Raw genomic sequence first — 142,869 nt, forward strand, 5'->3', positions numbered from 1 at the left:
GCCTATGGAAGTGAGGAAGGAAGGGTGGAAGACACTACCTGTGTAGGGGCACAGCGGCTGGAAAGAGCATCGAGTGTGTAGGAAATTAATTTGTTCAACAAATACTTCTTTCTCTAGATCTAGTATGTTCATGGCTGTTCACTTCTGGAGTTCTGAGGGGGGAGGACAGAAGCAAGAGGATGAAGCCGGAAGAGGGCAGGTGCAGATCACATAGGACCTTGTAGGCCACATCAAAAGGCTTTGTTCTGAGCGCAATGGGGAACCATTGAAGGGATTCAAGTCAGGAAGTGATGAGCTCAGATTTGTGTGAACACTGGCTTTGGGATGGTGGCTAGATTGGCAGAGACCAAAAAGGAGGCAGGAAGAGCAGGACAGGGCTGAGGCTCCCATCCAAGCGGATGTTAGTGGAATGACATATTAGTGACATGGGGAGGAGTATGAGGTAGAGCAGGCTGTCCTGGCATTGAGGGCATGGCAGAAGCTGGCAGTAAGGCCTCCTCCACAGCCAGATGTAATGGTGTCAGTGAGGTCCCCTGTATGCACTAGGAAAAGGGGAGCTTTGTTAAACTGTGGCATTAATACAGCTGGATAAGAACCGAATTTAGAAAAGTCACCTAAAGAGAGAAAAGGTCTCCTTGAGCCACAAGACTGGACTGTAACCAGGAGGAATGAATTTCTGTGTCTAAGTGTAAAAATGTGGGGATTTGAGACCCAAGACAAAAAGGCTTAAGGCTGACAGCACCTTCCAGTGTCTGGGCACAGGAGCCTTGGGGTCCAGATTTGGAGAGTTTCCCAGGAACTGCTATATCTGGCTCTCTTAGTTCTGGTTCATTGATTCCAGGGAAAAATCACTTGGGGGACCTGCAGGGGAGAAAGGCAACCTCCATAGGGCATCCCCTTTTGTATTACTATGAATTAGGGGGGAGGACTTCATTCCATGTTTCTGGCTGGTATCAGGGCAGATGGTGATTCCATTCCTAGGTATGTGAAGAGGGCAGATATTGTGTTGATGTTTGAAAATGCTGGGTCTGAGGGCCTAGGGGGTGTCATGCAGAGATTTCCAGGGGATGGCTGGTCATGTTTCTGGAGATTAGGAGAAAGATAAGCTGGGATGAGCTGTCAATTTTGTAGTCTCAAATAGATGGGAAAGGAGTCATGGGAGTAGGTGAGAGCCTCCAGGGAGAAGGTGTAGCATGGGAAGAGGCCCAGGACTGGATCTAGGGGGAGCCTCACTCTTTGATTGATAAATAATGGATGAGGAGCTACCAAGAGGGTGCATCGGGAGAGGTGGGAAGACATCCAGGACAGAGTTCAAGAAAGAGGAGGGAATCGACTGTGTCACAGCAGCTGGAAATCCACTGGGCTCACCCACAAGAAGGGTGTTGGTCACATTAGCAACAGCAGTGTTGGAGAGATGAGGGCTGAAGAGGGAGGAAGTGGAAACATCCAGAAAACTCTTTTGAGAAGTTATGAAAGGAGAAGGAAAATGGGGGTGTTAGCTAGAGGAGGAAGCAGAATCCATGGAGGTTTTGTTTTGTTTTGTAAGTGAGAGAGACTAGAGCATGTTTTAAATGCAGGTGGGAGGAGCCAATAGAGGATGGGGTCTGTGATGTGGGAGAGTGAGGGGGTGATTGATGGGTGAGGTGCCCAAAGGGAGGGTTGGAGGCCCTGGGCACCTCCTCTACTGGAACAGGAGGGAAGCTGGTGCAGAGCAGATAGTTCTTCAGATCTTGTGGTTTTAGGGCCCTCTTATCTGATGGCTTCTGTTTCCTTTATGAAGTAGAGCAAAGCTAATTTTCTGGGAGCAAGGAGCAGAGGGATGAAGGGGACAACTGAGGAAAGCAGCTTTTGAGAAGTAGATAGTGGCCCAATGCTATGGGGCTTTCTAGAAGGTGCTTCTGCTGATCTCTGCTCAAATGTCCCCTAAGAGAGGACTTCCCTGACCATCCTAAGCCGCTGTCTACAGTAGGAGCCTTGCTCCTTAGCTTGCTTTATTTTTCTTCCTGGAGTTACTGCTATCTGAAATTATATTGCTAATGCATTTGATTCCTGTTTATTTCCTTTCTCCCCACTTGGCATGTGAGTTTGGAGAAGTCAGAGCTTTGCCTTGCTCACTACTGTTCCCCCAGGAACTAGCCCTGTTGTCTAGCATTGAGAGTGGGTACTCGGGGTGCCTGGGTGGCTTAGTCAGTTAAGTGCCAGACTTCAACTCAGGTCATGATCTCATAGTTCATGGGTTTGAGCCCCGTGTCAGACTCTGTGCTGATAGCTCAGAGCCTGGAGCCTGCTTCAGATTCTGTGTCTCCCTATCTCTCTGCCCCTCCCCCACTCGCACTCTGTCTCTTGAAAATAAATAAACATTAAACATTTTTTTAAAAAAGAGAGAGAGTGGGTACTCCATGCCCACTTGTTGAATGTGTGAATGAATCCCTGGGGGACCCAATTTGGGGCAGCAAAACTGCTCGTATAGGGTGGGGGCCAATGTCTGCATCCCCATGACTTGGGCACTTCTTGGGCCCCTGTCCTCCTGTCTTCTTAGGTGTTTGGATGCTTCCCTGTGTTCCCCTTCCAACCTGGTCATTCCTGGGGCTGGAGCTCATCCTCGGTGCTGAAGACAGGGAGGTATTGGAGGCATAGCACAGGCTTTGGAACTGAAAGACCTGGACTTGAGGATTGTGTGACTTTGGGCAAGGCTCACCATCACTTCTTAGCCAATATGTGGTGGCTGGGAGAGTCATGGTGACCCATGTGAATCTCACCCAAAGTCCCTCTGCTCCTTCTGTTGAGCCAAGGGTCTCTTCTGAGTTGTGTGTTCACAGCCACTCACACGTGTTCACATGCACATTTGTGGTAGTACACTTGTCTCTAAAAAGGAGGATAGAGAATGAAGTCACCTATTTGTCACTAGGGTGGGGGGGGAAATTGTCTCTCTACCCCGTGGACCATTACATACCCCTCCAATCTCCTGATGACTCTGTGCTTAGCCCCATGGAGTTTGTGTAAATCTAATCCATTTTCTTAAACTGATTTTTTATGGTTATTTCATAGATGCTGCCTCATCTCAATTGTTGTTAGTTCTTCTTGGTAGATATTTCTAATCTTTTAGCTTTGAATATACAGTTTTGGTGTCCTTGATACTGGTTAGGGTTTATGCACATGCTTAGTGCTGCCCAGTCTTGTGGGGAGAGGTAGTGACCAAGAGGTGGGGTGGGGGAGGACTGAGACTAGGGCACCCATGGACCCCTAAGGATGTCCACCCTAGAGAGGAGCCGGTCTGGGGAATCTGGCCCCCACTTTCCAATCCCAGGATGTTCCTGGGCAGTGGGAGCCTGTGGCCCCAGATACTAGAGTGGACACTAACAGAGAACGCCACAGGCAGTTACCAGGTTTCCAAGGGAATGGAGATGGAGGGTGTAACTCAAGCTCAACTTCCCATGTGACTCAGGACAAGGATTAATCCTTTATCCATGGGTGGAAGTATTGTAGGGCATGTTCAGAATGAATTCTTTAGTGTAGTTTGGGGGCATTTGGGAGTAGGATATGGCAGGAGATGCAGGGAGGAGGAAGATGTTGGGGAAAGATAGGCTTGAAGGGGAGGTAACTACAAGTCAAGGGCTTACCTTATGCAGGATCCAGTGCCGGGTCCTTCCATATAATATATCAGTTAAGGGCTTTAAATGCCACATGACCTCAACAAATAACACATGCCCTGCATGATTTAATTAATACCAAAAAAATCCTATAAGGTAAGTTATCATTCCCATTTTACAGATGAGAAGAGTAAGATTCAGAAAGCCTAAAGATGTTGCCCACGTTCACACATCTAAAAATAGGGGAAATCAATATCAAGCCCAGATCTTCCAAGCTCCAAAGATTGCAGGCTGTGAAGTCAGCTTTCCTTAGTTCACATTCCAGCTCCCCAATTAGCTATAACTATACCTCCTCACAAACTCTGGAACTCAAACTTTATTCTGAGACCCATGGGCAGGCCACTGAAGGGTTTTAAGTATATCTCTGAAAGACTGCCTCTGAATAGGGGAAAATGGATAAGTACATAATGGTACATCACTATAGCGGAATACCATATAATTGAAATAGCTAAAAATATTGAGGGACAGTTAAATGCATGAGTTTGAAAAGAAGGACAAAATATGTTAAATGAAAAAGGCAGGTTTCAGAAAAGTACATTTATATAAAGCACGTCTGGTTGAGTAGATGTAGCTAGAAAATCCCCCAAAGAGCACACACCACCCTCTAGATAATCTCTCCAACCTCATCTCAGGCCACTGTCCCACCGAGGGGCAGCTCCTGGAAGACACCACATTCCCCCTGCCCCATAGCATTTGTGCTTGCTGTTTGCTCTACTGGGAGTATTCCTTCCTTACTCTTTGCACTGCTGGCTCCTTGTTATCCTTTGGTTTTCACCTTGAGTGTCCTCTCCAACAAGAGGCCATCCTGGATCTACCTGTCTAAGCAGATTAGTCTGTTCTCATAGCACTGTTAGTCTTTCTCATAAGACTGTGTTTGTTCCCTTGTTACACTTACTACTGTCTGTATTCATTCTACTTGTTGTTTATTTGAATATTATCAGTGTTCCCCATAGAATGAAAGGGTAGAACCATGTCTGTCCCATCCCCTGGGACGTCTAGACAGTGCCCTGCCTATAGTAGGACCTCAGTACAAATGTGTTGAATGACATAGCAGGGGCAGAATCGAGCAGACTTCTGCATTGCACAGCAAACTGGTATTATCTTTCTAAACTATCTTTCTAAACTATGAAAAAGTTTAATGCTCAAAAGCATTTGCTTTTTGTGAGCAGTATAGACAGAGTGTTGGTGACAGGTACCAGATGGAAGCAGGTTGGCTAGTTTGGGATTGTTAACCACGTATAGTAAGAGTGTGCTTAGACTTACAGCAGTGGCTCTGGGACTGGAGAGGGGACTGAGCCCAGAGATATATAGGACTGTGACTGGCTGGCAGAGGAATGCAGGAGGAGGGGAGGATGCTCCAAGGATCTCTCTGGGCAGCCTCCTCTCTTCCTGCCCAGGGACTTAAGGCCTGGCTGGTGATAGTGTTCCCTGAATGTTTTGCTCTTCTTCAACTATTTCAGATCCAGAAGACAGGGAGCCTGGACAAGGTGGTGTCCTGGGCCCACCAGTTCCCTTATGCCCACCCACTCTGGCTTGGACAGTTCCTTGGCTTCCTGAACATCTATGAGCCTGATTATGTCAAGGCTGTGTATAGCCGAGGAGGTGAGGCCTCCCAGGAGAGGGTGGGGTTTCCTGAGAGCAAAAGGCTCAGAGCTCCAAGTGGGGAGGAATCCTGGGGTCTGCACCTTACGTCTGGGCAGCTGAGGTCCACATCCTATTGATTAATAAGCCTCTTTCGGGTATCTCCTAGTTTTTGCATGACCCGATCTTCTCTTTCTCCTTCAGATCCCAAGGCTGCGGATGTGTATGATTTCTTCCTCCAGTGGATTGGTGAGTGGGCACTTGCTTTCTCTGACCTTAGTGCTGGGTTACCAGGATCCTTCCCTGTCCCATCCCTCTCTGTCCTGTGCCCACTCAGTCTTATCTCATCCATGGGAACACCTGGCTCCCAAGTGCCCCTCCCAAGCTCAGCTGCTCAGTGGGGACACGGGAAGAGGCAGGATAGCTCCTAGCTGGCTGGGGAAGTGGGGTTCGGGCATCTTCTCCTGCTGGGTATGTCCTCTTCCATGGACAGGCATAGCAAGGGATTTGGAAAATACATGAGTCTGAGAAACAGCTTCCTGGAATAGGTGGCCCTGGAGTGGGATCCTAGGAGATTTTATTGGTGGTGCTGGCCGGGCAAAAGCCTGAGGAGGGAGTGATGGTAGGGCCAAGCTGGTTTCATCAGAGGCTGCAAACACTGGGTGGCTAGAAGGCAGAGCTGTTGGGACAGGAGTCTGGGTAAGGAGGACTGGGGTGGGAGCCCCAAGCTGCCAGGTGTGGGACAGGATCTTGTAGATGACCAGCTTCCCCTCTGCCATCTTTTACCCAGGGAAAGGCCTGCTGGTCCTCCATGGGCCCAAGTGGTATGAGCACCGCAAGCTGCTCACACCTGGCTTCCACTATGATGTGCTGAAACCCTACGTGGCTGTGTTCAACAACTCCACGCACGCCATGCTGGTGAGGTCCCAGTGCCAGGTTCCTGGAGGCTATGGCTGCCTCCTCCCCACCCCCAAGCTTCCCTGGGGCAGGGCCATGAGGAGAATTGCTAAGACCCCAAAGGCCTGTACTGCCTATAATAGCAGTGCCAAGCCCTGCTGTGCCTGATACCTGCTGTGTGCTGGGTTCTGATCAAGTGCTGAGGCTCCAAGTAGTTGGGCAACTCTGGCCCTGTCTCCACTGGGAAATCCAGGCATCCCTCTTCCTAGAACAAAGGGCTTCTGTGAGTCCCCAGTAGGGATCCTCCTGTAGCAGACTGGAGGGATACCTATATCTGAGAATATTAGGAAGGTCTTTCATATCTGGAAAGTGCTTCCTTCTCATTCTCTGCCTACCACAACTATCTAAAATAATGTCATTAGCAACTCATCTCTGAAAGGGATGCCAAAGATCAGGGATCAGGCTCTGACTCTCAGGGATGGGTAATCCCTAGAAGTTACCCGGGCTAGTCTTTCCCCTCGTAGGAAACTCCTCGCTAGCATCACTGCAGGCCTGACTTATACACAGGCTGTGCTGAGGAGCTCCCCACCTCTCAACCCTCCTTTTCCCTTTATGTAGGCTCTCTGGCTCAGTGTCTGTATGTGCTGCCTCCTGGTCCTACCCTAGCCTGAAGCCCCTACCTGCCCTGCACCCCTACATTCCAGCAGGATGGAGGCCAGGCCAGGGACTTGGTTCATGGGAGAGAGGATAGGCTGTGCGTCCTGGAGGACAGGGATGGGGGTGCCCAGCTGACCCCCTGACATTACCTTCCATTTCTGGGCTCCAGGACAAGTGGGAAGAAAAGGCTCGTGAGGATAAGAGCTTTGACATCTTCTGTGATGTGGGCCACATGGCGCTGGACTCACTCATGAAGTGCACCTTTGGCAAAGGAAACAGCGGTCTCAGTCACAGGTCCGGGGGTACTTGGGGCTGGCCACAGTCTCTATCTACCCAGGCCAGCTCAGTGGGGAGTGTTGGCAGGGCTCTAGGGCCCTGGTTTGAGAGGACATAGGGTCCTGCCCTAGGAAGCCCCAGCTTGGGCATAGGTGGAGGCAACTGGGCCTTGCCCAAAGTTAGAAGACAGATTCTTCCTTTGGTGGAGAGGCTTAATGGCAGGGAGAGGAAGGGTGAGAAGCATGTGGTTGGGGCTGGATTCTGGAATGGAATTGCCCCAGGCAACTCTGTGGGTCACAGTCTGAGCACTCCTGCCCACTCTTCTACTGTGTAGGGACAATAGCTACTACCTGGCGGTCAGCGACCTCACTCTGCTGATGCAGCAGCGCATCGAGTCCTTCCAGTACCATAATGACTTCATCTACTGGCTCACCCCACACGGCCGACGCTTCCTACGGGCCTGCCAGGAAGCCCACGACCACACAGGTGGGCATTTCCCACAGGGCCCAACCACAGGAAGCCAAGGGTCCAGTCTAGCTCCTCTAGGCCCATCTGGGACCTCTGCCATTGCAGAATTTCAGCCCCCCTTCAGGCAGAGAATGGGTCCCCAGGCAGTGACACTCTCTGCTCCTGGCCCAGACCAGGTCATCAGGGAACGAAAGGCAGCCCTGCAGGATGAGAAAGAGCAGGAGAAGATCCAGAACCGGAGGCACCTGGACTTCCTAGATATTCTTCTGGGGGCTCGGGTGAGTGAATGTACAGTGGGCCACCCCCACCCGAGAACTTGTACCAGAGGGGTCAAGCCCCTCCCTTGGACAGCAGCAGGGGCTGGTAAGCACTTTCCTTCTCTTTCCCCAGCAAATATGACCTGCTCCTTGTCTTATGACACACATCAGAAAAAACTCATAGATGGGAAGCTGTGGCAGTGGGGAGAGATGTAGTAGCAGGAAGCCTGGGTCATATGTTAGAAGTCCTAAAGACCAATTCTAGCCTTCTAAGACTCTGAAGAGTCTTTCCTTCCTTCCTTTCCTTCCTTTCTTCCTTCCTTTATTCATCCACTCTACAAACTCACTAACCCCTACCCTGGGTTAGTTCTTGTGCAGAAGATGAGAAAGACCTGGCCTTGCATCCAGACACTTATAGTCTAGTGGAGGAGACAGGAGGTGGACAGTGACAAAGATCTCTTCCTCTGCCAGGTGGCATTCTGAGCAGAATTGACTGTCAGGGCTAGGTAAGGTCACTTGGGCAGAGGGATCAGGGAAGGTTTCCTGGAGTAGGAGGCATCCAAACCATGCCTGGGATAAGAATCTGGGGGAAGGTCTCAACTCCCAGTCTGAAAAGGAGTTTTCCTTCTCTCCCTTGGACCTTCATTTGACAGCTGTTATGATGTCTTCTTGATACCTATCTCAAATACGTTGAGCTGTCCCATCATGCCTTCCCTAACCTAGGATGAAAGTGGGATCAAGTTGTCCGATGCAGATCTGCGGGCTGAAGTGGACACATTCATGTTTGAAGGCCATGACACCACCACCAGTGGCATCTCCTGGTTTCTCTATTGCATGGCCCTGTACCCGGAGCACCAGAGTCGTTGCCGGGAGGAGGTCTGCGAGATCCTTGGGGACCGGGACTCCTTCCAGTGGTGAGTGAGGCTGTGGCTGAGCACAGTGTCTTGCTTCCCTGTCCCAGCAATAAGTTGAGCCTATGCTGTCTGGTGTCATCTTCAGATGATGCAGGGGGGCCATCCTGGAAACTAGGTGAAGGTGGTGGCCATTGTCCTGTTCCTTCCAGTGCTGTGGCTTTCAGGGGGGGACCTCTGCAGACACATCCCTCAGCTCCTTCTCCCATAGTGCAGCCTTTTTCAGGTTGAGTTGCCACCAGGAGGCTGATTTTTGGTGTACTGACTGCCTCTGCTGGCAAAACCTGACTACCTTTCTGGGGTGCTGGATGGAACAGTGGGGGCCAGCTGCCGGGAGATAGGAGGGAACTGAGGATGGATACAGCCAGACCCTGGGGAGCTGACCATATCCCTCCCACCTGCCTTTGGATGGTTATGTGCAGCCTCTAGACTCCTCTGGTGAAAGAGAAAAGCCTGTTTCCCAAACTCCACCACTTAAAATCTTTCAATTGTTCTCTGTTTCTTGATTCAAATTTGAACTTGTTGACATGACACTGACAGATGCTGACCTCTTTGCAGGTCATCTCTGGGATTCTCCCACAGGCCCCTCTCTCCCTCCCTCCTCCCCCTCAGGCCTTGGCCTTCTGTCAGCCACCTTAACTTTCTCTCTGGCTCCTGGGCTACCTCCAACATGGGGTTAGGCACACAGCATAGCACAGCAAATGCTCCGTCAGTGGGAGAGACTTTAGATTCACCGGAAGGAGACTGACCTATATTTCAGGATCTGAGATTTGATGTCTCCACTATATACTTTTACCAGCCAGATGTTGGAAACCTCCCAGGGTGTCCAGCCATGTGCCAGGTGCTTCTGGGGGTGCAGCTGGGAAGAGAAGGAAAAGGAGCCAAGTTGTTGCCATTAGGAGGTTTTTAGAAAGTTGAACCAAATAACCAAAAGCTAGAGAGAAAACACAGAATGGAGTAAGATTGAGTGGCCCATGTTGAGAGCAGAGGAATCAGAAGGAGTGGGGCTTGGACTGACTTTCTTTTTTTTTTTAATTATTGAGAGAGGGAGAGAGAGGGAGAGGGAGACAGAGAGAGACAGAGAGAGAGGGAGAGAGAGAGAGAGAACAAGAACAAGTAGGGGAGGGGCAGAGAGAGAAGGAAAGAGAGAATCCAATGCAGGGCTCAAACCCATGAACTGTGAGATCATGACCTGAGCCAAAATCAAGAGTCAGAGGCTTAACTGATTGAGCCACCCAGATGCCACTTGAGTTGGCTTTCTAAGGAGGGGTGACACTCAGGCAAAGGAAGAAAGAAACAGGCATTTAGGTGGTATAACAACATGAACACAGCTTGGAGGCAGGGAGTTAAAATATTTATTTATTTTATTTTCACTTCATTTCAGTTAGAACTTGAAGCAACTTACAGGACACTTATTCAATACAAGTAATAAAACACAAATGAAAAAATTATTACTGGTATATAATACTTTGTTAATGTTAATTGAAAATATCTTATCCTGGTGTGTAACCTGCCATTTCATCTCCTCTAAGGTATCTCTTGATGAATACAAGTTCCTGGTTTTAACAAAGTCAAGTATATCTAAAACAAATGAGGACCTGGCCAAAAAAAAAATCCTTAGGGTTTGGGGCTCTCTAATAAAGTGCTGCATAGTGATCATGGTTGGACCACATTTATGTGTGAGCTTCCTGGTAGAAAAGAGGAAAAGAGAAATACAATTTTTGTTTTTGAACTGAGCTTGTCATAGTTTATGTATTTATTTCTTCATTCAACCAATGTATACCAGCCCTTGTTTTCTTCCACCTCAGCTCCACAGGGGAAACCAAGTGGAACCTAAAGAATTGTCCTTTATGGGGCTTTTGCGGCGCCTTGAGAGACACAGGAGTAACTGTCTTTGATGGCTGGATACACATACAACTCTAGGGTTCTGTGCCTTCCTTTTCTAGAGCAATGAGGGAGGGATGGAGAAAAGTGGAATCAGAAAAAAAAAAAAAAAGAAAAAAAGGAAAAGTGGAGCCAGAACCCCTGGGTCCAAGTGGCTACCCCATTCCAGTCTGGTGTAGACACTTGAAGCATTTATGTCCCTCTCCCTGTTGGATGTGTGATGGTGGTTAAGGTGGAAAGGTGGGGCTGGAGCCTGCCTTCCTGTGGAACCCCATTCCTTCCCATCCCCAGAAAGCTTGGTTGTATTGCTGGTAGGGATGATCTGGGGAAGATGACCTACTTGACCATGTGCATCAAGGAGAGCCTTCGCCTCTACCCACCTGTGCCCCAGGTGTACCGCCAGCTCAGCAAGCCTGTCAACTTTGTGGATGGCCGCTCTCTACCTGCAGGTGAGATGGAATGGATTGAGGATGGAACTGGAGTCCTTGTGGATGCTTCTCTGATACTCTCTGTCACTTTGGTCAAATCTTTGCACCAATGGGGAAGAGCTCAAGCTTTGTGTTTGGCCTTGGTCCAAATCCTGGTTCTATAATGTATGGATAAATCTCTACCTCGAGCCTCTGTTTCCTCTTCTGTAGAGCAGGGGCAAGAAGAGTATTTGCCTTACAAGGTTGTTGTCAAGGTTAAAGAGACAGTATTCATCAGGGATGTCATGTACCACTATGTAGGTTGTGTCCTGAACAACTTCAGGAAGCACCATTCACATAGACAATGATGATGTGCATTCCACAACCTGTGCAGCTGTATGTAGTAGCTTCGTAAGGAGTGTTTAACTCTGTATCTGGCACACAACATGCACCTGATGAATGGTAGGTGTTACTATTGATAGCATAAGGTTATGAATAGTAACTTCCCTCAAGCATCAATTATTTGAAAGTAGAAAGTGTTGTAATAGTCCTTGCCTGTCCTATCTCATGGTAAGGTGGGTTCAGTCCTCCTTTTTCCTCTCTCCATTCCACAATGTCTGTGTCAGGTGCTTGTGTCCAGTGCAGGGACTGGAGGAAGTAGATATGATCATCAAAAGCACTTTTATGTCTTGAACGTGGTGATGAACCCTCCATCACTGGCAGTGCTCAGGCGGGGGCTCGTGCCCAGTTAGAAGAATACTAGGGGATTCTGGCCCTGTGAGGAGGTGGGCATGGCTCTCTGAGGACCACCTAGCTACCAAGCCTCTGCTCTGCCCACAGGCAGCCTGATCTCTCTGCACATCTATGCCCTCCACAGGAACAGCTCAGTGTGGCCTGACTCTGAGGTACCCCATCCCTGGGCCTGGAGGTCAGATGGGGTGGGAGGCTATGGAGGTCACCCTCTCCAGCACCTGGCAGATATTTAAACAAGGCTTGTCCTCTTAGGTCTTTGACCCTCTGCGCTTTACTCCTGAGAATGTGGCCACACGCCACCCCTTTGCTTTCATGCCCTTCTCTGCTGGGCCCAGGTAAGGAGAGGACCAATGTCCCCAGGCCCTCAGGACTGGGGAGGGGAGAATGGAAGATGTTGTGGGTAAAGCATCATTTTGGGGAATTCTGTGATAAGGGAGCTGCCACTGGGTTTTGGGTGATCCTAAAGCAGAGTAAGTTCCAGGGACTTTCTTCTTTCCATTAGCATATTCATGTTCCTGGCAGGTGGTGGGCTGGCTGAGTCATTCCAAGAGAAGCCCCCAAACCAGAACTCCCAATGTGAATCTACTCGGTCTGGGACCCTCACTGTGCTCCCAAGATCTGTTGCCTGTGTCCAAGTCAATCAATTGATCAGCCAGTTATCCATCCACAAATAGTTATTGGCTTTTGTTGGCCACTAAGAGTTTTGGACTTTCTCACTCTTGACACACCATAGTCTGATGCCACCTTGTGCTGCTCATGGTAGGAACTGCATCGGGCAGCAGTTTGCCATGAATGAGATGAAGGTGGTCACGGCCCTCTGCTTGCTCCGCTTTGAGTTTACCCTGGACCCCTTGCAGCCCCCCATCAAGATGCCCCAGCTAATCCTGCGCTCCAAGAATGGAATCCACCTCCGCCTGAAGCCTCTGCACCTGGGCTCTGGGAAGTAGCTCTGCCTAGGGTAGGGCCCCAGACAGCCCAGACTGTGGCCTCTCCTTGGGCTGGATCATAGGATCTCTGAAGCTGGATCATAGAATAGCTATGGCTCCCTGTCTTTGGGAGGCTTACAGTTTAGAAGGGGAGCAGGCACCCACATAAACAGTCACCTGGAGGGCAGTGACATGTAAGCATGTGTGTCAATAAATGTTTATTATGTGTGTATTCTAAACCTCATTCATTCAACAAACATATGATGAGCACATACTTGCTTCTAGGATCTCCCTTTATCTCCTATAATTGACAATCTTTCTAGAATGTAGCAGAAACTTACATGCCAGCCCTGATGATGCAGTGAATGCAATGGAAGCTTTGTCTTGGGATTCATGATTCTGATCCAGCACTCACCTACTCCACATGAAAGAAGGATGGCTTTGAGGACTTTCCCCCCACTGAGATGTATTTCTCTGCTTAACTGTGTGTGTGTGTGTGTGTGTGTGTGTGTGTGTGCGTGTGTGTGCATCTGTGTGTGTGTGTGTGTGTGTGTGTAATATAACAGACATAAGGAAAAATTACCTAAACAAAAAATGTACAAGGCAATGAATTTCTAAAGGAAATTCCCAGGCAACTACCACTGAAATCAAGGAATATGGAACATGGTTTCCCAAGTGTATCTTCTGCCCCTCCTGAGACAGGTTTCTGTAGCACTCCAGCCATTGTCAGCATCTGTGTCACAGTCACCCAGTACTCTGAGTGTTCAGGCTTTTGCTGGAGAAAGCGGTAGAGTGGCATTAAAGAGGGGGGCTTCCTGGAAGAGACAGTGCTTAAATCAAATCTTGAGGCAGGTGAGGTACAAAGGTACAAAGAATGGCTTTAGGGGAGGGCCTCAGACTGGGGGGCCCCATGATGAATTAGAAATTCTTCAGTATTCCCTGCGGCAGCTGCCTGATGGGTGGGGTCACATATATCACCAGGGTTCAAGTTCTAAGGCCACTATTGAGTTCCAATCCAGGAATTAGACAACAGTGGAAGGGAGGACACTGGAGATGGAGGGGATGGATAAGAGAGGGGAATTCTAGCCCTGGGACTTGGGGATGTCTCCATGTTGCCCTGAGGATGTACCATATGGAGACACAACCTTCCTGCTATTGATGCTTCCCCTTCTTAAAAGAAGGCCACAGCCCTGGAAGTTTGGCTATGGGCCACCTGCTCACTCCTGCAAAGCCTTGTCAAGACCCAGACCTCCTTACCCACCTGAGCTGAGACCTCAGCTAGGGTGTCATCCATGCCACCAACTTCCCTCTCTGTCCTGCTTGTGGACAGACCTTTCTCTATGCAAGTAGAGGTAGCCATCACCAGAGAGCAGAACTCAGAGGTCATAATCACCTCTGGCCCATGGGTGGCACCCAAGTCTAAGACTTGTCTGCTTCCCTTATCTGTTTGGTTTGTCAGGAAACCTATGAGGAAGGACTGGAGGCGGCCCTTATCCTACTTCAATGTTAAGAGAAGGAAACTGCCAAGATGCCCATCAGAAAAATTCTTGAGATGAGGCCTTCTGACTTTGGACCCTCGTGACCAAAACTCCATAGGTGTATTGATTCTCTTGTTCTGAGAGTGTATGTCTGTGGGAAACAGAGCTGAGAGCTCCAAGCTTGACAGAAGGGGAAAGCTCCACGTGGCAAGGGAGGACCGAGGCTGCAGAACAGCGGGCACCAAAGATGAACTCCACTTAATCTTTCTAGCCTTCCAAACACCCAGTGGCTTCCTATGACCCCTGGCATTTGTATGCACGTGTATGGGGTAGAGTATAGAGTGTGTGAGGAGTGCACACAGGTGTGGCTATACAGGTATGTGGCATGGGGATTGTGCATATGAGTGTGAACTCAGCCTGGGTTTCTTCTTTTGCCTAGAGGCAGCAGGCTTACTTCTTGGTCACAATTATTAACATCAGTATAATCCTGTGGTCAGAGCATGTGTCCATGGCTGGTCACCCAGAATTCCAAGCTCCCATTATCTTGTACTCTCTGAGCCTCAGCCCCTCCCCTTCTGCACCACCTGATGCCAGGGAACCTTCCAGACTTCCTGTCCAGTGCCTTCCCAGCTTACTTCCCCAACCCCTAGTCAAACACCAAGCATCCACTCTGTCCCTTCTCAAAGCAGGGCTGAACTAGCCCAGTGATCTAGGAAGCCAGGGGACAGAAAGGGAGGTCCTAGCTATAAGCACCAACTGGGGAAGAAGGCCCTTCAGGGAGGCAGAATGTAGCATCATACCACAGGCAGAGGCCTGCAAGGAAGTCTGTCTATGGCATCCAGGGGTCTGGCTAGGAATGGCAGGGGGTGGAATAGGAGGGAGATCTGTGTTTAGAACCAAGGAAAGAATGGGGGCTGGTTTGAGAGAGGTGGAGGAGGGCAAAGGAGGACCTGGGAACAGGGCCCAGGGTCAGGAGGACAAACCCCCAAACAGTCACATAATGGGGCAGGGTTGAAAAAGTCCCTCCCACTCAGGGTGGCAGACCAGAGATGCAAGGGACTGCCAAGGGGGTTGTCCTATGGGAGAGATGCCACCTTCAATTTGCTGCTTGGGTCGGTGTCACATCCTTTGCCACTGGCCAATCCATTGGCCCACATGGGCTCCTATCAGTACTGCCTAGATAGCCAACCACTCCATGGCCTGATGCAATGGGACACATCTGGCCCTCCTGGGGTTCTGGCATCACAGAGCAGATATGACCCCACTTCCTTGTCTCCTCTGTCTTTCTCCCCCTTCTCTCTCTTTTCTTCATCTACTTCCAAGAGAAGACACACACTCCATACAACATTAAGAACTTTATTCCAGGGAGGAAAAAAGAAGAGGGTATATGAATAATGACAAACAAGAATGCAGGTAACACACAGGAAAGAGCTGGGAGCATGGACCAATAGCAATCACACAGAAACTAAGCAGGGTGAATGATGGTTCCCCAAGTCCATGTCCTGGAACCTGAGATAGGTCTGTTTTATCCAAGCAGGGCTATACAATCACAAAAACCTTTATGGAAGAGAAGGTGATATGAATACAGAAGCAGAAAAACATTGAAAGATACTGCTGAATTTGAATATAGAGGAGGCTCCAGAAGCCAAAGATCACAAGGAATGCAACTAGAGGCTGGAACAGGCAGAGGGTGATTCTCTCTTAAAGCCTGGAGGTAGTGTGACTGTACCAACTTCTTGGCTGTTTTCCAGCAAAATCAATTTTAGAATTTCAACTCCAGAACTGTAAGAGAACAAATTGATATTATTATAAGTCACTAAGGCTATGGTAAATTATTTTGGCAGCCAGAAAAAAATAATATAGGGAACCAAACAGGTACAAAAGGAGAAAGACATGCAGAGGAAAGCAAGGTGGGGGACAAGCAGGCATTGGGTTAAGTGGACAGGCAGGGATTCACATAGATAGGAAAAAGGTAAAAGATGAGTAAATAGGAAACCTGGCAAAGGGTGAGACAGAGAAGGTCAGACACTCTGATGGCAAGAGGAGGCTATCAGGGAGGCTGGAGGGGGACAGAAGACAGGAGACAGGGGAGACGGACAGGAAGACAGGATGGCAGGCAGGAGGGCCTCAGGACTCATCCTTGTCTGCACAGGGGTTAGAGCAGCTTCCTGAGATGCAGGTGGATCCCATTCTTGGACTTCAACACAATTCTTGGCCAGGGAACAGGGACCCTGGAAGGATCTGGCGCCAGCTCAAAGCGGAGCAGGGTCAGGGCCACCGCCACCTTCATCTCGTTCATGACAAACTGCTTCCCAATGCAGTTCCTGGGTCAGGGAGGGAAAAGGGAATGCAAAGTGGCCTCAATCCCCTTGCTGGGAACAGCACATGCAGGGACCTCCTGCATGGACCTGGCCCCGATCCCTTTCCTTATAGGATACACACACATCTTGACCCAAGCCTTGCTTCACACTCTACCTCTGACCTTTGACAAAGCCTACAGTCTTCCAGGGCTAGCTCCTTCTCCTACCTCTGCTGTCAACAGGCCTGAAATCCTCTTACAAGGGGGTCAGCCCCCTGAGCCACCCAGGCAAGTCAAGTGATCACTACAACAGTTAATCAAATTATTTGTCCTCTCCATAAGCCATTTCTGATTTCATAAAGGGAAAGCCAGGATAGGGTACCATAGGGGATAGGCTGGGACACACTTCAGGCCTTAACTATCTGGGGAGCAATAGGGACCCAGATCCTCAGAGAAAGGACAAGGTGGAATTGTGTAAGGAAGTCAGAATGGAAACAGGGAAACATCCTGGAGGGGCAAGGCCTTAGCGATGCTCAACCTGCTACACCATCTGCCACCCAGTTTGGGTCTAGACTCCTGTCATCCCCTTGACCCCTACTTCAACCAGCTGCTGTAGATATTAATATAAAGCCTGCCATCCCTCAGGCTCCTCACCCAAGCTTTCCTGTCTCCTGCCTTCCCTTCCTGTCCTGAAGCCTCAGCCCAGTTCAGACCCTCCCAGGCCCTCCATCACAGCTAAGACATGTCCCTGTGCCTCAGCTGGCATGAAAACCCTCTCCTGCTTGTTGCCTCACTCACCTGTCATCTATCCAGCTCCACCTTCAAGCTCAGCTCCTGCTGATGAGATCCCTGAGAATACCCTCCCTCTACCTCTACCTGCCACATGCTCAAGGTTAAGGGCAATGAAAGTTCACCCTCGCCTCTGCTGCTGGCAGCACATCTGTATTCACAGACCATGAAGTCACACTAGTGTTTTTTACTCAGGGACACATCACCTTCCATAATAGGACAGTTCCAGGTACACGGACTGTCCTACTGTGTGTTCAGTTAGTAAATGATGGAGTGAAAGAATAATGAATGAATGAATGATGTCTCTTTGAGTGGAGACATTTATCTATTGACTGTGAACTCTTAGAGGCAAGGGCAGTATCTTTCTCTGTGTTTCCAACTCCTAGAAGAGGACTTGGCATACATAGATAGGCTTAATTAGTAGTCTTATAACTGAATGATGTTTATTGAACTGAAAAAAACCCTGAAGGGAATGAAATGAAATATGAGTAACTATTAGGTGTGAGCTAGGCTGGAGCTGTCTATCCCTCTCCTGTCTCTACTGGCAGCCATATGACTTGCACCAATGTCTAGGCTCAAATCCTACAGCGAGTATCTGGAAGAGTAGTTTGCTTAAAGCCTATTCTGTGAAAGTGGATTCACTATTTGAAGAACTCACAGATTTATGTATTCAGAAAATAACTTCTTTCTAGTAAATATTTACAAAGTTTATGGAGGTTACTGTTTAGAGGACCATTTCAATAGCACTGGAGGATTTCAGAGCAGCCACTCTGGAGAATAGTCATCCAGCTCCACAGCCACTTCAAGTCTGCTTTATGTTTTACACACCAGGAACTTTGCAAATGCCATATACAAAGTGTCATCTACAAATTAGTGGGTTTTCTCTCAAAAGCAGTTGATTGTCCTCAATTTTGTGCTTTTGGTCAATGTTGACTATATAGATTCTGGGACTAAGATATATAAATCCCATTCGCATAAGGAATTTTGCTAGCTGGAAAAGTTGTCATGGTTATGTGAATATTAATGCAAAGTAAACATTTTGTTGGATTAGATTGCAAAAATAGAGAAGACAGGTATTGATGTGAGACATTGTTCAAATGACTACTCAAACCAATCATGTATATGACTTGACCATTTGTAACAGGAATCCATGGGAAATCCAAACCCAGGCAAATAGCATTGATACAGTGAGTGACAGATCAGTGAATTAGGTACAAAAAGCAGTGGGCTGGACTCACAATATAGGATGAGAGAAAATCATCTTTAGAAATTAGTAATAATTGAGAAAATCAAACATCTGAAATATTCTGATTATGAGAAATCATCCTCCTAAAGTGAGGAAAGCACGGGAATACACTAAACTTTGGAACACCATGATACTGAATTATAGTTGGCTATTGGGTAAGAGCATGGGTCAAAGACATCATGGCAGGTTGTGATTGCCACCTTTCCTTTGAACACAGAGACACACACCTTTTCCCAACACACAATCATAAAAGACCAGTAACTGCAGACATCACAGATGAACAGAACAGGTCATAAACATCAAATATATGCCTAGAACACCCCCATCCATGTTCAAGCACCTCACCTTGATCCTCCTGAGAAGGGCAGGAAAGCATGACTGTGTCGAGCAGAACCTGGTGCATACTGTGAAGGGTCAAACACCTGCAGAGGGAACACCAGGGACAGGACAGATATAGTCAAGTCTCTCCTTCCTATCAACCAACCACCACACAGACTACCCAGAGGTGGGATGGGGAAGATGGATGTGTCTGGAGAGATCATCCCATCCCCTCCTACCCAGGCCATCATACCTCTGGGTTTGGCCACACCTTTGGGTTGTGGTGAAGGCAATAAAAAGAGAGCATGAGTAAGAATCCTGTGGGACAGAAGACAAAAGACTGATCATACTCATGCCATGAGGAGCCATGTGCGTGCACAATGAGAGCCACTTCTCATCACTCCAAGTGGATTGATTGTGTGGCAAGGGAGGTGGGGCTTACATGGCAAAGCATATGTGAACATATTACTAGATAACCAGAACAGGTTGAGAAGCAGGAAAGAACTGGATGCTTATGTTCTGGAGGAACTAAAGTGACAGACAACTCACATTTGTCAAGTACAATTATGAGCCTTTGGGGAATATGCATGAACTTATCCATCCTCACAACAACCGTCCAATGAAGGTGCTCATATCTCCATTGTTCACATGAGGCACCTGAGCCTCAAGAAGCTAAGCTACTTGCTTATGACCACACAGTTAGAATGTGGCAGGGCTGGGATTCAGATCAGTGGTGAGCCGAATATTGGCGTCCAACCATGTCTAGGATCTCAGGTATGATCTTCAGCTTCTCTCTGCCACCAGCCTGAGGGCTCTCCAGATCCTGGACCATCTGAGCCATGACAGTGAATTTTTTAATGTCTCTCAGTAACCTAGACCCCCAAAAGGGAAGATAACATCTCCCCCTACTCCACCTGATTGTCTTTCAAGCATTCACATCTCAGGGAATTAGAATATTAGGGCAAAACCCAAAGCCACATTCAGAGGCTGCCATTTGTTTATTGAGTTTCTGCTGGATTTAAACTCTGTGCAAAGCACATCATATACCTCACCCAAACTGCAAAGGAAGCATTGATTCTGAGGTGGAAACTAGTCTCAAAGACTTTCAGGAACTGCCTTGGGGTGTATAGATTTCTGACTTCCCATGTGTTCTTATTTAGTGAGTGTGGTGATGCTCATACCTTTGGGCAAGGACCGTCCATCAGGGAAGCTGATGGGCTTGCTGAGCTCTCTTCCAATGCCTGGAACTGGCGGATAGAGTCGCAGTGCCTCCTTGATGCACATGGTGGTGTAGGGCATCTGGTCTAGGTGGTCCCTGAAACAAAGCTATCCTGAAGGACAGGCAAGATGCTGGCAAGCAGGGAATTCTCTAAATGAGTGAGCAGGGGTCTCCCATCTCATGAGCACTCACCAGTGTGCTCATCTCCCAGAAGGCTCTGGACCTCTTCCCGGCACTGCTGTTGATGCTCAGGGTGTGTGGCCAGGGCATAGAGGATCCAGGAGATGCCACTGGCTGTGGTGTCATGGCCCTCAAACATGAACGTGTCAACTTCAGCACAGAGGTCCTTGTCAGGCATGCTGCTCCCGTCCTCCATCTGGGAAGACATGGAGACACAGCAGGGTTTGCCTCCCTCCTCCAAGCTTGTGTGCAAAGCCTCATGCCTCCCCTGCTCACACTCACTTTGGCAAATCGGAGGATGTCCAGGAAGTCCAAGTGCCTCTTGCTCCTGACCTTCTCCAGCTCTCCCTCCTCCTGCAGCTGAGCCTTCTTCAGCTTGATCACTCCATCTGTCTCAGAACAGTGTTCCCAGGCAGAGCTGAGAGCTCTAAGTTCCCAGACACAGCCACCTCCCTTGGCCCACTTGCTGCTTGTATCCCAGCCTGGGTTCCAGCTGGATCAGGAGGAAAGTGGTAATGGGTGTGCATGTCAGGGTGAGAGCTGTGGCACCATGTGCTTGTGGGTTGGGTCGCCTCTCAACAGCACAGCCTGTAGAGACTCTGCTTGAATGCTGCTGGCAGAGGGTCTCACCCAACCTTCACCCATGTGCTGACATGTGTCAGCTCCTGCACAGCACTGGCATCCTAACACCTGCACCAGGGGGGTACCCAGTGTAGGTCTGTCCCAGCCCCTGGAGTAGCAGAGAGGAGACAGGGGTCTGCCTGAGTGTTTGGGGCCAGTTCCTTTGGGATGTGTCCAGTGAAGGAGTGGAGCTGCCCAGGGGTCAGAGTCCAACCTGAGTGTTGATGGGCAAGCTGGCAGGCCTGGTGGTTCCAGTGGCCTTCAGGGGTCAGCCTGTAAATGATGTCATTCTGGTAGAGAGCATTCCACACTCAGGGAAAAAAAACCAGATTGCTCAGGTCTTGAATGGCCTGAATGTAGGACTGGGAGATCCTGAATGGGGAGGATGCAAAAGGGCCTGTGTGAGGGAGACATCTGCCCTAGAGTGGATTGGGCTGTGGGTGGAGGGTTCCTCAATCAGTGGGACAGGCAACCCGAGGCATTTTCCTTTTCTGTCTTATGCACTCAAAACCATCAGCCCATTTGTGTGATGGTAGCCAGGTTTTTCCCTATGGCAGGGATCAGGGATCTGTGCCTAATTAACTTTGGTGTGGGCCGAATTTGATTGTGGCCTGGTGCTCTCTGCATAATGTGGCTGTTTGTGCTAGAAAACACCTAAGCTGCCCTACCTACCTCTCAGGATAAGTCCATGCCAGTTGGTAGGAAATAGGACCTGGTAGCTGAAGATTACACTGACCTGTCTGCTTGGTGGCTGCCTTGGTAGCTGAAGGCACACTTCATAATGGTGTCCAAGGTCATTAAGGAGACATGCTCAAAGATCTCCACGTATGAGTTCTGTCTGATGAAGTCCTCCCATTTGTCCTGTGGTGGTGGGACATATTAATCCTCTACTCCTCCAGAAGGCCCATGTTGACAAGGCTAGACTCTCTTTCTGTCTCTGCAAATATTCTGATGAGATGTCCTCACTTTCTAAAGTGGATGTGTTTGGGGCTATTTGGAGCCATATGGCAAGTAAGTATTTCTAAAATGATTATTTCTCAGACATATTTGTTACATAATTAATCATGATCTCTTATAGTCTGATGTAGGAGTAAGTTATGGCACTAACCATCTTTTAGCAGACCAGGAAACATTGTTCCCCAGGGCACAAAGGGGGAATCTTTCTGTCCTGTAGTTGATCTAACACGAGAAAAAGGTGAAGTTCCACATTAAGGGGCAAGTGTCAAAGTAGGAGAAAGGCTAAAGGGCCAGTACCAGGGTTCCTAAGGAAGGGATATCAGGGATCTCAATTCCTTTTGTTCAACAAAAGTCAGCCGAGCACAGTGAGAAATAAGGGTCCTGTTCAGAGATGATATTATTCCAGGACCAAGCCCCGGGGGGTAGAGACCTGGTCTCCATTTCCCTCCATGGAGTGGCTAAAATCTATGTAGAAGCCTTTAGCCCAAGCCAAGAGCCCATTTCAGTGACATCCTTGGGATCTTACCCTGCCACTGAAGCTACTACTGCCCAGGTCAGCCCGTGGCAGCTTGTCCTAGCAGCTTTCAGGGGGATAGGCTACTTTTCCTATCCAAGCCAAAGACATGAAGTGGGGAGGAGAAGGACCCTCTATCCACCATGACTCTCTCTTCTGTGGGCAATGAGCACAGAGTGGCGAAAAGCTGGTGCCTGGGTACTTTCCTGTCCCATCGACTCTTGGGGAGCCCTGTCTCATGGTAAGGTACAAGTGCATGATTTTGGGGGGCATGCCTGATGAATATCTGAGGGAAACACCTGCCTAATAGTCTATTCTGTGAACTGTGCTGTGGGTATGAGTGTGCAGATGAGGGTGGGATGGACTTATAAGCATCACACAGACAGAGTCAGCCATGAGACCCATGTAGGGCTTCAGGGATGTCATAGTGGAAGGCTGGGGTCAGCCTTCTCCAGTGCTTCAACCATGACTGTCCATTCAACAGGAGCAAACCATACCCTGGGTCATAATGGGGGTGTGTGGGGAGGGGTATTCCCAGACATGTTCCGAGAATTTGGGAGTAACCAGTGTATGAGAAGGGCATCCTGGGCAAGTCAGGAAGGCCAATGCATATGAGGAGGGTGACTTCACAACAAATGGTCATGACAGCTGAGATCTCTTATAGTCTGTTGTAGGGTGTTTGTCATAGAAGGACTTTGGTGAAAAGTCAGGCAGAACATCATTGGCGAGGACTGCAAAGTGATGTGGAAGAAGCTGAGCTTCAGGAGGGCTCTCCCCACCATTAGGAAGGGGTGAGGGTTTTATCAGGAGAGAAATGGGGCTCCATTCAGACTTGAGGGGTGTGACTATGGTGCCAGTCACCTCTTGTTTAATCTGGGCTGAATGGATAGTTGTTGGCAAACCTAACCAGAAGGTGGACTTTAGTCCTGGTTCAATGTACTTAACTATCCAGGGAGCCAGGAGTCTGTAGAAGCCATGAGACTTTGGGTCTGAAAGGTAAGAGAGCATTGCAGGAAACTGAGGGGAATAAGGAAGGCAGGCTGCCCCCAGGAGGTGCAGTGGTCCAGGCCATGGGTCCCTATCCCTTCCTGAGGATTGTCAGCTGGTCAAGCCACCTCCCACTTGCCTCCCAGCCCTGACTCCCTTTCTTTCCAGATAATCACTGTGGGCTCAGGAGGGTAGACTCAGTGTCCACAGTACTGCCCTACCAGTCCAGGTAGGTGGATTGGGCAGAAACAAAAGTTCCGTTTCATTGCCAAAGAAAAAACAGAATCTGTTTTTTCTGTAAGTTGTAGTGGCTCAGCCATCCCATTACTCACCATATGGAACAGTTAGAGGTGCCAAAGTCAGATCATCTTCTGTAGAAAATTGTCTTTCACTCTAGAATTATCTCAGTTTGATTAAAAAAGGAAAGAAAGAAGGCCAGAAGGTGAGCAGGGAGGAATGGAGGAAGGAAGGAAGGAAGGAAGGAAGGAAGGAAGGAAGGAGTGGAAGAAAGGAGGATTAAGGAGAGGAGAGGAGAGGAGAGGAGGAGAGGGGAGAGGGAAGGGAAGGGAAGGGAAGGGAAGGGAAGGGAAGGGAAGGAAAGGAAAGGAAAGGAAAGGAAAGGAAAGGAAAGGAAAGGAAAGGAAAGGAAAGGAAAGGAAAGGAAAGGAAACAGAGTTCGGTTTCAATAAATATTCAGCCTCATGCTGGTTGTGAGCAGGGAGGATGCTAGAGAGAGGGTCAGGTATTGATTTCTGAGCCTCCAGTCTCTTCTACAATTTCACAGACCTGTGGGCATGTACCCAAGGGGCAAGAGCTGCTTCAACAGTTATGAAGGTGTCCCCTCACCAGATCGTCCCAGGATAACTTTCATGTAGTCAGGGTCATAGACCACAAGCTCCACCTCTGTTCCCCACAGCCAGTGAGGACAAGCACATGGGAATTTCTCTACCCATTTCCGTAGGCATTGCAGATCCTCTTCTTTTTTTGGAACTATCACCACAGGAAAAGTAAATCAGTAAACCCTTTCCTCTGGCTCCAGGGTTAGTGTTGGCGTTAAGGGCAGGATGGGCACAGGGAAAGAGTTCTGGAACTATCAGCAGAACAAAGTGTTCAGAACTGTGTCTTATGACCTGGCCTCTGATCCAGACTCTGGTGGCTGTCCAAGGATTGCCCTAAGGCCAGGTTCTGTCCTATTGTCGAGTAGAGTTAGGAACCCTGACAACGAGCTGCCTACAGAAACATGTCAGGGATTGACTCCATGGTGTACAAAACTTTTGGAAGTCATTGGTATAACATTGGCATAAAAATTTTAAGACAACTTCTATTACTTGGTAAGCAGTTTGCCAACTCATTATATTATTTGGAGCATGAAATGGTTTATATTTTAAAATTAAATTTATGTATTAACTTTAGTTTGCCATATTACTTTCAATAGTAATTGAAAGCATACATGTAAATACATGTAAATGTTTGTTAACATTGCATAGTGTTTGGGAGGTATATAGCTAAGTGAAAACTAAATAAATACAAAATTGTGTGCATGATGTAGTTTTACATATTGAATATGTACACAGTTGTTAAGTCTGGATATATAGAGATAAAAATGATACTGATCTATGGTTTTGATATTTGAGGGTTTTATCTCACTTTCACCTTGTAATAAAAAGAAACTTGTGTGAGCTTCCACCGTCTGCAGTAGTATCCTTCATCTCCTCAGTGGGGATTACAAAAGTCTTTGCTTTCTGACTTCGCTTTCTCTACTTTGCCTCCTGCCACACTGACCATTCCAGCAGCCCTGTTGCTCCTTCCCTGAAGATGCTGTTACTGTTGCTCCTCACACCTGCCCTGCAACACCTGCTTACATTTCCTGTCCTTTGTACACACTTTTTCCTCTACCTGGAGGGCCCTTCTACTTTGCCACAGAGCAACTGCCACTCCTCAGCTCTCAACACTCTGCTTTGCTCTCCACTTCTGGAATTCACATAGGCAATTGTTCCTGGACGTGTTCCCGTAGGCAACTCCCCTTATTTCTACCACATCTATGTAACTCAAGCAACTCTCTGCTACATTGGCATCTAATTTCTGCCTGCTCCCCCCTGACAATCAGGATTTCCTAGTGCTGAGGTGACCTGTGCTACTGTAGGGCAGGTTCCTTCACTCAGCACATGTTATCGGAGCATTTACTATGTGTACGGCACTGGTTTAAACACTGAATTAGGATATAGCCATAGATCTTACCTGTTTGAAGCTTCTGCTGTACTTGAGGAGACAGACAGAGTAAGTGGCCATGACAGTAGATTATTAATGTGATAAAGGGAAACCCAAGTGTCTGGGGAAGCTTTGGGCACTCAGAATTGGACATTAGAAAGCCCTTCCTCATGCATTTGCTCATTCATCAAGTCATTGACCAACACCCTATTGGGTTACAAAGATGAATTAGAGGTGGTCTCTCCTACAAAGAGCTCACAACTCTGACACTGCAGACAAAAATAGTGGAGTCAGGTCAGCCCTGCTTTATTAGAAGGACAGTCCAGGGGAAAAAGAGTTGTCCTCTCCACTCCTGAGATGCCCAGAAAAACATCTTGGAGGCGGCTTGGGGATGGACTTTGGCAGATGGCCATATGAGGGACAAGATTTATCCAGGGAGAAGGGAAAGTATGAGCAGCGCCATTGAAGGGGAATGCACAGGCAGGGGGAGACAGTGAATGACTAGGGTACAGGAGGAGGTTAGGAAGGAGAAGGGAGAGAGCAGTGTTGGGGCACCAATATGGCATAGGAGCTGTTTCCAGTTCTCCACTTTATGGTCAAGCCACTAGAATGAAGGTGACTCCTTCTCTAAGGAAAGGCAGACATCAGAAGGCAAATCCTGATCGACTCCTACCATTGAACAACCCACAAAACCTTGTTGAGACCCTCACCATGTGGGTCGTTCCTTTGCTCTGGGCACCCTTCACCACCAGCTAGTGCTGTCAGTGCTGGGTGGGTATTGCTGCTCTTGCTGGCCCAGCCTGCCCTCCCATCCCTGGTCCAGCCCCTTCCTACCTCCTGGATGTGCCCAAAGAGCCAGTGGGAAGGAGGGGACGGGAAGCGCTGGACCACTTTGAGCAGCCACTGCCTGTGCAGGTAGAGCTGTGCTGCCTTGAGCAACAGCAGAGCCAGGCCTAGCAGAGAGACCACTTGCAGGAGCCCAGAGACACTGCCCAGGGGTCTGGTGAGACTCAGCATAGAGACACTCATGGTGCAGGGACTGCTGGATTGCTGGCTGTTCCTGTCTGTCCCTGACTATGTCTGACTTCCCCTGAGCACCCCAGCCCCATCACTGCAGGGAGGATTGCCCTGCCCACCTGGAGGGAGGGCAAAGGGAGAGGGCAGAGCTTTGACAGAGCTTTCAGAGTTCATTAACTGTGAGGATCCACCTTGGGAAACAGTGGGAGGAAAGCTTTCTCAGCAGACAATGACAGTGGCTGGCAAACTCCCCCTTGCCCTTCTCCCAATTAGTCATCCAGTATTTCAGGAGCACCTCCTAAGTGTCAGGTGTACTAAGTGCCACAACACAGCTGCTTGCAAACAGACATGAGCCCTGATGGCAATAAGAACACAGTCCAGTTACCAAGTGAGAATGTGTGCCTTGGTTGGATTATTATCCCTTTTCAGAGAGCAAGTCTTACAGGAGGCTAATGTGAGATGGCCACAGGAGAACCACTCTCGAGAGCGTCAGCTGAGATTGGAATCAGGGGTTCTCCCGACCACTTGCCTCATCTGCCTCAGCAATGTTCCCCATGCTTGTCACTGTCTACCCACCAGTTTTGCCTGGGGCTGACTGTGCTGGCAGACAGAGCACCGGCCTTAGACTCAGATGCCCAACCCTAGGGCACACTCATGATCTAGGAAGCCAGTGACTTAGACTCCCTGAACTTCAGTTTCTCCTTCTGTAATGTGGCATAATCGTCCCTTTCCCAAGTTGCTCCCAGGAATACACATTCATGCAGTCACTCATGCACTCAGCCAATGTTCTTGAGCTCACAGTCTAAAGGGTAAAAGCAGAGAACTAACATTATAGGAAAACACAATAAAGCCTGTACTGAAAGAGTGAAGTGTAGGCCGGGCCCTACGAGGGAAGGAGAAAACAAAACAGGAGAGTGGGAGCTTTAAGGGTGAATAAGGAGTTCACCAGGTGGAGTGCTAGAGAAGGGGATGGGCGCTAAGGGCTCATGGAGAGCCTATGAAAGCATATATGATGGGGACAACTTAATCTCTTACTTGTTCCTGCTTCTCTTCCCCAAAGTCAACTCTAGGCCCAAAATTCAGAAAAATAAAAACAAAATATCTTCATGAGGATTTCTTTAGAAGGCATCTTCCATGAGTCCCCCTTTCCTTCTGCCCTGTTCCTCACCCATCTCACCTGTAACTCCAAAGTCCTTCTCTTTTGCCCAACCTCGTGACAGGAGATTCATTACACAACCCACAGCACCGGAGTTCTTAGCTCTCTCCCCTAAATCTGGGCTCCTGTCCAAACCCAGGGAGAGGTAACCACTTTACCCATTCCTCTCAACCTTGCCCCAGTTCTCTGTTTACTTCCCATCTCTCTCTGATCCCGGCCCACTGAATTTGGACCCTACTCCTTCCCTTACTTGGCCCTGCACCAGCTTTGCACCTAGCATTCCAGGAGCAGTTGTGGAGGGAGGTTGGAAGTGGGATACTTGGGGTGGAATTCTGGGCATCACTCTGTCTTTCCTCCCCGAATCCTCGATTTCCTCTATATAGTAGGGTGCATATACTTGTAAATAGCTAACATTTAGTGAGTGCTTACCATGTTCTAGGCACTGAGCAAAGAACGTTATATATTTTAACCCACAACTACTCTAACACAGTTTTTTTTAATGTTTATTTTTGAGAGAGAGAGAGAGAGAGAAAGAGAGAGACAGAGACAGAGAGAGACAGAGACAGAGAGAGAGAGAGAGAGAGAGAGAGAGAAAGCCAAGTGGGAGAAAGGCAGAGAGAGTGGGAGACAGGATTGGAAGTGCGATCCGCTCTGACAGTAGAGAGCCCGATGTGGGCTCAAATTCATGAAACATGAGATCATGACCTGAGCCAAAGTTGGATGCTTAACCAGCTGAGCAAGCCAGGTGCCCCAACCCGCAACAGATTTTTTCAAATAAATCTCAAAATCTGAACAAGAAAACCAAGGCACCCAGAGCTTAGTTGCCTTTCCAGAGTCAATATACTGGTAAGAGGGAGAGCCAGTGTTCAAAGCCAGGAAGTCTGGCCCCAGTCCCTTAAGGGACTAAGTTTGTGTCATTTGGGAAACCAGCAAGACAAAACAGTACAGGACAGACCAGCGCACAGGAAGAATAATGACAGGAGAAGCCAGACAGGCTAGAGGACAGGTGCGTAATCGAGAGTTACACGCCCAGTCAGGGCTACAGCCAAGTAGGAGGAGGGTAACAGAAAACTAGTAGGAGTCTTGGAAAAGGGTGAGACAGAGAAGGGCAGACAGTCTGATGGGAAAGAGGGGGAGATCATGGAGGTTGTGAGGGAGGCAGAAGACAGGGGACGGGAGACACAGACAGGAAGACAAGATGGTAGGCAGGAGGTTCTCGGGCTCATCCTTGTCTGCACAGATTTTAGAGGAGCTTCCTGAGATGCAGGTGGATCCCATTCTTGGACCTCAACACAATTCTTGGCCAGGGAACAGGGACCCTGGAAGGATCTGGCGCCAGCTCAAAGCGGAGCAGGGTCAGGGCCACCGCCACCTTCATCTCGCTCATGGCAAACTGCTTCCCGATGCAGTTCCTGGGTCAGGGAGGGAAAAGGAAATGAGAAGTGGCCTCAATCCCCTTGCTGGGAACAGCACATGCAGGGCCTTCCTGCATGGGCCCGGCCCCAATCCCTTTCCTTCCAGGACACCCACACACATCTCGACCCAAGCCTTGCTTCACACTCTGCCCCTGACCTTTGACAAAGCCTACAATCTTCCAGGGCTAGTTCCTTCTACCTCTGCTGTCGGCAGGCCTGAAGTCCTCTTATAAGAGGGTCAGCTCGAGAGGCACGCAGCCAAGTCAATGATCACTACAACAGTTAATCATCAGGGTGTTTGCTGTCTCTATAAGCCATTACTGATTTCAAAAATGAGAAGCCAGTACAGGGTACTATAGGGGCCAGCTGGGCCACTTTAGGCCCTAACCATATGGGGGGACAAAGGGACCCAGATCCTCAGAGAAAGGACAAGGTGGAATTGTGTAAGGAAAACAGAATGGAATCAGAGAGACATCCAAATGGGCAAGGCCCTAACGATGCTCAATCTGCTACACCATCTCCTTCCCAGTTTGGGTCCAGACTCCTGTGCTCCCCTCAACCCCTCTGTCAACCAGTTTCTGTAGATTCCAAGTCTACTGCAGAAATGTCCCTGTTGGCCATCCCTCAATCTCCTCACCCAGGCTTCTCTGTCTCCTGCCTCCCATTCCTCCCCTGAAGCCCCGCCCAGCTCAGACTCTCCCAGGCCCTCCATCACAGCTAGGGGCATGTCCACATGCCTCAGCTGGCATTAAAGCCCTCTTTGGCTTGTTCCCTCACTCACCTATCACCTGTCCAGCTCTGCCTCCCCACTGAGCTCCTGCTGATGTGATCCCTGAGAATACGCTCCCTCCACCTCTGCCTGCCTCGTGCTCAAGGCCAATGACAGCCCACGCTCACCCTCTCTGCTGGCTGTACCTCTTCATGCCCGGATCCTGAAGTCACACTAATATTTTTTACTCAGGGACACATCACTTTCCAGAACAGGACAGTGCCAGGAACGTGGAATGTCCTACAGTGTGTTCAATTAGTAAATGATGGAGTGAATGAATGAATGAATGATGATGTCTCTTTGAGTGGGAGCATTTATGGCTGTGAACTCTTGGCGGCAAGGGCAGTATTTTTCTTCTGCGTTCCACCTCCTAACATAAGACGTAGCACACAGAGACAGGCTTAAAGAGTAGTCTTAGAATTGCATGAAGTTTATTGAACTAAAAAAAAAAACCTGAATGGAATGAAATATGGTAGCCATTAGGTCTGAGCTAGAAATGGATCTCTCTGGCCCTCTCCTGTCCTCACTGGCAGCCACACGACACGCACCAGTGTCTAAGGCTCAAATCCTACAGCCAGTATCTGGAAGAATAATTTGCTTAAAGCCTATTCTGTGAAAGTGGATTTAGTGTTTGAAGAAAAGAACTCGTTTCTAGTAACTACTTACAAGATTTAAGGAATTTACTAATTAGAGGACCATTTCAGCAGCACTGGAGGATTTCACAGCAGCCACTCTGCAGAATAGTCATCCAGCTCCACAGTCACTTCAAGTCTGCTTTATGTTTTATACTCCAGGAAACTTTCAAATAGCATGTGTGTCATGTATAAAACAGTGGCTTTTCTCTCAAAAACAGTTTAATGTCTTTCTTGCATCTATTTGCCCACTTATGCAATTGGACTCTAAGTATAATATTAATGTGTATAGAGCCCAGATCATATGGACTGATTTGACAACTGGGAAAAATGTCAAGTACATGTGACCATTACCATGGACTCAAAAATTCTTTTGGATAGATGCAAACATAATACTGACACAAATTAGTTGAATACTTCATTAATCCCTTAAGAGGCCACAGTAACCATCCTCATGTATGACATAAATATTTGAGATATGCAAGGCAGCTGAGAATGGAAACACATGCAAAGAATTCAGTGGTGCAGTTCGGGGAAAGAATGGCTGGTTTGAGAATGTGTATGAAAGAATCTATCAGATTCCATCCAGATTTTGAAATCGACAATACTTGAAAATTAACATGTGAGAAAATCTCTTGTGCAAAGTCATACTCATACAGTGAATCAAATACTAGAATGCACTGAATTTTGGAGCAGCCACCAACACTGAAGTGTGGCTGGAGATTGGGGAAGAGAAATGGGTCAATGTCTCCAGGTCGTGCCATGCTTCCCAGCTTTCTTTTGTACAGAAAGGCACATACCTCTTTCCCAGCACAGAGACAAGCAAAGGCATATCTACAGACACCCGTATACAATAGGAAGTCACAAGTATTGGATATGTACCCAGCAAGCAGTCACCCACTCCCATCCTGTTACAAATAACTCACCTTGCTCCTCCTGAGAAGGGCAAGAAAGCATGGCTGTGTCGGGCAGAACCCGGTGCAAACCGTGAAGGGTCAAACACCTGCAGAGGGAGCACCAGGGCCAGGACAGGTATAATCAAGCCCCTCCGTCCTATTAACCAACCACCAGACAGACTACCCAGAGGTAGGACAGGAGAATGGGTTGGTCTGGAGAGCTCATCCCATCCCCTCCTCCCAAGCCATCATACCTCTGGGTTTGGCCACACCTTTGGGTTGTGGTGAAGGGCATAAATGGAGAGGAACACTGGGAATCCTGTGGGACAGAGGAGAGAAGACTGATCATACCCATGCCACGAGGGGCCATGTGCACACACAAACAGTTTGCTAACCACAATAAGAGCCATGTCTCATCAACACTGAGAGGAATGATCGTGTTGCAAGAGAGGTGGGGCAGACAAGGCAAAGCATACAGGCAGAAAATACTAGATAACCCTGCTCAGGCTGAGAAGCAGGAAAGAACTGGAGGCTTACTTACTCTTTGGGGCAACTCAAGTGACAACTCAATTCACATTTATCAAGTAGCATCCATAGGCCCTTGGGTAATATGCATGAACTCATTCAATCCTCCCTCACAACAACCCTCCAGTGAAGGCACTCATGTCCCCATTGTCCATATCAGGCACCTAGAGCCTCAGAGAGGCTAAGCTCCTTGCCTATATCCACACAGCTAGGATGTGGCAGGCCTGGAGTTCAGATCAGAGGTGAGCCAACGGTGGCCTCCAACCATGGCTGGATTCTCAGATCTGGTCATCAGGTACTCTCTGCCACCAATCTGAGGGCCCCCCACTGACTGGACTGTCAAAATAATGACAGTGGATTCCCTGATCTGCTTCAATGACTCGACCCCACAGGGAATGAAAAACAGCTCTGTCTGGCCCAGAGGGATTTTCTCTCCAGCCATCAAATCTCTGGATATTAGAAGTTTATGCTAATTTTGAAGCCCCTTGCTGAAGTCAACACCTCCTTTTAGAGAAGATGCAATGTATTGAGTCGTTTTTATTTTAACTGATATGTATATAGCTGTTTGCATTTGTCACAAAGGGGTTATCCAAATGTTATGTCAGATCTTCAGGATATTCAAATAGATACATTGGTCCATGAGTTTAGACTTGGAGTCAGGAACTGGAGTATGCAGTTTTAAATCAGAGAATGTCAGTGCCTTCAGTGGGAATGCTGTAGCGTCACAAAACAATGGGATCTCATGGTAATAGAATGTTTTTGTTGGATAAGTTTGGAAACTTAGGATTCTGTTCTTTTGAGATCTTAGAATTGAGATGCACCTTACAGGTTATTTGGGAGAATGAACCGAAATAGAATATATTCTCCATAGATAGGAAGGGGAAGTAACCTTTATGACACTTTGGCAGTGCTCTGGCTCTGTGTCAGGCATTTTCTATCCTCATCCAAACTAAAGAGTAAGTGTCCATTTATGGATGAAAGATGACCAGAGTGATTGAGAACTGCCACATGACATGTGGACCACTGACGTCCCATGTGTTCCTGCAGAGTGTTGCTGTGTGAGTGTGGTGACCTTCATACCTTTGGGTAAGGAACGTCCATCAGGGAAAATGATGGGCTTGTTGAGCTCTCTGCCAATGCCTGGAATTGGTGGATAGAGTCGCAGTGCCTCTTTAATGCACATGGTGGTGTAAGGCATCTGGTCTAGGTGGTCCCTGAAACGAAGCTACCCTGAAGGACAGGCAAGACTCTGCCAAGCAGGAAATTCTCCAGTTGAGTGGGCTGGGCAATCCCATCTCGTGAGCCCTCACCAGGTGATGTGGGTACCATCCCCCAGGAGACTCTGGACCTCCTCCCGGCACCTCTGCTGATGCTCAGGGTGTGTGGCCAGGGCATAGAGGATCCAGGAGATGCCACTGGCTGTGGTGTCATGGCCCTCAAACATGAACGTGTCCACTTCGGCGTGGAGGTCCTTGTCAGTCAATCTGCTGCCGTCCTCCGTCTGAGAGGAAATGGTGACATGTCAGAGTTTGCCCCTCCCTCCAAGCTTGTGGGCAAAGCCTCATGCTTCCTCTGCTCACACTCACTCTGGCAAAGAGGAGGATGTCCAGGAAGTCCAAGTGCCTCTTGCTCCTGACCTTCTCCAGAGCTCCCTCCTCCTGCAGCTGAGCCTTCCTCAGCTTGATCACTCGGTCTGTCCCAGAACAGTGTTCCCAGGCAGAGCTGAGAGCTCTGGGTGCCCAGATACAGCTACCCCCTTGGCCCACCTACCCCCAGCTGTCCCAGCCTGGGTGCCATTTGGATCAGGAGGAGAGTGGTAATAGGTGTACGTGTCAGGGTGCGAGCTGTAGCACCATGTGCTTGCGGGTTGGGTCGCCACTCAACAGCACATCCCAGAGAGACACTGTTTGAATGCCATTGGCAGGGAGTCTCATTCAACCTTCACCCACGTGATGACAAATATCAGCTCAGGCACAGCACTGGCATCCTAAAACCTGCACCAGGGGGGTACCCAGTGTGGGTGTGTCCCAACCTCTGGAGGGGCCTTGGAGGGACAGAGCTCTGCCTGAGTGTTTGGGGCCAATCCCTTTGGGATGTCTCTGAAGAAGGAGGTGAGCTGCCTAGGGGCCAGAGTCCAACCTGTATGTTGATGGGCAATCTGGCAGGCCCGGTGGTTCCAGTGGCCTTCAGGGGTCAGCCTATAAATGATGTCATCCTGGTGGAAAACATTCCTCACTCGGGAAAAAAACAGGTTGCTCAGGTCTTGAATGGCCTGGATGTAGGACTGGGAGATCCTGAATGGGAAGGATGCAAAAGGGCCTAAATGGTGGCAGGCATCTGCCCTGGAGTGGATTGGGGCTGTGGGTGAGGGTTCCTCAGTCAGTGGGACAGGTACCCGAAGCATTCACCATTTCTTTCTTATGCTCTTGAGACCCTCAGCCCTTTGCAAGGGACATAGACAGCCAAGTTTTTCCCTGTGGCAAGGATCAGGGATCTGTGCCTAATGAAGGTGTGGTGTGGGCTGAATTTGACTGTGGCCTGGAGCTCTCTGCACAATGTTGCTGTTGTTGATGGGAAACACCCAAGCTACCTTACCTACCTCCCAGGATAAGTCCATGCCAGTTGGTAGGAAATAGGTCCTGGTGCCTGAGAATTTCACTGACCTGTCTGCTTGGTGGCTGCCTTGGTAGCTGAAGGCGCACTTCATAATGGTGTCTAAGGTCATCAAGGAGACATGCTCAAAGATCTCCACATATGAGTTCTGTCTGATGAGGTCCTCCCATTTGTCCTGTGGTGTAGGGACACATTAATCCTCTACTCCTCCAGAAGGCCCATGCTGACAAGGCTAGGCTTTCTCTTCTGATGGGATGTCCTCTCTTTCTAAAGTGGCTGTGTTTTTAGCATTTTAGGAAATATAGCAAATAAGTGTTTGTAATGTGATGAGTATTTTCACAGAAACTTTTGCTATGTAATTAATCATGATCTCTCTTAACTTAGGAGCAAGTTATGGCACTAACCACCTTTTAGAAGAACACAAAATGTTTCTGAGGGCCAAAAGGTGGATGTTTTCTGCCGTTTGATCTAGACAAAAGAAACAAGTCAAGTCCCACGTTAGGGAGCAAGCGTCAAGGCAGGAGAAAGGCTAAGGCATCAGTACCAGGATTCCTAAGGAAGGGATATCAGGGACCACATTTCCTTTTGTTCATCAAATGTCAGCTGAGCACAGTTAGTGAGAAATAAGGTTCTGCCCAGAGGTGGTATGATGGTGCAACCCAGGCCTGGGGGTTGAGACCTGGTCTCCATTTCCCTCCATGGAGTGGCTAAAATCCATGCAGAAACCTTCAGCCCCAGCCCAGAGCCCATGTCAGTGACATCCTGAAGCTGCTACTGCCAGGCCAGCCAGGGTCACTTGTCCTGTTGTCCAGGGGGATTGACTGCTCTTCCTATCCAAGCCAAAGACATCAAGTGGGGAAGAGAATGGACCCTGGATCCACCATGACTCTCTCTTTTGTTGGCAATGAGCACAGAGTGGAGGCAAGCTTGTGCCTGGAACTTTCCTGTCCCATCCACCCTGGGGAGCCCTGTCTCCTCGTAAGATATAAGTGCTGTGCCTGATGGATGTCTGTGGGACACACATGCCTGAGAGTGGGCTCTGAGAACTGTGCTATGGGTGTGAGTGTGCAGGTGAGCGCGGGACGGACTTACCAGCATCACGCGGACAGAGTCATCCATGAACCCCACGTAGGGCTTCAGGATGCCATAGTGGAAGGCTGGGGTCAGCATCCGCCGGTGTTGGAACCACATCTGACCATTCAACAGGAGCAAACCATACCCTGGGCCACAATGGGGGTGTGTGGGGAGAGGTACTCCCAAGAGTCGTCTAGGAATTTGGGAGGAACCCAGGGTGTGAGAAGAAGGGCATCCTGGGCAAGTCTGGGAAGGCCAGTGCATGTCAGGAAGGTGACCACGCAAGTATTGGGTCACAGCAAGTGGTCATGACAGCTGAGAGATCAAGGTTGAAACCGAGCAGGTCGCAGGTCATAGAAGGACTTCAGTGAAAAGTCAGGCTGAGATCATTCTCAAGGACTGTGAAGTGATGTGAAAGAAGCTGAGCTGCAGGAGAGCTCTCCCCACCATTAGGAAGGGGTGAAGGTATTTTTTTGAGAGAGAGAAAGAGAAAAGGGAGAGGGAGAGATGGTGAGCCAGGGAGAGGGGCAGAAAGAGGCAGAAAGAGAGAATCTTAATCAGGTTCCAAGCTAGGTGTGGAGCCCATGTGGGGCTCAATTCCATGACCCTGGTATCATGACCTGAACCAATATGAAGAGACATCCTCAACCTACTGAGCCTCCCAGACATCCAGAGGTGAGAGTTTTTTCAGAAGAAGAGAAATGAGGCTCACTTCAGAGTTGAGGGTGTGACTTTGGTGCCGGTCACTACAGTCTTGTTTTATCTGGGCCAAATGGTTAGTTGTTGGCAAACAGGAAGGTGGACTATAGTCCTGGTTAAATGTACTTACCTATCCAGGGAGCCAGGAATCTGTAGAGGCCATGAGACTTTGGGTCTGAAAGTTAAGAGGGCATTACAGGACTGAGGGGAACATGGAAGGCAGGCTGCCCCCAGGAGGTGCTGTGGTCCAGGCCAGTGGCCCTCATTCCTTCCTGAGGATTGTAAGCTGGCAGTTTGTGATAAGCCACTCCCCAGTTGCCTCCAAGCCCTGACTCACTTCCTTTCCTGATGGTAACTTGGGCTTAGGAGGGCAGATTCAGTGGTCCATAGCACAGCCCCAATGAGACTGTTTTCAGCAAAGAAATATAGAAATCAGGCATTCTATGACCCACCACAGACAGGGATTCTGAATACCAGCCATCATGGACAGCAAATTGACTTTGAGATCTGGGATCATATCAGTGTGGTGAAAGAAAGAAGAAAGAAAGAAAGAAAGAAAGAAAGAAAGAAAGAAAGAAAGAAAGAAAGAAAGAAAGAAAGAAAGAAAGAAAGGAGGGATGAAAGAAAGGAAAGAAAGAAAGAAAGAAAGAAAGAAAGAAAGAAAGAAAGAAAGAAAGAAAGAAAGGAAAAGGAAAATGTAATCCCTCACAGCTGTTTAAGCATTCCATCTAAGTATCTATATTTGGCCTTATGCTGGCTTGTGCACTAGAAGGATGGTTGCTGGAGGATACTGAAGGCTGAGCCATGACTCTCTTCCAGAATTTCATAGTCCCAAGGAATATACCCAAGAGAGAAGAGCCATAGCAGAAGACATGCGGGATAGTTCTCACCTGATCGCCCCAGGATCACCTTCATGTAGTCCGGGTCATAGACTATGAGGGTAACTTTGCTCCCCCACAGCCAGCGAGGACTGGCGCACAGGTATTTCTCTGCCCTTTTCTGAAGCCCTTGTAGCTCTTGGCCATCTTGGAACTGTAACCGAGGGAAAGACAAGTCAATAAAACCTTCCTCTTTAGGTGCACTGCTTAGAGTGGTGGTGGAAGGTAGGATGGCCACAGGGTGATAGTTCTAGCTATCCACAGTGCTTAAGAATTTGGGACTGTTTCTGATGAGACAGGTTCTGATCTAGATTCCACATTCAGTGAACTTATGTTCTAGTGTGGGAGTGGAGTCGGGGAAGAGAATCAGGCCTTAGAGTCTGAAGTGTCCTTCAATTACTTAAGGGGCCTGCTCTGTGCTCCCAGGTCATGGCCATCATGGGTTACCCTTGTCCTTAGATCCAGTGCAGTGACCATCCAGTGGGAGCCTCTTACCACAAAGCTATGTTATTTTGTCCTCCAAGATCCCCTCAAACCTGCACAGCAGGGGCCCTGGGTCCTGTTTCTGCCCAGTGACATGCCTCTATTCTGATCACATGCTCTCCTCCTCTAGGGGACCCCAAGGAGCCAAATGGTGCCATGCCTGGCTATTCCCCTCTCTGGGCCATTCTGAGGGCCACTGGTCTCTCAGTATTCTGGAGAAACACTTGGGGCTGCCATCTGTCCCTGAGCAGGTCTGGCAGAGGCCAGGTGAGACTCTCATAGGTGCCCATGGTGGAGATAGGTGCCCATAGGAGGAGACGGTGCCCCTGGTGGCAGTGGCGGGTACCCTGTTGGCAAACACCTCCAGCCTCCACTAGCCTTCAGGCTGCAGCCACCCACTGCAGGCCATGCTCCACTAATGCTACAGCCATGAAAAATGTCCTGCAAGGGAGACACAAGGATAGAAGGTGGATAGAAACAAAAGAGCAGCACAGACAATGGTCAGGTATTGTGGGCTCTACTGGCTAGCAGTCCACCTGAGACAGGAGAGAGGAAAGATAGGGCTGTTGACTCACCTATTACCCACCCTGCAGTTCCCCTTTCATAGTTCCTGGTGGATTTCACCCCTAGGTAGTACAGTGAGTTTGCAGACCAACAGCATGCTTGTCCTTCATAGGCATTACATCATTTTCATTTTTATCAATTAGAGTGTTACTGTCACCTTTGGTCTGTGCCAGGCAACATTTGCAGATTAGAATGACTTGCTTGAGACTCTAATCATCAGCAGCAGCCTCCCCATTTTACAGAGGAGGAAACAGAGGCATAGAGTATGTGGCAGAGCTAGGATAAAATCTACGGAGCTTGGCTCAGAGACCACATGCTTCCCTGTCCCCATTGTGACTTGTCACCTTGCCTGAAGGTTACCTTTAACTCACCTCAGGTGGCATTCTAACTCCTGACTTAGCCAATAACAGAGGAATTGAATAAAGGAAGGTTTCAGATAGAATTATAAAAACAAGAAATATTTGGCTACAATATCTGATAGGTCAGCAGCCGATGAGAGATGATTGGGCACCGGGAGTAATATTCGTTATGTAGCAGAACCTGTCTGCTTACAGAGTCTACATACAGTCAGTTAATGGGAAAGTCACTGGAGGAAGTTTTTTAGTTCCTTATGTCAAATCCCAGCTCGGGAAGGTGACAACTGCATCTAACAAAAGGTCCCAATTTCTCCAACTGGACAAATAATCTGGAAGTCATTAGTGCAACAATGTGCAGGAAGGAACTGGGCTCTGGCTGTCTCCCTGTGGCTGACATGAAGTTTCCATCTCTGGCGCCACTCGGTTGAAATCGCTCTGCCTCTTCCTCTGAGAAGAGACCGGTCTCCGCTCTCTGCAACACCCCACCTCCTAGGCTTGTTCAATCCACACCCCACTAGTGAGCCCCTCTCCAAGTGCCCCCTTCCTGTAACCCTCCCTCGGGGACCAGTGCTGACAGAACTGGCTGGGTAGGTGCTGTCTCCCACCCAGTCACCCCAAGCTGCTCCTTCCTCTGTCACTGCACAACCTGAGTCAAGCATCCCTTGGGGTCAGCTCTGCGCTGGCCACCGGGGTACTGGAAGGAGGTGACATCCTCAGCCCATGGATTACATGGTGCCGGGTTTGGGGAATGAGAGCTGATGTGGAAACAGATTCTGTTAATGGTGGAGCTCAGTGTGAATGCTCTTTACCTGCCCCATCCTGGGAACCTTCTCCTGTGTGCCAGTGACTTTTCAGGGTTGTAGCACTGACACCACCAGTCTGGAACATCCACAGTCTCAGGCACCCAACCTGGTTGTTCCCTACACCTGACGTGATCCCCAGTCCAGCAGTTGACCCTGTTTTCCTGTAATCTGCACCTTCTGAGATTCCTGTCTATGGTCTGAGTCCCAGGCATCTCAGGGCCAAGCTGAGAGGATGGGGTTGAGTGGCTGGGCAGGGAAGCATCAGGAAGCCTGTTGTGAGAGAAGAGGCAGGGTTGCTCAGCCTGAAGGGGAAGACTCAGGAAGGAGCAGCCATTGTCTTCAAAGGGCTAAGCTACAAAACAGCCTGCGGATCTGCCTAAGGAAAGAGGGTCAGACTGTCCTGAGGGCACTAGCACAGGTTTCCTTGGAGGGGCTGAGCTCCAGGGCTGGCTTGGGGCACTGAGGTCTGAGAGGTAAGCTAGACCCACGTGCTGTCACCCAAGAAGCCTGTGTGGGATATATCTGCTGACCAAGCGGATGCTCTGAGAATCCAGGCCTGCTCTGTCCTCCCAACCCCCGTCCAGCCGCTTCCTACCTCCTGGATGTGCCCAAAGAGCCAGTGGGAAGGAGGGGACGGGAAGTGCTGGACTACTTTGAGCAACCACTGCCTGTGCAGGTAGAGCTGTGCTGCCTTGAGCAACAGCAGAGCCAGGCCTAGCAGAGAGGCCACTTGCAGGAGTCCGGAGACACTGCCCAAGGGTCTGGTGAGGCTCAGTACAGAGACACTCATGGTGCAGGGACAGCTGAATCCTCTGACTGTCCCTGACTGTGGCTGACCTCCCCTGAGCACCCCAGCCTTGTCAGTCCAAGTAGGATTGCCCTGCCCACCTGGAGGGAGGGTAAATGGAGGGGGCAGAGGTTAGACTGGGCCTCCAGTGTTCATTAACTGTGAGGATCCCTCTTGGGAACCAGTGGCAGGAAAGCTTTCTCTGCAGACAGCAGTCAGCAAACTCCCACTTGGCCTTCTCCCTATTATTCATTCAATATTTCAGGAGCACCTGCTAAGTGCCAGCTGTACTTAGTGCCACAACATGGCTGGCTGCAAACAGACAAGAGCCCTGCAAACAAACTGATAGAAGACCACCGTTCAGTTATAAAGTTGAGAACATGTGCTTGCTGGGAATATTATCCCTTTTCAGAAAGCAAAAGTCTTACAGGGAGCTAGTGTGATGTGGCCACAGGAGAACTGCCACTGAGAGTGCCAGCTGGGATTAGAATCAGGGGTTCTCCCGACCACCTGCCTCAGCTGCCTCAGCAATGTTCCCCATGCTTGTCACTATCCACTCACTAGTTTTGCCTGGGGCCAAATGGGCCAGCAGACAGAGCACCTGCCAGAGACTCAGATCTCCAGCCCCAGGGCACACTCATGACTTAGGAAGCCAATGACATTGACTTCCTGAACCTCAGTTTCTCTTTCTGTAAGGTTGGGTAATCATCCCTTTCCCAAGTTCCTCCCAGGAATGCATATTCATGCAGTCACTCATGCACTCAGCCAATGTTCTTGAGCTCACTATCTGCTAGGCAAAGGCAGAGAACTAACCTTACAGGAAAACACAATAAAGCCTGTACTGAAAGAGTGAAGTGTGGGCCAGGCCCTACCAGGGAAAGAGAAAACAAAACAGGAGAGTGGGAGCTTTAAGGGTGAATAGGAGTTCACCAGGTGGAGTGCTAGAGAAGGGGATGGGCACTAAAGGCTCATGGAGAGCCTATGAAAGAAAACATTTCTGATGAGGACAATTTAATCTCTTACTTGTTCCTGATTCTCTTCTCCAAAGTCAATTTTAGGCCCAAAATTCGGAAAAATACAAACAAAATATCTTCATGAGGATTTCTTTAGAAGGCATCTTCCATGAGTCCCCTTTTCCTTCTGCCCTGTTCCTCACCCATCTCACTGTAACTCCAAAGTCCTTCTCTTTTGCCCAACTTCATGATAGGAGATTCATTACACAACCCACAGCACTGGAATTCCTCTCCCCCTAAATCGGGGCTTCTGTCCAAACCCAGGGGTACGTAACCACTTTACTCATTCCTCTCAACCTTGCCCAAGTTCTGTGGTTACTTCCCATTCTCTCTGGTCCCAGCCAAGGGAATTTGGACCCTATTCCTTCCCTTACTTGGCCCAGCACCAGTTTTGCACCTAGCACACCTGGACAACCTGTGGAGGGAGGTTGGAAGTGGGTACTTGGAGTGGAATGCTGTGTGTCAGTCTGTCTTTTCCTCTCTGAATCCTCGATTTCCTCTATATAGTTGGGCGCATATACTTGTAAATAGCTAACATTTACTGACTGCTTACTATGTTCTAGGCACTGAGCAAAAAATATTATATATTTTATCCACAACCATTCTAACACAGATTTTTTTAAATGTTTGTTTATTTTTGAGAGAGAGAGAGAGAGAGAGAGAGAGAGAGACAGAGAGAGAGACAGAGAGAGAGAGAGAAAGCCAATTGGGAGAAAGGCAGAGAGAGTGGGAGACAGAATTGGAAGTGTGATCTGCTCTGACAGTAGAGAGCCCAATGTGGACTTCCAACTCATGAACCATGAGATCATGACCTGAGCCGAAGTCGGATGCTTAACCAACTGAGCAACCCAGGTGCTCCAACCCGAAACAGATTTTTTCAAATAAATCTCAAAATCTGAATGAGAACACCAAGGCACCCAGAGCTTAGTTGCCTTTCCAGGGTCAATATACTGGTAAGAGGGAGAGCCAGTGTTCAAAGCCAGGCAGTCTGGCCAGTCCCTTAAGGGGCTAAGTTTGTGTCATTTGGGAAACCAGCAAGACAAAACAGTACAGGACAGACCAGCGCACAGGAAGAATAACGACAGGAGAGGCCAGACAGGCTAGAGGACAGGTGCGTAATCGAGAGTTACACGCCCAGTCAGGGCTACAGCCAAGTAGGAGGAGGGTAACAGAAAACTAGTAGGAGTCTTGGAAAAGGGTGAGACAGAGAAGGGCAGACAGTCTGATGGGAAAGAGGGGGAGATCATGGAGGTTGTGAGGGAGGCAGAAGACAGGGGACAGGAGACACAGACAGGAAGACAAGATGGTAGGCAGGAGGTTCTCGGGCTCATCCTTGTCTGCACAGATTTTAGAGGAGCTTCCTGAGATGCAGGTGGATCCCATTCTTGGACCTCAACACAATTCTTGGCCAGGGAACAGGGACCCTGGAAGGATCTGGCGCCAGCTCAAAGCGGAGCAGGGTCAGGGCCACCGCCACCTTCATCTCGCTCATGGCAAACTGCTTCCCGATGCAGTTCCTGGGTCAGGGAGGGAAAAGGAAATGAGAAGTGGCCTCAATCCCCTTGCTGGGAACAGCACATGCAGGGCCTTCCTGCATGGGCCCGGCCCCAATCCCTTTCCTTCCCGGACACACACACATCTCGACCCAAGCCTTGCTTCACGCTCTGCCCCTGACCTTTGACAAAGCCGACAGTCTTCCAGGACTAACTCCTACTCCTACCTCTGCTGTCAGCAGGCCTAAGATCCTTTTACAAGAGGGTCACCTCCCTGAGCCGCACAGGCAAGTAATGTGATTTCTGGCAGTGTTGTCTGGCCCTCTTCTGTCTCCACTGGCAGCCACACATCTTCCACCAATATCTAAGAGGAAGGACTCATTCCCAGGGAGAAACCAAATCCTAGAGCCAATACCTGCAAACATAATCGGCTCTAAGCCCGTTCTGTGAAAGTGGATTCACTATTTGAAGAATTGATAGATTTATGTATTCAGAAAAAAACTTGTTTCTAGTAACTCTTGGAAAGTTTCCTGAAGTTACTATTTAGAGGACAACTTCAGCAGCATCGGAGGATTTCACAGCAGCCACTCTGGAGAACAGTCACCCAGCTCCACGGCCCCTTCAAGTCTGCTTTATGTTTTATACTCCAGGAAACTTTCAAATACCATGTGTCATGTATGTATCAGAGGCTTTTCTCTCAAAAGCAGTTTAATGTCTTCATTTGCATACATTTGCCCACTCAGCGTTGGACTGAGTGTAATGTTAATGTGTGTAGAGCCCAGACCATATATACTGATTTGACAACTGGGAAAATTGTCAAGTACATGACCATTACCATGTATTCAAGAATTCTTTTGGATAGATGCAAACATAACAGCCACACAGATTAGTCGAAGACTTCATGAAACCCTTAAGAGGCTACAGTAACCATCCCCACGTATGACTTAAATATTTGAGATATGCAAGGCAGCTGAGAATGGACACACATGCAAAGAAGTCAGTGGTTCAGTGCGGGGACAGGATGGCGAGTTGAGTAGGAAAGGCTGGTTTGAGAATGTGCACAAAAGAAGTCTATTGATTCCATCCAGACTTTGAAATCAACAGCAGTTGAAAATTAACATGTGAGAAAATCTATTGCGCAAAGTCGTACTCATACAGTGAATCAAATACCAGAATGCAGGGAGCTTTGGATCAGCCACTGACCCTGAATTGTAGCTACAGGTTAGGTATGAGCGATGGGTCAAAGTCTCCAGGTCATGTGGTGCTTACCAACTTTCTTTTGTAAATAGACAGGGATACACCTTTTTCCTAGCACAGAGACACGCAACGGCATATCTGTAGGCACCCATATTAACATAGGAAGTCACAAACATCAGGTATATACCCAGAAAACAGCCCCAATCCCATCTTGGTACAAGTAACTCACCTTGCTCCTCCTGAGAAGGGCAAGAAAGCATGGCTGTGTCGGGCAGAACCCGGTGCAAACCGTGAAGGGTCAAACACCTGCAGAGGGAGCACCAGGACTAGGACAGGTGTGGTCAAGCCCCTCCTTCCTATCAACCAGCCACCAGATGGACCACCCAGAGGTGGGACAGGAGGATGCATTGGTCTGGAGAGCTCATCCCAGCCCCTCCTCCCAAGGCCATCATACCTCTGGGTTTGGCCACACATTCGGGTTGTGGTGAAGGGCATAAATGGAGAGGGACACTGGGAATCCTGTGGGAGAGAAGAGAGAAGACGGATCATATCCACGCCACGAGGAGTCATGTGCATGCACAAACAGCCTGGAAGCCACAGTGAAAGCCACTGCTCATCATTGTGAGTGGAATGACTGTGTTGCAAGAGAGATGGGGTGGACAAGGAAAGCACCCGTACACTCATTACTAGAGAACCATGCCTGGGCTGAGAAGTAGGAAAGAACAGGAGGCTTACTTTTTGGAACAACTCAAGTGACAGAAAACTCACATTTATCAAGTAGCATCCATAGGCCCTTGGGTAATATGCATGAACTCATTCAATCCTCACAACAACCCTCCAGTGAAGGCACTCATGTCCCCATTGTCCATATCAGGCACCTAGAGCCTCAGAGAGGCTAAGCTCCTTGCCTATATCCACACAGCTAGGATGTGGCAGGCCTGGAGTTCAGATCAGAGGTGAGCCAACGGTGGCCTCCAACCATGGCTGGATTCTCAGATCTGGTCATCAGGTACTCTCTGCCACCAATCTGAGGGCCCCCCACTGACTGGACTGTCAAAATAATGACAGTGGATTCCCTGATCTGCTTCAATGACTCGACCCCACAGGGAATGAAAAACAGCTCTGTCTGGCCCAGAGGGATTTTCTCTCCAGCCATCAAATCTCTGGATATTAGAAGTTTATGCTAATTTTGAAGCCCCTTGCTGAAGTCAACACCTCCTTTTAGAGAAGATGCAATGTATTGAGTCGTTTTTATTTTAACTGATATGTATATAGCTGTTTGCATTTGTCACAAAGGGGTTATCCAAATGTTATGTCAGATCTTCAGGATATTCAAATAGATACATTGGTCCATGAGTTTAGACTTGGAGTCAGGAACTGGAGTATGCAGTTTTAAATCAGAGAATGTCAGTGCCTTCAGTGGGAATGCTGTAGCGTCACAAAACAATGGGATCTCATGGTAATAGAATGTTTTTGTTTGATAAGTTTGGAAACTTAGGATTCTGTTCTTTTGAGATCTTAGAATTGAGATACACCTTACAGGTTATTTGGGAGAATGAACAGAAATAGAATATATTCTCCATAGATAGGAAGGGGAAGTAACCTTTATGACACTTTGGCAGTGCTCTGGCTCTGTGTCAGGCATTTTCTCTCCTCATCCAAAGCAGAGAGTAAGTGTCCATTTATTGATGAAAAATGAAGACCAGACATATTCAGAACTACCCCGGGATATGCGAATTTCTGACCTCCCATGTGCTCCTGCAGAACTGATGCACGAGTGTGCTGACCTTCATACCTTTGGGCAAGGACCGTCCATCAGGGAAGCTGATGGGCTTGCTGAGCTCTCTTCCAATGCCTGGAACTGGCGGATAGAGTCGCAGTGCTTCCTTGATGCACATGGTAGTGTAGGGCATCTTGTCTAGGTGGTCCCTGAAACAAAGCTATCCTGAAGGACAGGCGAGATGCTGGCAAGCAGGGAATTCTCCAGTTGGGTGGACTGGGCTCTCCTATCTCGTGAGCACTCACCAGGTGATGGAGGCACCATCCCCCAGCAGGATCTGGATCTCCTGCCGGCACATTTGCTGATGCTCAGGGTGTGTGGCCAGGGCATAGAGGATCCAGGAGATGCCACTGGCTGTGGTGTCATGGCCCTCAAACATGAACGTGTCCACTTCGGCACGGAGGTCCTTGTCAGACAAGCTGCTGCCGTCCTCCATCTGGGAAGACATGGTGACACAGCAGGATTTGTCTCCCTCCTCCAAGCTTGTGGGCAAAGCCTCATGCCTCCTCTGCTCACACTCACTCTGGCAAAGAGGAGGATGTCCAGGAAGTCCAAGTGCCTCTTGCTCCTGACCTTCTCCAGCTCTCCCTCCTCCTGCAGCTGAGCCTTCCTCAGCTTGATCACTCGGTCTGTCCCAAAACAGTGTTCCCAGGCAGAGCTGAGAGCTCTGGGTGCCCAGACACAGCCACCCACCTTAGCCCAACCTGCTGCCTGTATCCTGGCCTGGGTGCCAGCTGGATCAGGAGGAAAGTGGTAATGTCAGGGTGAGAGCTGTGGCACCATGTGCTTGTGTGTTGGGTCACCCCTCAACAGGACAGCCCAGGGAGGCTCTGCTTGAATGCTGCTGGCAGGGGGTCTCATTCAACCTTCATCCATGTGCTGACACATGTCAGCTCCTGCACAGCACTGGCATCCTAACACCTGCACCAGGGGGGTACCCAGGGTAGGTGTGTCCCAGCCCCTGAAGTGGCTCAAGGGGGGATAGGGCTCTGCTTGAGTGTTCAGTGCCTGTCCCTTTGAGATGCGTCCAGTGAAGGAGGGAGCCACCCAGGGGTCAGAGTCCAACCTGTGTGTTGATGGGCTAGCTGGCAGGCCCGGTGGTTCCAGCGGCCTTCAGGGGTCAGCTTATAGATGATGTCATTCTGGTGGAAAGCATTCCTCACTCGGGAGAAAAACAGGTTGCTCAGGTCTTGAATGGCCTGGATGTAGGACTGGGAGATCCTAAATCGGGAGGATGCAGAAGGGCCTTGATGGAAGGAGACTTCTGCCCTGAAGTGGATTTGGGGCTGTGAGTGAGGGTTCCTCAGTCAGTGGGTCAGGCAACTTGAGGCATTCGCACTTTCTGTCTTAATACCCTCAAGACCCTCAGCCCTTTGTGAGGGACATTGCAGCCAGGCTTTTCCATATGGCAGGGACCTGGGATCTGTGCCTAATGAAGGTGTGCTGTGGGCTGAATTTGACTGTGGTCTGGGACGCTCTGCAGAATGTGGCTGTCTGTGCTGGGAAACACCCCAACTGCTCTACTTACCTCTCAGCACGATAGGAGATAGGACCCAGAAACTGAGGATTTCACTGACCTGTCTGCTTGCTGGCTGCCCTGGTAGCTGAAGGCACACTTCATAATGGTGTCCAAGGTCATCAAGGAGACATGCTCAAAAATCTCCAGATATGAGTTCTGTCTGATGAGGTCCTCCCACTTGTCCTGTGTTGGAGGGACACATTAATCCTCTACTCCTCCAGAAGGCCCATGCGCTCTCTGTAAATATTCTGATGAGATGTCCTCACCTTCTAAAGGGGATGTGTTTTAACATTTTTTTAATGTTTATTATTGAGACAGATAGAGACAGAGTGTGAACAGTGGAGGTGCAGAGAGAGAGGGAGACAGAGTCAGAAGCTGGTCCAGGCTCCAAGCTGTCAGCACAAAGCCCGACATGGGGCTTGATCTCACAAACTGTGAGATCATGACCTGAGCTGAAGTCAGACATTTAACCGACTGAGCCTCGCAGATACCCCAGATGTGTTTTAACAATTTGGGAACATACAGCAAATATGTGTTTGCAGTGTGATGAGTTTTTTCTCAAAAACTTTTGTTAAGTAAGTAATCACTATCTCCTACAAGTTAGGAGCAATTTATGGTGCTAATAACCATAGCAGACCGGAAAACAATGTTTCCAAGGGGACAAGGGGTGAATCTTCTCTCTCCTGTGATTGATCTAGACACGAGAAAAAAAAGGTGAAGTCCCACATTAGGTAGCAAGTGTCAAGGCAAAAGAAAAGTAATGGGCCAGTACCAGGATTCCTAAGTAAAGGTATCAGGGACTGTTCAACAAATGTCAGCTCATCACAGTTAGTGAGACAGGGTCCTGCTCAGAAGTGATATGAGGGCATGATCCAGCCCTGGGTTTTGAGATCCGGTCTCCACTTCCCTTCATGAAGTGGTGAAAATCTATGCAGAAGCTTTTGCCCCAAGGCTAGTGTCCACCTCAGTGACATCCTGGGGTGTTCACCTGTAAATGAAGCTGCTACTGCCCAGGCCAGCCAGGGCCACTTGTCCTGTTGTCCAGGGGGATTGACTGCTCTTCTTATCCAAGCCGAAGACATAAAGTGGGAGGAGAAGGGACCCTGGATCCACCATGACTGTCTCTTCTGTGGGCAATGAGCACAGAGTGGAGGCAAGCCTGGTACTTTCTTTTCCCTCCCTCGTTGGGGTACCCGGTCTCATAGTAAGGTATAAGTGCATGATTTTTAGGGCGGTGCCTGATTGATGTCTCCAGGACACATCTGCCTGAGAGTGGGCTCTGTGAACTATGCTGTGGGTGTGAGTGTGCAGGTGAGCGTAGGACGGACTTACCAGCATCACATGGACAGAGTCGGCCATGAGCCGCATGTAGGGCTTCAGGATGTCATAGTGGAAGGCTGGGGTCAGCATCCGCCGGTGCTGGAACCACCTCTGCCCATTCAACAGGAGCAAACCGTACCCTGGGCCACAATGGGGCTGTGTTGGAAGGGATCTCCCAAGAGTTGTCCAGGGTATTTGGGAGGAACCCAGAGTGTGAGATGAAGGGCATCCTGGGTGAGGCAGGGAAGGCCAGTGCATGTCGGGAAAGTAAATTTCCAAGAGCTGGTTCACAGCAAGTGGTCATGACAGCTGAGAGATCAAGATGGAAACTGAGTGGGGTGCGAGTCTTAGAAGGACTTTGGTGAAAAGTGAGGTTGACATCATTTCCGAGGACTGTGAAGTGTTGTGGAAGAGGCTGAGCTGCAGGAGGGCTCTCCCCACCATTAGGAAGTGTTTCATCAAAGGAGAGAATGGACATATGAGGAGTTTAAGATACAAAACAGATGAACATAAGGGAAGGGAAGCAAAAATAATATAAAAACAGGGAGGGGGACAAAAGCCTAAGAGACTCTTAAATATGGAGAACAAACAGAGGGTTACTGGAGGGGTTGTGGGAGGAGGGATGGGCTAAATGGTAAGGGGCATTAAGGATTCTACCTGAAATCATTGTTGCACTATATGCTAACAAACATAGATTTAAATTAAAAAATATATTAAATAAAAAGCCCTTTAAAAAGAAAGATAAAAAGAAGAGAATGGAGAGGATGGAGCTCCATTCAGCGATGAGGGTGTGACTGTGGTTCTGGTCACCTCTTGTTTAATCTGGGCCGAATGGATAGTTTTTGGCAAGCCTAACCAGAAGGTGGACTGTGGTCCTGATTCCATGTACTTACCTATCCAGGGAGCCAGGAATCTGGAGGAGTCATGACGCTTTGGGTCTGAAAAGTACAAGGGGCATTACAGGAAACTGGAGGGAACTGAGGAGGCAGCTGTGGTCCAGGCCATTGGCCTCCATCCCTTCCTGAGGACTGTAAGCTGGCAGTTTGTTTCCATCCACTTCCCACTTGCCTCCCAACCATGAATCTTGTTTCTTTCCTGATAGCCACTGTAGGCTCATGATGACAGACTCAGTGTCTATAGCATAGCCCCAACGAGGATTTTGAATCAGCAAGAAATATAACTGCTGTCCTCAGTGCCACTGAACAGACAGTAGCTGGTGTGTATTTTTTAAGGATGACCCAGGATTTCCATGACATAGCATGGGCAACAGATAGGGTTCCAAATCCCAGCCATCATGGATAGCAAATTGTCTTCAAGATCTGGGATCATATAAGTTTGGTGAAGGAAGGAAAGAAGGAAGGAAGGAAGGAAGGAAGGAAAAAAAGGAAGGAAGGAAAAGAAAAGAGAAAAGAAAAGAAAGAAAGGTAGAGGGAAGGAAGGGAAGGAAGGCAAGAACAGAAATAAGGGAGACAAAGAAAAAAGAAAAGAAAAGAAAGAAGAAAGAAAGAAAGAAGCAAAGAAAGAATGAAAGGAAGAAAGAAAGAAAGAAAGAAAGAAAGAAAGAAAGAAAGAAAGAAAGAAAATGAAAAATGTAATCCCTCACAGCTGTTTAAGCATTCCATCTAAGTATCTATATTTGTCCTTATGCTGGCTTGTGCACTAGAAGGGTGGTTGCTGGAGGGTACTGAAGGCTGAGCCATGACTCTCTTCCAGAAGTTCGTAGTCCCCAAAGAATGTACCCAAGAGGGAAGAGCCATAGCAGAAGACATGTGGGATAGTTCTCACCTGATCGCCCCAGGATCACCTTCATGTAGTCCGGGTTATAGACTTCAAGGGTAACTTTGCTCCCCCACAGCCAGCGAGGACTGGCGCACGGGTATTTCTCTGCCCTTTTCTGAAGCCCTTGTAGCTCTTGGCCATCTTGGAACTGTAACCGAGGGAAAGACAAGTCAATAAAACCTTCCTCTTTAGGTGCACTGCTTAGAGTGGTGGTGGAAGGTAGGATGGCCACAGGGTGATAGTTCTAGCTATCCACAGTGCTTAAGAATTTGGGACTGTTTCTGATGAGACAGGTTCTGATCTAGATTCCACATTCAGTGAACTTATGTTCTAGTGTGGGAGTGGAGTCGGGGAAGAGAATCAGGCCTTAGAGTCTGAAGTGTTCTTCAATTACTTAAGGGGCCTGCTCTGTGCTCCCAGGTCATGGCCATCATGGGTTACCCTTGTCCTTAGATCCAGTGCAGTGACCATCCAGTGGGAACCTCTTACCACAAAGCTATGTTACTTTGTCCACCACGATGCCCTCAACCTGCACAGCAGGGGCCCTGGGTCCTGTTTCAGCCCAGTGTAATGCCTCTATTCTGATCACATGCTCTCCTCCTCCAGGGGACCCAAGGAGCCAAATGGTGCCATGCCCGGCTATTCCCCTCTCTGGGCCATTCTGAGGGCCACTGATCTGTCAGCTGTCTGGACAAACACGTGGGGCTGCGATCTGTCCCTGAGCAGGTCTGGCCAGGGCCAGGTGACAATCTTGTAGAAGAGACATTGCCCAAGGTGGCAGTGGCAGTTACTCTGTCGGTAAATACCCAATGTCCACTGGCCTTCAGCCTGCGACCACTCAATGCAGGCTATGCTCCACTAAAGCTGCAGCCACAAAAAATATCCCCCAAAGGAGGCACAAGGACAGAAGGAGGACAGAAACTAAAGGGGCAGCACAGACAATGGTCAGGTGTTGTGAGCTCTGCTACTAGCAGTCATGCTGAGACAGGGGAGGAAAGATGGGGCTGTTGACTCACCTCTTTCCCACCCTGCAGTTCCCCTTTCATAGTTCCTGGTGGATTTCACCCCTAGGTAGTGCAGCGAGTTTGTGGACCCACAGCATGCTTGTCCTTCGTAGGCATTACATTATTTTCAATTTTTATCAATTATGCAGATTAGAATGACTTGCTTGAGACTTAATCAGCAGCAGCATCATCCCCACTTTACAGAGGAGGAAACAGAGGCATAGAGTATGTGGCAGAGCTAGGATAAAATCTACGGAGCTTGGCTCAGAGACCACATGCTTCCCTGTCCCCATTGTGACTTGTCACCTTGCCTGAAGGTTAGCTTTAACTCACCTCAGGTGGCATTCTAACTCCGACTTAGCCAATAACAGAGGAATTGAATAAAGGAAGGTTTCAGATAGAATTATAAAAACAAGAAATATTTGGCTACAATATCTGATAGGTCAGCAGCTGATGAGAGATGATTGGGCACCGGGAGTAATATTCGTTATGTAACAGAACCTGTCTGCTTACAGGGTCTACATACAGTCAGTTAATGGGAAAGTCACTGGAGGAAGTTTTTTAGTTCCTTATGTCAAATCCCAGCTCGGGAAGGTGACAACTGCATCTAACAAAAGGTCCCAATTTCTCCAACTGGACAAATAATCTGGAAGTCATTAGTGCAACAATGTGCAGGAAGGAACTGGGCTCTGGCTGTCTCCCTGTGGCTGACATGAAGTTTCCATCTCTGGCGCCACTCGGTTGAAATCGCTCTGCCTCTTCCTCTGAGAAGAGACCGGTCTCCGCTCTCTGCAACACCCCACCTCCTAGGCTTGTTCAATCCACACCCCACTAGTGAGCCCCTCTCCAAGTGCCCCCTTCCTGTAACCCTCCCTCGGGGACCAGTGCTGACAGAACTGGCTGGGTAGGTGCTGTCTCCCACCCAGTCACCCCAAGCTGCTCCTTCCTCTGTCACTGCACAACCTGAGTCAAGCATCCCTTGGGGTCAGCTCTGCGCTGGCCACCGGGGTACTGGAAGGAGGTGACATCCTCAGCCCATGGATTACATGGTGCCGGGTTTGGGGAATGAGAGCCGATGTGGAAACAGATTCTGTTAATGATGGAGCTCAGTGTGAATGCTCTTTACCTGCCCCATCCTGGGAACCTTCTCCTGTGTGCCAGTGGCTTGTCAGGGTTCTAGCACTGAAACCACCAGTCTGGAACATCCACAGTCTCAGGCACCCAACCTGGTTGTTCCCTACACCTGACGTGATCCCCAGTCCAGCGGTTGACCCTGTTTTCCTGTAATCTGACACCTTCTGGGATTCCTGTCTATGGTCTGCATAGGTTGGGAAACTGCTAATGTCTGAGTCCCAGGCATCTCAGGGCCAGGCTGAGAGGATGGGGTTGAGTGGCTGGGCAGGGAAGCATCAGGAAGCCTGTTCTGAGAGAAGAGGCAGGGCTGCTCAGCCTGAAGGGGAAGACTCAGGAAGGAGCAGCCATTGTCCTCAAAGAGCAAAGCTGCACCACAGCCTGCAGATCTGCCTAAAGAAAGAGGGCACCAGCACAGGCTTCCTTGGAGGGGCCGAGCTCCAGGGCTGGCGTGGGGCACCGAGGTCTGAGAGGTAAGCTAGACCCACGTGCTGTCACACAAGAAGCCTGTGGGATGCATCTGCTGACCAGGAGGATACTCTGAGAATTCAGGCCCACTCTGTCCCCCCATTCCCCAACCAGCCCCTTCCTACCTCCTGGATGTGCCCAAAGAGCCAGTGGGAAGGAGGGGACGGGAAGTGCTGGACCGCTTTGAGCAACCACTGCCTGCGCAGGTAGAGCTGTGCTGCCTTGAGCAACAGCAGGGTGAAGCCTAGCAGGGAGGCCACTTGCAGGAGCCCAGAGACACCGTCCAGGGGTCTGGTGAAGCTCAGCACAGAGACACTCATGGTGCAGGGACAGCTGGACCCGTTGACTATTCCTGACTGTGGCTGACCTCCCCTGAGCACCGCAGCCTTGTCAGTCCAAGGAAGATTGCCCTGCCCACAGAGAGGGAGGGAAATAGGAGGGGGGCAGAGGTTAGACTGGGCCTCCAGAGTTCATTAACTGAGAGGATCCACCTTGGGAACCAGTGGGAGGAAAGCTTTCCCAGCAGACAGCAACAGTGGCTGGCAAACTCCCACTTGCCCTTCTCCCTATTATTCATTCAACATTTCAGGAGCACCCCTAAGTGCCAGGTGTACTGAATGCCACAACACAGCTGCCTACAAACAGACATGAGCCCTGACAGCAAGAAGACCGCAGTCCAGTTACCGAGTTCAGAATGTATGGTTGGTTGGCTTATTCTCCCTTATCAGAGAGAAGTCTTACAGGGAGCTAGTGTGATGTGGCCACAGGAGAACTGCCACTGAGAGTGCCAGCTGGGATTAGAATCAGGGGTTCTCCCGACCACCTGCCTCAGGTGCTTCAGCAATGTTCCCCATGCTTGTCACTGTCCACCCACCAGTTGTGCCTGGAGCAGACTGTGCTGGCAGACAGAGCACTGGCCCTAGACTCAGATCCCCAGCCCCAGGGCACGCTCATGACATAGGAAGCCAGCAATGTAGACTACTTGAACCTCGGTTTCTCCTTCTGGAAGGTGGGGTAATCGTCCCTTTCCCAAATTACCCCCAAGTTCCTTCCTCCAAAGTCCTCCTTTCTCGACTTCATGACAGAACCCTTGGACCAGAGTTCTTTCCTGCTTCCCCTAAATCCTGGGCTCCTGTCCAAACCCTAGGGACATAATCACATTATCCATTCCCCTCAACTTAATATGGTTACCTTCCATCCCTCTGTGGCCCCTGGTCAGAGACTTTGGAGCCGGACAATTTCCCTTACTTGGCCCAGCACCAGCTTTGCATCTAGCATATCAGGAGCAGTTGTGGAGAGAGCTTGGAAGTAGGACAGCCTGGGTGCAATTCTGGGGGTCACTCTGTCTTTACCTCCCAGAGTCCTCGGTTTCCTCTATACGGTGAGCACATGATGCTTGGTGTAGCTAACATTTAGTGAGCACTTACTATGTTCTAGGCACTGAGAAAGAAACCTTAGAGGTTTTCTCCACAACAACCCTACGGAATAGACTTTTTAACAAAAATCCTCAAGTCGAAGTGAGAAAACCATGGCATAAAGAGCTTAGTTGTCTGTCCAGAGTCACCCTCCTGGTAAGAGGGAGAGCCAGCATTCAGTCCAGGAAGTCCTGCCCCAGAGACTTTGCTGTGAACCGTTTGTTGAAAACCAGGCTCCAGCCCGCAGGGGGCAACGCCCAAACGCTGCAGGGGACATTTCATGCTTGCTTTGTTTGATCCAGTGTTTCCTGGGAGCAGCAGTGTGTTTCGGGTATCAATCCCACATTTTGGCATAAATGCAAGCCTCACTATTCAGGGCTGTTTTTGTGAGCAAGTGTAGGGCACACCATGTCCGTAGATGTAGCAGTCGTTGAAGACGATGCTCACAATTTTCACGATGTGAGTAAAGCTGATGATAAACTGGTCAAAAGAACATAGAGCTCTCTGTAGAGAGTTTAAGTCTTACTAAGTTGTACTGGCATCGTCAACATTATTAAAGAGTCAATATCTGTCCCGTTCATTTGCTATCCAGACACCACAAGCAAGCGTTCTTTGAAGGTTGTAATGGGGCAACCCATGTCTTATGCTTCCTATCGCATGGGACTGAGGGCTGTGCCTGCTGATGATACCCAGGGAATACTTACTGATGTGACGAACGAATGAAGCTGGAAATCAGAATAACATTGCACCAGTTAGATCACTGTCTTGAAGAGACTAGGTTTAGTGTTGGTTGCCACATTTTAAAGTGAAATGAGTATTTCCTGGCTCTGTGAATAGGCCGCAGAAAGGCAGGTGAATGGGTGCAGTCATTCCCCAAGATGGAAGCTTGAAGTGATTACTCAAGTGATTACTCATAATACCAGGCACTTGCTGTTTCTGGGGCTGATGTATATTCCTAAATATTGGCATGCTTTTCCTATCTAAGAGAAGGCTTGAAGCCATCATTTATTTGTTTATTTTTGGCTGGGGCATTATGCAGCACCCCTTTCTACCTAGAATGAGATCTAGGGTGATTCTGAGAATGTGAGCGCTCCTTACCCAGTACCATGCATGGTGCTGGCATGGGTAAGCTTCCAAAATATGTCCTCAATATTGGCATAGTGGTTTCCAAAGCACAATCACAACTACTGCTCAATTTATCAATACTAAATTACAGACAAGTAAACTAAGGCCCAGGGAGCTGGTTGACTGTCTCAAGGTCACAAAGCAAGTAAGTGTCAAACTTAGAACAATGACCATAAATGTCGAACTCTAGTTTTGCTAATACCCGAGTGTCACTTATTTTGTGTAATAGTTACATTTGTTGACATGATGCCAATGTTTTCATATATTATCTACCTACATTTTTAAAACACCCTATCTTAGAACAGATACCAGCCTCTGGATGATCTCTCCAAACTTATCTCAGACCACTGTCCTACCAAGCGGCAGCTTCTGGAAGACACCACACTTCTTCCTGCCCCAGAGCATGTGTGCTTGCTGTTGGTTCTACCGGAATGCTCCTCTCTTACCCTTCACACTGCCAGCACCTTGTCATCCTTCGAGTTTCACTTTGAATGCCCTCTCCAACAAGAGGCCATCCTGGATCTTCCTAAGTAGACTCTCCCTGTTAGTCTCTCTCATAGCACTGTATTTGTTTCCTGTTTTAGATGGACTGCTCTCTGTATTCATTCTACTTACTTGCTTGGTTGAATATTATCAGTCTTCCCCAAGAATGAAAGGGCAGGACCATGTCCGTCCCATCACATGGAGTATCTTGACAATGCCTTGCACATAGCAGGTCCTCAAAGAAAATGTGTCAAATGACATAAGGAACAGAACTGAGCTGACTTCTGCATTGCACAGCAAGCTGGTTTTATCTTTCTTATGAAAAACTTTAATGCTGAACTAAATTTCTTTCTGGGAGTAGTATAGATAGAAGGTTGATGACAGGCAGCATTTGCAAGCAGATTGGCCAGTTTGGGGCTGTTGAGCTAACCCAGGAACATTAAGAGAGAGGGTGACTTGGGCTTACAGTGGTGGCTCTGGGACTGGAGAGCAGGTGAGCTCAAAGATATTAAGACTGTGACTGCCTAGGAGGGGCTAGAAGAGGAGTGAAGGACAGAACCTGGACAAAGTTGTAACCTGAGCCCACCCATTCTCCTCAGCCTGCCCACCCTGGCTTGAACAGTTCCTTGGCTTCCTGAACATCTATGAGCCTGACTTCCCTAAAGGTTTGTAGACCTGAGGGGGTTAGTGTTCTCAGGAGAGGGTGAGGTTCCAGAGAACAAAGGGCTCAGGTCCCAGGACTGGGGAGGAGTCCTGGGACCTGCATCTCACTTTTAGGGAACTGGGGTCCTATTTATCCACATGTCCTGTTTATCCACAAATAAATATCTAGGAATCTTCCAGTCTGTGCTTGACCTGATCATCTTTCTCCTACAGATCCCATGATCACAGATGTGTTTAATTTCTTCTTCCACTGGATTGAGGAGTGGGCACCTGCCTTCCCTGCCTTTCCCCTCCAAGACCATGATCCTTCCCTCTGCATCCTTCCTGTTCTATCACCACTCACTCAGGCATCCCACCAACTGGACAACCTGGCCCTCTAGTGCCCTTTCTTACTTAAGCTGCTCCTTAGGAAGACAGAAGAGAACACAAGCAAGCTACTGTCTGTCCAAAAAATGGGCTCGGACACATTATACTTCTGGGTCTGTTGTTTTCTTTCTAGACAGGCATCTACTTGGCTGGTTTTTGTTTCTCCGGTGGAACTCTGACTAATACAAATTTTGGTAGCAAGAATTTTCTAGAGGAACAGAATCTTAATGAGTTTTTTAAATTCATTCTGGATTTCATGAATGATTTTTCCATTAGAATTCATTGGAAAGACACTGATGACCCTATTGCCAATGGTAAAGAGGACACTGCTAGCCCAGGGCCTGATGTTGCAAAATGCAAAACATCACTATTAGATAATGCTAATCAAATACTTGTAATAGGCAAGGTTTGGTGACCATGTATTTGATGACATATTGCATTTTAGTTACCCTAAGGAGCATAAGATTGACTAGTTGTTCCATGCTGTACTGGAAAAGTAGGGAAATAATGATGTGAAGGATTCAAATTCTCAGACCACAAAAGAAATAAATGACTTGAAAGCTTCTATGTCAGCATTGTGCCCTATGTCAGCACCACTGTGCCCTAAAGCCCCAGGCCTTCACCAGGGCTCAGATTTCGGAGAACTAAACCCAGAGCATCATTCTCTCTGTGTCACAATTATAAGCAAATTAAATTCCATATCTTGTAGGTGTCAAATTATAGTGAGAACACTGAGCAATGGGAACCTGAAAATTGGAATGGGGACATATGGGATATCCCCATGAAGCTGGAGACATCAAACCCCTATAATCTACTGAGTCTTCTTTCATTTGGGGAATACATCCATTCCAGTTATGTATTCCAGAAGCAGAGAAATAACCTCAGGATAAGTTAGGGTATACAGCACTAGCTAGGAGGCAATAACTTGAAGGGTTAAAGAAAGGCTCTTCAAGGGGCTGAATATGCTATAAATCAATGTCCAACATATGGTTCTCTTACTCTACAGTCAGGGTTCACCCATCCAGGACTCAAGAGATGGAAATGGGACAGGCACCACACATTGTTACCCCTAGTGACCCAATTAGCCACATCATTGGTGCTTATTCCTGTAACATGTGCTCTGTTGGCCTAGTGATCTTAGTTCCAAAGGCAGGAGTGCTTCCACCAAGACACACAGGATGATTACGTTGAACTGCATGTGAACATATCTCCTGGCCACTTTGGTCTTCTCATGGGTCTGAATCAAAAGCAATTACTGTACTGGATTTATCCTGATTGCAAAGGGGAAATTAGTAGTTTCCTTACCAATGAAGGTGAGAAGAATTATGCTTGGAATAGAGGAAGTACATGGGGCATCTCTTAGAACTACCATGCCCTGTCATTAAAGTAAACTGAAAAATGCCACTGCCCAGTTGAGGCAGGACTGGTTATGGCCCAGGTACTTCAAGAAATAAGGTTTGGGTCACCCCACCAGGCCAAAAACCACAACAGGTATGGTGCTTACTAAGGGTAAAGCAAATATGGAATGGGTAGTGGGAGAAGGTATTTATAAATGCTAGCTTTGGTCATGCCACAGGTTGTAGAAATAAGGAGTATATTGTTTCTAGCACTTTTCTTTATTTGTTGTGAATTTGGTTATATATGTGTGTACCTGTGTGTCAGAGTTTTCTTCCTTGTCTTACATCCTCCAGATAAAAGGTAAGATGTAATTATGTTAAATATATATTATAGTCCTGAAGATATAGGATTTCAGGGAGAAGAAAAAATATGCTCCAATGACTTTGTTTTGTGGCTAGGGACAAGGGTCAACATACTTTCAATTATATTAAGGACACTTGGTGGAAGGGTGACTGTATTCTAGTTAATGGGCAGATCAAGTATGGTTTAAAGAGATGTATGAATGCCAAGTGGACTACAGTTGGACTGTGAAGACTAGTTTTGTGGGTCGACTTGGACTGGATGTAGTACCAGTTATTCAATTAAATAAAAGTCTTGGTGTTTCACTAAAAGATTTATAGATATGGTTCAGATCTGTAGTCAATTGAATTTAAGAAAGGGATAGTTCCTTGATTCACAGGGAGGCCCAATACCCTCATTGAATGGCCTTAAGAGCAGACTTTAAGAAGGTGGAAAATGCAGAAGAGATTCTCCCTTAGAGCTTCTTCAACACCTTGGTTGTGGCCCAGTGAGACCCTTTTCAGATTTCTGGTCTCCTGAACTACAAGATGATCAATTTGTGCTCTTTTAAGGGACTAAGTTTTTGTCATTTGGTAGAATGGTAAGAGAAAAGAGTACAGGGAAAGAACATCAGACAGGAATGGAAAACAACAGGAGAAGCCAGACAGGCTGGAGACAGGTGCAGAATCAAGAGTTACACACACAGTCAGAACTAAAGCTGGGTAAGAGAAGGGTAACAGAAAACTAGTAGGAATCCTGGAAAAGGGTGAGACAGAGAAAGGCAGACAGTCTGACGGGCAAGAGGAGGAGATCACAGAGGCTGGCATGAGTGGGGCAGAAAACAGGAGATGAGAGACGGACAGGAAGACAGGATAGCAGGCAGGAGGGCCTCAGGGTTCACACTTGTCTGCACAGGTTTTAGAGGAGCTTCCTGAGATGCAGGTGGATCCCATTCTTGGACCTCAACACAATTCTTGGCCAGGGACAGGGACCCTGGAAGGATCTGGTGCCAGCTCAAAGCGGAGCAGGGTCAGGGCCACCGCCACCTTCATCTCGCTCATGGCAAACTGCTTCCCGATGCAGTTCCTGGGTCAGGGAGGGAAAAGGAAATGAGAAGTGGCCTGAACCCCTCACTGGGACCAGCACATTCAGGACCCTCCTGCATGCGCCAGCCCCCATCCCTTTCCTTCCCGGACACACACACATCTCGACCCAAGCCTTGCTTCACACTCTGCCCCTGACCTTTGACAAAACCCACAGTCTTCCAGGACTAACTGCTGCTCCTACCTCTGCTGTCAGCAGGCCTGAAATCCTCTTACAAGAGAGTCAGCTCCTGAGGCACACAGCCAAGTCAAGTGATCACTACAACAGTTAATCCTTAGGTTGTTTGCTCTCTCCATAAGCCATTTCTGGTTTCACATAGGGAAAGCCAGAATAAGGTACCATAGGGAGCAGGCTGGGTCACATGTCAGGCCCTAACCGTCTGGGGGGCTAGAGGGACTCAGATCCTCAGAGAAAGGACAAAGTGGAATTGTGTAAGGAAGTCAGAATGAACACAGGGAAATATTGTGGTGGGTCAAGGCCTTAACAATGCTCAACGTGCTGCACCATCTCCCTCCCAGTTTGGGTCCAGACTCCAGGCTTCCCTTCAACCCTTCAGTCAACCAGCTGCTATAGACTCCATTTCTACTGCAGAAATGTCCCTGCCTGCCATCCCTCAGTCTCCTCACCCAGGCTTCTCTGTCTCCTGCCTCCCCTCCCTCTCCTGAAGCCCTGCCCAGCTCTGACTCTCCCAGGCCCTCCATCACAGCTAGGTCATGTCCACATGCCCCAGCTGGCATCAAAGTCCTCTCTGGCTTGTTCCCTCACTCACCTGTCACCTGTCCAGCTCCACCCCCCAGCTCAGCTCCTGCTGATGTGATTCCTGAGAATACCTTCCTTCCACCTGCCACATGCTCAAGCCTAAGGGCAATGACACCCTCCCCCTCTCTGTTGCCTGTACATCATACCTTGACTCTGAAGTCACTATAGTTATTTTTTTACTAAAGGACATGTTACATGTACAGGACAATGTGAGGTACATGGAACTTCCTATAGTGTATTCAATTAGTAAATGAGTGAGTGGAAGAATGAATGAATACTGTCTCTTTTGAGTGGTGGCATTTATCTCTTCACTGTGATCTCTTGGATGCAAGATCAATATCTTTCCTCTGCATTACCAACTCCTAGCAGAGGATTTGACACACAGAGACAGGCTTGATAAGTAGTCTTAGAATTGAATGATGTTTATTGCACTGAAAACAAAATCTTGAACGGAATAAAATATGAGTAACCATTAGGTCTGAGCTAGGAATAGAGCTGTCTAGCCCTCTCCTGTCTCTTCTGGCAGCCACGTGTCTTCTGGCGATGTCTAGGAGGAGGAATTTAATCCCAGGGTGAAATCAAATCCTAGGCCAGCATCTGCAAGAATAATTGGCTTAAAGCCCATTCTTGAAAGTGGATTCACTATTTGAAGAATTGATAGATTTATGCATTCCAAAAAAAACTTGTTTCTAGTAACTCTTGGGGAATTTCCTGAAGTTACTATTTAGAGGACAATTTCAGCAGCACTGGAGGATTTCACAGCAGCCACTCTGGAGAACAGTCATCCAGCTCCACAGCAACTTCAAGTTTGCTTTATGTTTTATACCCCAGGAAACTTTCAAATACCATGTGTCATGTATAAAACAGTGGCTTTTCTCTCAAAAACATTTTAATGTCCTCATTTGCATATATTTGCCCACTGGTGCAATTGGATTCTAAGTATGATATTAAGGTGTGTACAAGGGTGCCTGAGTGGCCCGGTCAGTTGTGTGTCCAACTTTGGCTCAGGTAATGATCTTGTGGCTTGTGGATTTGAGCCCCGCGTTGGCTCTGTGCTGACAGCTCAGAGCCTAGAGCCTGTTTCAGATTCTGTGTCTCCCTCTCTCCCTCTCCTGCTTGTGCTCTATCTCTCTCTCTCAAAATAAATAAACATTAAAAAAAATTTTTTTTAAGTGTGTGGAGCCCAGATCATGTGTACTGATTTGACACCTGGGAAAACTGTCAAGTGTATGTGAACATTACCATTACAAATATTTTGGATAGATGCAAACATAATGGCGACACAGATTAGTGGAATACTTCATGAATCCCTTAAGAGGCTACAGTAACTATTTCTGTATATGACTTAACTATTTGAGACATAAAAGGCAGCTGAGAATGGAAACAATGCAAAGTGATGCAGTGCGGGGACAGAATGGCGAGTTGAGTAGAAAAGACTGGCTTGAAATGTGTACAAAAGAAATCTATCAGATTCCATCCAGACTCAAAAATTGACAACACTTGAAATTAACATGTGAGAAAATTGATTGTGCAAAGTCATACTCATACACTGAATCAAACGCTAGAATGCATTGAGCTTTGGAACAGCCACCAACACTGAAGTGTGGCTGGAGATTGGGGAAGAGCAATGGGTCTAAGTCTCTCTGTCGTGCTGTGCTTACCAACTTTCTCTTGTACGTAGAGACACACACCTCTTTCCCAGCACACAGACATGCAAAAGCATATCTGTAGACACCCATGTAAACATAAGAGGTCACAAACATTGGATATGTTCCAGGTAAACAGTCCCCCACTCCCATCCTGGTACAAGTAACTCACCTTACTCCTCCTGAGAAGGGCAAGAAAGCATGACTGTGTCGAACAAAACCCAGTGCAAACTGTGAAGGGTCAAACACCTGCAGAGGGAGCACAAGGTTCAGGACAGGTGTGGTCAAGCCCCTCCTTCCTCCAGCCAACCACCAGACAGAACACCCAGAGGTGGGACAGGAGAATGGGTTTGTCTGGAGAGATCATCCCATCCCCTCCTTCCCAGACAATCACACCTTTGGGTTTGGCCACACCTCTAGGTTGTGGAAAGAAAGAGAGAAAGACAGGAAAGATACAAAGACAGAAAGATAGGAAGGAAGGAAGGAAGGAAGGAAGGAAGGAAGGAAGGAAGGAAGATGTAATGCCTCACAACTATTGAAGCATCTAAGTATCTATATTTGGCCTTATGCTTGCTTGTGGGCTAGGAAGATGGTTGCTGGAGGGTATTAAAGGCTGAACCACCAGTCTCTTATGGAATTTCACAGTCCCCAAGGAATGTACCCAAGAAGGAAGAGGCACACCAGCAGATGTGGGTTAGCTCTCACCTAATTGCCCCAGGATCACCTTCATGTAGTCTGGGTCATAGACTGCAAGGGTAACTTGGCTCCCCCATAGCCAGCGAGGACTGGCACACAGGTTCTCTGCCATTTTCTGAAGATTTTGTAGTTCCTGAACCTTTTGGAACAGGGATAGACAAATCAATAAAACCTTCCTCTTTAGGTTCACTGCTTGGAATGGTGGTAGAGAGTAGAATGGCCACAGGGCAATAGTTCTAGATATCATCAGTGATTAGGAGTTTCAAACTGTTTCTGATGTGCCAGACTCTGATCCAGATTCCAGATTCAGTGAACTTATGTTCTAGTGTGGGAGTGGAGGTGGGGAAGACAATCGGGCTTAGAATCTGAAGTATCCTTCAATTAGTTAAGGAGCCTGCTCTGTGCTCCCAGGTCATGGCCATCATTGGGTTGCTATTCTCCTTAGATTCAGTGTAGGGACTGCCCAGTGGGAGCTCTTCCCACAAAGCTATGTTACTTTGTCCTCCAGGATCCCCTCATACCTGCACAGCAGGGGCTCTGTGTCCTGTTTCTTCCTAGAGACATGCCTCCTTTTTGATCACATGCTCTCCTCCTCTAGGAGACCCCAAGGAACCAAATGGTGCCATGCCTGGCTATTCCCCTCTCTGGGCCATTCTGAGGGCCACTGGTCTGTCAGCTGCCTGGATAAGTACTAAGGAGCTGCCATCTGTCCCTGAGCAGGTCTGGCCAGGGCCAGGTGAGACTCTCGTAGAGGAGATGGTACCCATGGTGGCAGTGGCAGGTACCCTGTCATGAGCACCCAGCATCCACTGGCCTTCAGGATGCGGCCACTCAGTGCAGGCCATGCTCTACTAAAACTGTGACCACCAAAAAATGTCCCCCAAGGGAGGCACAAGGACAGAAGGTGGACAGAAACTAAAGGGGCAGCACAGACAATGGTCAGGTGTTGTGGGCTCTGCTGGCTAGCAGTCAGCCTGAGACAGGTGGGAGGCCCTGGGGAAATAATGAGCCGTTGGGTCATGTATTTCCCACAGTGAAGTTCCCCTTTCATGGTTCCTTGTGGATTTCACCCCTAGGTAGTGCAGCAAGTTGGCTTACCCACAACATGCATGTCCTTCATAGTTATTAACATTATTTTCAATTTTTATCAATTAGAGTATAATTGTCTCCTTGCTCTGTGCCAGGAAACATTCAGAGATTAGAAGAACTAACATGAGACTGTAATCATCATCATTATCCCCATTTTACAGATGAAGAGAGGCATAGAGCAGGTATTTGAAATATGTGGCAAAGATAGGATAGAATCAGCCATGTTGGGTGTAGAGATTAGGTAAAAGTATTATCTTTAATAAAAAATTTTTTGAAGATAGGAGTTAAGATTGTGGAGAAGTAGAGGGACACTAGGCTTTTCTTATCCCTCCAACATAGCTGTATTGGGGTCAGATCACTTACAATACCCAGGAAATTAATCTGTAGAGTGGCAGAAGGATCTCCACACTTGGAGGGAAACAGTTTGGCAGGTGCATGGATGTGAGTTGGGAGAGAGAAAAATAGCCATGCTACAGAGGGGGAGGGAACCCCTTCCATAGAGAGACAAAAGGGAAAGAAAGAGAGAGGGGTTGCAATAAAGTGGCATCAAATTAGCACAAGAGGAAAACATCTCTGGAGTGAGAAGTACTGAGTCCAGGTTATTATTTTTTTGATGTTTTGTTTTGTTTTTGCAACTCAAACTCTCATGATTTGGAAGTGCATGACTTTCTCTGCAAGTGCTCCTGGGAAGGAGGGAGCTGGCCCTGGAGTGCATAGCATGGTGTAGTCATCTCCAGGGTGCACTGGGAGAGAATAAACCTCTTCTTGGAATACTTTGGGAAGAGGGCTTATTGCCTCCCCAAGAACAAAAGACCTGGTAGCTTCCAGCCAAAGGTCTTTCATCAGCAGGGTGGAGAGGCTCTACTCTGGAGGAGGGGAGTGGATCTGCACCACGAAAGCTCCTTTAAGACTTGGGTTTTTGAATCCCAGCCCTTGTTCCAAGAAGATGCAGGAGAGCAGAACAAACTGATTTTCTTCACTATTCTATGAGGGCTACTTGAACAGCAGGGGTTGAGATCTCTGGTACAGGGACTAGGGATTGGGGGCACCATTTCCCCCCAACAACAAACTCACTGGGACTTCAGAGCAACACAGAGGCCTCCAGTGGAGGTGGGACTTGCTTACACATAACCTTGTCCCTCTGTGCCTGTCAACTGCTTATTTACTGGAGCAAGACTGACTGACCCGATGCAGCCAGCCTCTCCTCCAGACTAGTACAGCCACCATATCCAGGCATCATCAGAGGCTCTTTTATAATTTGTTTCCTCCTTTTTTTTTTTTCTTTTGGAATCAGACTCATACTTCCTTTTTTTTCATTTCCTTTTCTCTCTTTTTCTTTGGTATCAAGATTTTTTATTCTTTTCTTTTTCCTTTTTTCTTTTCCTTTTTTTCAACTTTTTCTTTTCTTCTTTTTTGAAATCAGCCTTATAGGGTTCTTTGGGGGGGGTTGTCTGTTTGATTTCCTTTTTTCCTTTCCTTTTCTCTTTTTTTAACATCAGGCTCCCTACCCCCTTTTTTCCCAGGGTTACTTTAACAAATAAAAACACACCTAGCTAAAGGTCCAAACACTCCACCACTGCAAGCAAGGAGGAGCTCTGCAGAGGACTGACCAGTGGGAAAGAGCAGCCAAAACGCAACAGAAGAGTGCACACAAACACAAAATATACCAGAAACACTTCCTGGAGTGCCAGGCCCTGGATAATGTATGACCCCTTTTTAATATAGTAGTACTCTCAGGTGCAAGAAACATAATATGCTTTTAAAACCTGCATGGAGCGCCTGGGTGGCACAGTCGGTGGAGCGGCCGACTTCAGCTCAGGTCATGATCTCACAGTTTGTGAGTTCGAGCCCCGCGTCAGGCTCTGTGCTGACAGCTCGGAGCCTGGAGCCTACTTCAGATTCTGTGTCTCCCTCTCTCTCTACCCCTCCCCTGCTCATACTCTGTCTCTCTCTCTCAAAAATGAATAAACCTAAAAAAAATTTAAAAAAACATGCAAAAGACAGAAGCTTAACCAAAATGACAATACAGAGGAATTCTCCCCAGAAGGAAGGTCAAGAATAAATCACAGCCAGGGACTTGCTCAAAGCAGATATAAGCATATATCTGAACAACAGTCATGAGACTACTAGCTGGGCTTGAAAAAAGCATAGAAGACACCAGAGAAACCCTTGATACAGAAATCAAAGCCTAACAACTAGTCAGGATGAATTAAGAATTGCTAAAGCTGAAATGCAAAATAAACTATATACAGTGACAGTAAGGATTGAAGAAGCAGAGGAGAGAATAGGTGAAATAAAAGATAAAATTATGGAAAATAATGAAGCTAAAAAATAAGGAAAGGAAATTACTAGATCACAAAGGGAGACTTAGAGAACTAAGTGATTCCATGAAACAAAACAATATCCATATTATGGGAGTCCAAGAAGAAGAAGAATGAGACAAAGGAGCAGAAGGATTATGTGAACAAATTATAACTGAGAACTTCCCTAATCTGGGGAAGAAAATAGGCATCCAAGTCCAAGATGCACAGAGACCTCCCTTCAAAATCAATAAAAATAGGCCAACACCATGACATACCATAGTGAAACCTGCAAAATACAAAGATAAAGAGAGAATTTTGAAAGCAGCTAGAGACAAAAGGTCCTTAACCTACAAGGGTAGACAAATAAGCTTAGTGGCAGACCTGTCCACTGAAACTTGGCAGGCCAGAAGGGAGTGGCAATGTGCTAAAGAGGAAAAATATGTAGCCAAGAATCCTTTATCCAGCAAGGCTGTCATACAGAATAAAAGGAGAGATTAAAAAAAAAAAAAAAAACAAACCTTCCCTGCAAGAAATTTTAAGGGAGATTCTCTGAGTGGGGGGAAAAAAATGAAGACTAAAGCAATAAAGACTACAAAGTACCAGAGAACATCACCAGAAACACCAAATCTACAGATAACACAATGGCACTAAATTCATATCTTTGAATAATCACTCTGAATGTAAATGGACTAAATGCTCCAATCAAAAGACACAGGGTATCAGAATGAATAAAAAACAAGAACCATCTATATGCTGCCTACAGGAGACTCATTTTAGACCTAAGGACACCTGCAGATTGAAAGCGAAGGGATGGAGAACCATCTATTGAGCTAATGGATGTCAAAATAAAGTTGAAGTTGCCATACTTATCTCAGACAAAATAGATTTTAAAACAAAGACTGTAACAAAAGATGAAGGATATTATATCATAATTAAGGGGTTCATCCATCAAGAAGATCTAACAATTGTAAACATCTATGCCCTCAACTTGAAGCACCCAAATCTATAAATCAATCAAACACAAACATAAAGAAATTCACTGATAATAATACAATAATAGTAGGAGATTTTAACACCCCATTTACAGCAATGGGTAGATCATCTAAGCAGAAAATCAACAAGGAAACAATGGCTTTGAATAACAGACCCACTAGACCAGACGGACTTAACAGATATATTCAGAACATTTCATCCTAAAGCAACAGAATACACATTCTTCTCAAGTACACATCAAACATTTTCCAGAATAGATCACATAGTGGGTCACAAATTAGCCCTCAACAAGTAAAAATGATTGAGAACATGCCATGCGTATTTTCAGATCACAATGCTATGAAACTTGAAATCAACCACAAGAAAAAATTTGGAAAGCCCTCAAATACTTGGAGGTTAAAGAGCATCCTACTAAAGAATGAATGGGGGCTCACGTGGTTGGCTCAGTTGGTTAAGTATCCAACTTTGGCTCAGGTCATGATGTCACAGTTTGTGAGTTCAAACCGCATGTCAGGCTCTGTGCTGACAGCTCAGAGCCTGGAGCCTGCTTTGGATTCTGTGTCTACCTCTCTCTGCCCCTCCCCCACTCACGCTCTTTCCCTATCTCCCCAAAATAAAGAAAAGTTAAAAATTTTTTAATAAAATAAAAGAATGAATGGGTTAACCAGAAAATTAAAGAAGAAACAAAAAATACATGGAAGCAAATGAAAATGAAAACACAACAATCCAAACCCTTTGGGATGTAGCAAAGGCAGTCCTAAGAAGAAACTACATTGAAATTCAAGACTATCTCAAGAAGCAAAAAGCTCCTAAATACACAACCTAACCTTACACCTAAAGGAGCTAGAAAAGGAGTAGCAAATAAAGCCCAAATCCAGCAGAAGAAGGGAAATAATAAAGATTAGAGCAGAAATAGGGGTGCCTGGGTGGCTCAGTTCAGTTAAGCATCCAACTTTGGCTCAGGTCATGATCTCACAGTTCATGAGTTTGAGACCCATGTTGGCTCTGTGCTGACAGCTTGGAGCCTGGAATCTGCTTCATATTCTCTTTCTCTTCTCTCTCTCCCGCCCCCCACTGGTCCTGCTTGTGCTTTCTCTCAAAAATAAATAAACATTTAAAAATAAATAAAGATTAAGCAGAAATAAATGAGATAGAAACAGACAATAAGACAGATCAATAAAAGTAAAAGCTAGTTTCTTTGAAAGAATTAAATAAAATTGATAACCCCCTAGCCAGACTTCTCAAAAAGAAAAGAGAGAGTACTCAAGTAGATAGAATCATGAATGAAAGGAGAGAGATCACAGCTAACACCACAGAAATACAAGCAATTATAGTAAGAGAATACTATGAAAGTTATATGCCAACAAACTGGACAATCTGGAAGAAATGGACAAATTCCTAGACATTCACACACTACCAATACTGAAACAGGAAGAAATAGAAAAATTTAACAGGCTCATAACCAGCAAAGAAATTGAACCAGTTATCAAAAATCTCCCAACAAAGAGTCTTGGGCCAGATAACTTCCCAGGGGAATTCTACCAGACATTTTTTTTTTTTTAATATACGAAATTTATTGTCAAATTGGTTTCCATACAACACCCAGTGCTCATCCCAAAAGGTACCCTCCTCAATACCCATCACCCACCCTCCCCTCCCTCCCACCCCCCATCAACCCTCAGTTTGTTCTCAGTTTTTAACAGTCTCTTATGTTTTGGCTCTCTCCCACTCTAACCTCTTTTTTTTTTTTTCCTTCCCTTCCCCCATGGGTTTCTGTTAAGTTTCTTAGGATCCACATAAGAGTGGAACCATATTCTACCAGACATTTAAAGAAGAGTTAATACCTATTCTTCTCAAAATTTTCCAAAAAAAAAAAAAAAAAGAAATGAAAATAAAGTTTCCAAACTCATTTTATGAAGCCATCATTACCTTGACTCCAAAACCAAGACCCCACTAAAAAGGAGAATTACAGGTCAATATCCCTGGTTAATCTAGTTGCAAAAATTCTCAAGAAGATACTAAGAAATTGAATTCAAAAGTACATTAAAAGAAGTATTCACCATGATCAAGTGGGATTTTTTTCCTGGGCTGTAGGGCTGGTTCACAAACCAATCATTGTGATAAACCACGTTAATAAAAGAAAGGATAAGAACCATATGATCCTTTCAGTAGATGCAGAAAAAACATTTGACAAAATACAGCATCATTTCTTTTATTTATTTATTTTTTTAATTTATATCCAAGTTAGTTAGCATATAGTGCAACAATGATTTCAGGAGTAGATTCCTTAATGCCCCTTACTATTTAGCCCATCCCCCCCTCCCACAACCCCTCCAGTAACCCTCTGTTTATTCTCCCTATTTAAGAGTCTCTCTTTTTTTTATGTTTATTTATTTTTGAGAGAGAGAGAGAGTGTGTGTGTGTGTGTGTGAGCAGGGGCAGGGGAGGAGCAGAGAAAGGGAGAGCCACAGAACTCGAAGTGGGCTCCAGGCTCTGTGCTGTCAGCACAGAGCCCAATGTAGGGCTTCAACTCATGAACTGTGGTGAGATCATGACCCGAGCTGAAGTCAGACGCCCAACTGAGTGAGGTACCCAGATGCCCTAAGAGTCTCTTATGTTTTGTCCCCCTCCCTGTCTTTATATTATTTCTGCTTCCCTTCCCTTATGCTCATCTGTTTTGTATCTTAGAGTCCTCATATGAGTGAAGTCATAAGATATTTGTCTTTCTCTGACTGACTAATTTCACTTAGCATAATACCCGCTAGAATTCCATCCATGTAGTTGCAAATGGCAAGATTTCATTCTTTTTGATTTCCAAGTAATACTCCATCATTCATATATATATATATATATATATATATATATATATATATATATCTCACACACACATATATATATATATATATATATATATATATATCTCACACATCTTCTTTATCCATTCATCCATCGATGGACATGATGGACATTTGGCTCTTTCCATACTTTGGCTATTGTTGATAGTACATCTTTTCTTGATAAAAACAATAAAGTAGGGATAAAGGAACATACCTCAACATCATAAAAGCCATATATGAAAGACCCACAGCTAATATCATCCTCAATGGGGGAAAACTGAGAGCTTTGCCCATAAGGTCAGGAACATGACAGGGATGTCCACTTTCACCACTGTTGTTCAACATAGTGCTGGAGATCCTAGCCTCAGCAATCAGACAACAAAAAGAAATAAAAAACATACAAAGCATCAAAGATGAAGTCAAACTTTCTTCTCAGATGACATGATACTCTACATGGAAAACCTGAAAGACTCCACCTAAAAACTGCTAGAACTGATACGTGAATTCAGAAAAGTCACAGGATAAAAAATCAACGTACAGAAATCAGTTGCATTTCTACACACAGATAAGGAAGCAGCAGCAGGAGAAATCAAGGAATCTATCCCATTTGCAGTTGCACCCAAACCCATAAAATACCTAGGAATAAACCGAACCAAAGAGGTAAAAGATTTGTACACTGAAAACTATAGAAAGCTTATGAAAGAAATGGAAGAAGACACAAAGAAGTGGAAAAACATTCCATGCTCATGGATTGAAAGAACAAATATTGTTAAAATGTTGATACTACCCAAAGCAACCTACACATTCAATGCAATCCCTATCAAAATAACACCAGCATTCTTCACAGAGCTAGAACAAACAATCCTAAAATTTGTATGAAAACAGAAAAGATCCTGAATAGCCAAAGTAATGTTGAAAAAGAAAACCAAAGCTGGAGGCATCATAATTCCAGACTTCAAGATGTATTACAAAGCTGTAATCATCAAGACTATGGTACTGGCACAAAAACAGACATTCAGACCAATGGAACAGAATAGAGAACCCAGAAATGGATCCACAAACATATGGCCAACTAATCTTTGACAAAGCAGGAAAGAACATCCAATGGAAAAAAGACAGTTTCTTCAGCAAATGGTATTGGTAAAACTGGATGGTGACATGCAGAAGAATGAACCTGGACCACTTTCTTACACCATATGCAAAAATAAACTCAAAACAGATGAAAGACCTAAATGTAAGGCAGGAAGCCATCAAAATCCTAGAAGAGAAAACAGACAACAACGTCTTTGACCTCAGCTGCAGCAACTTCTTACTTGACATGTCTCCAGAGACAAGGGAAACAAAAACAAAAAGGAACTACTGGGACCTCATCAAGATAAAAAGCTTCTGCACAGCGAAGGAAACACTCAGCAAAACTAAAAAGCAACCAACAGAATGGGAGAAGTTATGTGCAAATGGCATATCAAATAAAAGGTTAGTATCCAAAATCTATAAAGAACTTATCCAACTCAACACTGAAAAAACTAACAATCCAGTGAAGAAATGGGAAAAAACATGAACATACACTTATCCAAAGAAGTCATCCACAAAACATGAAACTCTACATCTACCCCAACCTTTCCTTATTTCTTCTAAGTCAAGGTCAGTGACTTCTCTGCATATCCCAACTTCTCCCTCTTCTAGGAACCTGGTGAAGGGAGATAGGGAGCGGCAGAGAGTCCTTCCTATCCCTATGCTCTTGAATTCCTGTCCCTTTATTGGGGGTAGCGTCCTAATTATCTGCTTTATCATAGCCAAACTTTTTAGAGTTGATAATATTTTCTCCACAGTACTAATTGAATTGCCATCGTATTCCTTTTCCAACCCACTTCATTTTGGTTTCTATATCCATCATTTCAACAACTCCTCCTATGGTTACAACTGACTTCTACACCACTAATTCCAAGAAACACATTTTAAACTTGATCTTTGCTGTCTCAGGAGCACTGAACATCCATCTTTTACTTGAAGTGTTTCAACATTGTCTCCTTGTATCCCATAACACCTCGTGTTCCCCATGCCCCTCAGGTCTCTCTGCTTGCTCCTTTTCCTCCTCTGGAAGCTCACACTTCTCCACCCAGTTTCTAAGATATTGGGATTTCTCAAGGTAACAGACCAACACTGCTAGACACATTTGATGGTTTCCCCGTATCAATGTGGAGATCGGAACAACTGGTATGGCACACAAGCATTAAGGATGAAAGGAGAGAAAACTTTGGAATTCTCAGTATGGAGAGAAGGGGCTCAGGGAAAACTACTTTTCTGTTTGGGATTTCATTTCTTGATTCGTAAGACTGGATGAGGTCTAGATAATCCATAGAGTTCTTTCTAATCATAGCAAGTATCCATTGTTCTGTATCTGTCTGTCTTCCACCAGACTGTGAGTTGTCCCAGGGAGAGGCCTACCCTGGACCCATTTTTGTATCCTGGCATTTCCCAGGACTGACCGGTGCACAAGAGGCAGCAGTAAGGGAGGAGACTGGTTTTATGCCTCTTTTCTGAACATTTCCATTCTCTTACTCCTGGACTCTTGTGGGAGAAAATACAAAATGGAACCATGTGGCCTGGGCCCTCTGCATGGAACCTGTTATGTAAATTCCACTGGTTCCTCTGTCTTTTAACAACTGCTTGCCAATGTCCTCAGCATCACTGTAGCTGCCCCAGATTCCCGCCCTGCTCAGACATTCAATCCTCTCTGTCCTTGCCAGGACAGAAGATGCCTCAGAATTCTCTGAGAAAATTGAGGATACCTGGCATGAGAGATGTAATCTGTCCACTCCCTCCCTCTATCCTTCCTCCAATGTCTCTATGTTTGTCTTCCCAGGTGGACCCCTTCAAAACCACAACTACTATGTTGTCAGTTAAGAGCAGACCAAAGTGATGAGGGCCCAGCCTGAATACTTTCATAAAACTATTTGGGACTGGACATCAGTGAAGTTTCTGTGCCCCATCCCATCCAGCTCATTCCTTCTATTCAACACCCCACTCAACCCCTGGCCCTATTTTTTCTCTAATAGCCCATCTCTCAGCACCTTCCATTCTTCCTTTCTATCAGCACCGTCTCCCTTCAGAACAAGCACCAAGTTCCCCATTGTGAAAACAGCTGTCACTCTACTTTATTCTTTCTCTCCTCACCTCCCTTCCCACCTCTTACCTTAAGTTTATTCTCTTAGTAGACAAGCCCATTGACCTGGGATGCCTCCATTCCTTTGTTACTCTCTTGCTTTCTAGATCGTACATCTACATCTTATATTCCTCATCCTGCTGTTTCGTAAAAGCCCCCAGTATGTTTCCCTAGTTCAAGTCAATTAAATAACTATTTTTTGAGAGAGAGAGAGCAAGAGCAGTGCACACAAGCGGGGAAGGGGCAGAAGGAGAGGGAGAGAGAGAATCCCATGCAGGGTCTGCATTGTCAGTGCAGAGCCTGAGGGCTCAAACTCAGGAACAGTGAGATCATGACCTGAGTTGAAATCAAGAGTCAGACATTTAACTGACTGAGCCACCCAGGTGCCCCAGGAGAGAGACAATATTAAGCAGGCTTCACACCCAGCACAGAGCCAGAGGCGGGGCTTGATCTCATAACCATGAGTCAAGAGTCAGAGACTTAACTGACTGAGCCACCCAGGCGCCCCTAAACAACTATTTCTAAAGCAACTGCTATGCACCCAGCCTGGCTGGGCTCAAGAAAATCCAAGATTAAAAAAAATAAATCCTTCATCACCATGGAGTTTCCAGACCTAATGAGGAAGATAAGTTGAACATAAAAAGAGATACATAATGAGGCTGCATAGGACTGCTGACTATGGAATGAGTCATAAATGAAAACATAAACAAATGAAGTATCAAATGAGAGGTATGAAAATGAGTACTTTAATTGTTCACAGGCTGGGTGGTTAGAGAAGCATTCGTAGGGGAGGTAATTCTTGATGGTGGGCTCAAGAAGAACAGAAGACACTTGGGATGGGACATGTTGGGGACAAGGGGGAAAGGTGATTCTTCTTGCTCTGTTTTTCTCAATGAAGAGAAACATAGGGATCATCCTATATGTATTCCTTACTGCGTTCACATCCAGTCAGCTATCAACTCCATCAAAAACACTCTACAGGGCACGACACCTGAGTAGCTTTGCAGCGTAAGCATCGAACTCTTGATTTTGGCTCAGGTCATGATCTTACAGTTCGTGAGTTCAAACCCCATGTGGGGCTCCCCACTGACAGTACAGAGCCTGCTTGGGATTCTCTCTTTCTCTCTCTGCCCTTCTCTGCATGCATACATGCACTCTCTCTCTCTTTCTTTCAAAAAAATAAAATTTAAAAAAAACATTCTCCAATATTTCTCCCACTCATTCTGCCTCTCTGTCCCATGGCACTCCCCCTTGCCAGGCCACCATCACATCTTATCTGAATATTGCAACGGCAAGAGAAATGGTCTTCTAGAGCCAGTCTTTCAATCACCCCCACCCATACACACACATATACATCATCTAAGAATCTAAGACCTGGATTCTTGAGGCAGACTGGATTCAAATCCCGATCCCCCTTCTCACCCTTTGATGTCCTGGGAAACCTGCATTAGTTCGTCTATATATACCATGGGGAAAATGGTAATGTCTACCTCAAATTTTTATTATGAAGATTAAAGGAGTTACTATATGTAAATCACTTTAATATAGTACTTGACGCTTAGTAAGCACACAACAAACATTTACCTATTATTATCTCCCAAATAGCTGTCAGAGTAATCTACTATCTAACCAGGTCACTTTCCATTTTAAATCCCTTGGGTGGGGGAGGAGTCAAGATGGCAGAACAGCATGGAAGTTTTTTGTGTGTTTCGCATCCATGAAATACAGCCAGACCAACACTAAACCATCCTGCACACCTAGAAAACTGATTGGAGGATTAACACAACAATCTGCACAACCTGAACCATAGAATTCAGCAGGTATACAGCGCGGAGAGGTGAACTTGGGGAGCGAGAAGCCATGGGAAGGGAGGTGCTTTCGTGTGCAGAGAGAGAACGGAGATGGGGGGGGGAGAATATGGGAAAGCACCCCTCCCCAAAAGTAGCTGGAGAGAAAGTGGAAAATTTGGAAACAGCCACAGGGACTAAACTAAAAAGGGAGAAAGGAGAAAGGAGAGGGTTTAAATTCCATTAAGACTGTAAACAAGGGGAGCACAAAGTCTGCAACTCTGCACCTCAATACCTGGCGGTGCTCTGGTGGGAAGGGCAAATCCCCAGGAACAGAATGGGGTCCGAGAGGTTCTTGGGCCACACGGGGAAAAGCAGTTCCACTGCTGGAAGGACATTTGGTAGAGATTGTTGAGGCCACCTGGTCCCAGCAGACCCCAGAAAACGGCCACATTCGCTGGTGCTGGAACAAGGTCATTAAGGGTGAAGCCTGGTGCCAGATGTGTGTTGTGATTTCCCATAATCCCTGAAAAGCTGCTGCTACACTATCTCATGAACTTTTTCTGGGGCGGGCTGGCGCCTGGCCGCAGTCTCAGGGCACCAGCAGCAGCAGGGTCTCATGAACGTTCCTGGGTGCGGCCAGCACCTGGCCATTGCTCAGTGAGACCCTCCGCAGGGGCAAAATGGGTCAAAGCCGCAGTCCTTCAGAAGTAAGGGGTCGAGGAAAACAGCCACATCTAAGATGAAACTAGGGAGAAAGGTACTGCCTGGGGCCTGGTCACGGGCAGTGAAAAAACGGGGAGTGGATGAAAGCTGAAGACAGAGGATGGACGCATGATTGCTATTCCAGGAGAACAGAGTTCCGATACTGGAGACTGGGTAGCTGGGTGATGCCTTTTCACCACTCCCACGCATGTGTATATGCACCTAGGAGCGCCTTAACAAGCCACCCCAGTGGGGCTAGCAGTGCCATCGAGTGGGGAACGGAGCCATTACACTGAGCCCCACCCAACTGGGCCAACTTCGCTCTTCAAGAACACAAGTCTCACTGCCTGCCTAGTTTATGGACTATAAAGCACTACATAGTCTGACTTCTAGGGGAAAAGAGAGTAATTTCAGTCCTATTTCAATCTGTTATCAGGTCCATCTATTCAATTTTCTTTCTTTCTTTCTTTTGTTATACTTATTCTCTTTTTCTTGAATACAGAAAGAGAAAAAATTCATTTTTATTTTCAATTTTTATTAAAAATATTTTTCTTCAATTTTTTTACTATATTTTTTACTTTTGTGTACATTTTTTAAAATTCTATTTTACTTCCATCATCTTATTTTAGTCTACTTCAGCGTATTAACTTTTTGAAATTTTCAAACAATTTCCTTTTCTTTTTTCTTTTTTGTTTCTTTTCTTTTTCTTGAATGCAAAAAGAGAAAAACTTCATTTTTACTTGCAATTTCTATTAAAAATATTTTTCTTTAATTTTTTTTACTATATATTTTTTTGCTTTTATGTAACTTTTTTTCAAATTCTATTTTACTTCCATCACTTCATTTTAGTCTACTACAGTGTATTCACTTTTTTAAATTTTCAAATGATTTCCTTCTTTTTCCCCCCCTCTGTTTTCTTTTTGTTTCTTTTCTTTTTCTTGAATACAGCGAAAGAAAAAATCCATTTTTATTTTTAATTTTTATTGAAAATATTTTTCTTTAATTTTTTTCTACTATATTCTTCGCTTCTGTGTAATTGTTTTCAAATTCTATTTTACTCCCATCATCTCATTTTAGTCTACTTCAGTGTATTCATTTTTTCAAATTCTCAAACGATTTCCTTTTTTTCCTCCCTTTTTTTTATTTAAAAAAGGGTTTCTATCAAACCACTTTCAACACCCAGATCAAAACACACTTAGGATCTAGCATCATTTATTCGATTATTTTGTGTGTGTATTTTTAATTTTGAATATTTTTTTAATTTTAATTTTTTTAATTTTAATTTTTCTACTTCATTAATTCCTTTTCTCCCTTCAAAATGACAAAATGAAGGAATTCACCTCAAAAGAAAGAGCATGAAAAAACGACAGCCAGGGATTTAACCAACACAGATACAAGCAAGATGTCTGAACCAGAATTTAGAATCATGATAATAAGAATACTAGCTGGAGTTGAAAATAGATCTGAATGCCTTTCTGCAAAGATAAAAGAAGTAAAAAGTAGTCAGAATGAAATTTAAAATTCTATAACTGAGCTGCAATCACAGATGGATGCCATGGCGGCAAGGATGGATGAGGCAGAACAAACCATCAGAAATATAGAGGACAAACTTACAGAGAATAATGAAGCAGAAAAAAAGAGGGAGATTAAGGCAAAAGAGCACGACTTAAGAATTAGAGAAATCAGAGGTGCCTGGGTGGTTTTGTCGGTTGAGCTTCCAACCTCGGCTCAGGTCATGATCTCACGGTCTGTGAGTTCGAGCCCCACATCAGGCTCTGTGCTGACAGCTCAGAGCCTGGAGCCTGCTTCAGATTCTGTGTCTCCCTCTCTCTCTGACCCTCCCCCATTCATGCTCTGTCTCTCTCTGTCTCAAAAATAAATAAACATTAAAAAATAATAAATTAGAGAAATCAGTGACTCATTAAAAAGGAACAACATCAGAATCATAAGGGTCCCAGAAAAGGAAGAGAGAGAAATAGAGGTAGAAGTGTTATGGGAGCACATCATAGCAGAAAATGTTCCTAACCTGGGGAAAAACACAGACATCCAAATCCAGGAAGCACAGAGGACCCCCATTAGATTCAACAAAAACTGACCATCAACAAGGCATATCATAGTCAAATTCACAAAATATTCAGGCAAAGAGAGAATCATGAAAGCAGCAAGGGAAAAAAGTCCCTAACCTACAAGGGAAGACAGATCAGGTTTGCAGCAGACCTATCCACAGAAACTTGGCAGGCCAGAAAGGAGTGGCAGGATATATTCAATGTGCTCAATCAGAAAAATATTCAACAAGAATTCTTTATCCAGCAAGGCTGTGATTCAAAATAGAAGAAGAGATAAAAAGTTTCCCAGGTAAACAACAACTAAAGGAGTTTGTGGCCACTAAACCAGCCCTGCAAGAAATTTTAAGGAGGACTCTCTGAGGGGAGAAAAGATGAAAAAATATATATACAGAGAGAGAGAGAGAGAGAAATAAATAAATAAATACCAAAAGCAACAAAGATTAGAAAGGACCAAGGAACACCACCAGAAACTCCAACTCTACAAGCATCATAATGGCAATAAATTCATATCTTTCAGTTCTCACTCTAAACGTCAATGGACTCAGTGCTCCAATCAAAAGACATAGGGTAACATAATGGATAAGAAAACAATATCCATCTATATGCTGTTTACAAGAGACCCACTTTAGATCTAAAGACACCTTCAGATTGAAAGTAAGGGGATGGAGAACCATGTATCATGCTAATGGTCAACAAAAGAAAGCTGGAGTAGCCATACTTACATCAGACAATCTACACTTTATTTTTTTTTTAATGTTTATTTATTTTTGAGACAGAGAGTGACAGAGAATGAATGGGGGAGGGTCAGAGAGAGAGGGAGACACAGAATCTAAAGCAGGCTCCAGGCTCTGAGCTGTCAGCACAGAGCCGGATGTCAGGCTCAGACTCACAGACCATGAGATCATGACCTGAGCCGAAGTCAGATGCTCAACCAACTGAGTCACCCAGGCACCCCAATCTAGACTTTAAAATAAAGACTGTATCAAGAGATTCAGAAAGGCATTATATCATAATCAAGGGGTCTATCCACCAAGAAGACCTAACAATTGTAAATATTTATGCACCAAATGTGGAACACCCAAGTATATAAATCAATTAATCACAAACAAGGAAACTCATCGATAGTATTACCATAATAGGAGGAGACTTCAACACCCCACTCACAGCGATGGATGGATCATCTAATCAAAAAGTCAACAAGGAAACAATGGCTTTGAATGACACATTGGACCAGATGGACTTAACAGATATAATCAGAGCATTTCATCCTAAAGCAGCAGAATATACATTCTTCTCCAGTGCACATGGAACGTTCTCCAGAATAGACCACATACTGGGACACAAATCAGCCCTAAGTAAGTACAAAAAGATCGAGATCATACCGTGCATATTTTCAGACCACAACACTATGAAACTCGAAATCAACCACAAGAAAAAATTTGGAAAGCTAACAAATACTTAGAAACTGAAGAACATCCTACTAAAGAATGAATGGGCTAACCAAGAAGTTAAAGAGGAAATTAAAAAGTATATGGAAGTCAATGAAAATGATAACACCACAACCCCAAACCTCTGGGACACAGCAAAGGCAGTCATAAGAGGAAAGTATATAGCAATCCAGGCCTTCCTAAAGAAGGAAGAAAGATCTTAGATACACAACTTAACTTTACGCCTTAAGGAGCTGGAAAAAGAACAGCAAATAAAACCCAAAACCAGAAGAAGACAGGAAATAATAAAGATTAGAGCAGAAATTAATGCTATCAAAACCATAAAAAGACAATAGAACAGATCAATGAAACCAGAAGCTGGTTCTTTGAAAGAATTAACAAAATTGATAAACCACTAGCCAATTTGATCAAAAAGAAAAAGGAAAGGACCCAAATAAATAAAATCAAAAATGAAAGAGGAGAGATCACAACCAACACAACAGAAATAAAAACAATAATAAGAGAATATTATGAACAATTATATGCCAATAAAGTGGGCAATCTGGAAGAAATGGACAAATTCCTAGAAACATATACACTACCAAAACTGAAACAGGAAGAAATAGAAAATTTGAATAGATCCATAACCAGTAAGGAAGTTGAATTAGTAATCAAAAATCTGCCAAAAACAAGAGTCCAGGGCCAGATGGCTTTCCAGGGGAATTCTACCAAACATTTAAGGAAGAGTTAACACCTATTCTCTTTAAGCTGTTCCAAAAAAATAGAAATGGAAAGAAAACTTCCAAAGTCTTTCTATGAAGCCAGCATTACCTTGATTCCAAAACCAGACAGACACCCCACTAAAAAGGAGAACTATAGACCAATTTCCCTGATGAACATGGATGCAAAAATCCTCAACAAGATATTAGCCAACCGGATCCAACAATACATTTAAAAATTTTTTCACCACGACCAAGTGGGATTTATACCTGGGATTCAGGGCTGGTTCAATATCCACAAAACAATTAAGGTGATTCATCACATCAATAAAAGAAAGGACAAGAACCATATGATCCTCTCAATAGATGCAGAGAAAGCATTTGACAAAATACAGCATCCTTTCTTGATAAAAACCCTCAAGAAAGTAGGGATAGAAGGAGCATACCTCAAGATCATAAAAGCCATATATGAACGACCCAATGCTAATATCATCCACAATGGGGAAAAACTGAGAGCTTTCCCCCTAAGGTCAGGAACAAGACAGGGATGTCCACTCTCACCACTGTTATTCAACATAGTATTGGAAGTCTTCACCTCTGCAATCAGACAACACAAAGAAATAAAAGGCATCCAAATCAGCCAGAAGGAGGTCAAACTTTCACTCTTTGCAGATGACATGATACTCTATATGGAAAACCCAGAAGATTCCAACAAAAAACTGCTAGGATTGATCCACGAATTCAGCAAAGTTGCAGGATATAAAATCAACACAGAAATCAGTTGCATCTCTATACACCAACAATGAAGCAAGAGAAAGAGAAATCAAGGAATTGATCCCATTTACAGCTGCACAAAAAAAAAAAAAAAAAAAAAACATAAAATACCTGGGAATAAATCTAACCAAAGAGGTGAAAAATCTATACACTGAAAACTAGAGAAAGCTTATGAAAGAAATTGAAGAAGACACAAAGAAATGGAAAAAGATTCCATGCTCCTGGATAGGAAGAACAAATATTGTTAAAATGTCGATATTACCCAAAGCAATCTGCATATTCAATGCAATCCCTATCAAAGTAACACCAGCATTCTTCACAGAGCTAGAACACATAATTCTAGAATGAACCTGGACCACTTTCTTACACCATACACAAAAATAAACTCAAAATGGATGAAAGACCTAAATGTAAGACAGGAAGCCATCAAAATCCTCGAGGAGAAAGCAGGCAAGACCTCTTTGACCTTGGCCGCAGCAACTTCTTACTCAACACATCTCTGGAGGCAAGGAAAACAAAAGCAAAAATGAACTACTGGGACCTCATCAAAATAAAAAGCCTCTGCACAGTGAAGGAAACAATCAGCAAAACTAAAAGGCAACCAACAGAATGGGAGAAGATATTTGCAAATGACATATCAGATAAAAGGTTAGCATCCAAAATCTATAAAGAACTTATCAAACTCAACACCCAAAAACCAAATAATCCAGTGAAGAAATGGGCAAAAGACATGAATAGACACTTCTCCAAAGAAGATATCCAGATGGCCAACTGACACATGAAAAAATGCTCAACATCACTCATCATCATGGAAATACAAATCAAAACCACCATGAGATACCACCTCACACCTGTCAGAATGGCTAACATTGACAACTCACGCAACAATAGATGTTGACGAGGATGTGGAGAAAGAGGATCTCTTTTGCATCGTTGGTGTGAATGCAAGCCGGTGCAGCCACTCTGGAAAACAGTATAGAGGTTCCTCAAAAAACTAAAAATAGAACTATCCTATGACCCAGCAATTGCACTATTAGGCATTTATCCACGGGATACAGGTGTGCTGTTTCGAAGGGACACATGGACCCCCATGTTTATAGCAGCACTATCAACAATAGCCAAAGTGTGGAAAGAGCCCAAATGTCCATCAATGGATGAATGGATAAAGAGGATATATATATATATATATATATATATATATATATATATATATATATATAATGGAGTATGACTCGGCAATCAAAAAGAATGAAATCTTGCCATTTGCAACTACATGAATGGAACTGGAGGGTATTATGCTAAGTGAAATTAGTCAGAGAAAGACAAAAATCATATGACTTCACTCATATGAGGACTTTAAGAGACAAAACAGATGAACATAAGGGAAGGGAAACAAAAATAATATAAATTAGAGAGGGGGACAAAACAGAAGAAACTCATAAATATGGAGAACAAACAGAGGGTTACTGGAGGGGTTGTGGGAGGGGGGATGAGCTAAATGGGTAAGGGGCACTAAGGAATCTACTCCTGAAATCATTGTTGCACTATATGCTAACTAATTTGGATGTAAATTTTTTTAATTCAATTTAATTTAAAAAATATCCCTTGGGTGGATTCCCATGGCCTTTTATAAAGTCTGAAATCCTTACCTGGGCTGATCAGGCATCATTATGCTGCTGGAGCTTTTTCAGTGTCCTATCCCCCGTACTACAGCCAAGGAAATTCAATTCAGTGGACATTTGCAAAGGAATACCAAGAGAAGGAAAAAGAAAGAGAAAGACCAAATGCTGTGCTTTTGGTCTCCAAAATGGGATTTTTGAGTTGTATCTGGCCAGAATAAATAATTTTCTAACTTCCTGTATCTCCCATTAGCATGTCCTGTTGGAGTAGCCTGTAGATTTCCAGTCTCAATCAGGAGTAGAGAAGACACAGGCTGCATCATAAGGAAAGTTTCTACTACATTAAATGAAGGTTGTGAAAAAAACCACCTCTTCCAGCCTGGCAGACTAGGGGAAGAATTAGCATGCTTTGTAATGATTTTAGTGACACAGAACAGAAAAGAATAAAAATAAATAAACAATATATGTAAAAAAAATAATAAGCATTTAAAAAAATAATAGCAGAGGTGGCGAGGCCAGGGGTCAGGAGAGCATTTGATTTTTCCCCTCTAGGCTAAAATTCCAAAAGTCAGGATTTGGATAGATTTTGCCTTGCTCCCTTTTGGAGAGGAGACAAAGTGAAAATGGCAGTGAAGCAGATAAATGGTTTGAGTTAGCAGCCTCAAGACTCTCTTAGGCTCCTGGGTATAGTACAAAAAGTCCCAAAGTTCTTTGCTTTCCAAGGAAAGATATGGAATGCAGCTGAAGGACTGGCCAGGTCTCAGAAGGGGTTAACATCTCCAGCAAGAACATGAGTAAGAGTGAGTCAGTTAAGGAGTCCCCAGGCCCTGACCCTGCTAAAAGAACTAACTAGAAGTTCACCAACCACACTCGGCAATTTGTCAGTCAGCCCAGAGGACCCCAGGACCAGACTCATGAAACTGAGACTAGCCTGGATCCTGAAGGCAGAGCATGGAAATGAGGTCCTCAGCCCGATCACCACAATGTGTTCATATGAAGGCTACCATACACTTATCAAGGTACAGAGGAAGAATCTGGAAAACTAAAACACCATGAGTTACCCAGAGGAAAGTTTATAAACTGGAAGATTCTGAGACATGGCCAAATAACAACTTCTAGATGAGGAATGGAGATAGTCAGGAGGTGGGAAGGCCTTGAGAAGAAGGAGCTGAAACATTTAATGTGTGATAAATAATAGAACATTCCAGGGGCTGGTACTTGGTCCAGATGAAAGTATCACCACTAGACTCTGTCTTAACTATTAACCTACCAAATAAAACCTGGCAATGGAGACTGGGGTAAGGGCTTGAGGAGTGGAGGCAGTGACAGGGAGAAGAATAGGAAGCTGTAGCAGAGATTGAGTTTATTGTTCAAGGCTGTAAACCCAACACCTAAAATGTGCCTTTCTTAGCATAAATAAATGAATGAATAAATGAATTTTGGGCAATGCCTATAAAGAAGGTTGGGAGTGGGGGACAGCAGCTTGGGCGGCCAGGTCTGTTGGATCCTAGTTTACCAACTAATAGGTAATAAATACCAAAACACATTACTTTCTAATTATTTCACTACATTTTCCTCTTATCTATGCTCTCCAGATTATTTATGCCTCTGGTATCCAGGGCTGGCTCCATGGGCATGGAACAGGGCCCCGTACTCAGAAGGTGGCAAGCTTGGTTTACTGCTTTCCTGTCATCATTTTGAAATTGCTAACAACTTTTTAATGAGGGGCCCCACATTTTCATATTGCGCTGGGATCCACAAATTACTTAAGTAATTTGGGACCTGATTGTATCTGTAGTGTCTTCTGCAGCTTGATAGCACGGGGTGGACATTGGCAAACACCGGAAATCCAAGTGAGAACCAATTGTAAAATGTGTACCACCAGACAAGCCACACTATATAAGTATAATGATTACACATGCCCACCCCCAACCCCCGTGGGTTTTGATAGAATTTCAGAGTAGGAAAGAAGGTTTTTGGGGTTTTTGTTTTTGTTTTTGTTTTTTGTTTTAAACATAGCACTTTACCATTTATTTGTGGCAAAGAAGAAAAACAGTGGCCTCAGCCTTGGTATTATTTCAAAACCTAAATTCAGATATCCCATGATTGCAAACTGTCACAGATGAAGTGTGACACTCCAGAAGGGCGGTAAGAAGTCTCCCTGAATGAAGAAGGTTCGCATCAATTGGTGAAAGGTTAGAAATCCGAGAACTCGCGCCTGCCTCCTCTGGCCAAGCCTTAGCTGTCGCTCCCAGCGCTCTTCCTCCTCCGCGGGGAAGCCGGGAGCTCGCCAGAGTGTACGGAGACGCGGTAGGCTGGGCGACCCTCTCCAGGCGCGGGGCGGAGAAAGCCCACCCGCCTCCGGAGCCCCACAGACTTGTCTGCGACCCTCACAGCGATGGAGCCCTCCTGGCTGGAGATGCGCTGGGCGCGGCCCTTGTACCTGGCCTTTGTGTTCTGCCTGGCCCTGGGGCTGCTGCAGGCCATCAAGCTCTACCTGCGGAGGCAGCGGCTGCTGCGAGACCTGTGCCCTTTCCCCGCGCCCCCCACCCACTGGTTCTACGGGCACCAGAAGGTAATGGAAGGGAGGGGCGGAGAAGGATGCTGCCAAGGGAACCCGGCGAGCGGAGAGGAGGCTGCTTGCGCCCCTTCCTCCCATCGCTGCGTCCTGCACAGCTGGCCCACCCTGTGGCTCACAGCACTGCAGGGAAAGGAAAAGAGCCTGGAGCCTCTAGGGTGGAAGCTCCGGGAGGGCTGGGAGGGCCACGTAGAGACTGAGTACAGAAAAAGAACGTGCTGTAGTTCAGGGCGGGCTCTAATTGCTTCACCAATCTCTTGCATTTATGTACTGCATTTTAAAAATCCTACATGGATCGCTAAAAATTAGTTATGTTATTCTAAATAATGCAAATTAACTGCAGAAAATATGCAAAATTGAGCACAATTAATTGCCACCCTCAGTCCGTTACAACCAGAGAAAATGAACTTTCTTTTCCCAAGATTCTTTTGAAGTAGAGAGCAGCCCCAGCCAATAGCTCAAAAACGGTTGGCGAATTTACCTTTTGGTCTCTCTTGTTCTCCAAATCCTCTCTCACTCCTGATTACCTTGTTTTATTCATTCAGCCAGCTTTGAGTGGAATTGTGTGATGGGTGCTAGCATTACAAAGAGCAGACCCCCGTACCTGCCCTCAGAGGGCCAAACCAGATGCATATTTAGACCACAAAGAGATAATGCAAATACAGTAGTGAGTGCTTTGATAGAGGCCCAGGAACAAGGCATCTTGGAAATAGGTGTCTGTACCTAGGGGAGGAAGGAAAGTCTCTGAAAGGCTGGGCAGAATTCTAAAGGGTGGGTGGGTTGGGAAGGGTGTCTCCGGCAGAGCTACTGCGGAATTCTTTGGCTCCCCCACTCCTGGTCCTTCCCTAAAGCAACCACTCTCAACTGTTTCACCTGTTTATTTTCATCCTTACTGCTAAGTTAATATTACTATGTTGCATTTCTTAATTCAATCATTTTAGATATCCATTTACTAGCTACTTTATGATGAGTAACCACTTATACCTCATCTTTTGCTGTCCCAATATAGTTATATTGTATTTTTTGGTTAAATAGAAAAATTAGTATTTATATTATTTTTATTATGTAAATGTTTACTTACCACTGATCTAATGGTTGATTTTGTTTCTTTTCTTATGGAACATTTTTTCTTCCACAGTGTTTCTCATATGCTTAGTTTTTCAAAATCTGTCACTGTTTTTTTTTCCCCCCAATGTTTTAATAGATAGATCTGTCAAACACATCTCAAGAATCTTTCCAAGTATTAAAACATATCAAACAACCTGTCAGTTTTTATGCTTTTCTGGAGGCATTTCTCCCAAAGACCTCTCCTCCTCTTCTAAGCTGGACTGGTCGGTTCTTCTCTAGGTCTGATACATAGATATTGTGCCATCCTGTGTCATATCTTCCATTTCCTGGATACTATGTCTTCTATTTTTCTTGATTTATTTAATCATTTTTATGGGTAGCTCCTTGAGATTGAGTGAAAGGAATGTCAGGTGAATTTTTTGAGCTCTTGAATAGCTGAAAATGTCTATTAAAATTCATTAATGAATTTTAATTCATTAAAATTCATGACTGATAATTTGGCTGGGTATAGAATTATACTTTGGAAATAATTTTCTCTCGGAATTTTGAAGACATCATGCCATTGTCTTCTAGCTTTCGGGATAACTGTTGAAAATTCTGATACCTTTCTGAATTTTTCCCCAAAATCTTTACTGTGGTAAAATGCCCCAAACATAAAATTTGCCATCTTCACCATTTTTAAAAGTGTACAGTTCAGTGACATTAAATACATTCATAATGCTGTGCAACCACCAGCACTATCCACCTCCATAACACTTTGCATCTTGTAAAACTGAAACTGTATACCCATTCAACAACAGTTCCCCATTTTTGTCTCTCCTCAGCCCCTGGCAACCACCATTCTATTTTCTGTTTCTACAGTTTTTGCTACTCTACATATCTCCTATAAGTGGAATCATGTAGTATCTTTTTGTGACTAGATTATTTCACTTCGCATAATGTCCTTAGGGTTCTTCCATATTGTAGCATGTGTCAGAATTCCCTTCCTTTTTAAAACTGAATAATATTTCACTGTGCATCTATACCACATTTTGTTTATCTGTTCATCCTGTCAGTGGACACTTGGGTTGTATTCCACATTTTAGCTACTGTGAACATGAGTGTAAAAATCTGTTTGACACCCAGCTTTCAACTGGATATATACCCAGAAGTGGAATTACTATATCATATGGTAATTCTATTTTTAATTTTTTGAGGAGCAACCATACTGTTTTCTGCAATGGCTGCACCATTTTACACTTCCACCAGAAGTGCACAGGGGTTCCAATTTCTCCACATTCTTACCAACACTTGTTGTTTTCTGGCTTTTGCTTTTTTCTGATAGTAGTCATCCTAATGAGTGTGAGGTAGTATCTTATACTTTTGATTTGAATTTCCCTAATGATTAGTGATGTTGAGCATCTTTTCATGTGCTCAATGCCATTTGTATATCTTCTTTGGAGGAATGGCCAGTTAAGTCCTTTACCCATATTTGGATCAGGTTGTTTGTTTTTTGATGTTGAGTTTTAATATTTCTCTATGTATTCTGGATATTAATCCCTTATCAGATATATTATTTGTAAATATTTCTCCAATTCTGTGGGTTTTTTTACTTTTCCTGTTACACTGTGTTTTCATACACATTTTTTTAATTTTTGTAAAGTCCAATTTATATATATTTTTTTCTTTTTTCCTGTGCCTTTGGTGTCATAATCAAGAAATCATTGCCAGATCCAATGTTGTGAAGAATTTACCCTGTGTTTTCTGCTAAGAGTTTTATAGTTTTAGTTGTTACTTTTAGGTCTTTGAGCCATTTTTGGTTAATTTTTGTATATGGTGTTAGATAAGGAAGGACCCAACTTTATTCTGTTGCGTGTGGATATTCGGTTTTCCCAACAACATTTGTTGAAAAAACTGCCCTTTCCCCCCTTTTTTTTTTCAGGGTACAAAGCTAGTTTATTTGGACAAAGTTTTTCACATACACAGAAAAGCTCAATATGCATTTCCAGCCACCCAATCCCAAGCACTTGGTAATTACAGCCAAAGGTTCAGAAACTTACTGAAGATATAGACCCTGTTTACATGTCCTTTTCCCATGGAATGATTCTATCCCCTTTGTCAAAAATCATTTGACCATATATTTGAGGGTTATTTCCAGGCTTTCTATTTTATTCCATTTGCCTATATGTCTGTCTCTGTGCCAGAACCATGCTGTTTTGATTACTGTAGCTTTGTAGTAAGTTTTGAAATCAGGAAAATGAGTCCTTCAGCTTTGTTCTTCTTATTAAAGATTTTTTTGGCTATTCAAGGTCCCCTGAGATTTCATATAAATTTTAGGATAGACTTTTCTATTTCTACAGAAAACATCATCGGGATTTTGTTAGGCATTACATTGAATTTGTAAAACTCTTTGGGTAGTACTGGAATCTTAATAATAATGTCTTCCAATTCGTGAACATGGGATGTGTTTCCATTTATTTATGTTTTTTTAAATACATAAATATTGTTTCTTCAGCAATGTTGTTTAGTTTTCACTGTACAAGTCTTTCACCTTGTTGGTTGGAAATACTTGGTTTTCCAATACTTGATTTCACCTCCTAAATGTTTTATTCTTTTTGATGCTATTGTAAATGGGCTTGTTTTTGTCATTTTCTTTTCAGATTGTTTATTGTTAGTGTACAGAAATGCAACTGGTTTTTGTGTAGAAAATGTAGATTTTCTACATTTTAATGTAGAAATATAGCTACCTTTGCCAAATCTAAGGTTAATTCCTTATCTTTTCTTCTAAGAGTTTTATAGTTTTAGCTCTTTCATTTAGAACTTTGATCCATTAAGTTAATTTTTGTATATTGCATAAGGTGGGGGCCCAACTTTATCCTATTTTTTTGTGAATATCCAGTTATCCCAGCACCATTTGTTGCAAAGACGATACTTTGCCCCCATTAAATTGTTTTGACACCTGAGTAGGAAAAACCAAGTTCTCTCCCTATGGAGACCCCACAGATTAAGGGTTCAGCCCCACAAGATTACCCCAACTCCATTTCAGATGCCAATTGCAAGTCCAGGTTGTTACTGTGCTTCTGACCAATCAACTATAAGTTGGAGGCTCCCATGACCTTCTCCTCAGGTTTGATTAATATGCTAGAACAGCTCACAGAACTCAGGAAACAGTTGACTTACTGTTTACCAGTTTGTTATAAAAGGATATGATAAAGGATACAGATGAACATGCAGTTGGAAGAGATGCAAAGGACAAGTATGTGGGAAGGGGCACAGAGCTTCCACAGAGCCCTCTCCAGATGTATCACTCTACCAGCACCTCCATGTGTTCACCAAACCAGGTCTCCAAACCCTGTACTTTTGGAATTATTATGGAGGCTTCATCACGTAGATACGATTGAACATTAACTCCATTTCCAGTTCATCTCCTTCTCTGGAGAATGAGAAGTGAGACTGAAGATTCCAAACTTCTAATTATAGTTTGGTCTATCTGGTGACCAGCCCCCATCCAAGAGCCCACCAAGAGTCACCTTATTGGAACAAAAGACATTGCTATCAGTTGACTGTAAACATGAAGTTTATTTATGGATTCTCAATTCTATTCTTATAGAATAGAATTATTCTTATTGTCTATACTTATGCTGATACCACACTGTCTTAATTATTTTTGCTTTGTAGTAAGTTTTGAAATTAGGAAACATGAGTCCTCCTGCTTTGTTCTTTTTCAAGATTACGTGGGCTATTTTGGATACCTCTGGTTTCCATATAAGTGTTAGAATCAGCTTGTCAATGCCTACAAAGAAGCCAGCTGTGATTCTGATGGGGATTGCACTGAATCTGTAGATCAGTTTGGCAAATACTGCCATTTTAACAATATGAAGTTTTCTGCTCCATGAACATGAAATGTCTTTACATTTATATAAGTCTTTTTAAATTTCTTTCAACAATGTTTTGTAGTTTTCAGTAACCTTTACATTTATCCTATTAAATTTGTTTCTGAATGTTTTATTCTTTCTGATACTGTTGTCAAAGGATGGTTTTATTTTCAGTCAGATTGTTTATTGCAATCATGTTTTAAAGTCCATATCTCTCTTGACTGCCACTAAATTATTTTTTTGTGTGTCAGAGTTTTGCAGATGAGAGATGAGAGATGGCTGATATATCAAGCTGGCTAATATTACCAACTCTACCTATTTACCTTTTTTTTTTTTGCCCTTTATGTTTCTTTTGACAATTCATCACTCAGATAGTCACCAGGAAGAGCTAGAACTATTATACTTAACCTTCCTAAGGCTCAGTTTCCTCATCTGTAAAATGTAGGTTCTAATCATATCTGCTTCATAGGGTTCTTGGTATAGAGATTAAACAATATACATCATGGAGGGGAGCTTGGGTGGCTCAATTGCTTAAGCATCTGTCTTCAGCTCAGGTCATGACCTCATGGCTCGTGGTTCAAGCCCCATGTTGGGCTCTGTGCTGACAGCTCAGAACCTGGAGTCTGCTTCAGATTCTGTGTCTCCTTCTCCATCTGCCCCTCCCCCACTCACGTTTTGTCTCTGTCTCTCAAAAATGAATAAACATTTAAAAAAAGTTTAAAAATATATATAAAACATGGAAAGTAACTTGGCAACATCTAGCTCATAGTAGTGCTTTGTAAATGTTAGCTAGTACTATTTCTTTGAGAACTAAGCATTTTCTGATTATTTCTGAACAGTGTTTCCTAAATATGTGTAAGACATATTTTCAAATGTATTAAGATACTGCTATGGATGAAGAAATGTAAATTCATATATTACAGGAGTCACAATGGCTTTCTATCCTTTTTGTCCAGAAAGGAGTTACTAAAAGTATGACCAAATGCTTTTGGCTGAAGGTGTCCATGACAATTTTTAACTTAAAAAAATAATCCTCATACTAGGCTATAATTTCCATGAGGACAAAGACTTTGTCTGTCTTATATTTCTCTGCATCTCTATTGCCTGGAATATATAGTAGGCACTTAATAAATTCTCATTTGTTTATTGTTTGCAAATGGATGAAGGAAGGAACATTTGTTTTGTTAGGGAACATCACTGGCATTGTCAGTGGGTACTTGTCACTGACTTGGTTGTGGAAGTGTTAGGAAAAATGAGTCTGCACCATTTCAGGAGGTAGAGTTCAAGAATCTCAATCTATTAGGGGCCCTACACTTTCCAGGGAACACTTCATGGGATAAAAGGTGCTAGCTTGTAACAGAGGATATTGGGAGCCAAAGTTTGCCAACTTTTCTGAGGATAGCAAATTCTGTATGACTGGTCACATAAGGGAGAACTTGCCAACCTTGGTTTCCTTGAAAGTCAGGACCCCCACAATCATGTATCACTGGGCACCCCCAGACACACATATACAGGTGCCCGCCACATTCCCACTTTATACAAGAAGTTAATGAATCTTCTTGTCAGTGATTTAGAGGAACTATTTAAATGAGCCATTAGTGGTAGAAGACATGAACAGACAATTTTCCAAAGTAGACATCCAGATGACTAACAGACACATGAAAAGATGTTCAACACCACTCATCATTAGGGAAATACAAATAAAAACCACAATAAGATATCACCTCACACCTGTCACAATGGCTAAAATTAACAGCACAGGGAAAAAACAGATGTTGGTGAGGATGTGGAGAAAGAACCCTTTTGCACTGTTGGTGCAGATGCAAATAGGTGCAGCCACTCTGGAAAGCAGTGTGGAGATTCCTCAAAAAATTTAAAATAGAACTACTCTATGACCCAGTAATTGCTATACTAGGAATCTATCCAAAGGATACAAAGATGCTGATTTAAAGGGAAAATGTATCCCAATGTTTATAGCAGCACTATCAACAATAGCTAAATTATGGGAAAAGCCCAAATGTCCATTGATTGATGAATGGATAAAGGAGATGTGGTGTATATACACAATGGAATATTACTCGGCCACCAAAAAGAATGAAATCTTGCCATATGCAACAACATGGATGGAACTAGAGTGTATTATGCTAAGTCAGTCAGAGAAAGACAAATATCATATGACTTTACTCATATGTGGAATTTAAGAAATACAACAGATGAACATAGGGGAAGGGAAGAAAAAATAAGATAAAAACAAGGAGGGAGGCAAACCATAAGAGATTCTTAAATATAGAGAACAAACTGAGGGTTACTGGAGGGGAGGCAGGTGGGGAGTGTGGGCTAAATGGGTGATGGGCATTAAGAAGGACACTTGTTGGGATGAGTTCTGGGTGTTACATGTAAGTGATGAACCACTGAATTCTACTCCTGAAACCAATACTACACTATATGTTAACTAACTTGGATTTAAATAAATACAAAATAATAATAATAAATGAGCCATTAATAACCTGCTTATCAAGGCAAAAGTTCATCTCTGATGGTAGTAAGGGAAAAGAACAGGGTTTTCTTTGTAGATGGAGTGGGCAGGTTTTTGGGGAGAAGCTTTAACTATGAATTCCCAAAAAGGATCATTCCTCAATTAGTAATAATCAGGGAGGAGAAAAGGAAGAGGGAATGGTGAGCTAGATTGTGGGTCATGTTCAATCTACTACCAGTTAGCTTCCCACATAGGAAAAAAACTTTCAGCTTCCAGAGTCCACTCCTAAAAAGTGTGTGACTTTAGCAGGTGAGGCAGACTCAGCTCGCTTCACCCTCTCAGTTGGGAAAATGGCTCATGGTAGATGTCAATTGACAGAGATTTATTCTGGGGATTCAACATGCATTTAGATGGGGAAGTTAAATACACTGATATTCGTTAGAAAATTATACTCCAAGCTTAGAAATGCTGAGAAGAGCATGTCTGTGCTACCTTATCCGGGCCCTAGATTCGGATCACATCTGTAGGAGGGGATGAGTCCAGATTGGCTGACTTCTTTAACTTCCTTCACTCATTTTTCACTGCAGCTACTTCAGGATGGTGAAATGGAGAAACTTGAGGAGCTTGTTGGAAAATACCCTTGTGCCTTTCCTTGCTGGGTTGGGCCCTTTCAGGTATTCTTCTATATCTATGACCCAGACTACGCAAAGGCATTTCTGAGCAGAACAGGTAAGAAAAGGGATGAATCTCGGGAACCTATCCTCCTAGGAGGGATATGCACAACTCACAGGCAGGATTCTAAAGGAATCCTGAAGCAAAGATTAATATCAGGCCTTTATTAAGAGACCTGGAGCCAAACTGACGGTTACCAGAGTCAGGCGGCAGGGGGCGGAGGGTGAAATATGTGATGGGGATTAAGGAGCGCACTTGTGATAAGTACTGAGTGATGTATGGAAGTGTTGAATCACTACATTTACACCTGAAACTAATATAACACTGTATGTTAACTATACTGGGGTTAAAACAAAGCAAGAGAGGCCTGGCCTGGAGAAAGCCAAGAGAGTTTCTGAGCAATGCTGAAAGGGATTCCCATGTCCCCCAAGTCCCTTGTCAGGCTAAGACTCCCATGAACCCTTTAGGGTGTAACATAAAGCCCCGCTGGCACCACCAGATCACCAAGGGCTTCCTTTACGTCTCGGTTTTGTGATGTCAGTAATACTCCCCATCCCCCAGCCCCTTACTTGCGCATGAGTCTTCAGGGGAATTCAGAAGTAGCTCTGCCTCTGCTGGTTTTGTACCTGAACCTGGGTGCTAGATCATTAATTTACCAGTATAACCTCTTGGCTGCAGTCCAGTTATTTTTGTTTTCTTCATATTTCTCAACTGTGTTCCCTTTTGGAACGCGAGTCATCTAACTCCCCCATCCAAGCCTTTTCAAAGACGTCTGTGGCAGATTATCTCATCGCATAAAATTAAAACGTCCAGTTTGGGAGCACCTGGGTGGCTCAGTCGGTTAAGTGTCCGATGAAGCCCCACGCTGGTCTCCACATTGGGCGTGAAGCCTACTTTAAAAAAAAATGTCCAGGTTTTGCTCCATCATCTTTGTAAAACTAAGATCTTACATTCTAATCTTTCTTCTCTGTCCATTGTCTCCATTACTTTTAGTAAAACCTAATAAAAGAAAACAGCCTTTCCCTGAAAGTCTCCATTTTTCCCAATCCCTTAGCCCTGATTTGTTTCCTGCTCACTTCTTAAAGGACAAGAGCTGTAAAACACTTCCACATTAGAGGTCATGAGAACCCCCAGAGGCATTTGATCCCCACTCTCTGTGGTCTGCCAGCTCCTGCTGTAAACACTAATCTACTTTCCAAGAAGGATATAATATATTGTCCCAAATCCTGTTCTGGAAACTTGGTCACCCTTGGGCAATCTGTTTCTATAGGAGAAAGTATAAGCAAGGGAAGAATCTGGGTTTGTGTACCTGTCTGCCTCCTGGGGTTTATTGTTCTCTGGCTCCTTAACCAAACTTATGGTTTGCCTGGGCATGCCATGGTTTGCCATGCCATGCCTGGGCTCCTTCTTGCTATTTGTGGTTAGCACAGGCAAATGAAGAGAACCTTCACCGACTTTGGTAATTTTCTTCTAATGCTGTTGTTTGTTTCCTCTGCTTGACTCTACAGATCCCAAGTCCAAGTACCTGTACAAGTTCTTGATTCCATGTCTTGGTATGTATGTGCCAGAGAGACAGGTGATTCACTCTCTCGCTTGAGGTCCCCTTGGTATAGTAAAGCATTCCAAAGAAACAAGTCAGAATGCTCAAAACAATTAAGAGGATGGACGATCTATGCTGCAAGTTATCTAGGGGAAAAATCAAGAGGGAGTGCTAAGATCAACCCAGCACAACTTCCTAAGAACCCTCCTTATCCATTTCTCTCTCCAAAGTCTCATTCTCAAGGCAGCATGTGCGTGAATCTGTCCCATCTCTGTCTTTAAAACTGCAGCCACACATCTGTATTCTTTATTTTGTCCTTTCTTTTCTCTTGTTTTCTTGGATCTTCCACTTTCTTTTTGGAGTCCATATATTTCCATATGCAAACCAGTACAGTTTTGCTCTGAAGTATAGTTTGGTAGTATTCCATGAGCAGATGAATTAGGCCTTCTGGTCATGTAATTGGTATTCATGTTAGACAAAGAAGGAATTACATGAAAAAACTGTTGATTTGGGGTTCAGAGCTACTTGGATTTGAATACTGCCTCCCACTAGCTAGTTGCATGTGATTCTGGGGAAATCTTCTGATGAGAGTTACATCTCTAGGCCATTGTGGGGATTAAATGAAACACGTATTTTCAGCACTTACTGTAGTGGCTGGCATGGTACCAGCACCAGACCATACATCTCAAGCCTGACATGTTGTAAGCACCCAATGAATGATGGAAGTTACTTTTTAATAAATGTTAAAGTCATTTTAAAGCCAAATCTTTAATGACCTTTCTTGCAACCAAAGACTGTAAAGCACTGATCTTGATGAGTGTTTGCACTCCATATCATTTATAAGTGTGAATCACCAACTAAGGCCCAAGGAGGAGATATCTGGGGACAGAGTGGACACTTACGTCTAGTTCCTTATAAATTTTGTGTTCGCAGTGTAGTTTATGGATTGGTTTGGAGTCAAAAGGAGATGAATATTTGTTATGTTTCTACTGTGAGCTAGAGACCAGGCTAGGTGCTTCATGTATGTGCTTTCATTTAATCTTCACAGCAACACAGTGAGGTAGATGTTTATTATCACACTTTATCATTGAGTAAACCAAGCCTCAGGAAGATTAGGTAACTTACTCAGTTTTGACATAGGTAGTGACTGGTGACTTCAGGATCAGCATTCTCATCAGGTTTCAAACCCTAGGGTCTTCCTCACAATGTTAAATACATCCATCCCAGATTAAGCAACAAATCTCACTTCCATCAAAATATATAAACACTACTCTGATTTCCACTCTATTATGACTACATGTGTGTCATGCTCACTCCCTGATGTCTCTGTTCCTCACCTCTCCTTCCTCATCTCATCTAATAAAATGGCATGAGGTTTTGTCCCCTTTCTTTCTCAAGGAAAAGGACTAGTGAGTCTAGAAGGACCCAAATGGTTCCAGCACCGTCACCTACTAACTCCTGGGTTCAATTTTAACATCTTGAAATCATATGTTGAGGTGATGGCCCATTCAGTGAACACAATGCTGGTAAGTGAAGGGACGAAAAGTTCTCTGGTGTGTTGCAGAATGTTTCCAACAGGGAATGAATTAGACATGTGTGATGGGTAGTAAAATTCAAAGGGGGATGGCTCTTAGAAATTAACCAGTGTACATTTACCAACTGAGCAATAGGTGTCCATGTAAGCCTTTGCTATCACTCTTTGTTTGGGTGACAAAAAATGATGAAGTTCTGGTCATCTAATTCAGGTATATTTTGAGACCCTATGGCAGTAAACCAAGTACCAAGTAGTGAGATTCAGATGGTCAGTGCTGTAACTGACAGGTGAGGAAATGAGGAATAGCTATAGTAGCTTCAGATTCAGAGGAGACTCATTTTTACCAGCAAATATGAGCCGGACTTGCTTATGTGGATAATACAGATGAGTGAATTCTAGGCAGAGTGAGTTAGCATAAGCAAAGGTATGGAAGTTAGAGCGAATTTGCCTGATGGTCACAAAGAACCTAGCAAAAGATAAATGTCTATGTTAAAGCCACAGGGTGTGAGTTTCCTCTTGTAGATAGTAGTGGATCATTTGGAGCTGACTTGTGCCTTTTCAAAGGGGCAGGAGGATGTTGGCAGAGGAATATTCCTAAGGGTGGTCCTTGATTTATAAATGAGTTCCATTCTAAAACTCCACTGGTTTGTGGTATATTTTTAATTTTTAAATTGTGATTGTTTAAAAATGAGACAAGTAATTCATTAATACAAGTTTCATGATAAACACTTCAAACTCCACCAATGAAGCCAAAGTTTCCCTCCACTTTCATTTGCAAACCCATCCCTTTGCCCAGGAGAGAACCACTGTTACCAACCAATTGGCTGAGTTCTCACAGAAGTGGATTTAACCTGAGTTAAGGTGAAAATACCCATGGCCCACTCTTGGCAGAAAGCCTCACATACAGGCTGGAGAAAGAAGGAGCAGTCTCCTTCCATTCTGGTGCCATGCTGCTTTGTACACAATGACAAATTAGCCAGTGGTGGTACTGAGTTTATCTCTGTTTCAGTAAACCACTTGTGTCTTCCTCATTTCTCAGCCCCACCTGAGCCTGAGACTCCACTCATAGCTTTCCCCTCTGCTGAACTGTGCCCTAGTGCTTCCAGCTTGAGCTTCCCCTTCGCTGCCATTTCTCCTAAATTTACTTTTTTTACACAGTAAAACTTACATTATTCAAGATGAAAGCAATTGAATAAACAATGGACATTGGGATAAAAGCTTTAAAAAAAATATCTGCCTCCAAATGTGTACCAGCCCCTACCTATGGCATTAGGTGCTCAATAGGTTGATCTGACTTTAAACATTTAGATTTCTTTGTGTTTAACACAAAGAATGCTTATCATGACATATTCATTTTCAACAGGGAACATTTCAGGTAGTGTGAGCAGGTCACCTGGAGGGGAGAAGTAAATTGGGCACAAACAGCGCTTGGCAGGGGGTCAGCTGGAAGCTGCTCCTACCCATGGCTTCTCTCTGTCCCCCACTTCTGAATTGAAAAGGCTTCTTACAATGTTCCAAGTTTATTTTAAGTGTGGCTAAGGTGGTTGGCAGTAGTGATGGGGTAGGGTGTCTAGCAATTTGGGGGCTGAAGATGGAGGAAGCCCTGGGGAGACCCCTTGTAATTAGAGGTCTTGTATCAGAGATTGTCTGTTTTACTGGAACTCTGATCTGTTGTAAAGCAGAGTTATGGTAATGACTGAAAGGCCAAAAATACTTAACTCAGCCATTTACAAGATACCCGGCTTGCTCCGTGCTCTTTCTCACTCAGCTAGGTGCGGCTTTCCCTTCCTCATGCCAAGTAAGCACTTGGCTTATTTACATATACAACCTATGGCTCCTCCTAGGTCTGGATTGTCTACCTTACAGCCTAAGGGCAGCCTAAGGGAGGAGCTTTCAGGTAAAGGCAGTTTGATGATGCTGTTGGTCTTGACCTCCTGTGCCAGGGTAAGTGGGAGAAGATCTGTGGCCCCCAGGACACAATTGTGGAGGTCTTTGAGCATATCACCTTGATGACCCTGGACATACTTATGAAGTGTGTTTTGAGCCAGGAGACCAACTGCCAGACAAGCAGGTCAGTGACAGAAAAGCAAAAAGACACTTGTTCGTCATTATCTAAGTCATGCATTGACATATTGTCCCCACTTTCTCTTCTAGCACCCATGATCTTTATGTTAAAGCGACATCTGAAGCCAGCAAAATCATCTTTCACCGCTTATACAATTTCTTACATCACCTTGACATAATTTTCAAATTCAGCCCTCAGGGCCACCGCTTACAGGAAATGGTCAAAATTCTACATCAGTACACAGGTATTGCTTGTATTTGGATTGCCTAAGTCCATACACCGTCATCATTGTACTGTGCCTGTCTAGAAGAATAGGCCTCGGTGTGAAAAAAAAAAAAATTCTTGTTCTTAACAGAGCTTTTATATGGACAGTGCTCCTTTAGAAGAGTGTGCTAGATCCATAGTAGTAGTTCTCTACTACTTCAGAAGTTTTCTATGTATTATATCATGTTTATTATTATTTCCAATTGTTGGGGTGCCTGGGTGGCTCAGTTGGTTAAGCATCCGACTTCAGCTCAGGTCCTGATCTCATGGTTTGTGAGTTCGAGCCCCACATCGGGCTCTGTGCTGATGGCTCAGAACCTGGAGCCTGCTTCAGATTCTGTGTCTCCTTCTCTCTCTGCCCCCCCCCCCCAACTTGTTCTCTGTCTCTCTCTGTCTCTAAAAATAAATTAAAAAAATATTTCCAATTGTTATTAATACAAATATAACAAGGGTCATTTAATATCTCAAAGCACACAAGGGCATATGGCTTTTTACACAGTGTTTGCAGTAGTTGCGAAGGAATAACAACAAACTAAAAACATTCATGCAACATGGGAATGAATATGAGAACAGAGAGCACACGGACACGCATTCAAAAGGAGGGGGGTCGGGGAGTTGTTCAGTAGGTAGAAAGTTTCAGTTACACAAAATGAACAAGTTCTAGAGATCTGCCTACAGTTAACAGTGCTGTACTGGGCATGTAAAAACTTGTTAAGTGGGTAGATCTCCGGTTAAGTGTTCTTACCACAATAAAAAAATAAAAGAAGCTCAGTTCAAAAATAGTTTTGGCAAAACATAAACATAAAAGTTGAAATAGATTAAGCTCTTTAAGCAATTCAACATTACTTTTCATCAACACCCGAATAGAGAATATTTATAAAGCAGTTAATGAATCCTTCCTCAGCTATGACTTCAGGCAAGTTACTCACTGCTTTGTCTCAATGTCAGCTGTAAAATGGGGACAAAAAGGAACCTATCTCCCAGGTTTGTGGTGATGATTCACTATGTTAATATACATAAAGCGCTTGGGAAAGTGCCTGGTACTAAATAAATGTTAATCATAAAATACAGTTACTTTAGCAAATATATTTGCCTCAAGGAAATTTGCAAGACACACCCACACAGGCACAGGCGCAGTCAGGTACCCATAAACACACATGAATGTAGTGTATAAGGAGGACAGTCAGAAGCAGGTTAGGTTAATGATTTAAGATACAGATGGGCATTATGCAAATTATGGAAAGAGCCTAAATGTCCATCTACTGATGAATGGATAAAGAAATTGTGGTTTATATACACAATGGAGTACTACAGGGCAATGAGAAAGAACGAAATATGGCCCTTTGTAGCAACGTGGATGGAACTGGAGAGTGTGATGCTAAGTGAAATAAGCCATACAGAGAAAGACAGATACCATATGTTTTCACTCTTATGTGGATCCTGAGAAACTTAACAGAAACCCATGGGGGAAAGGAAGGAAAAAAAAAAAAAAGAGGTTAGAGTGGGAGAGAGCCAAAGCATAAGAGACTCTGAAAAACTGAGAACAAACTGAGGGTTGATGGGGGGTGGGAGGGAGGGGAGGGTGGGTGATGGGTATTGAGGAGGGTACCTTTTGGGATGAGCACTGGGTGTTGTATGGAAACCAATTTGACAATAAATTTCATATATTGGAAAAAAAAAAAAAGATGGGCATTGTATAGCAATAGTTCCAAACCGGTTCACATCATGGCCCACACAAAAAATGCTAATATTTGTATGGCTCACTAGAGTGAATCTGGGGCGTCTACAAAGGGTTATTGAAAGAACTCTTTACTATTTCTTTATATTACATAATTATGATGAGAAAACAAAATGCAAATATTAGGGAAAAATAAATGCTAAATTTATTCAAAATAAAACCTTTTCAAAAATTTTATATTTATTTAGTCAAATTTACCAATATTATTTGTTCCTTTTTATTTTTTATTATTTTTTAAAATGTATTTTCAAGTTAGTTAACATACAGTGTAGTCTTAGCTTCAGGATTAGAACCCAGTGATTCATCTCTTACATATGACACCCACTGCTCATCCCAAAAAGTGCCCTTCTTAATGCCTATCACCCATTTAACCCAGCCTCCCCACCCCCCTCTAGCAATCCTCAGTTTGTTCTCTGTATTTAAGAGTCTCTTATGGTTTGCCTTCCTCCTAGTTTTTATCTTATTTTTTCCTTCCCTTCCTCTATGTTCATCTGTTGAATTTCTCAAATTCCACATATGAGTAAATCTTATGGCGTCTGTCTTATTTTGCTTAGCACAACACCCTTCAGTTCCATCCATGTTGTTGCAAATGGCATGATTTCATTTCTTTTTCATTACCAAGTAATATTCTATTGTATATATACCACATCTTCTTTATCCATTTATCAGTTAATGGACATTTGAGCTCTTTCCATAATTTGGCTGTTGTTGATAGCACTGCTATAAGCATTGGGGTGCATGTGCCCCTTTAAATCAGCATTTTTGTAACCTTTGCAGAAATTCCTAGTAGTGCAATTGCTGGGTCATAGAGTAGAGTAATTCTATTTTTAATTTTTTGAGGAAACTCCATACTGTTTTCCAGAGTGGCTGTTACCAGTTTGCATTCCCACCAACAATGCAAAAGGGTTCCTCTTTCTCCACATCCCCACCAACATCTGTTGTTTCCTGTGTTGTTAATTTTAGCCATCTGACCAGTGTAAGGTGGTATTTCATTATGGTTTAGATTTGTGTTTGAGTGATGTTGAGCATCTTTTGATGTGTCTGTTTCCCACATGGATGTCTTCTTTGGAAAAGTGTCTGTTTATGTCTTCTGTCCATTTCTCCACTGGATTATTTGTTGTTTGTGTGTTGAGTTTGGTAAGTTCTTTATAGATTTTGGATATTAATGCTTTATCCATTGGAAAAAACCCAAAGCTGGAGGCATCACAATCCCAGACTTTAACCTGTATCACAAAGCTGTAATCATCAAGATAGTATGGTATTGGTGCAAAAACACATAGATCAATGGAATAGAATAGAGAACCTAGAAATGGACCCACAACTATATAGCCAGCTAATCTTTGACAAAGCAGGAAAGAGTATCTAATGGAATAAAGACAGTCTCTTTAGCAATTGGTGCTAGGAGAACTGGACAGCAACATGCAGAAGAGTGAACCTGGACCACTTTCTTACATCATACACAAAAATATATTCAAAATGAATGAAAGACCTAAATGTGAGACAGGAAACCATCAAAATTCTATGAGAGAAAACAGGTAATGACCTCTTTGACCTAGGCCGCAGCAACTTCTTACTTAACATGTCTCCAGAGGCAAGGGAAATAAAAGCAAAAATAAACCATTGGTGCCTTGTCAAGATAAAAAGCTCTGCACAGCAAAGGGAACAATCAACAAAACTAAAAGGCAACTGACAGAATAGGAGAAGATATTTGCATATGATATATCAATTATTTTTATTACATCTGGATTTTAAGTAGTAGACAGTAGCCATCCCCTATTCTAGGGTATTTCAACCCTTGCTCTAATGACATTTTGGTTTGGATAAGTCTTTGTTATGTGGGGAGGTGTCCTGTGCATTGTAGGATGTTTACTTCCATCCCTGACATCTATCCACTCAATGCCAGTAGGACTCTGACAGTTGTGGCAACTGAAAATGTCTACACACATTGATGAATGTCCCCTGGGGTCAAAATTATCTCCATCTGAGAACCACTGCCCTATACCCAAACTGTAGAGACATTCATCCATGTTTTTCTTCTAGTGCTTGTGTGGTTTTGTTCTTGCAGTTAGATCTCTGATTCATTTAGGGTTTATTCTTATGCATGGTGCGAAGTGTTGACCTAACTTTTCCAAATGGTTATCCAGTTGTCTCATCACCATTTATTAAAAAGGTGGTATATCTATGCAATGGTATGTTACTCAGCCATAAAAAAGAATGCGATCTTGCCATTTGCAACAACATGGATGGACCTAGAGGGTATTATATTATGCTAAGTGAAATAAGTCAGATAGAGAAAGACAAATACCATTCAATCTCACTCATATTTTTTCATTTAAGAAACAAAATGAAGAAAGAAAAAGAAACAAACAAAAACAAATTGGTGGTACAGAGGGCAGGTGGGTAGGGGGATGAGTGAAATAAAGAGGATTAAGAGTATACTTAACATGATGAACATAGAGTAATATATAGAATTGTTGAATCATTACACTGTACACCTGAAACAAATATAATGCTGTATGTTAATTATACTTCAATTAAAAATTTAATTTAATTTAATTTAAAAGTTCCATCTGTTCCAGTAATTGAGATAACCATTTTTATATACTAAATTGACATATGTACTTGAACCTATTTCTGGACTTTCTTTTCTGTTCCATTCATCTGTCTATTTATTCATGTACTGGAATCACACTGATTCTTTTAAAGAGATTTTGTAGTATTTTTTTTAATTAACAAACTCTTTTTAGACAGTTTTAAGTATACAGAAAAATTAAGTAGAAAGTGTAGACAGTTCCCATATACTTTCTCACCTCCACCTTCTTACGCAGTTTCTCCTCATCACATCTTGCTTTAGTGAGGTACATTTGTTACAATTGAGCCAATATTGACACATTATTAACTAAAGTCCATAGTTTACTTTAGGATTCATTATTTATATCGTACACTCTATGGGTTTTGACACATGTGTTATGATATGTATCCCCCTCTATTCCTAGTTTCCTGAGGGATTTTTTTTCTTAATTGTGAATGGGTGTTAGATTGTGTTAGATCTTTTTTCTGTGTCTTTTAATATGGCCATATGATTTTTCTTCTTTAACTTATTGATGCGATAGATTACATTAATTGATTTTTTGATGTTGAACCAGATTTGCATATCTGGAATAAATCCTACTTGGTAATGGTGTATAATTCCTTTTGTGCATTGTTGGATTCTTTTTGCTAATATTTTATTGAGGATTTTAGCATTGATTTCATGAGAGATATTTGGTTTGTAGTTGTCCTTTCTTGTAATGTCTTTGTCTGGTTTGGGTATTAGGATAATGTCTGGCCTCATAAAATAGATTAGGGAATATTCCCTCTGCTATTTTCTGGAATATATTGTAAAGAATTGATGTGATTTCTTTCTCAAATGTTTGAAAGAATAAACCACTGAAATCATCTAGACCTGTTTTTGGAAGGTCATTATTATTGATTTAATTTATTTAATATATATAGGTCTATTCAGATGATCTGTTTCTCTGGATGAATGTTGATAGACCGTGTCTTTCAAGAATTTGGTCCATTTCACCTAGGTTATCAGATTTATGGGCATATATTTGTTCATAATATTCCTTTATTATCTTTTTAATGCTCATAGAATCAATAGTGATGTTCCCTTTTTATTCCTGATATTAGTAATTTTTATCTTCTTTGTTTTTTTCTTAATTAACCTGGCTAGAGATTTATCAATTTTACAGATCTTTTCAAAGAATCAACTTTTGGGTTCATTGATTTTTTTTTCCCTTGGTTTCTTATTTTCAATTTCACTGCTTTCTGCTCTAATTTTTATTATTTTACTTCTTCCACTATGGATTTAATGGGTTCTCTTTACAGTTTCCTGAGGTCAAAGATTAGATTAGGATTTTAGATTTTTCTTCTTTTCTAATATATCCACTCAATGCTACAAATTTCCCTCTAAGTATTGCTTTCACTGTGTTCCACAAATTTTATTAGCTGTATTTTTAATTTTCATTTAGTTCAAAATATTTTTAAAATTTCCCTTGAGATTTCTTTGGCCCATGTGTTATTTAGAAAAGTGTGGTTTACTCTCCAACTATTTTGGAGTTTTCAAACTATCTTTCTGTTATTGATTTCTATTCCATTGTGGTCTGAGAGCATACTTTGTATGATTTATGTTCTTTTAAAGTTTGTGCTTTATGGCCCAAATGTGGTCTATTTTAGTGAATGTTCTCTGTGAGCTTGAAAAGGAGGTGTATTCTGCTGTTGTTGGATGATGTATTCTATAGGGGTCAAATAGATCCAGTTGATTGATGATATTGTTCAGTTCAACTACATCCTTGCTGGTTTTCTGCCTGCTGGATCTGTCCATTACTGACAGGGAAGTGTTGAAGTCTCCAACTATAAGAGTAGATTCATCTATTTCTCCTTGGAGTCCTGTTGTTTTTTGCCTTATATGTTTTGACACTCTGTTGTTAGGTGCATTCACACAAAAGATTGTTTTATTATTGGAGAATTGACCCCCTTATCATTATATAATACCATTTTAATCCCTATTAATTTTTTCCCTACTAATTTTACTTGCTTGGAAATCTGTTCTGCTGAAATTAATATAGTTACTCCAACTTTCTCTGTTAGTTAGTATGGCATATCTTTCTCTACTCCTTTACTTTTAATCTATACATATCTTTATGTATTTAAAGTGGGTTTCTTGTAGATGACATATAGCTTGGGTTTTTTTCATCCATTCAGAAGTCTCTGTCTTTTAGTTGTTGTATTTATACCATCGATGCTTAATGTGATTATTGATATATTTGGATTAATAGTGACCATATTTGTTACTTCTTACTGTTCATTGCCTTTTTTTGTCTTTCACTCTTTTTCTGCTTTCTCTGGTTTTAATTGAGCATTTTATATGATTCCATTTTTCTCCTCTCTTAACATATAAATTATACCTGTTTTTACCTTTTTTTAGATGTTGCCCATGAGTTTGTTTTATATATATATATATATATATATATATATATATATATATATATATACATATATATATATACACACACACATATATATATATACACATATATATGTATATATACACATATATATACATATATATGTTGTTATATATATGTATATATATATGTGTGTGTATATATATATATATGTATATATATATTTGCTATCACTCTGGTAATCAGAAATTGTTATTCTATCCCAGAAAAGATAATCCAGGATAGAAAAAAATTGCTCAAGAATGAGAAGAAGTATGGTAACACTCAGAAGCAGAAGTACCAGGATTTTCTGGATATTATCCTTTCTGCCCAGGTAAGTCTCAAATGTCTGAGGCTGCTCATATAGTTAATTGTGTGGGTAGCTGGATGATTGAGGAGGAGGATAGACAAAAGCAACATTGATCAACTAAATTTAACAACACTTTTGATGGTTGGCTCCATACAGTTTGAGATCAAGACAGAAATCTATAATTCTGTCACTAGAAGGAATTAGGTAAGGCCAAATTTTTTACTAATTTGACAGGATTTGGTGATTATTGCAAAGATACATGATAGTTTAGGGAAACATGGGGACAGAGTCACAGCGTAAGCTGGTAAAATGATGATGATGAGGTGCTGGGAAGTCTGAATGAATCTGGTAGGATGATTGGAAGAACCCTTTGCAAGGTTGCAAGGTCTGCTTTCCTTGTCTAACATTGGTTCTCCTTTATGCTCTGGTCAAAGTATGGCCTCTATTATGTATTTGATGAACTAAATTAAAATTGAAACTCTCATTTGAAACTCTAATTTATTTCCCTAAAACCATTATCTTGATTGGGGCTCCAAAGATCTGTAAATTGACATTGCATAAAAATTTCTCTATTTTATCCGTTGCATAAAAACAGCTCTGTTTTACCTTTCAGGCTGAAAATGACAACAACTTCTCAGATACTGACCTACAGTCCGAGGTGAACACATTCATGTTGGCAGGGCAAGACACCATGGCAGGGGGCATTTCCTGGCTCCTCTACCACCTGGCTCTGAACCCTGAGCACCAGGAGAGATGTCGGGAGGAGATCAGGGGCATCCTGGGGGACGGGTCTTCTATCACCTGGTAAGATCTGCATTCCTAAACATTTCATCCTGGTTCCCCTCCTTGGGTTTTGCTTTATTTTTACCTGTGGTATCTTGGTGACTGTTATTGCTTTAAGATATGTGCCTGTAGAAACAGAATAAGCACGCTACTATTCTGCTCTTTTTCTAAAGGAACCAAAATTATCCCTTTATCTTCTGCTAAAGAAGTTCACTCATCCACAACTTATCTGTTTTGTTGTTTTTCTAATCAGTCGTGTGTAATGTCTCATTTCTTTCTTTCACCTAGGCTCCAGTGCACTGAAAATGGGGCTTGATCCCTAGACTTGCATTTAGAGCTTAAATGGTAGGGCTTAAGTGGGGTTCCTCTTCCGATACCTGAGTGCATATCCATATCATTTCAGCCTCATTGTAGTCATTGTCTCCCATTTCTTTGTTCACTCCTCAGGACTGGCTTTGGACTTTGAACATAGTACCAAATGATACACACTTTAGTTGAGTCTGCGGATTATGGACTTACGACATTTTAAATACTGAGGTACTTAAAAAATGTCCAAGGTTTGATTGGGCTCACACCTGGTACAGGAGACAGACCTCCATACAAATAATTGCCATATAACCTGGTAAGGGTAGCGAGAGAGAGAGATGTGCGGGTTACTACAGAGACTTAGAAGACAGGCACCTAACCTGGTATAGGGGACTCCAGAGGACTTCCTGGGAGATCTGACATGCTAGCTGCCTCTTTTAGGATGGGTAGGAATCAGCCAGGTAGAAAACTTCAACACCGTTGTGCAAGACTTTGAGCTTATCTTGCTGTTAATGATGCCCATGTTATGGATTTGCCCCTCAGACATAATCTTTGATAGAAAAACAAACACATGTCTCCAATATAAACCACATTCTTTACCCTAGTTAGATATTTCACTTATCCTTGTTTTGCTGGTCAAAGGGACAGAAAGATAGAAATACTAAGGGCCACATGACCTCATGACTACGGGGAAAACACCGTATTTCAAATGCAAAGGTCAGCTCAGAACATTTGTAAGGGACAATTTGAATTTATATAGATGTAGTAGAGGTCTTACTTTTTATAAGGAAATAATATTTCCTACCATAAATTAAAGGTTTAATTTGTATAGCACAAAATATAGTATTGATTAATCATTTTTTACTCATGCATTAACATTAATCGGATAACCTGTTTAGGGTGGATATATATGTATATATATATCCAACCCAAATATTCACCTTCCTTATTCTTGTTTGGCCTATGTGAAATGTGAAAACAATAAAGAAATTTTTGCCAGGTGAGAAGAAAAAGTCCAAAGGATCTGTTAACTTTCATTTTAATGAGAGAAATGAAAATAATTTTATAAACAATAAGATATGTTTTTATTCCATAGTATGACCTTATACTTACATTTAGTGAAATTTTTCCATAGCATTTTGGAAATTCATAGTTCTTTTAGACAGATAGTAAAACCACACTGCAAAGAGCAATTTCCAAAAAAGCTGGGAAGTTATTCAATGTCTCCATTTGGCTCCTCATCAGCCATTTCTGCATTGGGTTAAAATTCCTCTCTTCTTCTTGCACCAGGGCTAAGATGGACAACATTGTGTTTCTTAAATATGCAAAGTGCCAGACTAAGCAGAATTACTCTTTTTATTCTGGGCTTGAGGAGGAAAGAGTTCAAAATTAAAATTTCACGGGGCACCTGGGTGGCTCAGTCGGTTGGGCATCCGACTTCGGCCCAGGTCATAATCTCATGGTTTTGTGGGTTCGAGCCCCACTTCGGGCTCTGTGCTGACAGCTCAGAGCCTGGAGCCTGCTCTGAATTCTGTGTTCCCCTCTCTCTCTGCCCCTTCCTTACTCACACTCTGTCTCTCTCTGTCTCTCAAAAATAAGTAAACGTTGAAAAAACTTTTAACAAAAAAATTAAAATTTCACACCACCGAATGGCCAAAGCCTGCATTCAAAATAAGTAATCAGAAAAGCAAACAGAAATACAATAAAACAAATAGACTGAATATATGCAGTCATTTTATGACTAGCTGACTATCTAGGATGCAAGTAAAAAACTTTATTCTTCTCCCTCTGATACTTGTATAGGGCAAGTTCTTTTCATCTCCAGAGTGAAATCTTACCCGGATCTCAGAGAGTTCCCATCCATTTAATTCACAAGAGCAGTCTCATTCAGTAATTAAGCTGTCTGGTCCAGTGGAATAATACAAAGTGTAAATTTGCATCCACTGGGACCATCTCCCTCCATCCCAGATCAGCAGCATTTCTTTGGGTCTGGAAGCCAGTGGTGACTGAGGGGGTTGTGGTTGACTTCTTACTGACCAGTTCCTCCCCTACCCAGTAGCTGCTGCTTCTGGCCCTTCCATAACTGGTCCCAGGAGGAAGTGAGGATAAGGAGAAAGGGGTGGTAATATGGTGATCTTGCCCTCTAAGCTTAGTAACTATTCAGTGCTTCCTTTTATTCTCAGTGGGTACATCTCTGGGTTTTTTGGAGATTCCCTCACTGTAGCTTTGCCATGGTGATTCATGGGGCAAGGAAATTCTTGTCCTCAGAGCTCCTTTCAAGCTGGTTCCAGAGCTCTCCCTCTTGCCAGTTCATTGGCCCATAGAACACAATGGACCACTCCTAACTTGTCCCTGTTGCCCTCCCCTCACTCCCTGCCTGTTCTGAGTCACAGCCTTTCCTATCAGCCCTGTTTCCCAAACTCCAGGGAGCACATTTCAGGTCATCTCAGTGACCCCAGAGGGCTTCTTTGCCTAACATGGTTTGGGGGCACTCCTCCATTCTCCACAGTACTCTGGCATTCCAACAATTCTCCTTAAAGGTTTTTTTTTTTCCTATCAAAACTCTTCAGCCTCTTCTTTTTAGTCCTTAGTCATTCCTTACACATTCTTGAGCTAAGTGTTGCAAAACTGGTTTCAGAAACTCCCCTAGCAAATCCTTTACTGGTAGATTAGCATCTTGCTTTATCATGAAGATATCTGGCACTTTTTTGGTCCCTCTTTCTCTGGAACCTCAGCTGATCCTGAGGCAGAAAGAGTCTCAACATTCTGTTACATAAACCAACTGCAAAATAACTTTGACCTAGAGATGGTATTTACCAAGAATAAACACCAAAGAGGAAAAGAACATCAATATTTATAAACTGGATATGGAGTCTGAGTTCCCTACCCTCCTTCCTTGTCCTCACAGGGACCAGCTGGGTGAGATGTCATACACTACAATGTGCATCAAGGAGTCACTCCGACTGGCCCCTCCAGTCCCATCCATTTCCAGAGAGCTCAGCAAGCCCATTACCTTCCCAGATGGACGCTCCTTGCCTGCAGGTCTTTGTATTCTTTTTCTAAGCAGTTCTTAGAGACCATGGGATCCTGGGTGACAAAGTGACAATGACAAAGACTGGCTTGTTTCTCAACTGTTAGAGTCAAAATACAATCCTAAGGACGTCTACCTTAGGGTTGAGTGCCTATTAAGAATTCAGTGGGAAATTCCTTGATCAAATGTGGCTTCCAGACTTTCTCAAAAGTATATAACCATTTGAAGCAAAGCTCTGTGCCCAGAACCTGGATTACCAGAATCCCAACCCAGGGTTTCTTTCATTGGAGGACATCGTTCCTAAGATTATCCTTATTTGGCTTAGTTTGAGACCCAGGTGAGACTTCGTGGGAAATGAGCATCATCATCTTTATCTAGATGACCCCGTGGGTCTTTGGCTTCATCATCATAATAATGTCACTCTTGTAAGTGTACAGCACTTAATAGTTTACATAGAGCCTTCAAACACATTATCTCATTTTTCCCCTTGGAAATGATCTTAGCAGACATTTATATGGTGCTTCTCAGTTTACAAAGCACTTTCAAATACTTTTGGTGTAGCCAAAAACCCACCAGAGACCCCAAAGTGCAGATGAGCAGAACTAAAACTCACACAGAGTCCCAACACCTGGAGCCCTGTGCTCTTCAGAGCACAGGTTTCCAAGCATGGCAGGTGAGAGGCAGAGGGGTGTCATGTGAGACACCCTTCACTTATCTGCTTCAGTGTTCTGTGAATTCTTGCCCTTAGATACAAGCTGATAAGACTGCTTGTAGCAAACACCAACAGCCTGTCACTTACTGTGACTTTGTGGCCAGATCCAGAATTAATTTACCAGAATTTTTATGGTAATCAAATAATCCTCAAAATCTCTCCCCCCTGTGTTTTTTTTTAAGCCCCAAACCACATGGATATTTGCTAAAATTTCCTCCCTTCCACTTATGAACAGAACTAGCAGAAACTTGTCACTGGACCTGCATGATGGAATTGTGATTCTGTTCTTTTCTACCCAAACTGTCTCTGGTGGGTGCTGTATAGTCCACTAACAGATATCATTTTGACATGATACCAATAGCTCCTTAAGATAGAAGCATGTATTAAATAAGTCATTGCTTTGAAATCTAAGGTGTCACCCAGGCCTCATCTTCCCATGGGTCCTTGACTGCTGGCATCAGCTACAGTGCACAGAACTCTGCCAAGAGCTAGCTCTTTCCCTTCAAGAAGAAAAGTCTTATCGAAGAATGGTGTAACAGTAGCCCACAACTTGCTGTATCTTCTGCAATCTTTTTTATTTCTTTCTTTTCACAGGAATAACCGTGGTTCTCAGTATTTGGGGCCTTCATCATAACCCTGCCATCTGGGAAAACCCAAAGGTACGACTGTCTTGCACATAAATCCTTCAAAGAACTAATGCTGTGTAGCTCACTTTTGGTTAGCTATGCATGGAAGTGGCAAATGACTCAAGGCAAACAAAATAAACTTAAAGACCGAAAATGTTCAACCTTTCCCCCAAAGGAAAGCTATCTGTCCCCTTCCCCTATTCCTATTTTATGTTCGCTTTGCATGAACATATGGATATAATGCCACACAATCTGTTTGAAATTGCCCACAGTCTATACCACAGCTGTTTACTTAGCAAGCTCTATCAAGAACTCACCTAGACGCCTGCAGGAGTATAGACTACTCATGCAGTCATGCAGGCAACTCAGACTCTTTTTGGCTGGATGTAACAATCAGGATTCTGGCAGAAACCCAATGGCACACTCAACTTGGGCACTTGGAGGAGAGTTTTATAAAGCAACTATTTACAAAAGTATGGGTAGGCTTTAGAAAAACAGAATGGAGCAAATAACTGCTGAAGTGCTTACCACGTCTGGGCCAGGCAGGAAAGAGGGTTACAAAGCCTGGAGAGAGATTACTGTGCTGGGAAGTGTCCTGGGCAGGAGTTGGACCTTCAGTGGAGTGTGCAGCCAGCCAGAGGCAGCCTGGTAGGGTGGGGCCCAGGGAATAAATAACCCAAAAGCTCTCTCTGCCCACCCTCCAGATCGCCAATCAATGTCTTTTATCAGCCAACCTCAAAAGAAACCATGTGGGTCAGCTTCTTGGAGCCCAGAGCAGGGCAGGAAAGGGAGGAGAGACTGCACGCAGAGGCAAAAAGAAGACATATAGCTTACCTGAGCGCTTGATTCAACGTTCTTAAACTCTCAACACTCACAACACCTACAGATACTTTCACATAAGTGGCTAGGATTTAAGATCTCTTATGTGTAATGGGAGGTGGACTACATGTCTCAGTAATCATTGATCACATAAGCACTTTGGCTTGACTTCTAAGTGGGCGCATTCTTTTTTTTTTATGTTCAAATCAATTTTATTTGAGTGTAGTTGACATACAATGTTACATTAATTTCAGGTGCACAACTTAGTGATTTGACAAGTTTATACATTATGCTGCGTTCCCCACAAGTGTAGCTACCATCTGTCCCATTACATCGCTATTACAGTATTATTGAACATGTTCCTTATGCTATGTCTTTTATTCCTGTGACTTACTCATTTTGTAACTGGAAGCCTGTATCTCTCCTCTCCTCTTCACCCATTTTGTCCAAACTTCCCCCACAACCATCAGTTTGTTCTCTGTATTTTTGGTCTAATTCTGCTTTTTGTTTGTTTATGCACTTGTTTTTCGTTGTTTTTTTTTTAGATTCCACCCATGAATGGAATAATATAGTATTTATCTTTCTCAGTCTGACTTATTTTACTTAGCATACTGCCCTCTAGGTATATCCATGTTGTCTCGAATGGCATGATCTCATCCTTTTTATGGCCATGTAATATTCCATCCCATCCACCACATCCTCTTTATACATTCATTTGTGGATGGACACTTAGGCTGCTTCCATATCTTAACTATTGTAAATAATGCTGCCATATTGCACATAGCAGGTGCATATATCTTTTCAAATTAGTGTTTTCATTTTCTTTGGGTAAATTAGGTTGGGACATTCTTACTTCCAGAATGAAAATAATATTACACCCTAGTGTTTCTGCTTTCTCCTTATGTGTCTGGGTAGCAGATTTGTCAATGAAGAGGCCAGACAAGGGCTGCACCTCTTGAGTTGCACTGTCCAGTGTGGTAGCTACTAGTCACATGTGGTTACTGGGCATTTGAAATGTAGCTAATGGGAAATGAGATGTGCTGGAAATGTGTACCCAGTGTGTATCACTGGATTTTGAAGACATAGTACAAAAATGTGAAATATTTCCTTAATAATTATTTATATTGAGTACATGTTGGAATGATAATATTTTCTGCAAAATAAATTCTATTGTTAAAATTACTTTCACCTTTTAAAAAAGTGACTACCAGAATGTTTGAAATTACATATGTGGGGGTGCCTAGGTGGCTCAGTCAGTTAAGCATCTGACTCTTGATCTCGGCTCAGGTCTTGATCTCAGGGTCATGAGTTTGAGCCCTGCATTGGGCTCCATGCTGGGTGTGAAGCCTGCTTAAAAAAAGAAGAAGAAAAGAAATTACATCTGTAGCTCATTATAGATTTCTGTTGATCAGTGCTAAGCAGTAGCTTAAAAAATGTGCTAATGGTGTTTTGGGGATGGTGGTGGGGTTGCCTTGTCATTTCAGGTCTTTGACCCCTCGCGATTCTCTCAGGAAAATTCTGATCAGAGACACCCCCACTCCTTCTTACCATTCTCAGCCGGACCAAGGTGAGGACAATTTGAAGTTGTTGAAAATGGACAGAAGTGTTTTATTTGGAAACAGCATTCTTCCTTTGGTATCTCAGGTGTATATATTCTTCCATGGAACCCCATCTTCTCACCAGATTATGAGGTAGATATTGGTACCTATTTGAGCCCCTGAAAAGACCAGTTAGTTTCACAAAAGACAAAGCCCTTCTCTATCACATCTTATACAGCCATGCCTCAGAAAGCTCTCCCACAATGCAAACTTGCTCATCAGCCATGCAGCCCACCCCTGACACAGGAGAAACAATTCTTCTTTTTTCTTAATTTCAAATTTATTGAGGTATAGCTGACATGTGAAATTGTAAGATATTTAAAATGTGTATCATGGTGATTTGATATCTGTACAGATCATGAAAGGACTCTTCCCCATCTAGTTATTACCACATCCTCCATCTCACAAATTTATCTCTTTGTGTGTGTGTGTGTGTGTGTGTGTGTGCACGCGCACGTGAGGACATTTAAATTCTGCTTTATTAGCAAATGTCAATGACACAATACTCTGTTACCCACTATAGTCACCCAGTTTGACATTTATATCCTCACAGGAGAAACAATTCTATAAGCAATTCCAAGTGCCACCTTGTTTAGGGCAGGCATCACATTGCAGCCTCCCGGTTCACATTCTTACAGGGAACAATAGACATTCAAAAGTTTCTGTGGCATATGGTGTGTAAATGCAGCTTTACTGTGACTATCAGATTCATTATGCTAGCATCTTATGCAAGAGTCAGAAAAAACTACCATTTCTTCAAGTATCTCTTTCCCTCTGTGTCTGCAGGAACTGTATCGGGCAGCAGTTTGCCATGATTGAGTTAAAGGTGGCCATTGCCTTGATCCTGCTCCGCTTCAAGGTGTCTCCAGATCCCACCAGACCTCTTGTCTTCTTGCCCCAGATTGTCCTCAAACCCAAGAATGGGGTCTACTTGCACCTGAAGAAACTCCCCTAATGTTACAGCCTAGGGTACAACAATTTTATATATATATATATATATATATATATATATATATATATATATATGTGTGTGTGTGTGTGTGTGTGTGTGTGTGTGTGTGTGTGTGTGTGTATAATTTTGAAGTTAAATTACAGGGCCACCTGGGTGCTCAGTCAGTTGAGCATCCAACTCTTGATTTTGTCTCAAGGCTTGATCTCACCATTTATGAGTTTGAGTCCCGGGTCAGGCTCCACTTCCATGCTAACAGTGTGGAGCTTCTTCCTCTCTCTCTCTCTCTCTCTCTCTCTCTGCCTCTCTCTCTCTCTCTCTCTCTCTCTCTCTGTCTCTCTCAAAATAAATAAACATTTAAAAAAGTAAAGTTAAATTACAGCTAATGGGCCAAAAAATGGTAAAGAATCAAGGTACAGTGGGAGGGTTAGGGGTAGGTGTGATGGGGGTCTCTGTGTAACTGCACATTATCCAAAGGTGCACAGGTGGTACCCTGTGTCACTTAGATCTGTTTCGGTATGATTTGGGGAGATTTTCCAATCATTACTGTTTGATTCTGTCTTCTATTAATGCTGTATACCAAGAATTTTGCTAAGTGACTTCCATATGTTTTCTGCTTTTTAGAAATAGTTTTTGGAATTGCACAAGTAATAAGTGAATAAATGTTCACAGTAAAAGATTTCCAACACTAGAAAAGCATGTAAAGTAAAAAGTAAAAATCCCACTTCACATATGCTACACGTCTCTGCCCTGACCCACGCCCTGACACATCTCCTACGCGTTTTCCTAAAAACAGAATAGTTTGGTGTGCATTCTTTCAGAGTTTTTCCTATACATTTCATATATGTATGTATACATTTCATACATATGTAAGTATGCATTCTTATAGATGGAATCATATCCATATTATTCTTGTTTTTTTCACTTAATAAAAAATACATCTTATTCCTAATCAATGGATTCATAATATTTTATAACATGGATATACTATAACTTATTGAACTATTTTCTTACTATTGGATATTTACACTATTTATAGTTTTAAAAACATGCTTATTGGCCATTTGTGATTATCTTTGTTTTGTTGTCTGTGATTCATACATCATCTATGCTTATTTTCCAATGGAGTTGTTTGTCTTTTTCTTACTGATTCGTATGAGTTCTTTAATATTGTGGATAATAGCCCTTGATTGTAACTTTTCTTTATAATTTTCCCCATTCTTGCATTTTTATAGGAATACATTTATGGTGTCTTTTATCATACAGAAATTCAAAATTTTCATAAATTAAGATAAATAAACTTTTCTTTTTGGTTTCTGGGATTTGAATCTTAGATAAGAAAACCTTCATTTGGAATATTATCAAGATAGTCTACAGAGAATGACAGATACCATATGTGGTTTTCATTCTAATGTAGATCCTGAGAAACGTAACAGAAGACCATGGGGGAGGGGGAGGGAAAGGAAAAAAAAAGTTAGGGAGGGAGGCAAACCATAAGAGACTCTTAAAAACTGAGAACAAACTGAGGGTTGATGGGGGGAAGGAGGGAGGGGAAAGTGGGTGATGGGCACTGAGGAGGGCACCTGTGGGATGAGCACTGGGTGTTGTATGGAAACCAATTTGACAATAAGTTTCATATTTAAAAAAAATGTTTTTGATAAATTAATATTAATAATTTTTTTAAAAGATAGTCTACAGATTTCCCTGGTGGTAACAATGCTTGTGAAACCTGAGCAGGATTTTTTAATAATTTCCAAATAATAACCATAATAATAATAATTTCCAGATTCATCGCTCATTTGATGTTTATGTGTCCACTGCATGTCAGATATTATGATAAGCATTCAGTGAATGCACAGTTATGATCCCTGCCCTCATGGAACTTGTATCCTTTTTTAAATTTGTTTAAATTTGTTTATTTTGAGAGAGAAAGAGAGAATGAGCAGGGAGGGACAGAGAGCGTAGGGGACAGAGGATCTGAAGCAGGCTTTGTGCCCACAACAGAGAGCCTAATGTGGGACTCAAACTCATGAACCATGAGGTTATGACCTGAGCTGAAATCAGACACTCGACCTACTGAGCCAGGTAGGAGATTGTTTCCTAAAGTGCAAGTTGGGTAACAAATCATTATAAATTTCACTAAGTGCCATGAAGGAAATAAGTGGGCCGAGCAAGACAGTAATGAAGGGGCACTTACTTTAGATTGGGTTGTTTAGAAAGCCCTCCTTAAGAAAGGGACATATAAATTGAGGCCTCAGAGGGGTGGAAGCTGCTTCTGCCCTTTCTCAGATGTCCCCCAGCAGCAAAATTATGGGCAATGAACTGGACAATTTAGCCCTGAAACACTTCCAGTCACAAAATGCATAAATCATGGGAAGAAAAGGCACAGTATAGGGAATATAGTAAATGATACTGTAATACTGTTGTATGGTGGCAGGTGGTAGCTACACTTGTGGGGAGCATAGCATAGCAAAACATATAGAGAAGTTGGATCACTATGTTGTACACCTGAAACTAATGTAACATTGTGTGTCAACTATACTAAAAAAAAATGTTTTTAATAGCCCTGAAACAAACAGTAGAAGTATATTGTCCTCGCCAAGTGAAAGCAAACTGACTTTGACTATCCGGACGGATAAGAAATGAAAATAAAGTACTGGTCACATCCAATAACAGCTCACTACAACAGAAGTATGCCCAAATAGAGGAGCTTAAACAAGATAAAAATTCCTTTTTCTCTCACATGAAATTGAGGAAATAGGTGGTCCAGAAATAGTAGGGTAGTTTGCTGTACAAGGTCACCAGGTATCCAGGCTCTGTGTATCTTGTTCTCCATCTTCAACACATGGTTTTCAATAAATGACCTAAGATGGCTGCTAGCTCCTGCCACCACACCTGCCTTCAAGTGGGAGGAGGTGAAAGGGAATGGGAAGGCAGTCACCTTTCCTCTTTAAGATATTAGCTGGAGGGGCACCTGGGTGGCTCAGTCAGTTAAGCGTCCAGCTCTTGGTTTCGGCGCAGGTCATGATCTCACAGTTTGTGGGTTCGAGCCCTGCATTGGTCTCCATGCTGACAGTGTGGAGCCTGCCTGGGATTCTCTCTCTCTCCCTCTCTGTCTCTCTGTTCCTCCCCTGATCATGGTCTCTCTCTCTCTCTATCTCTCTCTCTCTATCTCAAAATAAATAAATAAACCTAAAAAAAAAAAAGATATTAGCTGGAAGTTGTACTTATCACTCTGTTCACGGCTCTGCCAAAAACCCAGTCCCTCCCAAAGCTGAAAGGGAAACCGGAAAATGTGGTCTTTAGCTGGCAACCACATACTCAGCTAAATCTTCTATTTCTGTGAGATTGGAGAAAGGATGCAGAAGAACACCAAGCCACAAACAGCCTATCATTTAAGCACGGACTGGAGCAAATCCTTGAAAATAGGAACAATATCAAGGATAGTGCTGACCATGAAGGTGTCATAGCATTTAGGGTTTAGTTATCAAGAGCCAGCACTCAGCGGGCCATACAGGTAAATGTATAAACACTCAGTCCCAAGCCAGGAATGGATGGGGTGGGCAAGCATCCTGAAGAAGTCACATAGGCCTGGAAAAAATACTCGGATTCTCTCTTCTTGTCCCCTCAACTGAGAGACAGCACACACACAAAAACATATGCTCAGTTTCTTCAACACTAATATTAAAGTCTACAAAGGATAATACACTCAACAGAGTTGTAAGTAATATCAAGTATCATGTTTTTATTCTTTACCTTTTGTGACTCATTGGCCTTTTTACAAATCTAAAGAAAATTGTGGATCTTCTCCAGAAATATGTATGTACTTCAAGCACCAACAGAGTTTGTGATTTCAAGACATTGGTGGACTCCTTGAGCCCAGGCCTGGACCCAGTTGATAGCCCTTCCTCTATCTTCACATCCTTAAGAACCTTATCAGATGGCTGTATCTAGTAATGGAGGCACCCGTTAGTTCAGGAAGCAAGTCACTTCATCCCTAGGCAGCTATTACTGTTTCAGGATTTTGAACAAAAACCTTCCTTCTTGTAACTTTCACCCATTGATACAGCTCATAATTTCTTTATCAATATGTAGTTTTCAGAGGCCTTTTACCACCATTACATGATTAGATCTTTATCCCCCCCATTGTGATGTGCACATGTGTTATTATCATATTCATTTCCCCAATGAAGAAAAGGAAGTCCAGCAAGATCAGGTAACATACCCAATGTCTCTTGGTCACTGAATAGCAGACCTAGAACTCTGGAGCCTTGGCAATTCTTTAGGTATTTAGAGATAGTTCTCATGACTTTCCAAGCCCTCATGTGTTTCAGCTCTATAGTTTTAGCAAACCAGATGTGGGCTTGCACTAGCATCCACCGCCATGAAGTCAAGATGCATAGAACTGATAGTATTCATGGCAATCATCCTGGAACTTTCTTCTGTACCTACTCTAATCTGGCACCCATTTAGGCTCTGGCATCCTCTGTTTTCTCTCTCATTTACAATTCCACTTCTGCTATTTTGATTTGACATTTGCATTTTGGATTATCTCTCCAACTCCTGACTCTCCTTTTCTTCTCAAAGAGGAGGCTTGAACTACACTTTCCCTCAGGTCTCATTAACCATTCAATGACCCAGCTAGGTGCTGGCTAGTGCTTCAAGCAGGCCCATCTTATCCCCCCATGAATGGGGATTCAGACCTCTAACTCTGTCTACTTTTCTTCACGCAACATCATCCTCATATCCAACACTTTCCTGGTTTGTCTCTTCTTAACTCAAACTAGTTTGACAACATCCTTCTTAAAGCATGATGCCCGTACATGAACAAAATAATCCAAGATGTTATAAGTTTCTTTCTCCTGACATCCAAGACTGCCTCACGTGGGGACACCAGTGATATTTGGTGAAACCAGAATGCATGTTTAGTCAACACTCCAGGAACCAGAGTCTCCTTGAGAACAACTGTAAAAGCTGAAGAAAAGGGTCCACAGCTCTCTGGAGAGCCTGCAAAAATTGAGGCCTCACCACTGTAAATCCATTTAGAATAAAATGTGAGTATCTCCCCTGAATGGATCAGTACAGCTTCCCTGGCAATCTCTAAAATATATAACAAGAACACTGATCTCTTCCTTACTTCTCCCCACAACAACCCATTGTTGTATGAACTACTTTGCTAGCCACCCATAAAGGCCTCCATCCCTAAAGAATGCTCTCAGATGCACTCTCTAGGCTAGAAACAGGCTGTGCTGAACCACCCACACTCCCTTTCTTTTTCTCACCTGAGACTAGTGACATTTGTTTATGGAATACGGAGCTATAGCTGCCTAACTAAATCTAACTATGGATTGGCCCCAGCTGTAGCCTTCATAACTCTGGATACCCTACTACATGGTAGATACCCAAGATGTATTTGTTTAACGAATGAATGAATTCATGGACAGATGAATGAACAAATGAACTATGACCACAAGGTGATCTCTCTCCCCGGCCATCATACTGACTGGCTAGCCAACGAAAGTTATTTATGTTCTGGGAAAATAAATGTTGCAGCTCTGATTCAATTATGCCATCAGCCTCAGCCGCAGTTTGGAGAGATACTATGCGGCTTTGTGTGGTTCCTTCCCACTGCAGGCACATGCTTCAGTCTGCCCTTACTCTTCGCTCATGAATACTTATTGAACACCCTGTGTGCCAGGCACTGTTCTAGCCACTAGAGACATTGTAATGAATAAACAGACAAAGACTGAACTCTTGACACTTATATTCTAGAGAGGGCACAGAGAACTAGAAAATAGATGAATAAATCAATACATTTGTTAGGTTTAGTCTAGTTTGTAAAAATCCTCAAACCCCCAAATTGAAGTGGCTTACCACAACACAATAAAGGAAGTTTATTTTTCACTTACATAATGGATCAATATAGGTGTTCCTCATGGGCTGGCAGGCTTTCACACTGAGATTTGGGGGGCCTGTCTCTTTTCATCCATGGATCTGCTATCCCCTTGAGTTTTGGAGTTCTCTGTATCCATCCAGCAGACAGAGAAACAGAGTGTGGAGAAAGTACACCTGTTTCTTCCTTGCCTTGTCTCAGATGTGATACACATCACTTCTGAGTATGTTGTATTACTGAGGACACGTCACAAGGATGAGAGAATTGGAAATGTGGCCCCTGATTGGACAACTCTACATTACGGAAGAAGAAACACAAACATTGTCCCTCTCTGTTCCAGTCTATCCCTTTGGCCACCAAATATCTGGTTTATTTTATTCTCAAATACAGAGTACATTTACTCCCTCTGTGAGGATGACAACAAAAGTCCTATCTTGCTGGATATTCAAAATCTCTGAGTGATGCTCATTTCTCTTCATTAGGCCTGGATGGGACGTGTTGTGTTCCTGGGGTCTATGAACTAAAAGATAAGTTCTCTTTACTTAATGGTGGAGCAGAGACAGGAAAACGGTCAACTCTCAACCCTATCCCAATAAGACTATATTTCCTGGATGTTCTTGCTATTAGGTGTGGTTGTGTGACTTAGTTTAGGCCAGTGGGATATGAGCAAAATTGATGTGTGCAACTCTTGCATCATGCCATATTGTAAAACCAAGCTGCTTGCCCTAGATCTCTTCTCCCCTTCCCAAGGGTTGGAAGGATTTGGGTTGATTTTGATAACTGACCGTTTGGGCCACTGTTTTTTTCTGCTCCCATACTTTAAATTCTACCCTTTAAATTTGACTCCTATGTAAAGTGGAATTCACACAAAAAAGAGAGTGAGCCTAAGAAACCCTAGGCACATACCCTCAACCCCAATAAAAGCAGAATACTAGGCCCACTAGTGCTCTTTCTCTTTACCTGCAACCTTGCTATGTGGCCTGAGCTATGCTGTGTAATTTACAGGTCTTGTAAGTAATAAACCTTTATTTTTTTAAAGTCCCATGATAGTTGTTGCAGAAAAGTATTTTGCAATCATAAGAACCACAAGGGCTGGTCCAGCCACAACATCGGTTATTGATAGGCTGAGACCAGCACAAAACACTCCCTTACTTCTGGGGCACCTGGCTGGCTCAATCAGTAGACTCTTGATCTTAGGATTGTAAATTCAAGTCCCATGTTGGTGTAAAGCTTACTTTACAAAGAGTTAACAAACTACTAAAACAATAAAACACTATGATATTTCTTTTTTTAATATAATTTATTGTTAAATTGGCTAACATTCAGTGTGTACAGTGTGCTCTTGGTTTGGGGAGTAGATTCCCGTGATTCATCACTTACATACAACACCCAGAGCTCATCCCAACAAGTGCCCTCCTCAATGCCAATCACCCATTTTCCCCTCTCCTCCACCCCCTCATCAACCCTCAGTTTGTTCTCTGTATTTAAAAGTCTCTTATGGTTTGCCTCCCTCCCTCTCTGTTTGTAACTATTTTTTCCCCTTCCCTTTCCCCATGGTCTTCTGTTAAGTTTCTCAGGTTCCACATATAAGTGAAAATGTATGATATCTTTCTCTGACTGACTTATTTCACTCAGCATAATACCCTCCAGTTTCATCCATGTTGCTGCAAATGGCATGATTTCATTCTTTCTCATTGCCAAGTAGTATTCCATTATATATATAAACCACATCTTCTTTCTCCATTCATCAGTTGATGGACATTTAGGCTCTTTCCATAATTTGGCTATTGTTGAAAGCACTGCTATAAACAATGGGGTATATGTGCCCCTATGAATCAGCACTCCTGTATCCTTTGGATAAATTCCTAGTAGTGCTATTGCTGGGTCATAGGGTAGGTCTATTTTTAATTTTTTGAGGAACCTCCACACTGTTTTCCAGAGTGGCTGCACCAGTTTGCATTCCCACCAACAGTGCAAGAGGGTTCCCATTACTCCACATCCTCACCAGCATCTGTTGTTTCCTGAGTTGTTAATTTTAGCCACTCTGACTGCTATGAGGTGGTATCTCAGTGTGGTTTCGATTTGTATTTCCATGATGATGAATGACGTTGAGCATCTTTTCATGTGTCTGTTGGCCATCTGGACGTCTTCTTTGGAAAAGTGTCTATTCATGTCTTCTGCCCATTTCTTCACTGGATTATTGCTTTTCAGGTGTTGAGTTTGGTAAGTTCTTTATAAATTTTGGATACTAACCCTTTATCCAATATGTCGTTTGCAAATATCTTTTCCCATTCCATCTGTTGCCTTTTAGTTTTGTTGATTATTTCCTTTGCAGTGCAGAAGTTTTTTTATCTTGATAAGGTCCCAATAGTTCATTTTTGCTTTTAATTCCCTTGCCTTTGGGGATGTGTCAAGCAAGAAATTGATGTGACTGAGGCCAAAAAGGTTGTTGCCTGTTTTCTTCTCTAGGGTTTTGGTGGTTTCCTGTCTCACATTTAGGTCTTTCCTCCATTTTGAGTTTATTTTTAACACTACCATAGTTCTATGTTCTTCTTTATCCTCCCCCAAAACAAAACAAACTTACATTAACTGTATTAATGATTCTAACAACCACCCAATTACTAAAGCCAGAGAGCCATCTACCTTCCTCCTGTCCTCATTCATCACACTCATTCACAAAGTCTACTTCCTAATTTTCTCTCAAATTCAACCACTTTTCTCCATTTTTATTATCAACACATTCATTCACTGATTCATTTGTTGACTCTACTGTGGGCTAGGAATCTAGAAAACTGAAGATATCAAAGATAATTAGGCATGGTTTTTGACAGAGAGGAGTTTTCAGTATAGTGAGGAAAAAGGTAAATAAAACAATGCTTATAATACACTGTGAAAATCCCTGTTCCTCAGGTTTGCCCAGGGTGCAATGGAAGCATTGGGAAGTGGTTGCTAATCAGCCATGTGGTGATGGTGAGGGTAAATCAAGTAGTACATGCTTCTCAAAGGATGTGATGCCTATTTTTGTAGACCCATACTATCAGGCTGGGCTCTTTCATGAACATGTCAAGCAGCAATATTACTTAGAATTAAGGAAATAATTTTCTGTGAGACCTCATGTTGCTAAGTGATCATCTCAACTAATCCAACATTACTTTACTGAAAAAACTCATACATAAAGGATGCAAGAGGGAGAATTGCCATTAACACTGACTACAAAATGGCCAGAGAACAATCCCCCATCAAATGCCCTTAAGGGACACTCTAAGTAGTTAAGTGCTAGTAACATCTCTAAAGATAAGTTTTAGCATCACCATGGAAACGACTCCTTTCAAATATACTAATGAGATGACAATGAAGACAGCTGTTGTATAATGAACACAATATGGACAGAAGCAAAATTACCAAAAGAATGATCTAGGAAGAGACCAAGAAAATTTTTCAGCCATAGGCTTCTTGGGATAGAATGGAAAAGGACCTATAAGATTCTAATATGGAGTTTGAGTACTGTCTGTAAAGTTCTTGTAGTATCCAGCCACCGCTATGTACCATAAATTGGGTTTTGATTATGCCGTCTAGTTTCTCAGCTGACACTTCTAGTGCTTGTGCAGACCTCAGGGAGCTCACAAACATTAACCAAAGATCATTAAAAATCTTTAGAATTGTTTTCCCTCCTCATATATTGGAGAGTGTAGAGGAACACTGTAAATGACTGGAAACTTTCCATGAGGGCAACAGTTTTAGAAGTCCCAACATTTACAATTAATATATTACTTGATCCCCCCAAAAGCTCATTAAATGAAACCTGTAGCTTTTGGTCCGTTAGCCTTTCTCTCTATTGTTCTACAGCTTTTGCTTTCTTTTCTCTATTTCCTGCCATCTCCTTCCTTGCATCTGGCTTCCTTCTCCTTTCCTTCTTCCATCTGTGCCCTCTCTCTTCAATTGCTTTCCTTCAAGAGTTGGTTTTATCTGTTTGAAGACTGAATTAAGATTCTTTTCTAGTAAGTCACACTACCAGGAAGATAATTTCCTCCAACAGACTTTTGACTATAGTCACATATTCTTGGCACATTCTTTCCCCAAGTTTATTGCATATTGGTTGCTGAATGTGATGGTTAATTTTATGTGTCAACTTAACTAAGCCTCAGGGTCCCAGACATTTGCCCAGGCATTATTCTGAGTGCGTTTGTGACGATGCTTCTGAATGAGCTTAATGCCTGAATCAGTAGACTGATTAAAACAGATTGCCCTCCCCAATGTAGGTGGGCTTCATTCAATCAGCTGGAAACCTGAATAGAACAAAGAAGCTGAATGAGAGCAAGCACTTTCTGCCTGACTGCTGGCCTGGGAAATTAGTCATTTCCAGCCTTCACACTTGGACTGAAACATTGGTTCTTCTTGAGTCCTAAGCCTGCTGGCTTTTGGACCAGAAGTATACCATCAGCTCCTTTGTTCTCAGGCCTTCATATTCAAGCTGGAACTACACCTTGCCTCTCCTGGGTCTCCAAGTTGCTGACAGCATATCTTAAGACTTTTCAGCCTCGGAGATCCTGGGAAGATGGCGTCGTAGGAGGACGCAGGGCTCACCGCGCGTCCTGCTGATCACTTAGATTCCACACACACCTGCCTAAATAACCCAGAAAACCACCAGAAGACTAGCAGAACGGAGTCTCCAGAGCCAAGTGCAGACGAGAGGCCCACGGAAGAGGGTAGGAAGGGCGGCGAGGCAGTGCGCGCTACACAGGCTGGCGGGAGGGAGCTGGGCGGGGGGGAGGCCCACCGGCCAAGCAGAGCCCCTGAGTCTGGCTGGCAAAAGCGGAGGGGCTGGATGGAGTGTGTTCTGACAGCAAGCAGGACTTGACATCTGGAAGTTTATAAGCTAACAGCTCTGCTCGGAGAATGGGAGGGCTGGAGGACAACGGGAGGGAGAGTTGAGCCCTGGACGACAGAGCTCAGCTTGGCGGGGAACAAAGGCGCTCACCAGCGCCATCTCCCTCACCCATCCCCCAGCCAAAATCCCAAAGGGAACCAGTTCCTGCCAGGGAACTTGCTTGCACCGCTCAAACACCCAATGCTGTGCTTCTGCGGATCCATCCCTCTGGCGGGTCTGACTCCCTCCTGGTGCCGCAGGGCCCCTCCCGAAGCGGATCTCCGAAGGAAAAGGAGCTGAGCCTGCCCCTCCCACCCCTGTGCACCTTGCTGATCCACCCCACCTAATACGCCAGATCCCCAGCACCACAAGCCTGGCAGTGTGCAAGTAGCCCAGACGGGCCACGCCTAGTGGCCTCCTAGTGAATCCCACCCCTAGGGGAGGGGAAGAGAAGGCACACACCAGTCTGACTGTGGCCCCAGCGGTGTGCTGGGGGCAAACATCAGGTCTGACTGTGGCCCCGCCCACCAACACAAGTTATTCAAGACAGCACAGGGGAAGTGCCCTGCAGTTCCACACAACTCCAGGGACCATCCAAAATGACGAAACAGAAGCATTCCCCTGAAAAAAACCTCCAGGAAATAACGACAGCTAACGAACTGATCAAAAACAATTTAAACAATATAACAGAAAGTGAATTTAGAATAATAGTCATAAAATTAATCACTGGGCTTGAGAACAGTATAAAGGACAGCAGAGAATCTCTTGCTACAGAGATCAAGGGACTAAGGAACAGCCAGGAGGAGCTAAAAATGCTATTAATGAGCTGCAAAATAAAATGGAGACAACCACGGCTCGGATTGAAGAGGCAGAGGAGAGAATATGTGAACTAGAAGATAAAATTATGGAAAAAGAGGAAGCTGAGAAAAAGAGAGATAAAAAAAAATCCAGGAGTATGAGGGGAAAATTAGAGAACTAAGTGATGCACTAAAGAGAAATAATCTATGCATGATTGGTATTCCAGAGGAGGAAGAGAGAGGGAAAGGTGCTGAAGGTGTACTTGAAGAAATCATAGCTGAGAACTTCCCTGATCTGGGGAAGGAAAAAGGCATTGAAATCCAAGAGGCACAGAGAACTCCCTTCACACGTACCTTGAATCGATCTTCTGCACAACATATCATAGTGAAACTGGCAAAATACAAGGATAAAAGAAAATTCTGAAAGCAGCTAGAGATAAACGTGCTCTAACATATAAAGGGAGACCGATAAGACTCGTGACCAATCTCCCTACTGAAACTTGGCAGGCCAGAAAGGAATGGCAGGAGATCTTCACTGTGATGAACAGAAAAAAATATGCAGCCGAGAATCCTTTATCCAGCAAGTCTGTCATTTAGAATAGAAGGAGAGATAAATGTCTTCCCAAACAGACAAAAACTGAAGGAATTCATCACCACCAAACCAGCCCTACAAGAGATCCTAAGGGGGATCCTGTGAGATAAAGTACCAGAGACATCGCTACAAGCATGAAACCTACAGACATCACAATGACTCTAAACCCATATCTTTCTATAATAACACTGAATGTAAATGGACTAAATGCTCCAACCAAAAGACACAGGGTGTCAGAATGGATAAAAAAACAAGACCCGTCTATTTGCTGTCTACAAGAGACTCATTTTAGACCTGAGGACACCTTCAGATTGAGAGTGAGGGGATGGAGAACTATTTATCATGCCACTGGAAGTCAAAAGAAAGCTGGAGTAGCCATACTTATATCAGACAAACTAGACTTTAAATTAAAGGCTGTAACAAGAGATGAAGAAGGGCATTAGATAATAATCACAGGGTCTATCCATCAGGAAGAGCTAACAATTATAAAAGTCTATGCGCCAAATACAGGAGCCCCCAAATATATAAAACAATTACTCACAAACATAAGCAACCTTATTGATAAGAAGGTGGTAATTGCAGGGGACTTTAACATTCCACTTACAGAAATGGAGAGATCATCTAGACACACGGTCAATAAAGAAACAAGGTCCCTGAATGAGACATTGGATCAGATGGACTTGACAGATATATTTAGAACTCTGCATCCCAAAGCAACAGAATATACTTTCTTCTCGAGTGCACATGGAACATTCTCCAAGATAGATCACATACTGGGTCACAAAACAGCCCTTCATAAGTATACAAGAATTGAGATCATACTATGCATACTTTCAGACCACGATGCTATGAAGCTTGAAATCAACCACAGGAAAAAGTCTGGAAAACCTCCAAAAGCATGGAGGTTAAAGAACACCCTACTAAAGGATGAATGGGTCAGGGCGCCTGGATGGCTCAGTCAGTTAAGTGGCCGACTTCAGTCGAGATCAGGTCATGATCTCACGGTCCGTGAGTTTGAGCCCCGCGTCGGGCTCTGTGCAGACAGCTCAGAGCCTGGATCCTGTTTCGGATTCTGTGTCTCCCTCTCTCTGACCCTCCCCCGTTCATGCTCTGTCTCTCTCTGTCTCAAAAATAAATAAATGTTAAAAAAAATTAAAAAAAAAAAAGAATGGGTCAACCAGGCAATTAGAGAAGAAATTTAAAAATATATGGAAACAAATGAAAATGAAAATACAACAATCCAAATGCTTTGGGATGCAGCTAAGGCAGTCCTGAGAGGAAAATACATTGCAATCCAGGCCTATCTCAAGAAACAAGAAAAATCCCAAATACAAAATCTAACAGCACACCTAAAGGAAATAGAAGCAGAACAGCAAAGACACCCCAAACCCAGCAGAAGAAAAGAAATAATAAAGATCAGAGCAGAAATAAACAATATAGAATCTAAAAAAACTGTAGAGCAGATCAACGAAACCAAGAGGTGGTTTTTTGAAAAAATAAACAAAATTGATAAACCTCTAGCCAGGCTTCTCAAAAAGAAAAGGGAGATGACCCAAATAGATAAAATCATGAATGAAAATGGAATTATTACAACCAATCCCTCAGAGATACAAGCAATTATCAGGGAATACTATGAAAAATTATATGCCAACAAACTGGACAACCTGGAAGAAATGGACAAATTCCTAAACACCCACATGCTTCCAAAACTCAATCAGGAGGAAATAGAAAGCTTGAACAGACCCATAACCAGTGAAGAAATTGAATCAGTCATCAAAAATCTCCCAACAAATAAGAGTCCAGGACCAGATGGCTTCCCAGGGGAGTTCTACCAGACGTTTAAAGCAGAGATAATACCTATCCTTCTCAAGCTATTCCAAAAAATAGAAAGGGAAGGAAAACTTCCAGACTCATTCTATGAAGCCAGTATTACTTTGATTCCTAAACCAGACAGAGACCCAGTAAAAAAAGAGAACTACAGGACAATATGCTTGATGAATATGGATGCAAAAATTCTCAATAAGATACTAACAAATCGAATTCAACGGCATATAAAAAGAATTATTCACCATGATCAAGTGGGATTCATTCCTGGGATGCAGGGCTGTTTCAACATTCGCAAATCAATCAATTAATGTGATACATCACATTAATAAAAGAAAAGAACCATATGATCCTGTCAATCGAGGCAGAAAAGGCATTTGACAAAATTCAGCATCCTTCTTTAATAAAAACCCTCGAGAAAGTCGGGATAGAAGGAATATACTTAAAGATCATAAAAAGCCATTTATGAAAAGCCCACAGCTAACATCATCCTCAATGGGGAAAAACTGAGAGCTTTTCCCCTGAGATCAGGAACACGACAGGGATGTCCATTCTCGCCGCTGTTGTTTAACATAGTGTTGGAAGTGCTAGCATCAGCAATCAGACAACAAAAGGAAATCAAAGGCATCAAAATTGGCAAAGATGAAGTCAAGCTTTCACTTTTTGCAGATGACATGATATTATATATGGAAAATCTGATAGACTTCACCAAAAGTCTGCTAGAACTGATACATGAATTTAGCAAAGTTTCAGGATACAAAATCAATGTACAGAAATCAGTTGCATTCTTATACACTAACAATGAAGCAACAGAAAGACAAATAAAGAAACTGATCCCATTCACAATTGCACCAAGAAGCATAAAATACCTAGGAATATATCTAACCAAAGATGTACAAGATCTGTATGCTGACAACTATAGAAAGCTTATGAAGGAAATTGAAGAAGATATAAAGAAATGGAAAAACATTGTGTGCTCATGGGTTGGAAGAATAAATATTGTCAAAATGTCAATACTATCCAAAGCTATCTACACATTCAATGCAATCCCAATCAAAATTGCACCAGCATTTTTCTCGAAACTGGAACAAGCAATCCTAAAATTCATATGGAACCACAAAAGGCCCCGAATAGCCAAAGGAATTTTGAAGAAGAAGACCAAAGCAGGAGGCATCACAATCCCAGACTTTAGCCTCTACTACAAAGCTGTAATCATCAAGATATCATGGTATTGGCACAAAAACAGACACATAGACCAGTGGAATAGAATAGAAACCCCAGAACTAGACCCACAAACGTATGGCCAACTAATCTTTGACAAAGCAGGAAAGAACATCCAATGGAAAAAAGACAGTCTCTTTAACAAATGGTGCTGGGAGAACTGGGCAGCAACATGCAGAAGATTGAAACTAGACCACTTTCTCACACCATTCACAAAAATAAACTCAAAATGGATAAAGGACCTGAATGTGAGACAGGAAACCATCAAAACCCTAGAGGAGAAAGCAGGAAAAGACCTCTGTGACCTCAGCCATAGCAATTTCTTACTTGACACATCCCCAAAGGCAAGGGAATTAAAAGCAAAAATGAACTACTGGGACCTTATGAAGATAAAAACTTCTGTACAGCAAAGGAAACAATCACCCAAACTAAAAGGCAACCAACGGAATGGGAAAAGATATTTGCAAATGACATATCGGACAAAGGACTAGTATCCAAAATCTATAAAGAACTCACCAAACTCCACACCCGAAAAACAACCCAGTGAAGAAATGGGCAGAAAACATGAATAGACACTTCTCTAAAGAAGATAACTGGATGGCCAACAGGCACATGAAAAGATGCTCAACATCTCTCCTCATCAGGGAAATACAAATCAAAACCACACTCAGATATCACCTCACGCCAGTCAGAGTGGCCAAAATGAACAAATCAGGAGACTATAGATGCTGGAGAGGATGTGGAGAAACGGGAACCCTCTTGCACTGTTGGTGGGAATGCAAACTGGTGCAGCCACTCTGGAAAACAGTGAGGAGGTTCCTCAAAAAATTAAAAATAGACCTACCCTATGACCCAGCAATAGCACTGCTAGGAATTTACTCAAGAGATACAGGAGTACTGATGCATAGGGGCACTTGTACCTCAATGTTTATAGCAGCACTCTCAACAATAGCCAAATTATGGAAAGAGCCCAAATGTCCATCAACTGACGAATGGATAAAGAAATTGTGGTTTATGTACACAACGGAGTACTACGTGGCAATGAGAAAGAATGAAATATGGCCCTTTGTAGCAACATGAATGGAACTGGAGAGTGTTATGCTAAGTGAAATAAGTCATCCAGAGAAAGACAGATACCATATGTTTTCACTCTTACGTGGATCCTGAGAAACTTAACAGAAACCCATGGGGGAGGGGAAGGGAAAAAAAAAAGGAGGTTAGAGTGGGAGAGAGCCAAAGCATAAGAGACTCTTAAAAACTGAGGGGTGATGGGGGGTGGGAGGGAGGGGAGGGTGGGTGATGGGTATTGAGGAGGGCACCTTTTGGGATGAGCACTGAGTGTTGTATGGAAACCAATTTGACAATAAACTTCATATATTGAAAAAAAAAAAGACTTCTCAGCCTCCATAATCGCAAGAACTAATTCCTTATTTTTTATGTATAGACATAGATATGGATATATAAGCACACAAAAAATGTTATAGAATATTATATATATAGTGAGATATCTATATCCAAATCTATATCTATATCTATATCTATATCATCTATATCGTGTTGGTTCCGTTTCTCTGGAGAACCCTGAAAAATACACTGGATTAGAACTTCAAATCTGAGTTTTCATTTGTCTAATTGTTCAGTTTAACCAAAGACTAACCAAATTGTCTACCATTTTCTCTCAGCTTTAACTGCCAAGGTAACCAAGACCCTACAGAGTCAGACTAAAGTTGTAGTCAGGGTCAGGAGTTCCTGAAAAGACAAAGCTGAGGCTTTTCAGGCATCTGTCTTTCAACAGGAAGTAAGTCCTTCTGCTATGACTCCTCCTTCACTTATGTGATCATAATCAAGAAATTCTGAGCATACTTACATAACCTGTTTAATGCTTCCTACCCTTCAATACAAGTCTCAAGAAATGGTCAAACAAAAGACTCTGGATCAAGGAGATGCTGCCAATGTCTCCCTTGCCTGCTCTAGCATCTTCCTCCGGGAATCTCTCTGAAGCTGGCAACCTTTCAGATTTCCCTATCCCAGGGTCATTCTCTCATCTGCTAGTGTTGGCCTTTTCTGTTCCTACACACATCTCTCCCATTGCTCACTCTTGTGTGAATGCTGATATATGAAGAATGACTTCTTAACACGAGGAAGACGGTTTCTTCTTCATGATCATCAAGTACTAACACAAGCACTGATAAAGATTCTCCATTGATCTGATTGGTTTTGACCAGGTGCCTTTGGGAATATATAGCATAACTCTGCCTACATCTTCTGTTAATGTTGGTTATGCCTAATTTGATCTACTTCCAAATCTATAATCTGATTCCACTGTTGGCCACTAAGGCTTTATTCTAAAGTGCAGTTAAATTACTCAGAGACAGTTTGATCCTTTAAAGTTTTGCTTTCATGCTCTGTCATTCCAAAGCAGCATTAAGTCTAAGTCTCATTTTGCCCTACTACTGTGACAAAAATGCCTTCATTACTTGATGGCTTATGAATTCTGAGGTTTTTCACTCTTGCTGATGGAAACACAAAATATCCCCAGATTATGAGCCTTCAGCTTTGTTCCTTCTAAGATTTTCCGGTGTGCTTTACAAGCCTTGGGTAACTTCCTATGTGCTGAGTAAGCTTCTTTTAAAGGAATGAAATCCCTTCCTCCCACTAAAAACATCTTGTCTCATCTTGCCTGTTCTTAACTATTTCACCAAAAGATAATGACAGAGCCAAAACCTTACTTGGTTCTGAAGCAAATGAACTTACTGGGTGAGACCCAACAGAAGCCTTCCATCTCCTGAATCAGGGTATCACAATTTTTCTCTATGAAATAAATTGGCTCAAAGCACTTCATTTTCTTTAAATATTTTGACTTGTGCTTCAAAGTTGTGTTCACAGTTGAATAACATTATTTTAATTCATAGGGAATTATTTTTATTTTTTAGTTTGTTGGCTCAAAGTATCATGTTTCACTTTTAAAATGGTGTTATTGTATGGGCGCCTGGGTGGCTCAGTTGGTTAAGCATCTGACTTCAGCTCAGGTCATGATCTCATGGTTTGTGAGTTTAGCCCTGTCCCAGAACCTGGAGCCTGGAGTCCACTTTGGATTCTGTGTCTCCTTTTTCCTCTGCTCCTCCCTTTCTTGTGCTCTCTCTCTCTCCTTCAAAAATAAACATTCAAAAGAAAAAATTGTTTTTAATGGTGTTATTGTAGAGGCCCCTGGGTGGCTCAGTTGGTTAAGCATCCGACTCTTGATTTCAGCTCAGGTCATGATCTCACAGTTCGAGCCCTGTATCGGGTTCTGCACTGACATCACGGAGACTGCTTGGGATTCTGTCTCCTTCTCTCTGCCCCCCACCATACACTTTCTATTTCTCTCTCTCAAAATAAATAAAAATTTTATAAGTAAATTAATTAATCAATAATAAAATAAAATAAAATAAAATAAAATAGTGTTATTGTTCCAATCTACAAAGGAAAAACTTGTCCAGTGGGGACTTGGGTTTGGTGGTTTGCTAGGCATGACTCCATGACCAGAATTTCCTGGATCCCCTATGTTCTGGTTAAGCTAAGAAGTGCTCTTAAGTCATCCTTGATCACCATATTAGCTTGTGAGTATTTTTTTAAGTTTATTCATTTATTTTGAGAGAGAGAGAGAGAGAGAGAGAGAGAAAGCACATGCACATGTGACTGGGGGAAAAGCAGAGACAGACAGAGAGAATCCCAAGCAGACTCCATGCTGCCAGCATGGAGTCCGATGTGGGGCTTGAACCCATGAACCGTGAGATCATAACCCAAGACAAAATCAAGAGTCAGATGCTCAAATGACTGAGCCACCCAGTCACCCTGTCTTGTGAGTATTTTAAAATTCACTCTAGAATAGTACTTTATAAGTTGGAGTGGCTTAATAGTACCTCTGATGTGGTGAAAATGTCTTTAGTCTTTTTCTCAATAACCTGTGATCTAGTCTTATCACAAGAGAAATATCAAATTCCAATAATGAGGCATCTTAAAAAATACCTGACCCATACTCACCCAAACTATCAAATGCATCAGAAATAAGGAAAGTCCATGAAACTCCCACAGCCAAGAGAAGCCAAAGGAGATTTGACAACTAAATTCAACACGGTATCCTGAATAGGATCTTGGAACAGAAAAAGGACATTAGACAAAAACCAAGAAAATATGAATATAAACTATTGACAATAGTTAATAATAATCTATCAATATTGGTTCATTAATTGTAACAAATGTATCACATTTACGTAACATGTCAGTAATAGGAGAAACTGGGTGTGGGGTAGTATATGGGAATTCTGTATTATCTTGTCAATTTCTCTATAATTATAAAACTGTTCTAAAAATAAAGTCAATTAAAAAATCCTAGGGTATCTATAAAAAAAAAAAAAACTACCAAACTAGTAACTAAGTTGGGAAGTTTGCAAAATAGAAGGTTGCACGCTAAAGAATTAACTCATCAGGCTTGAGATGTTCAAACCCTACACATGCCAGAAAACAGACTGGCTTTTGACAGACTCTGGGGAAATAAGCTGTAAGTTCTTAGAATCTCTTGCCTGATGAGTGTCTTTGTTGAAGACTATCAGTCTGGAGTACTCTCTTGTCCAGAAAGAGAGCAGTACAGAATTGAATACAAGAGAGGCTAATGTCCAGGAGGGGACAAGAGCCCCAAACAAGGGTTTTGTCTCTGCATTTATTGAGCTCACAAAATATTACCCACGTGGTGAACATGAAGAAAACAAGATCTTACACACGTGGTCCTGGAGGAAACAATCAAACAGTAATCATTAACTTGTGTGTGTCAGAAGCAAAAGATCTGGGGGGCAAGTGGAGTTTGTGATCGAAGTACAATAGTATATTGGTGTCAGATGGAAAGTAATTTCTTGCAGGTGATAAAACAAGTTTCTCATGATCCCATTACAATATCTCACTAACTAACCTCAGGTGCTTTTGCCCCATGGTGACAGCTTTCCACCCTAAACTTTTTTCTAACCCATTTATGTAAGTAGAACCTACATCACCACATGTCCTTGTACACCTGGGGCCTTGGGCCACACAAGAGAGTTTCTGCTAATAAAGTAATTTATGGTAGATGGGGCACCTGGGTGGCTCAGTTGGTTAAGCATCCAACTTCGGCTCAGGTCATGATCTCACAGGTTGTGAGTTTGTGCCCCACATCGGGCTCTGTGCTGACAGCCCAGAGCCTGGAGCCTGCTTTGGATTCTGTGTCTCCCTCTATCTCTGCCCCTTCCCCACTCACGTTCTCTTTCTCTCTCTCTCAAAAATAAATAAACATTTAAAAAAAAGATTTATGGTAGAGACCTTAGGCCACGCTGTATCATTTCCACCTCTGGAGAGACTGGAAAGATTGAGTAACTATGGTCATTCACATTCTCCATTCTTACATTACTGACTCCCAAGAAATAAATCCTGGACACCAAGGCTTAGGTGAGCTCCTTTGGTGGGCCATTCTTTGTACGTGTTGTCACATGTCATTGCTGGGAGAATCAAGTTCTGTTCATTGATTCCACTGGAAGAAGAGAGCATGAATCTCACTTCTAGTCTCTACCTGCCTTTTCCTTTGCTGATTTTAATGCATGTCCTTTCACCGCAATAAACTGTAATGGTGAGTAGAATTGCTTTTCTAACACAGACCCAAACTACAAAAGTGCGCTAAATAATTCTAGAATTTCCATTTCACTCTCTTTTTTTCATTTCACTCTTTTTTATAGATTAAATGATTTGATTCCATTTTTTCTTCTATATTCTAAAACTCATTAATCATAGTTATTTCAATATCTCTCTCTGGCCACTCAACATCTGGATCATTCATGGGACTATTTCTGTTGTCTGAGGTTATTCTCCTTTGCTTTTTGATCAATTAGACTGTTTCTTGGCATTTCTACTGAGTGTTTATTAAATGAACATTGTGTGCAATGAATTGTAGAGGCTCTGGTTGGTTCGCTAAAAAGTTAATTGTCTTTTGGAAGTCAAATAGTATATTGGCAACCTCATGATGCAGTTAGTGAGAAGTAGACAATTTGGACACAACATTTCCTTTCAGTGTTTGTGGGTTGCTTTGCTTTATAATACTTGTAATTATACTGTACTTTTATTTTCTCTCTCTTCATTTCTCTCTACTTTAGAGTCTAAAGAAGCTGTAAAGCCACCATAAAATTTGAGAATTAGGGACATGTAGAAAAAAGGGACCAATAGACACCGATAGGCATTTTGTATGATGTGATCTTCATCTCTCTTTCCAGGACATATGTGAGAGGCTCATTACCCAGGACCCATATCTGAACTTCTTTGAACACATTTCCTAATGACCCTGGACACCATTATGAAGTGTGCCTTCAGTCACCAGGGTGGTGCCTAGGTGAACAGGTCAGTGACTAAAAGGGGCTAAACTCATTCGCCATCACCTATTTCATCCATTAGCATGCTGCCCCATCTTTCCTCTTGTAATATCTCCAAATTCTGCCTGGAAGCAGTGTTTAACAAAAGCAAAATCATCCCCCCTTGGAAAGCACACTTTCCTGCATCACCATGCCTGGTTTATAAATTCAGCCATCAAAACCTCCATTTTAGGGATGCCGGGATAGTTCAGTCAGTTAAGCATGTGACTCTGATTTGGGCTTAGGTCATGATCTCATGGTTCCCGAGATCAAGTTCCAAGGGGGGTTCTGTACTGACAGCGTGGAGCCTGCTTGGACTCTTCTCTCTCTCTCTCTCTCTCTCTCTCTCTCTCTCTCTCTCTCTTTCCCCTGCTTGCTCTTTCTCTATAAAAATAAATAAACATTTTTTAAAAACCTCCATTTTAATAAATATTCTCTAGTGGCCAATGAGCACACAGGTTTGTCTTGGGCTTTGCATTGCCTGAAACTTGCATAAAACAACCAGTTGCCATAATGATGATACATAAATGCCAATGCTGGATGCTTCTTCAGTGATGGTTGGACAAAAAGTAGCAGACAGGTGGTCCTCAAGAAATAAATGGTATCTGGGGCACCTGGGTGGCTCAGTTGGTTAAGCATCTGACTTCAGCTGAGGTCATGATCTCACCATTCATGAGTCCAAGCCCCACATCAGGCTTGGGCAGAGCTGGCTTCCTATCTTCTGTCTCCCTCTCTCTCTAACCCTTCCCCTTACACACTCTCTTTCCCCAAAATAAAATAAAACATTAGAGTTAAAAAAAAAAAGAAGAAGAAGTTCATCTGGGTGGCTCAGCCAGTTAAGCATCTGACTTCCACTAAGGTAATGATCTCATGGCTCATGGGTTAGAGCCCTGAGTGGCGCTCTGTGCTGACAGCTCAGAGCCTGGAACCTACTTCGGATTCTGTGCCCCCCCTCTTTTTGTGCCTCCCCTGCTCACATTCTGTCTCTCTCAAAAATAAATAAACACTTTAAAAAATTAAAGAAATGGTAGCTAAACTTGAGGCAGAGTAGGGCCAGTTGTAGAATCCCAAACTCCTGAACTCCAGCCAGGTTTCTATCCATTAGGGCCACCCCCATGTCTTCTCAGGAAGCCCCTGGAATCCCATCAATGGTCACTCCACTCAGACCCCCAGGCTGAGCAGACTCCTCTTTCTCTGGAAAAGGAGAGTTGCTGGTCCAGCACCCATCTTCCCAGGGACTGTGTAAGCTTTGCCATCTGGTGGCAATTCAAGATATTACAAGCAATAGGGAGCCGATAACAGGAACAGACATTTGCAAAAAGAAAGCACTGTATTTTGTGAATGAACTTCTGGAAAATGGGCTCAAAGCAAACTGGAATCTTCTCTATCCTCTTATGGTTTACACTGTGGTAGAACTGAGAAATGTAAATGGATTCAACCCTTAGGGAAACTAATAGAAAGCATGTGCCTTTCAAGAGCCTTAGAAATGTTCATGTTCTTTGATGGAGTCATTCCACTCCTGGGAGTTTATCCTAAGGAAGGGTTATTGCTTCAGGGCTTTGATGAAAAAGGCACAATGACTAGGGTCATCCAGATAGAGAGAAGTCAGAGTGCAGAGATCCATGGGAATAGCTGGAAACCAGACCTTTGGCCCCACTGCAGACTGAGCTGGGACATCAGGAACGGGTGGACGGAGAAAGAGACCTGGGAACGTGGTCTTCTGGGATGCACAGTTGGGTTTCAGAGACTGGGAGACTAGGCTGTTCTTTTCAGGCAAATGGGAGCCCACTGGACTCAGTTGATCTGTCAACCAAGCCTAGGTCCGCCCAGCCCAGCTGGCTTGCAGACTAATTCCAGACCCTATTTGGTAAAGAAAGACCTTTGGGAAGAGGTAAAACCATTTTTAATACCCTCAATTGGGCCAGGTGAAAAGAGTGAGCATAGGGTGAGCAATAGCTGGTAGGCAGTGGGAATAGGTGGTGAGTGATTGGCAGATGGCTGTGCATGGTGACCGTAGACTACAGCATGCCAGGTCTTATGCCAGAGCCTTACACTGGACTCTCACTACAAATATGAAGTAGATCCTCTTTTTAATGTCCATTTAAAGAAAAGAAAATGGAGTCCTAGAGAGGTGAAGTGATTTGCTCAAGGTCATGCAATAGATTTAATTGAGCTGGGACTAGCTGACATATTCAGCCCATTCCACAAACACCAACCACTTGCTCTGTGCAGGGACTGTGCCAGATGTCCTGGGGGTGTTCTGCCCTCCAGGAGCTCACAGACATAGAGCGTGGGGAGGGAAAGGGGTGTCAGAGAGCCATCCTGAGGGGACATGAGGCTGGCAGAAGGAAAACTATGAGCCCTGCACATGAACAACACAGGCACTAAGATGTGGAGCAGCGTGACAGGGGAGGGAACTGGAGAACTTCAAGAAGTGTAAAGTATGTGGCAAGAGGGGGAGACCGGAAGCTGGAGAGGTAGAAAGAAGCCAAGTCACAGAGGACCCTCAGTGTGGCCATCTACTGGCTGCTCAAGATATTGCGGGCACAACAGAAAGGAAAATTATAATGGCTGTTGCTTTGAGTATTTACTATATGCTTTCTGTACATATATTAACTCATTTACTTTTCACCACAACCCTATATATGGGCATTGCACCCTAAATTTTCAGCTTCAGACACTGAGGTGCCTTTGTTATGAACTTGCCCAATATTACACTAATATAAAGTTGACAGGGAGGGATTTGCTCAGGGAATTTGGCTTCAAGCTCATGCCCATAACCATTAAGCGGCACCTGCCTGGAGCCGTGGAGTTCGTCTCACAGGTGTAAAGGGCTGGGTCCCAGTTGGCTCTGTGTTTGGGACAAATCTCTCTAGTGGTAGCGTGGAGGCTGGTTTGAGCATGCAGCAAGATTGAAAACAGGAACATAGGAAAAATGGCTGCAAACATCCAGGTGAGCTGGAGACCTGAAACAGGGGAGCTGGAGTGAGGCTGAAAGAGGGAAATCCGGTGTGAATCCTGTCGCTGTCTTGGGTAGATGAGTGGTGGTGCCACTAACAAGAACAGGGGACTCACGCTGGTGAAAGATCAGGATTCCACTTGGACCTGAGGCACCTAAGGAGTGGTGCAGGAGGCAAGTGGGTACCAGATGGAAGGGTTGATCTGGAAGTTGATACTTCATGGGCAGTAATGGGAATGAACTGAATGCATGAGATCCCCATGTCATTCTTTCCACAAACATGTACTGGAGACCCCCAGTTTTCTGGGCCTGTGCTGGACACTCAGACACTACAATAAACAAGACAGATGTGGTCTCTGCCTCACAGTTCCACGTTCACAGAGAGCAACGCCAATGACCCAACATGAACCAACAGGCCTGTGGGAACCTGGTGAACTGAGGACACGTGATCAGGAGCCAGGAGGCTGCAGAGAAAATGGCCATGATCCCATTATGTTGTGAGCAGAAGGATCACCTTGCAACAAGAAAATGGGACTCTAATGCACTTGGTGAGGGCAGTTCAGCAGTGCTGCGGCTGAAATTGAGGCTACAAAGTTGAGGAGCAGGTAGGAAGGATGGAGACAGAACCGGCAAATGTGGACCACTCTTCTTAGACACTTGAAGGGATCCCTTTCCACCTGCCTAGATGCATCTTTCCAAACGCAGTTAGCTCTGCAATGGCAAACACTGTTTTCTTCAGCTTCCGATGTCACACACACACACACACACACTACAGAGAACTCTATGATAGGGGACAATTAGCAATGGACTTAAAGCCAAAAGACTAGGGGCACCTAGGCGGCTCAGTCAGTTAAGCATCCAACTCTTGATTTCAGGTCAGGTCATGATCTCACAGTTGGTTCGTGGGTTCGAGCCCCATTTTGGGCTCTGCACTGACAGCACGGAGCCTGCTTGGGATTCTCTCTCTCCCTCTCTTTGCCCCTCCCCAGCTTCACTTCCCCTCTCTCTCTCCCTCAAAATAAATAAGTAAACTTCAAAAAAAATTTAAAAATAAAGTCAAAAGACCAGAGCCCAATACCAATAACTAGGCCAATGTCGCTAAAGCCACCTCCCTTTCTGTGTCTGCATTTTCTCCTCGAGAAAATGGGCCCAGTTATATCCACCTGGTAGGTGATATGAATGAGGCTCCAATCGGAAAGTGTCCTCTCTGCTATATAGTAACCCTCAGTTTCCATGTAAAAACCATCAGTGCCACCACCATCACTGTGTTTGGATTTGAGGGAAGGCTCTTCCCGGTCTCTTGCTCCAGCTTGTTAGCTTTTGGGGTCTGGAAGATGTTTCCCTCAGCTTCTCCCCATCTCTCCCTCTCCTCCTCCCCCCTGACCCTTTCCCCACTTTGTCAGTACCTGTCCTCACCACCCCCATCCCACATGCCCAAGTTCATGGCCAGAACCGGTCAAGAGTCTGGTTATTCATTTGCAAAGTCCATGTGCAGAACTGTACCGGCCTCAGCGATGCAGAACAAAGCCACATAACCAGCTCCATTATGCCGGTGCCTCCAGAAGTCCAGAAGGGCAGCTGGGTCCAGCATGTTCTGTACTCACTAGCCAGGCATGTACTCATTAGCTACCTCTCACCCCAATTCAGTACATGATCTCAGGCTTCAGATTCCACAGTACAATATTAGCAAACTGGGCTAAATCATTGTAAATATTTTGCTAGCTCTGACACACTGTGGTCTTGCATGCAATTCCTCATCCTGTAATGATAGTAGAAATAAAAACAACAGCTAACATTTATTGCACACTAAATGTGGGCTAGGCGCTACTCTATGTGTCTTACGTGCACCGTTTCTGTTAATCTTTACATCTGTTATTAGATAGATACCATTTACTGCCTCCAATTTTACAGATGAGTAAACTGAGCTTAGTGAGTTGCGTTCACTCATCCAAGATCTCTTGGTATTAAGTGTCCAAGCAGTGCCGTATCTAGGCTGCCTGATCCAGACCTGGGGTCTTAACCTCCCAGTGGGCATCCAACTGGAAAAGGCAAAATGTCTGGCTCAACTACTAACTGCTCACCTGAGCTTCAGACCTGAACTGTGTACCCACCTTGCCCTCTAGTCCATCCCCAGATTCCACTGCCAATAAATGCAACCTTACCCCCACATGCACTCTTGCCTGTCTCCTCCCTGGCACCTGCCATTCCCAGCACCATTCACTAGCCTGTATGGTGCCTTTGTGAGAATTGGAAAAAAGCACCCTTCCTTCCCTGCAGGCAGACACAGGCCCAAACCAGCTTGCAGGGCCCGGTTAGTGGAGACACAGCCTGTGTAACCCAGCGCAATGTCCCAGCCTCCCCCACCTTGCACCTTGCTCAGGACAATACTGGAACTTGTCCTTGACTTCTGTCTCTCACACTTTCTCATTTCTCTCTCTGTCTCTCTCTCACACACATCAAGCTTCCTCTTTTCTGCTTTTCCAGGGGGTCTCCCAGGAACATATCCAAGAACCTTTGTCATCCCTTGTCCTCTGGAGTAGCACCCCAGGGCAGAAGCCACTGGCCTCCTATACCATTTCTGAGAGAAAAGGATGTGTGTCATCAGGACGAAGCCCCCAAGAGCCTGGCCCCCACCAGTAGTGCTTACAACCTAAGGGACTCACAGTCTTGGCCTTTGGGACCACAAGGAGGGGAGCACTGGAGGCCGGTGCCCTTGAAGCCTACAGGAAGTTGAGGACGTTGCTGGCACAACCTGTGGGGGTGTGGGGTCCCTGGAGCCATGCCCTGGGAAAGCCTCCAGTACAGCAGTAAGGAGGAAGAGCCCTGCCTGACGCTCAAGTTCAAAAGCCCTGCTGAATCTCCCTTCCTGTTGAGTGTGCAGCCACCAGATGGCAGCCGAGGCTATAGGCAGACAGACTTGGCTGGGTGGAGCATGGATGTTCAGGGGGGCTGGCTCATCACTGACCCCACAACCTCCAATCAGAAACCGTGAAAGAGTGAGTGCATGTGTGTGCAGTGTGTCTCCACCTATACGGGCTGAAGGGTATGGACAGACATACACCTGGATGGAAAACTAGGCTTAGCCCCTTCCTTTGGGTTTCCTCAGCACACCTAGGGGTTCCCTTCCCCTGAGTCCAGCCCTGCCCAATGTGCCGGTGATGCAGAGGGAAGTGACCCTGTTCCTGCGCTCGAGGAGCAACCAGGCCTCACAGTTAAACAGGTCACAGGGTGGTGTGTGCAGAAATAGCTGGAAAGACCCAGGGGAATGCCCAGCCCCGGGGTGGGGAAGGACTTTTTGCTGCGCCTAGGTGGCTTTCTGGCAAATGACAGCTGCAATAATAGCATATATTATCTCTGTTTCCTCCCAGCAGCCCTGCAGGAAAGACACAACAGAACCAATCCTACTGGCAAGCCAGTGGGCACTAAAGGTGCTAGGTGGTCCACAAGCAGTGAGGAACAGAGATGGAATTTGAACCAGAGTCTGCATGATTCTCAAGCTCAAGCTCTTGGCCGCTGTGTGTACTTCTGGGGACTAGAAATGGAGAGGACACCCAGCTGGGGGCTCCAGGCCCTAGGACAGACTTGGAGGGGGATAGATGCCTCCCACATTGGTCCCAGAGCAGGTTCTGACAGCTTCAACTGTGTGGTTCACCTGTGAACTTGGTTCAAGGGGACAAGACAGTGTGTGTGTGTGTGTGTGTGTGTGTGTGTGACTAGGGTCACTCCTGGAGTGCCACTCTGCATCCCCAACCCCACCTGTACCCTACGCTGGGGGAGGAATCCCTGGTGAGCAGTAGTCTTGATCTGATGGCTCCTGTATTTCTACTCATGTTACACTGAGCGTAAGGGAAGCAATCTTGAAAATCATTCCAACCACCTGGCACTCTGTCCCATAACGGGTGACACTCGAGATAGATTTCCACAGCCTTTTTTTTTTTTTTGACACCAACTCCAGACTGGAAGTTCCTCTTCCAGTCTAATTGAAGTAAGCAGTGCTGCCATCTACCTTCAACTCTGAAGTTCCTGGGCGGAGCCTTAAGTGGCTGAGCTTCATGTAACCTATAATGTAACCCTGTGAAATTCACACGTTTTAGGTAGAGAAGGAAAAAGAAAGGTGCAAGCCCTGTT

At 44.0% G+C, this 142,869-nt stretch overlaps 6 protein-coding genes across 10 annotated transcripts in view; 2 read left to right on the plus strand and 4 right to left on the minus strand.

The window, feature by feature from the left end:
* Positions 1-12,899, plus strand: part of LOC106973462 (cytochrome P450 4B1) — a 60,607-nt gene extending 47,708 nt beyond the window's left edge. For 3 of the 4 annotated variants that reach the window (XM_053213722.1, XM_053213721.1, XM_015070527.3), the window contains exons 2-12: positions 5,111-5,252; positions 5,436-5,480; positions 6,022-6,149; positions 6,955-7,079; positions 7,396-7,547; positions 7,701-7,807; positions 8,510-8,700; positions 10,897-11,030; positions 11,829-11,893; positions 11,994-12,076; positions 12,505-12,899. In XM_053213722.1, the coding sequence (XP_053069697.1) occupies positions 5,111-5,252; positions 5,436-5,480; positions 6,022-6,149; positions 6,955-7,079; positions 7,396-7,547; positions 7,701-7,807; positions 8,510-8,700; positions 10,897-11,030; positions 11,829-11,893; positions 11,994-12,076; positions 12,505-12,688 (1,356 nt within the window). In that variant the 3' untranslated portion in view covers positions 12,689-12,899. Of the gene's footprint in view, positions 1-5,110; positions 5,253-5,435; positions 5,481-6,021; positions 6,150-6,954; positions 7,080-7,395; positions 7,548-7,700; positions 7,808-8,509; positions 8,701-10,896; positions 11,031-11,828; positions 11,894-11,993; positions 12,077-12,243; positions 12,485-12,504 lie in introns of those variants that run through there. The other variant, XM_053213716.1, reaches the window with a different exon arrangement.
* Positions 12,900-15,487: 2,588 nt separating this feature from the next.
* Positions 15,488-28,725, minus strand: LOC106973520 (cytochrome P450 4A11-like). The gene is given in 9 exon segments (XM_053213788.1): positions 15,488-16,305; positions 16,307-16,469; positions 18,825-18,901; positions 19,051-19,115; positions 19,979-20,113; positions 20,203-20,392; positions 20,479-20,689; positions 21,554-21,678; positions 26,318-28,725. Coding segments are annotated over 9 exon segments (1,194 nt in total). The 5' UTR covers positions 26,513-28,725; the 3' UTR covers positions 15,488-16,272.
* A 28-nt stretch (positions 28,726-28,753) lies between these two features.
* On the minus strand, positions 28,754-40,243 carry LOC106973482 (cytochrome P450 4A11-like). Its single transcript, XM_053213726.1, has 12 exons — positions 39,959-40,243; positions 37,170-37,311; positions 36,410-36,454; positions 35,599-35,726; positions 34,557-34,681; positions 34,033-34,187; positions 33,480-33,586; positions 33,204-33,394; positions 32,974-33,107; positions 31,623-31,687; positions 31,399-31,475; positions 28,754-29,068 (listed from the first exon to the last, which is right to left on the minus strand). Exons 1-12 carry the CDS (start codon positions 40,151-40,153, stop codon positions 28,900-28,902), a joined length of 1,533 nt encoding a protein of 510 aa, XP_053069701.1. The 5' UTR covers positions 40,154-40,243; the 3' UTR covers positions 28,754-28,899.
* A 2,131-nt stretch (positions 40,244-42,374) lies between these two features.
* On the minus strand, positions 42,375-53,279 carry LOC113597990 (cytochrome P450 4A11-like). Of its 2 annotated transcripts, none has more exons than XM_053213702.1 (12): positions 52,980-53,279; positions 50,258-50,399; positions 49,366-49,410; positions 48,485-48,612; positions 47,211-47,335; positions 46,700-46,902; positions 46,156-46,262; positions 45,879-46,069; positions 45,649-45,782; positions 44,308-44,372; positions 44,083-44,159; positions 42,375-42,680 (listed from the first exon to the last, which is right to left on the minus strand). In XM_053213702.1, exons 1-12 carry the CDS (start codon positions 53,172-53,174, stop codon positions 42,512-42,514), a joined length of 1,581 nt encoding a protein of 526 aa, XP_053069677.1. In that variant the 5' UTR covers positions 53,175-53,279; the 3' UTR covers positions 42,375-42,511. The 2 variants fall into 2 exon arrangements, with proteins under 2 accessions (XP_053069677.1, XP_053069678.1); XM_053213703.1 differs by having other exon boundaries at positions 46,700-46,854; positions 52,980-53,278.
* A 6,124-nt stretch (positions 53,280-59,403) lies between these two features.
* Positions 59,404-63,633, minus strand: LOC128311783 (taurochenodeoxycholic 6 alpha-hydroxylase-like). The gene is made up of 4 exons (XM_053203255.1): positions 63,481-63,633; positions 62,798-62,927; positions 62,265-62,457; positions 59,404-59,669 (listed from the first exon to the last, which is right to left on the minus strand). Exons 1-4 carry the CDS (start codon positions 63,631-63,633, stop codon positions 59,546-59,548), a joined length of 600 nt encoding a protein of 199 aa, XP_053059230.1. The 3' UTR covers positions 59,404-59,545.
* Positions 63,634-82,191: 18,558 nt separating this feature from the next.
* LOC106973491 (cytochrome P450 4X1) lies at positions 82,192-114,512 on the plus strand. The gene is made up of 12 exons (XM_015070562.3): positions 82,192-84,845; positions 92,834-92,975; positions 94,427-94,471; positions 95,857-95,984; positions 97,936-98,063; positions 98,147-98,301; positions 105,278-105,384; positions 105,974-106,164; positions 109,358-109,491; positions 110,787-110,851; positions 113,122-113,204; positions 114,022-114,512. Exons 1-12 carry the CDS (start codon positions 84,669-84,671, stop codon positions 114,188-114,190), a joined length of 1,524 nt encoding a protein of 507 aa, XP_014926048.2. The 5' UTR covers positions 82,192-84,668; the 3' UTR covers positions 114,191-114,512.
* The last annotated feature ends 28,357 nt before the right edge of the window (positions 114,513-142,869 follow it).

This window comes from Acinonyx jubatus, chromosome C1, assembly GCF_027475565.1.
Source record: "Acinonyx jubatus isolate Ajub_Pintada_27869175 chromosome C1, VMU_Ajub_asm_v1.0, whole genome shotgun sequence".
NCBI classification, from domain to species: Eukaryota; Metazoa; Chordata; class Mammalia; order Carnivora; family Felidae; genus Acinonyx; species Acinonyx jubatus.

Coding starts and splice junctions, on each gene's coding strand:
- LOC128311783 (XM_053203255.1), bottom strand. CDS start 63,633: ATGGCCTGCACTGAGTGGCCGCATCCTGAAGGCCAGTGGATGCTGGGT. Junction 62,928..63,480: donor GGACAGATGGCAGCTCCTTA/GTACTTATCCAG, acceptor CTGTTCCAAAAG/GTTCAGGAACTACAAAATCT. Junction 62,458..62,797: donor GGTGATCCTGGGGCAATTAG/GTGAGAGCTAAC, acceptor AGGGGATGGGAT/GATCTCTCCAGACAAACCCA.
- LOC106973482 (XM_053213726.1), bottom strand. CDS start 40,153: ATGAGTGTCTCTGTACTGAGCCTCACCAGACCCTTGGGCAGTGTCTCC. Junction 37,312..39,958: donor TCTTTGGGCACATCCAGGAG/GTAGGAAGCGGC, acceptor CCTCGGTTACAG/TTCCAAGATGGCCAAGAGCT. Junction 34,188..34,556: donor GGCAGCCACCAAGCAGACAG/GTCAGTGAAATT, acceptor CTTCCCATTCAG/GATCTCCCAGTCCTACATCC.
- LOC106973491 (XM_015070562.3), top strand. CDS start 84,669: ATGGAGCCCTCCTGGCTGGAGATGCGCTGGGCGCGGCCCTTGTACCTG. Junction 105,385..105,973: donor ATATTATCCTTTCTGCCCAG/GTAAGTCTCAAA, acceptor TTTACCTTTCAG/GCTGAAAATGACAACAACTT. Junction 113,205..114,021: donor CCATTCTCAGCCGGACCAAG/GTGAGGACAATT, acceptor CTGTGTCTGCAG/GAACTGTATCGGGCAGCAGT.
- LOC113597990 (XM_053213702.1), bottom strand. CDS start 53,174: ATGAGTGTCTCTGTGCTGAGCTTCACCAGACCCCTGGACGGTGTCTCT. Junction 46,070..46,155: donor ACATCCTCCTCTTTGCCAGA/GTGAGTGTGAGC, acceptor ATGTCTTCCCAG/ATGGAGGACGGCAGCAGCTT. Junction 44,160..44,307: donor ATGTGTGGCCAAACCCAGAG/GTATGATGGCCT, acceptor CTCCCTCTGCAG/GTGTTTGACCCTTCACGGTT.